Here is a 144,179-nt window from a genome sequence, read left to right on the forward strand (position 1 = left end):
GGTCTCTTATATACGTAGACATAAGCCCCTTATACATATGAGAACTAGTTATATTTTACTTATTCACCTTTAGATACGAAGATAAGTCTACAATTATGTCATACTTTCCCTGGTTGTAAGTTTTTTAAAACTTAACATGGTCTCCAAAATGTGCTTTGTTCACCAACATTTATATAAACATATCACTATAGATTAAATAACAATATATCATGAAAATAATTTTAATGATCAATCTGTAAATATTAATTCTGTGCTATCAATTTACATGTGTTTTTTATAAATTTGATGGTTAAAGTTTTATTTTTTATTTAAATACTAATATAAATTATATGTGGACTCCGAGATGGTAGTAAATTTAGCACAGCTTATTCCAATAAATTTGTAACAGATTATCCAATAAACTTGTCACAAACCATTCAAAGTAGTACAATTAAGGTCAATATGTAGTAATTTTTAAGCATTTTAGAGCTGACAATTCTGAATCCTACTAAATTGTCACTCGGGGTCAGCCCAACACAACCCAACTGTTGTGAGTTTGCCCACCTTATGTTGCGGAACTAGAAAAGGGATGGCAGTCGAACGGGTAATTCTTTGAATTTTAAGATAGCACAAAATGATTTTAAGAGTGGACATAATTTAGGATGGCTGAACTATAAAATGCATAACTAAAACTCGATTTTTGCCTTATCTCGCCAAAAAAGAAAAGAGAAAAAAGAGTGGCGGAAACATCAACCTCTCTTTCACCTGTATACATACTTTTATAATTAAAAATGAGATTGATGTTTTTACTAGAACTATTAGAAACACATAGTAGATAAAGATCTGAACGATGAGATAGACGAAGTCATTACATGTGCTTTATTTTCAATGGGCATGTCACATGTACTTATAATACCCTAGCTCATTAGTGTTCCGATTTCATCCGTCGTGATCCATGTATCCCGTTCCATTGGAATTAGTCCCATCTTTGGAGGCACCTACTGGTATTTTTAATTATAAATAAGGGTGAAAAATGTACAGGTTACAAGGCCTCAGGCCCAAATAAAGATCCTAACTTGCGAGATACATTAAGGGAGATCCTAATTAGTCCCATTACTAAGATCCTAACTTACGAGATACATTAAGGGAGATCCTAATTAGTCCCACCTTAGTAGTCTAAGTAGGTGTGGGCTCGCTTTATAAGCCTTCGTGTTTGAAAGTAGCAGCTTCTGGTTAAACCTTTTACACGGAATAAGGATAAAATTATAAAAGAGGTGCTATGCGTATGCGAGCCCATCCCACGTGAGGAGCTGGTCCGTAAGTAGACTTTAGAATCGGGGTGTTACAGTTTCACCAAAATAATAAAGAACCAAAAATACAAGCACACAAGCTAAGTCAAATTTTAGCTAGCAGTCCAGTAGCTGTTAGCGCGTCGCCCCTCTTGGGCGACACGGGCAGAACCATAGCCGCCGCCGCCGCCACCAAGCCCCTCCACCTTCTCCCAGCCATGCCGCCGCTAGAGCCGATCGTCGGAAGCTCGTGCGGCGGTGAGGACGGCGGCGGCGAGGCAATCCCAGCTGGTTTTCTCCATAACCCGGCTGGATTTGGGAAACGAGGTCCCGTGGAGGCGTGCCATGGCAGCTCCGCCGCCTGAACTCCTTGCAGCATGAGCCATCTACTGTCTGTGGGTTGTGGCCGCGCATGGTGCGGCTGCGCGCGTGAAAGGGTGGTGAGGCGGCTGCATTGGAGGTGGTGGACGGTGTGGGCGTGTCTCAGTCCGGCGTCGCCGGATCAGTCCCCCAACGATGTGAATCTCCGTTCCCTCGATGCGGTGGCCTCCTCCTTGTTCAAGATCGACTGCGCCGGGGTGGCCTTATGGTCGTTGTTGGTGACCTCGTGGCCACCGATTGCGCTCTGGGGCCACTGGCTCTAGGGCCACCTCCCACAGTTGTTGCCTGCGCCGGTTCTGGAGGGAGATTGGTGGTGTGGTTGCTGTCGGTTTGGCCACCGCCGCCGTGCTTCCACCTGAGCCTTGCATCTGCCTCCAATGATTGGTTGGATTTGCTTACCGGGGCAGGATGGCTGGATTTTGGTAATTACATTCATGAGCATCGTGCTTGCAATAAGTACTCAAGACCTAGCCGTGCGGTGGGTGTGGTATGGGACGCATTCTGTCAACGTCATGTTTCAAAAGAAACGTGTGCGACTGCCACCACGCTCAACCCGGTGAGACTCCTTGTCTTGTTGGATTCCGTTGGATTTTCTAAAAATCGTGTAGTGACACTTTGGCGGTGCAGGGATGCAGAGGAAACTATCCCTGTAGACACAGGGGTAGTGCCAGATCCTTTGACTACAACATCTGTTCCTTTTGAGGACGTGATTGTTGAAGAGGTACCCGAGGTTGACCCGGGTCGTCTTGGAGCTACGATGTCGATGCTTCAAGACGTGATTCGCTCGGTAGAGGAGCCTGATGCTGCATCAGGCTCGGGGAGTGCCGGCCTATCCTCGTCCTCTAGCAGAGTGCTGGCTGTAGTTGAGAAATCCAAGCGAGCGACTGCTCCAGGTAAATGCCTGTATTTAGTTATTGTAGTCATAGTTGGTAGCTGATATGGTGAATGTTGTAGGTGCTGCTCTGGGTACAGTTCCTCTTATGGAGAGTACCCAAAGGCCAGTACTTAGCCCGCCTTCTGACTCAGAGCTCTAGAGGGCCATGGATGTGTTTCGGGGCGTCCAGGTAGATATTGCTGATGTTACTGCAGGACCCAAGTGGTCGTGAGGCATGGAACTTACCATAACGTACTCGGACCTTTTCAGGAAAGAAACCACGAACTGGAGCAGGAGTGCGCCCGACTGAGAGAAGCGCTTCGGTTTCATGAAGTCGAGGCAAAATCCTTTGCCGTGGAACGCGCGGATCACGCTGTTCTGCAGGAGAAACTGGAGAGCCGCTATAAATCCTTGAACAAGAAGTATCAAGGTAAGCATTGCGACTACTTTGGGTGTGTCCAACTGTAGTTGGCTGTGGCCTAAGTTCTTTTGCTTTGTAGAGCTCAAGAAACAGGAGGCGTCTGCAAGGAACCAAGTCATTGATTGGAGGAACGCTCACGACTGAGTGGCAAATGAAGCCGAACATCTTCGGGCCGCGCTCGCTGAAGCAGAAGCTGCATGCAAGCACCAGCGGGCCCGAAAGATGCAGAACGGCGTGATGCTTGCCATGACCATGGTGGCGTGCAGAGATCATGCCCAGACCTTGGGACGACTTCATGGCGAACTCCAAGAACTGTCTAGAGCAGCCGAGGATTTGGTGAACGCCATCGCCCCCGTGGAAGGCGCAGGGCCGCAATCGCTAGTAGAACGACTAAGAGCTGCCCCGAGTAAAGTAGCAGGACTTTGCAGGACTGTTTGTAAGCAGGTGCTTGCAGTTGTGAAGTCCTACTACCCAAGGGCAGACTTGGCGGCAGCTAGTGATGGCGTGGCTCGTAACTGCACAGAGGAGGCCTATGCGCAGTACCTTGAGGAGGCGGAGCCCATTGCAGCCAAGATGTCAGAGTTCGTCTCCTTAGAGGAACTTTGAGCTTTTGTGTGTACTCTTGTTCTTGTCCCAAGTATGTCGATACTTTTGAATATCAAGATTTAGGATTTTGGAGTGTGTTGTCTTTCAAAAAATGTTGTTGAATCTTCGAAATGTTGCAACTCTGCTGTGCCCGATCTTTCAAGGGTGGAGCTCCGCCTCGCCCAACCTTGGGTCCTGGGGTTGGAGGTGCCCGACCCCTCGAGGGAGGGACTCCGCCTCGCCCGACCCCGAGTCCTAGGGTCGGAGGCGCCCGACCCTTCGAGAGTGGAACTCCGCCTCGCCAGACCCTAGGTCCCAGGGTTGAAGTAGTCAGAGCCTCCGTCATGTAGGCTAAGCTTCGCGTGTAGTAGTCCCGAGAGTCGAGTAGTCGTAATGCTGTTTGAGTACTCGTCTCCTGAAGGACACGGGTGTACTGTACTGGGCTGTCCTTTGTTGATGTACAGGTGTACCGCGTGCTCTTTTGTCCGTTTGCGGAGGCACGGGTGTACTGTGCTCCTTTATCTGTTGCAGCATGAGTGCGGTCACATGGGTGGAGTCAAGAGTCATCAGACTCATTGATCACGGGTGCACAGTAACTCTTGGACCGGTGGTAGTTGTGGCTTTCGGCTATAAATAGAGCCATCTGTTGGTCGAACCAACTCGAGCTTCTGAGTAGCAATGGATTGTCTGTGTTTGCTTCTGTTTGAGTATAGAGAGCCAGCAAAGAGCGCACCGGTGCTAGAAGATTCCTCGTAGATTAAGGCCACCTTGCCTCCACAGGCTCTTACGCTCGTAGGGATAGCCGCGATGCTAGAAGAATCCTCGTAGGAGGGTTCGTCGCCTGCCTCATCTCGTAGCTACTGATCCAGCGGAGTACGCACTGGAACTCGCAGCGAGTGATGGGTGGTGAGTGCCGCGGCCTTCATCCCATTCTGAAAGATGGTGGAGGTGCGGCCGTAGAGTAGATAGGCTTCGCAAGGCTAGCAAAAGAGCAGCCTTGGGTCCCTCTAGGCGCGTCTTCCCGGTTTTGACATTGCCGCTGTCCTGATGATGGCGGTAATGGAGTACCTGGACGTGCCTTGGGTAGGATGGCTGCGTTTTGCGCAGCTTCCTTGCATGTAGGCCCTTCCTGCGGTCGGCAGACCTGAGTGGCCTTGTGATATAGTAAAAGCCTGAGATTTAAATGCAGCCCGCCAGTAGGCAGTTGCTTGTAGTCTTTGTTGAGCTGAGTCCTTGTACTCGTATGTAACTTGATATATTCTTGTTTCAATAAAGAAGAGTTTCCTTTGTATTGATAGCGCGTTGAAGCGAACACCCTTCGAAGTCAATAACCGAGTAGCCGTCCCGAGTAGTCGCCTGGAAGTGAGTACTCGAGTGCTGCTACGGGTAATAGCAACAAAGGTGTTCTATATTCCAAGAGTTTGGAACCTGTTCACCTGAGAGCTCTTGGAGTTTGTAAGATCCGGGTCCTGTAACCTTTGATATGATGTAAGGGCCTTCCCATGGTGAATTGAGTTTGTGCAATCCTGATGTGTCTTGAATACGCTTAAGGACCATATCGCCCGAGTTAAAAGATCTTTCCCTGATGTTGCGATCGTGATAACGCCTTAAACTATCAAGGTATCTGGTAGATTGCACCAATGCTGCGCATCTTGTTTCTTCCAAACTGTCGATATCCGTTCGCCGTGTTTCTACGGCAAGCTCTTCGTCATATTGTTCGACGGATGGTGATTGCCACATGATATCGACGGGTAGTATAGCTTCTGAGCCATATACCAGGAAGTAAGGTGACAGCCCCGTAGTCTTGCATGGTTGGGTACGTAGGCCCCACAAGGTATTGGGTAACTCTTTGAGCCATCGGCCACCTTTGGTGTTGCCGACGTCATGTAGATGTTTCTTCAGAGCATCGAGTATCATGCCATTGGCACGCTCGACTTGACCATTGGCTCGCGGATGAGCAACCGAGACATAGCGGACGTCGATGCCGTTGTTCTCGCAATATTCCCAGAAGTCATGATTGTTGAAGTTTGACCCGAGATCGATGATAATCCTGTTGGGAAAACCATAACGATGTACGATTTCATCCAAGAAGTTGAGAACTCGGTCTGCCTTTGGGGAAGTGACTGGTTTGACCTCGATCCACTTGGTGAATTTGTCAATTGCCACGAGTACTCTGTTGAATCCTCCTGGCGCAGTTGGTAACAGGCCAATCATGTCAAGCCCCCAGCAGGCAAATGGCCATGTTGGAGGTATTGTGACCAGCTTGTAAGCCGGCACATGTTGCTGTTTGGTGAAGAATTGGCAACCTTTGCACTTCTGGACAAGTTGCTTGGCGTCGGCCAGAGCCATTGGCCAGTAGAACCCTGCTCTGAAGGCCTTGCCGACTAGTGTCCTTGAGGAGGCGTGGTTGCCGCAGATTCCTTTGTGAATTTCTTCTAGGATGTCTTGGCCATCTTCTCTGGTGACGCACTTCATGAGTACTCCAAATGATGCACCTTTCCTGTAGAGCTTGTCTCCAACTAGAACGTAATTCTTTGCACGTCGGGAGATTTGCTCGACTTTATTCTTGTCAGATGGTAGCTGGTGATCTTTGATGTAGTCAATGAAGGGTGTCCTCCAGTCGACTTCTATCATCATGATCTCTCGAGAGGCGTCAGTAGTCGGGACTACTGGCGGTGTAACTTGTTCAGGTATGGACGGCTTGCGTAGCTCGTGTACAAAAATTTCTGCTGGAACTTCTGCACGAGTTGAGCCTAATTTAGATAAGACGTCGGCAGCAACATTGTTGTCGCAGACAATGTGATGGAACTCCAAGCCAGAGAATTTGTTTTCCAATTTACGGACTTCTCTGCAGTAAGCGTCCATATTGTCCCTGTTGCGGTCCCACTCATCGTTGACCTGGTTTATGACAACTAGGGAGTCGCCGTACACCAGTAACCGTTTGATACCGAGGGAGATCGCTAGGCGAAGGCCGTGTAACAGTGCTTCGTACTCGACTTCATTATTGGATGCTTCCCAGAATATCTGCAGCACATACTTGAGTTGGTTCCCTTTGGGGGAGATGAGTAAGACACCTGCGCCGGCCCCTTCAAGTTTGAGGGATCCGTCGAAGTACATTACCCAATGCTCTGGTCGCTCGACTGGAGTTGGAACCTGATTTTTGGTCCACTCGGCTATGAAGTCGACCAAAGCCTGAGACTTGATGGCTGTTCTTGGCTTGAAGCTCAAAGTAAGAGCTCCGAGTTCGACTGCCCATTTGGAGATTCTACCCGTGGCATCTCTGTTATGGAGAATTTCGCCAAGCGGGAAGTTGGAGATGACTGTGATGTTGTGCTCTTGGAAGTAATTGTGCAGTTTCCGCGAGGTGAGCAGGATAGCATATAATAGCTTTTGTATCGGTGAATACCGAGTTTTGGAGTCCGAGAGTACTTCGCTGACGAAGTAGACAGGTCGTTGAACCTTGTGGGCGTGGCCCGGTTCAGATCGTTCGACTACCATTACCGTGCTGACGACATGAGTGGTAGCGGAGATGTATAGGAGCAAGTCCTCGTTCGGCGAGGGAGCGGTGAGTACAGCAGGCTTTGATAGAAAGTCTTTGAGTTGTGTCAATGCCTTATCTGCCTCTTCCGTCCATTTGAACTTGTCCTGGTGTTTGAGAAGCTTGAAGAAGGGTAGACCCCGTTCTCCAAGTCTCGAGATGAACCGGTTGAGAGCGGCCATGCAGCCAGTGAGTTTCTGCACATCCTTAATGCTAGCGGGAGCCTGCATGTTCCCTGCATGTTTGTGATGGCAGATATCTTCTCAGGGTTGGCCTCAATGCCGCGATGGCTAATGATGAACCTGAGTAGTTTGCCGGAAGGTACTCCGAAGACGCACTTAGTAGGATTGAGTTTCCATCGAAAAGCGCGGAGACTGGAGAAAGTTTCCTCCTAGTCGGCAATGAGTTCCTCCCGGTGTATTGTTTTGACGACGACATCGTCAACATAAGCTTCGACATTGCGATGAAGTTGTTTCTCGAAGCACATCTGTATAGCCTGTTGGTAAGTTGCTCCTGCATTCTTGAGTCCGAAGGACATTGTTTTGTAGCAGAAAGCTCCAAAGGGCGTGATGAATACTGTTTTGGCTTGATCTTCCTCTTTGAGGCTTATCTGATGATAGCCGGAGTAGCAATCAAGGAAACATAGCAGGACGCACCCAGCGGTGGAGTCGACCACTTGATCGATCCTGGGTAACCCAAAAGGATCTTTCGGGCAGTGTTTGTTGAGGTCGGTGTAGTCGACACACATTCTCCATTTGTTGTTTTTCTTGCGAACAAGCACAGGATTGGCGAGCCAGTCAGGATGGAAAACTTCCTTGATAAATCCTGCCGCGAGTAGCTTAGCTAACTCCTTTTTGATGGCATCGCGTCTGTCCTGAGCGAACCGGCGTAGTCGTTGCCATTTTGGAGTAGCTTTGGGATCGACGTTGAGGGAATGCTCGATCACTTCCTTGGGCACACCTGGCATGTCGGCTGGCTTCCAAGCGAAGATATCATGGTTAGCCCGAAGGAAACTGACGAGCGCGAATTCCTATTTAGGATCCAGCCCTGTTCCGATCAGGGCGGTCTTGGAAGGATCATCAGTCTGGAGGTCGATCGATTTAAAGTCTTGCTTGCTGGCGGGTTTCACCTTCGTGGAGCTCGACTTGTTTTCCGGGATCTCGAGTTCAGTTGGATGGAGTTTCTTTGAAGCTGTGAAGACTTGTTGCATGGGGCTGGGAGATTGAGTAGTCGCAGCAATTTCCACGGCTTCGGTGTCGCACTCGTAGGATCTCCGGAGATCTCCTCGTAGCGTGAGTTCGCCTTTGGGACCTGGCATCTTGAGTACCAGGTAAACATAATGTGGTATGGCCATAAACATGGCAAGTGCTGGCCGTCCGAGTATAGCGTGATATGAAGTCTCGAAGTTGGCGACCTCGATTCTGATGTACTCGGTGCGGTAATGTTCCTTGGTTTCAAAGGTGACTGGGAGGACAACTTGACCCAATGGTATGGCTGCATTTCCAGGCACAATGCCGTAGAAAGGCGAATCCGTTGGAGTAAGCATGTCCGTGACATCGAGGCACATTTTCCTTAATGTTTTGGCGAAGATAACGTTGAGACCGCTCCCGCCATCGATGAGTACTTTGGTTAACTTTGAACCTGCCACAACTGGATCCAAGACTAGTGGGAAATAGCCGGGTTCTGAAAATTTTGTCCATTGATCCTTTCTGCTGGAAGAAATTGGAACTTCCGACCATTTTAGTAGTGTGGGGTCCGTTGGCTCGATGGCCATGATCTTCCTGTGTACGAGTTTGTTGGCTCGCTTGGATGCTGTGCCAGGGATGTCACCAAAAATGACGTTGACGGTTTTTGAGGCTGGTTGGAAATCGCCATCTTCATCTTCGTCGTTGCGGGCTTTGTTTTTACCCTTGTCTCTGTTTTTGGCGTACTCTTCAGGAGTTGGTGGTGCTGGTAAATCTTGCATGACTCGGCGTATGCTGTAACAGTCCAATGCGGAGTGCTTGCTGGTCGGGTGCCATGGGCACTGCTTTTTGAGTAGCTCCGTGAAGGTTGGTCCGTCGTCGTTTCTGCGCTGTCACTTTTTCCCGGAGCTGGTCAGAGTAGCAACAGTGTTGTCGGGCTTCCTTTTGTGATTAGGATTACCCGGATAGGGATTCCGAGCATCATTATGATGAGTTTTATCTGTGTCATTGTTGTGGGTGTTGTCACGTCCGTGGTTACGGTGGGAACCGAACCGTTCACGTTCTTTGTCTTCTTCATCGGCCCACTGTTGTACCATGAGCTTGAGTTCTTTGACATCGGCTGGCCGTCGGCGACCGAAGTCTTGGTATGTTCGTCGATCGTAGAGTCTGTTTTGGAAACACTCGATGACGTATGCTTCGGAGATGTCTACTATGGTAGCCTTCTTTTCGAAGAACCGTCGTAGATAGTCGCGCAGGGTTTCGCCCTCTCTCTGCTTAATTTGTTGTAAGTCAATCTTGTTGCCTAGTCTAGCCATGGAGCCGGCGAAGTTGTTGGTAAAAGCCTTTGTCAAGTCTGCCCAGGAGTCGATGGACTTGGGTTTGAGTGACTCGAGCCATGTCAGTGGTGCAGGTTCCATGCATATGGGGAAGTGAATGACTTTGGTGTCGTTGTTGCCCCCGGCTGCTTGGACGGCTAGCGAGTAACAGCGAAGCCATTGAACTGGATCTTGCTTGCCATCGTATTTGGTAATACCGGTCGGTTTGAACTTTTCGGGTAATTTTTGTTTTCATTACCCGGTCTGTGAAAGCGGGAAAGTGGTTGTAGCTGTCGACTTCTCGTTCACGCCGACTGTTGAGGATTTCTCGTAGATCGCTGATGTTGGACATCTCGCGGTTCTTCCGAGTAGGGCGGACATTTTTAACCGAGTTGGTGCAGCTGGCTTCACCTACATCCTTCTGTTGAGTAGGAGCTTTATGCTTGCTCGGACCTTGGCTGTGTTGCCAGGGCTGGTTGACTACATCATCATTTTGTGGAGCGATATTTTTATCTGCAGCCCCCCTGCTTCCGTCTGTAATGCGAGGGACGGACGGGATTGGTGATTCTTTGTCAAGCAGCTTGTAAGCTTGCTCCACGAGTTGTGCGATTAGTCCGTTGCCACACTGCACGAGTTGAGCTGTGGCTGCGTTATCCTTGTCTTGAGGCATCAATGTTGTCAAAAGGTTGATTGAAGTGATAGCCGCGAGTGGAGTATTGTGCTCCTGAGCCTGGACTGCGTTGAAAGCCCGTTCCAGATTTGTAATAGGGATATTTGTAGCCATCGATTGTCGACGCTCAGCTCGAGTGGTATTGCACGCCCTTTGTTTGTTGTGTTGTTCGGGAGTTTCATTGTCGGCTGTGGATTCATATTCAGAGATATTGTCGATTTGTGCTAGTCACCTGGGGGTTCTGTTCTGGCTAGTACCCGGATTGTTATTCTGAGTAATAACGAGTATCTCCCTGTTCGGGTAGTAGCTTCCTGAACTTGATGTGGCGATCTCTGTATAGCTTCCTTCGTGGTTGGATGTAAGTGGAACGCCTTCTTGGTATGGCAGGTTGTCTATATGGGCGACAACGCGCGAGTCGCAGTTGCGGTTGAGAAAAGATGGTCGTAATCCCGGCCGATGGACAAATCTGCCTTGTGGTGGCGAAGTTATTACCAACCCTTGGGCTGGACCGGATAATGGTATTTCTGGAGAGTAGGGCGAGTCGGAGTCAACGTCCTCATCATGCCCGAGTTCGACGCGGGTTCGAGCAAGAAAATCTTGATAGATTTTTGTCACGTTGCGAAGTCCGTGCGGGAACCTCTTTAAAGTCGAAACTAATTTGGATGCTGACTGGGGCCGCCAAATCCAAAACGAGTCCGACCCCGAGTCGAAGGGTCGGCTGAGCCTAACCCTGTGAGGGAGCAGCTCCGTCTCGCCCGACCATGAGTAGGACTCCGCCTCGCCCGACCCCGAGTTCTGGGGTCGGGAGAGCCTGACCCCGTGGGAGGGTAGCTCCGCCTCGCCTGACCCCGAGTGAGGCTCCGCTTCGCCCGACCCTGAGTCCTAGGGTCGGCGGAGCCCAACCCTTGAGCGAGATGTTGGAGTAGTCCGAGGCGAAGTCGAGTCCGACGCGTAGTCGAACTTGAGCTTGTTGATTTTGAAACCTTGATTTTTTCTAGTAACTTCTTGTGGTTTCTTCTCCTGGGAGTCGACGATCTGGCGTCGGAACGATCCTGGGCCTTCGGCGATGCAGAGCCAGGATCCGAAAACGAAGGTTGCGCCGGCTTCAATGAAGAAAGCGGGCCTGATGATGATCTTTGCCATTGAGTTCGCGCTGAGAAACTCGACGAGTTCCCCTACCTGGCGTGCCAGCTGTCGGTGTTTTAGACCGGCAACCCGCCTAGGGGGTACCCTAGGTGGTCTTTTATGCGGTAAGGGTCGTCGAGAATCAAGGAATCAATGGTGACGCAAGGAACACGATTTAGACAGGTTCGGGCCGCTAGATCGCGTAATATCCTACATCCTGTGTGTTGGTTTGTATTGATGTATGTTCTGATCCTGAGGGATCTTTTTTGAGGGGGGTCCCTGCCCGGCCTTATATACCCAGGAGGGCAGGGTTACAAGTCTGAGTCCTAGTCGGGTACTATTACAGAGTTCTACTCGGTACCGACCCGAGTAGTTTTCCATAAACATACAAGACTAGTCCGAGTAGGATACGCCCATCCTTGTTCTGATCACGTCCGAGTACGTCCCATAGTAGGCCGTCCAAGGCCTACTCGTGGGTCCGGGGAGTAGTCCTGACAGTAGGTGCGTGCACTGTTACCATAAATTCATACTCTGGTAACAGTAACTGTCACCGAATCAGTCAGTGACCACAGGTAGGGCCAAGGTAGACGTGTGCACTGTTACCACCGATTCATACTCTGGTAACAATAACTATCACCGAATCAGTCGGTGATCGTCGGCTCGGCTCAGCATCGGCTCAAAATTTGGAGTATAATTTGAGCCTCACCGATTCATATGGTGGCTACAGTAACCATGGCAGCAAATGAGTTGGTGATTTCGCAGAACATTACAATGGCTATGTAACGGCTAGTTTCTTGGCTTGAGGATATAAATACCTCTTTGCCTGGCTATTTCATGTGTGTCAGAGCTTGGAGAAGCTATAGGCTTGGTTCTTGGAGCGACAAGTGCTCTATCCACCAAAGTCCTCAAGGGAAGATTAACGCAATTAGCATAAGGCTTAGGTCTTGATTAGTGCTAGTTTAGGCCTATTAGTGCATTACTTTAGGGTTTGGCCTTGAAACGGACCCGAATTCCCATGCCCAAATATCCATTAAGCTCTTTATGCAAACCCTTTTGATTATATTGTATTTCCTGCCAAAATACAATGTGCTCTTAAATACAACACATATGCAATAATGGGATTATTTTAGCTGCTAAGTGGTGGGTTAGTATAAGATTAAGCATGAAAACACTAGTTAAATGACACTAAAAGTATGTTAATAACGAGCGTCAACAATCCCCCCACGCTTAGCTCTTGCTCGTCCTCGTGCAAGTCAAGCGACTAAAAACTTCTCCAACAGGGTTGAACAAAGATCTTAAACCAAATCTGAGCAAGCAAGTCAAGTACCTAGCCTTTAAACAAAAGATCAGAGGAGCAGCAAAGATAATCAAAGTATGGGTATTTAAAGATTTATCTATACAAAAATTCCCCACAGCTCTTATTCAGAACCAAGAACCAAGTAACTTTAAGAATCAACCACACTTACTTTCTACCTTTCTTTGGAGGGTTTTTCTTTCATCATAAAACAATCTCCCTACAACAAAATCGGAACAAGAACTCTTTCCCAGGTGCTTACATGTCACTCAAATGAATGGTAGCTATCCTACTCATTTGCAAGCTCTCATCTCTCAAAAGTCACTCAATTATATGGTGGAGCTTGGGTACAACTGGTAGAAATTAACACTTATGTTATCGAATTAGGAAAACTCTCTAACGGTTGCCTACCTTCCGAGTCAATGATCATAAGAATATCCATATAATTGAGGTTTTTGAAGGATGAGAAGATTTAGATTGGTGGACATGTGTAAAGGCAAACAAAATAGTGACTTTGAGACACAAGTGATGTCCTCGCCGTCGGATTGCACATGGTTGGAATGAAAATCCATTCCATAAACAAGTTCATCTTTTCTTTACACCTTCCTTGATTTTCGTGACAGTACAAACTCCTTTATTTCTTTCTCTCTTTCCCTATTATTTCCTTTTCTTTTCCTCGATACTTTTTCTCCTTCTTTTCTTCTTTCTTTCTTTCTTTCTTTCATTTTTCATCTCTTCTCCGAACCTCCTCTGAACACCACATCATAAAAATTAGTTTTAAATCCTTCTATAGATCTTCCAGGATTTTTCAGCACGAAAACCGAAGCAAAGGATCCCCAAGCCGATCGGCCTAGCCTCTCCTTTCCTCTCCTCTGGCTCTCCTTTCTGGTGAAGCTTCATTATCTCGTATCTTTCCTTATTTTTCATATTCCACACCTAGAAATGGAATAGATCTTCGAATATTGGGTTGTATTTAAGGAATAGGTAATAAAATTGAGAAATATTTGGTTCGGGTTTAGGATTTCATCAGAAAATATGATTTTTCTAGTGAAGAACTCTCATTACTGAATGTTGATGAGGCTAGCAATAAGAGATAGTAAAAGGATATGATTGTTGGAGGTATGCCCTAGAGGCAATCATAGAGATGATGATATTCCATTTGTATCCATGATTTGTATATTGTGTTCATTGAATATTCATTAAAGGCTACTTGAATTGATTTGCAATTATGTGAATTGTATGTGAAACTCTTTACTTGTATGGTTATTCTAAAGTTGTCCCTAGTCGGAGTTCATGTGAGGACACACATGAATATTAGACTAGCACATGTATTAGTTGATGACTATGTTTCACAAGTCATGGACATGGAGATGTTGAACTAATAATGTGGACACATGTGGAGACATGTGTTAGGACTGACCCAACACGAGAAGTAGTTCTCTCTTTAAACAACATATACGCTTTGTCCTTAGACCTGAGATTGTCGCATGTATTCTAGATGTGGATCGACCTACTTAGGGGCTATCAAACACTACGCCGTAACAGGGTAGTTATAAAGGTAGCTTTCGGGTTTGTCAAGAAGCATGCTATGAGACATGGTCAATCAAGATGGGATTTGCCCCTCTCTGATTGAGAGTGATATCTCTGGGCCCCTCGAGTGATCGGATCCGAAAATGCATGGCCATGCTACGTACGGTTAAGAGTTAACCTACAAAGGGATTCCGAATCACAGGATCGAGAAAGAGCGGTCGGCTTGAAGCTAGACCAAATATCGTGAGGCAAAGGGAATAGCATGTATATTATGTTGTGATGGTTCGTCTGATATGATCTTCGTGTGCGTATAGGAGTTGGCACGTCTTGCTAGAGGCCGCTACCGACTATTGGGCCGAGTAGGAGTACTCGGGCCATGTCTATACGTATCCGAACCCATAGGGTCACACACTTAAGGGGCTGGAAGCCCAATTCGGATCTGATCCGAGTTGGATTAGGTTTAGGAGTAATAATGGGCCTCGGATCCAGAGGCCCATCAGGAACCTCTATAAATAGAGGGGTGGGGGCGCCCTAGGGTTTACACCTTTTGGCGAAACACATCTGTCGCGCCTCCCACGCCCTCGCCTGTTGCAACTCGCGGATCTAGCAGTCCGGCTTGTGATGCTTCCTCCCTGCACGTGTGGATACCTTGGAGGTGTTGCGCCTGCAGCACTTGGACGAGCCGCCGACGAGCCGCGACGAGCCGACGACGAGCCGCGGCACCGGAGGCGATCTTGCTGCACGTGGGAGCTGCTGGACGTGACGTGATCGACTACGTACGACTACGTTGATCGACTACGTACGACTACGTAATCGTCTTCACTGCATCAACGTATATCTACATCTTCCGCACCAGTAGTGCGTCGAGTGGTAATCCCGTGATCCTTATACGGCAGTTCTTCCTGGTTATACGCGGTAGAAATTTTGATTTGCGCTAGTGTAGCCTACCTCGTATCCCAACAATGATCAATGCTCAAAATTAAAGCAAACCAAGAGAGAGCGACCCTAATTCAATTCAAAGCGTCAATTCTTGCTTATGGTGGTATGAATAAATATTTTTAGGCATTGGGTAGGATAAATAATAACTCTTAACCTGGTTAAAGATCTTGAACAATCTTATTTTTGCAAAGGTTTTAGATAAGCAATAAAATTTTAAATTAACTCCAATTCAAGCCTTACTCATAAACTGAAGCACTTAATCATCACAAAACATGGGTATTGCATAAACAAATCGATTACTAAAACTCCACAATTAAGATTTGAAATTCAAGACAATGCTCATGATCCAATATTGCAAAGGTAAAGTAAAAGACAAAAAAAGCAAAGTTAGACACTAAAAACACTCGCGCGATCCTCAAATTTTATTCTTGCTTCTTCTCACAAAGACGCTAAAGTAGTGATCTAGGCCTAAGTCTTCCCAGAAGCTTAAGAAGACTACTACTTTATCTACTTTTGATTGAAATAAAACACTAATTTAGACTCTCACATGACTTGACTCGATCGAACTAGATCCAAAAACACACTACAATCGGTGATCTCCCCACCCCATGCTTAAAATCTACGACGTCCTCGTCGTAACCACACATGAAGTAGAAAGGGAAAGACACTCGTAAACGCACTAGTGACGCTGCCCGCATTGTTTGCAAAACAGGGTGGTTCCTACTTCCTTCACCAAGAGCCTTGTTCTTCCTCATGTTGCCTCACATCCCGAAGAGCTTCCTCACGTTTCTTTGCAAGAACTTGAAGTCATCCTCCTAGCGGCGATCGTTCTCCTCCACCTTGTGGTCCAACTCTTGCATGGCTTAGATGATGTCGTCGACAGCGTCAAAAAGGTATTGGATGTTCTTCAAGGTATTGGATGTTCTTCGTGCAATAGGTGGCTCTAGGTGAATGTCGGTGAAAAAATTCTAGACATCATCGTAGACTTTACGCTGAAAAAATGTCCGTAATGGGCCAGGCCAATCGGCCTTGGCCCCTTTCTAGCCCTTCTAGTCCTCTCCTTCCCCCTCGATGATCCATATCCAAATATCCATTAAGCTCTTTATCCAAACCCCCTTGGTTATATCGTATTTCCTACTAAAATACAATATGCTCCAAAATACAACACATATGCAATAATGGGGTTATTTTAGGTGCCGAGTGATGGGTTAGTATAAAATTAAACATGAAAAATACTAGTTAAATGATATAAAATGTATTAATAACGAGCGTCACTTTGAAGCCTCTTAAGGTGTGAGGGTCCCTTCACCATGGAACTTTGAAGCTAAGGCCATCCAGATATAGTAGAGTTATAGTAGAGATGTCCCGAAGTGATATGGATTTTTGCACTTTATTTATTGAAGTCGATGGAACAGCCAGACATGGAAACAATGTAGCTTTCCAGAAAAATTACCGGTGAAGAGATGGGGCCATCAGCCTATGCAGAGATCGAAATAAAAAGTTATTTTCGAATTCTAAAAAGTAGAGACGTGATGATACAACTTCGTCAAACCACTAGAGCCCAAATACTGCGGTGGCTGGTGCCGATGATTCTACACGTGGTTGACTCCTTCAAGCGATTTGTTTTTAACGAGGAAGCGATTTGTTTGTAGGCGTGCAGTGCACTAAGAGGCGCAGTAGCCATTGTGCGTGCGCTTAGCGATGCGTGTGTTTGTACGTGGTTACTAGAAAATGAATGGACAACAATGTTTCCTTCCCTCCGTGCTTAATGAAGATGGGCCTGAGTAGATACTACTAGGTCATGGATGTTTGTAGTTAGCATTTTGGGCCTTACAATGCTCCTCAGCCCATACTCAGTACAACCCAAAGCCCACCTCTACGGGGACCATTGTTACTGCCATTTTTGCCGTCACGTTGCTGAGATAATAGCCAGACACCTCTTCCAATGCAATACAAAAAAAGATTACTCTGGTGGCCATGGGAGGCTACATATGCGTGATTTTGGCAGGACGTGAAGTGCAAACGCACAATTTCGAATATAATTGTATTTTGGCCGTGCCTCACTGAGAAGCCTGAAAAGAGGCCACATTTTTTTTTTGTATCATAGTGATAAGACTAAGAGGACCACATGGTTTATTTACTCTCTTCTCCCGTGCTCATGCTTCTCAATCCTTGCGAAATCTGCACGTGGTGGTTTTGCTGCTGCCGTTAATCTTTCTTCCCATCGACACCTTATATTTTTTTTCTTTTTCACATTTTCATCTATTGACTGAAATTCCCTTTTTGTCCTCCGGCAAAGGGACAGCCGTGGACGAGAAGCAAAGGCACAGTCCCACAGTGATGGAGAACTAAAAGATAAAACATCCATTGACATGTCAGTGAGACAAAAGCAAGAAGGACCACAGTGTCCAGCATTCAAGTTCAGCAAGAACCATTCTGCCAGGCCAGCACACAAGAATATTTACCTCCACTCGACGGCATGTCTGAACCAGATGACAAACAGAGCAAGCACACCCATAATTCCACATCATGCTATGCCAATCCCCTGCCTTATCTGAAGAAGATGGTCCTCGATCTCTTCCATGTTTGTTCAGCAGTGGTTTTCCCTTGGAGAGAATAAGGGTCTTTGGTGCAAGGCACCAACAAGAACCAGGCATGGATTATCGGAGGCAAACCAGATGGAGAGGCTTCTGCTAACCAACCTTGCAGTACACCTCGCCCTCCGGCACATGGCGCGCACGGCCTTGTGCTTTCTGAATGATTTGGCATGGAACCATGCCCATGGATCTTCTGCTGCCAAATGCAAGGTTGCAAGTGATCGCTTTCGCCCTCGGTTGATGGGACGTCGGATCATCTAAGATCAGTGGTGCTATGGACCATGACGATCGATTGATTTGGTGCTATGGATCATGCATGCCCATTCCAGCCTTTGATTTCGCGGATAGGCAAATACAGTCAAGTGCATGGAGATGGCCTCGGCTGATGGTATTTTGCAGGGCTACAAGCATTTTGCTCTTGCTCAACAAATCAAGTTTGGATCGTTGAGTACATTTCTTAGGAGAAATATTATTGTTGGAAAAGCAGGAGCAATGATCTTCTAGAAACTAGTTTGAACCGAGAGGTACAAAAGCAACTGAAGTTTTGTCTGCTTCTGTGTTAAATTCGAACACCTTTCATGGTGCTTTGCAACTTTATGGGCCGAAGATTACTGCCTAATGACTCACCTTTTTGTACCATTGCTAATACTTTATAAGTGATCGATCAGAATCTGAGGTCCAAACCGAGCCAAACCAAGGAAAGGGATGCTGAAAAGGAGCAGAGGGATCAGGGAATAAAGCCAATTATAGGAAGCGCTGGCCTGTGATCACAAAGGCTGGGAGCTTGCCACCAGCAAGGGGTTACACTCCCCTGCTAAAGCTAAACAAAGCGGCATGAGGAATGCATCATGTGCCCTGTTCCTTTTGCTTTCTGCATCCCATTGAGCATGTCCTGGCCTTTTGCAGTCAAAGAGTCTCTGCAGAGTGGAGCTGATCAGCCAGGTTTTGCATCGAAGCTGCACCGTTCTCTGTGTGCTTGTCTGAAAAGGGGTTGCTCAGGAACGCCTCAAAAGAGCAGAGCTGGCTTGCAGTGAAGAATTGGCCTGGACATGGCTGATGAGATGCTCCATGGTTGCCCCCAGCAACTTGGGGTATTCATAGGATCGCATAATCGTTCATGGTAAGAAGACCACTGATCTTTGCGATTGCGTGTATTGGTTAAACAATTCAGCATCGTGAGATTTGTATGATTGAGCTATCCTGGGACTTTGAAGTGGATACTATGAGTGATGGTGCTAACCATAGCTGCTGCACTAAGCACTATGAACAAACAGACAAAGCAGTGGAGATTCGCTCATCTAGCATGACAACAGCATGACCTGTGCTGACTTAGGCTAATGACCACAGTGCCAGATACAAAATTTAGTCCATGATTGTAATCTCAAGAAAGACAGCGTAAACAGGTAGGTAGGGAGTGAATAAACTCCTCTGAGTGTTTTCCTTGCAAGATCATGACGTGGTGAAACCAACTAATCTTGGATCTTGATCACCTTTTGTCGGGAGGTTAACACGAGTGGTTTAGCGATAACCTTCTTAATCTTTATTCTTTGAGAAGTTTGCCTTGTTTGCAAACCAACTGAGGAAACCCCAAAACAAACTTTGTACTATGCACTTTGCAGGGTTTACTGATGAGGCTACTAGTGGCAGACTGGCAAAAAATATATATATACTTCCCTTATAAATTAACATGAGCCTACCATAGTACCATATGACTAGCCCAGTGATAGGCCTCATAATTTAAGGCACACACTTGTATGAGCATGCATTGCTAATTACCAAGATCTGTGGGGGAATTATCTTCCACAAAGTGCACCATTGCAAATCTTCTTCTGTCTTATGTGACTGTCTTCAAATACAATATCTGTATAACAGTCACAGCTTCAGGGAGGCTGTAAAAAAGTAAAATTGTTTTAACTCTAAGGCTGTACAAGTAAAACTCGTTCACTCATCTAATCAATGAGTGTCAGTGAGATATGAAATTACTCAACTCCTGTTTCAGAAACAGATCCAAGGGTACCGACACCGACCTCTGAAGGGAAAAGTCAAAATCCTTCATGGAAGAATGATTTCCAATCTAGGATCCACAACTAGTCTTTTGTTATCAAGCAGAAGGAAATCATTGATGTTTGTCATGCCATGGGTTACTTTTCAGAAGCAGATGAAAGCTGGACAGGGTGTGATGGTGTGCCCACACTGGATCGGAGGTGCATGGTAATATTCAGACATGCAATCATCAGAACCAGGAACTCACAGGGATTTGCTCACAAAGATGACCCCATTTTTTTTCACTGGTAAATCATTCATGGCATCATGGCTAGTCAGCCTAAATTCCTTCACAACTTGCCTGCCACTCATCCTCTTGGCCCATAGTACCCTCCCTAGACAGCCATAGTGTGAGCCAGGGAGCTGCCACCACCACCACACACACACACACACACACACACATACAGAAAGAAAAAGGCAGGGCAAAAAAAAAAACAAGGAAAAAAATGAAATTGGCTGCATGGATAGGATGGAAGGTCAGTAGGACATACCTTTGTGCTGCCCTTGTGAGGGAGGAGACTTTGTATTAATTAGCAAATCACAGGGCTCCAAATTGGAGCCCCCATCTTGAGTTCCTCTTCATGTGATGCACAACACTCTGGGCCATCCATTAACTCCTGCCAGCTCTTTGACCTCCAAGATGCTCACCTCACCCAGCCATGGACATGGAGTCCTCTTCCTCTGACCTCAGAGGCTCAGTGTGGCAGCAGCAGTACTGTTCCCAATGCCAAATGCATTGCCTGCCCCATAACAGATGGCCTTGCCATTGAAGGTCAGCACAGGCCCCTCCCAACTGCTCCAGGCATGCTGGGTGCCCCTGCGGCCCTGCACTCCGGCACAAGGGTTGTGCTCTGAGCCTCTGACTCTCTCATCCACCACCAACCACCTAGAATAGCACTAGATCATCCAAGGTGACATGTGGAACAAGATTTTGTTTTTTTTTTTTGAAAGCAACCAAGATTCTGTTTGAGAGTGCAGCATTGTTCACATTAGCTGCTCCAATCTTGTACTAAACCCAATTTCCATAGAGATTTCACATTTTAGATGGCAATCAACCCACGCCGAATCATCTGCCACAACGTCGCATTTGGACTGCGGATGATCTTGATCAAGAAGCATGGAAGATCAGGATATGAGAGCAAAATTTTCGCTCGAGGTTAAGTCCAGGCGACAGGATACAACTGAACAGTCAGTAGGCATGCTCTTCGGAGCAGAGTGACATGGGGCTGTCAATGCCAATGGGCAGCGACGGCACTGACTCTGGTAGTAATTTACTACAGTAATCTGAATATTATAACACCGTTTAGCCAGCCCTCGTGATTGCAAGGTCACTCACAGAGCGGCATCGGGTTAAGTACCCTCGTAGCCGTCACGGGAGGAGAGGGCCTCTGGACCTCGTGAGCACCCAGCCATCCAACAAGTTGCCGCTTGCAATCTGGAGAGGCAATGCCGGCCAAAGCTTCCCGATTAAACTACCACTGCAGATGCCGCAACGCAACAACGCAAGTCACCTCCAGCCTCTTGTCTTCCACCGCCCCCTTGTTCTCTCGGGCTCCCTCTCGCTCACAGCCGTAAGAACACGCAGGGACATCTTCTGAGAGAGCCCAGAGCACTAGAATGTGTCCATAATCCTCTGTCACCTATCACAGCAAACCAATCGGTTAGAGGTTTATGGAATTATGTTCAGCCATGAGCATTTACCAGTCCAGTTCTCTCGAGATCTGCTGCGAAAATGACATTGCAACAGACTGTGTACTGCATCTGCATGATCATCTACCGGATCATTTGGAGATGCCATTTCCTGAGGCCATGCCAATGGCGGCAAGGATTCAGCATCACTTCCATTGCTGGATTCGACAGGCAATGAGAAAGGAACTCTTGTGTAGTTGTGTTTTTCTCACACCGGTTTTTCGCCATCACTTTCACTTCTTTTTGGACATTGGAGCATGGCCCATGGTTACAAAAGGCTACGCATATCCAAACATGAAGCTTCGGTTACAAGCTCGCACTTTACAGTCACTCTTTTTCAGAGATCAGGAAGTGAACTGCTATGTGCTTCTGAGATCTGCTACATATACACTGAAAATGACAAGACGTACTTAAAGCCCACCACTTTTAGCTGAAATTTGACCAAGCTTTTAGTTTTGAAGAACTATCTTGTTCTGATTTTCACCACCGCGACAAAAGGCAATTCGATCAAGATAATCGAATCACCCACACCTCCCCCTCCCAAAGATTTCCCGGGATTTACAGTTTACATCTGATTACTGACTTACCAACCCTTTTTCGATCTCCTACACAAATCGCACAAATTCTTACCACCTTAAGGCAGGTTGATGAGAAAGCAGTGAAGAAAAAAAAAAATTGCCGATCCTTCTTACTAGTTCTTAGCCCTCAAGAACAAGAAGAGGATTGTTCAGTCTGCAACCGTCCACGTCATGTCGCCCTCGAAGATCCAGTGGCACACCTCGACCTCGCCGGGCTTCCCGCCGAGCGCGACGAACGCGCCGTGCGTCGGGCTCCAGTCCGACGTGTCGAGGTGGCAGATGGCCACGCCGTGGTTGATCTTCTCGCCGGAGCCACCGTCGGCCGCGGCGGACATTATGTCGGCCTCGTACACCCGCACCTTGGGCACCGAGTGGCAGTAGTACACCAGGTACGGGAACAGGCTCTGGTGGCACGACACGGACTGGGTCACCTTGCCGCCGTCCACGCCCGTGACGGCGCCGAGCCGGATGTCCCCGCCGCTGCCGGCCGTGGACGCCGTGCTCCGCACCACGACGTCGTTGCCGAGCATCTCGACAGCGAAGTCCACGATGTCCTCCGCCGAGGTGGCGCACCGCTTCGTTTCGCCCTTGCTGGGCGCGCGCTGGCACTCAGCCACCGTGGACGCCACGGCTTTCCCCATCGCCGTGTCGAGGGGCACCCCGAACACCTCGGACACGGCGTTGGGATCGAATGGTATCTTGGCGGCGATGTCCCGGGGCAGGAACGCCCGGGGCGGCATTTTGTCCCTGATGTCCGGCATTGGCATGCGGTTGCCGGCGACGAGCTCCCGCTCCCTGAAGAACTTGCCGGGCTCCGGCGACCACTTGAGGTGCTGGTGATGCATGGACGCCGCCGCCTCCGCCGACACCGTGAGCGCGGCGGTGGAGCCGGAGGTGTTGTGGTACCCCTTGAAGTCGACGCCGGTCTTGGCGTAGCCCTTGAAGGTGTTGTTCTCGCCGGCGTACTCCTTGAAGCCGATGTGGTGGTTGGGGTTGGTGCCCTCGCCGTAGCCCTTGAATGTGGTGCTCCCCGGGTTGGCCGAGTTGCCGTAGCTCTGGAACTCGGCGCCGCCGCCGTTGGCACCCTTGGCGTAGGAGGAGAACCTGTCGTCGCCGACGTTGGCGTCGTCGCGGTACTTCTTGAAGGTGTCGACGCCGGCGTTCCCGCCGGCGCCGTAGCTCCGGAACGTGTTCTCGGGGACGTTCCCCTCGACCCCGTAGCTGGAGAAGGTGTCGGTGGCGCCGTTGCCGGACTCGCCGTAGTTGGCGAAGGCGGACGCCATGACGTTGGACTCGTTGCCGTAGGAGGTGAAGGTCTCGCGCACGCCGTTGCCGTTCTTGCCGTAGCCGGAGAAGCCGTTCTCCCCGTGGTTGGCCTCCTGGGCGTAGGACGCGAAGCCGCGGCCGCGGCCGTTGGCGGCGGCGTCGTAGTTGGTGAAGGTGGAGTCCGGGACGTTTGTCTCGGCGGCGTAGGAGGCGAAGGTGCCCGACCCACCCGTAGAGCCGCCGGCGTAGGAGGTAAAGTTAGCGGTGACGACGTTGCCGTCGGCCTCGTAGGACTCGAAGCGGTCGGCGCGGTCCGACGAGTCGCGCGCGTAGCGGCGGAAGGAGTCGGCGGCGATGTTGAGGTCCGGGGAGTAGCTCCGGAACGAGTCGGCCCCGCCGTCGCCGCCGCTGCCGTAGTTGGAGAAGTTGGCGTTGCTGTAGCCCTTGAACGGGCCCCCGCCTCGGGTCCCCGCCGCCGCGGCGAGCGACGCCGCGTCGGCGTCGGCGCCGGCGGAGGAGGCCGGCCCGGCGCAGAGGAGCCCGGCTCGGGAGCAGAGCGCGGGGAGGCGGGCGCGGATGTCGGGCAGCGCGGAGGGGAAGGAGGCGGAGTCGGCGGCCGGGAGGGGAGAGAGCTTGGCGACGAAGAAGGCCGGATGCGGGCGGTTGTTGGGCACCTTGCGGTTCCAGTACCGGATGAAGGCCGCCTTCGCCGTGAACGGGTTCACCGCCGTGGACGCGGCGGCGGCGGCGGCATTGTGCGGGAAGAGGAGCAGCAGCAGGAGGAGGAGGACGGTGCGAGGCGGCGGAGGCGGATTGGGAGAAGCCATTGGAGATTTGGGGATGGGGATTAAGAGAAGAGGAGGGATGGATTAATAAGCAAGAGTGGGGAGGGAGGGAAGGAGAGTGAGAGTGAGGATGTGAGTGAGTGAGTTCCAGGATGGCAAAGGGCAGTTTTTGGAAATTGGAAATTCTTTCCCTCCCCCATTCTCTCTCTACACACACACACCACCCCCTCTCTCTCTAACTTTTTGGAAAAAAACTTTTTTGCTTATATTTTCTTGGAGATGCTCAAATGAAACTCTTTTAAAAACAAAAATAGAGATAAGCTACACTCTCTCATTCTGTGATTCTCTTTGAATTTCAATCTGTGCATAAATAAACAGTGAGATTTTGTATTCGGGTTTCCTCGTGCTCATTTGGAGGCCGTTCGTGATTTCTTTTTTCAAAAAGTTACTCGCGTCGCTGCCGTCGAATTTGGTCGTTGAGAGGACGCGTTTTCGGCTGTGGTTATGTCTGTTCTCGGGCCGATCTGTCACGTGCTGGCCTTTTCCAGAGACCACTGTCTTTTCTTCATACTCCAATAAACTAGTAAATAAGTTCATTAATGTTTTTATTCTGGAGTTCGACCACGGATTCCATTCCAACTGGATTTTCAAGAAGGTTTTACCCGTTGACAACTAACCTTAGTTAATATTACGCGTGGTTTCTTTCGTATAATTGGAATGGTGGTGGGGTAATCTGCGCGCATCATCATTACCCCCAGATTTGACACCGCATTTTGCTTGATCAAAGGCTGGTAAAAGTTGTTGTAGTGAAGAGAATGCGCGTGACCATATCAAACGAGGGCAATAGTAAAAGTAGATATTGGCACGAATAATCCTTACGTCAATTTTTTATTAGCTCCTTTTTATTCGCCACCATTTTTCTTTGAAAAAAGAACAGGTTACTCGATCAACAACGGCTCATCATTTACTCCCAATTCAAGCTGCCTATGTAATATTAGTTTTTATGCTGTAGTAATTTATATTTATTACATAATCTTATATTTCACATTACGATTTTAAAAAACGTGTGAAATTGCTCATAGAAGGTTTCTGTTTTTTGGCATTTTATTTACTCTATTTTGCTTTCAGTATGATCAATTATATTTGACGAAATAATTTCATGAAAACTCCATTCTTATCTTGAAAACCCCTAACAAACATGCTTGTAGGTTTTGAAAAAATATGTTACTTATAGTATATATAAAATTCAAGTCAAACTCGACTTCTCGTCCGTGAGTTATGAAATTGACAAATCATGGAGCGAAGGACAAAATACAACTCATTCATTGGTTTTTATTTTCTCCGCGGCTAATTTTGTAACTCGCAAAAAAGTAAAGTTTGATTTCACAAATTTATACACTTATATGTCATCCTCCCCTCCTTGTCATGTTTGGATATTTTGTTCAAAACATTTATGCATGTTTTTATGTTTCATGATTCCATCCAGATCGGTTTTCACCAAATATTTTTTCCGTTATTTTCATTGACCAACAAGATGGAGGGTAGCAAGGTCATTTGTTTTCTTTATAACTCCACATGGAAGCATTTGGAAGAGAGCGGTAAACCTTTTTCATTCATTTTCCCCTCATCTCTCTTCACAATTTCTTCAATTCATCTCCATGCAATTTTCTAATAGTTTTTTTTTATCTTGCCCCTACTTTGAAGTGCAATTGTGTTTCTACCCCTATTTTTTTAACTTTGTGATTTTGCCCTCACCTATTCACAAGTCAATACGATTTTGCTCTTGGTCTTTGCGTGTATTTGCTCCTGTTTTGATCTTTGACTAGGGGCAAAATCGCATTGACTTGTGAATAGTTGAGGGCAAAATTACAAAGTTGAGAAAATGAGGGTAAAATCACAATTACACTTCAAAGTAGGATATGAACACAAATGCTCCTTTCTAATCTGTTCTCCTCTTGCTGGTGCATGACTAAGCTCTAGTCTCAACAGTAGTATAGTCGCACCATGTAAGGAAAGTCCCAAGCCAGTGCACTTGAAACGTTCCAGGTTTAACATAGAAGAAACTATAGTTCATCGAAGTCCTTAGTTGATATTTCCATATCACAGAGTAAAAGTTGTCTTTAAGCAAATATACTTCTAAGGGCATCTACAATAATGAGCTAGCTATTAGAGATCCACGTAAGATTTCTTATTACGTGCCGAATAGAATAAGCTAGTGAACAGAGATAAAAATTTGTTACTAGTTAGTAGCCAATCTACAATACATCCAAAACACATGTAGCATTTAACAATCCTATTACATGTGGACCCATATTAGTTTTGAAGAATGTGCTATAGTTAGACCATTGAAGAGGTTAGGTATTGTGTTATTTGCCAATGATATGGACAACATTATAGCTAGCAAAATAATTTCATTTATTGGAGATGCTCTAACTAGAGCACATTTGTTGTTTGGCTTGGCCTGAACTGGCTTGAGTAGTCAAAGAAGGATGGATGGTGTCATTAAGACATTAACTACTCTACGTACTTTGAGAACAATAAATTGGATAATCCATCATTTTTTAGATCATAGAGCATACTTGCTCTGTTCTTCGTAAGACACACATGCATATTAAGCCCTTGTTTAGTTCACCCCTAACTCCCAACTTTTGCACTATGCAAAAAGAAGATTCCCCGTCACATCAAACTTGCGGTACATGCACGGAGTACTAAATGTAGATGAAATTAAAAACTAATTGCACAGTTTTGTTGTACTTTGCGAGACGAATCTTTTGAGCCTAATTTTTCAATGTTTGGACAATAATTCACAAATACAAACGAAACGCTACAGTGTGCTATAGTGCCAGCACAGTAATTTTGGCACTCCCAATTTTGGCAACTAAACAAGGCCTAAGATTCAAACTTTACAATCTTTGACCAATAATTTAGCCAATTTTTTAAATCTTTATAATATAAACTTGATAACGTTAGATTCGTATTCAAATATACTCTCCAATGATTATAAGTTTATAACTATAAATAATATAATGTAAGATAAATAAACGGTCAAAGAGTAATCTAGGAGACCATGTCAAGTCATATATAAAAATAAATGGAGAGAGTACTGTAATAAGTTGTTTCAAATTTAGTTAAAAAAGTTTTTTTTAACATATTTTGTTGCCATTACGGAACCGAGAGAACCAATAGCACAAAAGGTCGAGGAACCGAGAGACACCAAGAGAACATGTCTCTATTGCGGTTTGCTCACTACGTGGAACCGAGAGGGAACAAAAGGTTACCTTTCCATAATCATCGAAGTTGTGTCTCATTGGGGTCATGTGATGAATTTGGATGGAAATGATAGTCAGACGGTACGTCGTGAACAACCGGTATTTTTGAATGCATAGACAAGCACGCATTTTTTTCACCATTTCTTGGAAAATTGCAGTAAATAATATTACCAGTACTACATGAAATTTTCTCCAAAAAATTTGAACCAAATTAATCCAGTTCTCCAAATTTTTTGAAATGAGTATTATTTACTGGATTGTCCTTGCAGACAGTGCTTCCTGGTTCATGATTGACATGCATGTCCAGCAACGCCCTGCAATGAATGAGATGTTTAGTTTGATGTCTCCAAACCGCCGGCCCCGCCGGTTCCTGCTTGCCGCAGCTGCAGGAAGAGCTGTGGGCACACGGAACTTGGAGCAGTCGGTTCACTGTAGCTTAGTCCTCCTCGTTCTGTCCCCGGCCTCACAAAACTTTTACCCTTCGATCAGTTCTTAATTTTTATTTTTTTGCAAATGGAAATATATCCGGCCTCTACAATAAACAAACACAGCCAAAGTCTTACAAGCAGTTCTCAATTCTCATGACAAGCAGAAAATTGAACATTGCCATGCATCGATTGTTCTCTTTGAGTCTTTGTGGTGACCGGCTACCGGAATTGCAGCTCGACGAGGATCAACAATGATGCAAGACACGCTCTGGAACACACGACGTCACGCTCTCTCTCACGCAAGCAAATTGTGTGGATCTCAACCGAACGTGAGGAAATGGCGCTGCCAATCGTTGCAGCTTTTCTCGTTGTTTTCGTTCCCTTTTATTCTCGGTGTTTACACGGTCCAAGGACCCATGATCGCCCCGCCATGCGCGCTCACGCTGCATCATGACCGCCTAACGCACGGGAACGCTCTTCATGCGCGACATGGCAGTGATCACTACTGGCCACACCGTGAACGCAACACGATTCTGGCTTGTACACCGCTAGGACACATGCAGCTAGCTAAAAAATGGTAAGACAAACATGCACTACAACTAAACTACATGAATGCTAATGCAAGAACGTGCACGGGATTAGCTCAACATTTCACCCCCTTAATCCCGCTGCACATCCACCACTCTCAGCTGCTGCCTCAGCTCGATGAACCTGACCTTCCCAAGTGTCTTTGTCAGGATATCAGTCAACTGATTTTGCGTGCTCACATGATCAATATCAATGCTGCCATTATCAACACAATCTATGCCAAAATGATACCTTGTATCTATGTGCTTGCTTCGTTCATGATGAACTGGATTTTTGCTCAGAGCTATGGCAGATTTGTTATCAACTAGAAGACGTACTTTTGGAGCCTGAACACCAAGTAGTTCACCCAAGAGACGACTAAGCCAAACACCTTGACAGGCAGCACCTGCACTTGCAATATACTCAGCCTCACATGATGAAAGGGCAACCACTCTTTGCTTTTGTGAAACCCAAGTGACCAGATTCATGCCAACAAAGAAAGCCGAGCCACTTGTGCTCTTTCTATCATCAATGTCACCTGCCAAGTCACTATCGCTGAAACCAAGTATTATGGGTTAAGAAACTCCTGACTTTGTATATTTGCAGCCATAATTCAGAGTACCTGCGACATATCGAAGTATCTATTTGACTGCTGCCCAGTGACTTGCTCTTGGCATTTCCATGTACCTGCTCACAATGCCCACTAAATATGCAAGATCTGGCCTTGTATTCACCAAGTATCTTAAGCTCCCAATCACACTCCTGTACTTTGTTGCATCCATAGGTGGGGAAGTATCATTCTTACTCAGCTTCAGTTTGTTCTCCATTGGAACCTGATAGGGATTACACCCCCTCAAACTAGCCTGCTCAAGAATCTTCAATGCATAAACACTCTGACATAAAGTTGTCTCCCTCTCCTTCTGCTCTACCTGAATTCCCAGGTAATAGGTGAGTAAGCCAAGATCACTCATACTGAAGCTCTTCATCATTTGCCTTTTGAATGCATCAATACTCTCCTGACTTGGTCCTGTAATAATCAGGTCATCAACATACACTCCTACTATTAGGAAATTGCCACTGTTATTAGACTTTCTATACACTGCATGCTCATGTGGGTTCTTTACACAACCAAGTTTTAGTAGCTCCTTATCAAGTCGAGCTATTCCATGCCCTGGGTGCCTGACGCAACCCATACAAAGCTTTCTTCAGTTTGAGTACCTTTCCACTCTCCTTTTCAACAACAAAACCAGGAGGCTGCTGAACATAAACCTCCTCTTCCAAGTCTCCATTCAAAAATGTTGATTTGACATCCATCTGATGTACCTTCCAACCACTTCTTGTAGCTAGTGCTATGAGCAACCTCACGGTTTCAATACGAGCTACTGGTGCAAACACTTCATCAAAGTCCACCCCCTCACGCTGAGCATAGCCCTTTGCCACTAATCTGGCCTTGTGCTTGATCACATTGCCCTCCAGATCCTTTTTTACCTTGAACACCCATTTGAGGCCTATAGCACGATGGTCTGTAGGCAACACTGCTAGCTCCCATGTTTGATTAGACTGAATCGACTCCATATCTGATTTTATTACTTCTCTCCAGCATTCTTCCACCAAAGCTTCCTCAACACTACTTGGTTCTTTTGCAGCTACAAAACACACTCCACTGTATTCAAACCCATGGACTTCAGTTGAATCATTAAGATCTTGCAATGTGTGGTATCTCAATTGATATCCATCATAAACCACTGCTTCTCCAGTTGGAGGTGTAGCAAACTGAAAGTGTGGTGCAGATAGGGTCGATGGTGGTGTTGCAGGTTCTGGTGATGCTGCTGGATCTCCATTGAATGGCAAATGACCAGGTGAGTTGTTAATTGGGGAAGAATGCCCTGGGAACAGTGCTGGCTGCCCAACTGAATCAGCTTGCTCATTGTCAGTTACTGTTCCCCGTCCAGCAATAGAATAGAACTCCACTCCTACTCCACTGTCGGTGCCTTTCTTCTGAATGTTCTCTCCCCAGTTCCATCCACAATGCTCTTCAAACACCACATCATGTGAGACTTGTAACTTTTTAGTCACCGGATTGTAGACACGATAGCCTTTCGTGCCTGCTTCATATCCCACAAACACCATTGGTGTTGATCTGTCTGACAACTTCATCATCCCTGGACCATTTCTCTTTACATGAGCCACACACCCAAATGTTCTCAAGTGATTCACCTTGGGTTTCCTGTTGTGCCATGCTTCATAAGGTGTCTTCCCATCAAGGCTTCTGGTGGGAGCCCGATTCAACAAATACACAGCTGTGTGCACAGCTTCACCCCAGAATTCACTCGGCATCTTCTTGCTTTTTAACATACACCTCGCCATCTCCACTATGGTTTGATTGTGGCGTTCCACCACCCCATTCTATTGTGGTGAGCATGGTGTTGTGGTAAAGTGCTTCAAGCCATGCTCATCACAGAATTCACTGAACTGAATGGAGTTGAACTCACCACCTCTGTCAGAGCAAAAAGCTCAAAGTTTTCTCCCACTCTCTATCTCTGTAAGTGCCTTCACACGCTTGGAACACTTGAATGCCTCATCTTTAGTCACCAGGAGTTCTATCCACATATAACGGCTATAGTCATCAACAATCAACAAAAAATAGTTCTTACCACCAGGTGTGCTAGGACGGATCTATCCACATAGATCAGTATGGACCAAATCAAGTGGTTTCTCCCCTCGATAGTTTGCTACCTTGGGGAATGCCCGTCGATGCTGCTTCCCTAGAGCACAACCATCACAGAATTCCTCCACTCGATCAATCAGTGGCATGCCCTCCACCATGTTCTTGGACCTGAGATCACGAAGTGCTCTAAAGTTCAGATGCCCATACCTTCCATGCCACACCCAAGCCTTGTCATCTTTCATTTCTACCAGGCAAACAGGAGTACCTAACTGCATTTTCAACAAATACAGGTGATTTTTGACACGAGGTTCTCTAGCCAAGAGGCACCTCTCAACATCATACACATTGCAAAAACCCTGCTTCTATCACAATCTTGCAGCCTCCCTCCTCTAGCTGACCAAGGCTAACTATGTTGCTCTTTAATTTAGGTATGAAATAAACTTCAGTGAGTACCTTGTGACCTTTGTTCTTCGTTTGGAGCATCACGGAGCCCAGGCCTTCGATCTGCACCAGTGAACCATCACCAAAGCGAACAGTGCCACCCACCAACGTGTCCACCGACGCAAGCACCTCGTGGTGCCCCGTCATATGATTGCTGGCCCTCATGTCGAGGACCCACACATCATCATCTCGATCAGCTGGGTACACCTTCTCCTTGTTGAGATGCATGACCTGCTGTGGCGCGCGCACCCCAACTGCCTTGACATCGTGCCACGCCGTCATGACGTGCATCGCGTTCACCGTGGCCAGCATGAGCGCCGTCTATTCTTGATCGGCCTGCACATGGTGTGCTTCTTCTCGGCGCTCCTTCTTGGGCTGCTTGCAATCCTACTTCCAGTGACCATAGATGCTATAGTTGCAACATCTGCCCTTTCGCCTCGACGTGCCCTCGGAGGTCAGTTTGACAACAGGCTCCTTCTTCTCGCCGTGCCCAGCGTTCTTCGACTTGATCAGGGTGAACCCGCCTTGTCTCTTGCCACCGCCTCCTGAGAATGACTCCGGCATGAGCCGATGGCGGTACTTTGACAGCTACTCATCTTTTGACAACATGAGGTGCTCCGATTTCTTGGTGATGGTGTCGACGTCGATTCGATCTTTAGCTGTCCTCAGGTGTCCTACTAGGTCTTCCAAGGCGAGTGTGTTCACGTCGAGGAGCATCTCGATCGACACTGCGATCTGGGAGTAGCGCTTCGAGAGTACACACAGTATCTTCTTCACGATGCGAGTGTCGCTGATGGTTTCCCCAAGCCCGCGCAAATTCTCAGCCAGCGTGGTGATACGCAGGCTGAAATCGTCCACGAGTTTGCCGTCCTTGAAGTAGATGTTCTCAAACTCCTGCTGCAGGCGCTGTGCATGGGCTTCCTTGATGCGGGTAGCCCCTTCGCGCATGCTTTTCACCACCCCCACGCCTCCTCGACTGTCTTCTTGCTCCCCAGGATTGACCACATCTCCTTTGGCACGGAACGCAGGAGTGCACCTATCGCCTCTCGATCCTGAGCACGCTTCACACCAGCGCCGCCTGGCTCGATCACCTCTCAGATCTCCATGGCTTCGAAGTTGCACTGCATCAGCATGGCCCACTCTGAGTAGTTGGAGCATGTGAGCATTGGCCACATGAGCGAGCTCTCCCGAACTCCTCCCGCCGTGATGCTCGGTGACGCGCCGTCGCCCATCTCCACCTTCAAGCTTTGGTACCAAATGTTGTCGCCGGCTGCCGGAATTGCAGCTCGACGAGGATTGGCAATGACGCAAGACATGCTCTGGAACACACGACATCGCGCTCTCTCTCATGCACGCGAATTGTGTGGATCTCAACCGAACGCGAGGAAATGGCGCTGCCAATCGTTGCAGCTTTTCTGGTTGTTTTCGTTCCCTTTTATTCTCGGTGTTTACACGGTCCAAGGACCCATGATCACCACGCCATGCGCGCTCATGCTGCATCGTGCCCGCCTAACGCGCGGGAACGCTCTTCATGCCCGACATGGCGGTGATCACTACTGGCCACACCGTGAACGCAGCACGGTTCTGGCTTGTACACCGCTAGGACACATGCAGCTAGCTAAAAAATGGTAAGACAAACATGCACTACAACTGAATTACATGAATGCTTATGCAAGAACGTGCACGGGATTAGCTCAACACTCTTCACATGGTGGGAACTTACCAAATATATTAATGTCCTATCGACCTCACCTCCTTAGAACATAATTTGGGCTCTGTCTGCAAGGACAATCCAGGCAGCCCAATTCATTGATGGTGAATGCATGCCATCTGAATCTGATATCCAAACACAGTATGCAATGTTGTATGATTCCACAACAGGTCTAAGGAAGGACACATACATTGATGCCCATTGATGGTTGTCTACTACGAGGCCAGCAACCTCAACAGCTCCTCTTCTGGCACCACAAGAACTTGAGAATTGATGAAGCTCCCACCAAACATTTGCATCCTGGTTCTAATGGCATGATGTCGTGAGGGTCACCAAGTCACCATGTACCTATAAGATTCAAAACGTATTGTACGTGTACGCAAAGATTGCCAAAGTCCTGATTTGGATAGTAGAATCTTACATACTATAATTCTATGAAGCCAAAACGATCGTAATTGATCCTACCATGTATCTTAGGTTCGTAGTATCATGGTCTTGCGTGAGAATTTAAACGATCCCACAAGATAGGTGGGAGAACATAGGATCATGTTCATAATAAAAAGAACTTTTTAGCATATAAAATTTGGTATTTTAAATGAGAAGTTTACCAACTTATTCGGATATGTTTTTACTCTCCATGTTGTGATAAATTAAGTAATGCAATAATTAATTTGTGAGTTCTTTTAAATGATGGAGTTATGATAAAATGTTATTTGAAATCAAGGTACATTGAAAATAGTGTGAGTAAGTTCACTCAACTTTTAAAAAATCAATTAAATTTTTATCAAAATCAATGTTACAGGCTTCAGTTTTTACAAGCATATTATAAATTTCACATACAAATGTACAGTTTTTAAAAGTTTGATGGGAATCATGATCAAATGATTCAATTCTATCTATCCGTTGGGTTGAGAAAAATTACTCTATCCCGGACAACCTTGATTGTACCGGGAAGAATCATGACCATGAGCCTTGGTTGTACATTCGTACCGAGCAAGATGTCGGCTTGAAAAATCGAGGCTGGGCATGAGGAATAGTGTATGATCTATTCACGCTATCCCCGTCTAAAAAATTAATAATATTTTTATTTTTTACAAAGTCATCAAAGACTCGTTGTTGATAGACATATCGTCTATCAAAAGAATAACATTGTTATTTTTAAAATAAATTCAAAAAATACGAGCACCAACCACGTTTAACATTTTTATACGGACATACAGTGCAACAGGTGGACTCGAACCAAGGTGTCATTAGAAGAAAAAAATACATCGCGTCATTATAAGATCCTATTAGAGCTAATGTGACAGGCATTGTTTTCTTCTCAGTTGTCTCTATGTCACGTTATTTTTTTAACATGTCACGTTCACGTGAGGGAAAGGAACGGCCGGGCATGTATATTCTTTGTTTCAATGAACAAATCCATGAGAACTTGAGAGGAAAAAAAATAAAGTTAGATCTAATACAATCATACATGGAAGTTAGATTTAATAGTAAGATATATTTTCTTTTTTAAAATTTATAAATATATATACTAAATATTAAATCTATTACCTTCCCGGAGATAATATATCATTAGATCTACGGTCCATGGTTACTTGGAAGTACCTTAGCAAAACTCATTCAAAATATAAATGTACTCCAAGTTTCTCAGCGAGAGTTGGTATTTTGAGAATTGGTATGTTCGAAAAATTGCGTAAAAAAATACCCTATAAATCACAATGAGTTCAAAAGACAAAAAAATGGATATGTTCTGACGGAATACACGCACATAGTTCACACACACAGTTATACTCAAACATTGCTCATCTTACTGATTGATGGGTTTGTTGTACCAGGGGTACCCTCCGAAAGTGGATTTAAGGTGACCGTATGAGAAAAGGCCGGGGGTCCAACAGCGAGAAGCAACTTGAAGGCTACCCATGCAACATCACGGCCCACCTCTCGACCTCCTTTGATCAGAAGCCGGAGGCCACGAGTTGCCGCATCGGCTGGCTTGCGGATGGGGCCCGCAAGAGGCTCGCAACGCCCTGCCTATCCCTTGACCAAGGGCGACCAATGCGGTACCAGAAGCATTAAATGCGGAACATGGCTTCCCTTAACGCCCCACGGGGTCGTGACCAGGCAAATAGAGCCGACCTTTGGCCGGGAGGTCCAAGGGTGAAGCTACACCCTTCGGACCACCCTTCGGACCACCTAGGACGACCCGTAGGACGAGACCACATGGCCCGTATGTGCCCACATGCCCCGACATTATCATCACCCTTACCGCCATGGTGATTCATCACAATCAAGGCTAGGCCATCACGATGGGCCTTGTGCGGGCCCGCAGGCGAGACAGGACCCAGTGTCAAGCATTACGGCATGGAGTGGCCGTGAGCGCACTAAAGAGGTCGGGGAAAGCCGGGAGAAGCGGCACGCCCCATCCCGGCCGCTGGCCAAGGCTCACCCATTCATCTCCGGTACGGACGTCAGCGGCAGCTTCCGTCCCGTTCACTACCACGGGGTTGGCGAGCAGGATGGGGGCACGCCACAGAGCAGGCCAGGCCATGCGTAAGCGGCCCACACCGTACAGAAGCCACCATACAGGGTGTATGAAGCCCACGACTAACAAAGAGGATAGGACGACAAAGTCCCTTGGCGCAAGGCCACCCCGACCACACCACGACCCCCAACCTCTAAGGTCGTGGGACCCCCTCCTTTCTCCAAAACATTATATCCCCGGTCCATGACCTATATAAAGGGAACCGGGACATCATTTCCTCTCTCTCACATTCGTTCACACACACTCACACTTCGCATGAACGCTTGCTTGCAAGTACCCTGTTGTAAGCTTAGGGCACTCGATTTGAGGAACACAACTCCTACTGAAACTGGACATAGGGATCTTCCTGAATCAGTATAATTTCTTGTCTCTTGTGTGCTAGCCATTGGAAGTGAGGAGAGCATGATGTATAATCACTAGTCGGCGGTACAAGATGCCGATACTGATTAAGCAACAATGATATCCCATCATCAGTTACCTTTTCTTGTCTGCAAGAGAGTAGTTTGAATTGCCTACAGAATCTGGGTTTATCTGTGAGCTCAACTAGAGAGTTGCATGATTATTCGCTTCACATGCTCCCATTAAACTAGCAATTACCAAAAATATCAATGTACCCCCACTACTATAAATATGGCCTCTCGTCCCAAGGCTTTGTACCGGTTAGGTTTGGACCCGGTACTAATGTTAGCATTAGTAGCGGGTGCAACGGATGGTGCTTGGAGGGCATCCCGTGAACCCCTTTAGTACCGGTTGGGAGCAACAACTGGTACTAAAGGGTGCATATTAGTACCGGTTGGTGCCCCCAACCGGTACTAATGCGCCACCGACCTTCTACTACCGGTTCGTGGCCACAACAGGTACTAAAGGAGTAATCTCTAGTATCGGGTGCTGCCCCAACCCGGTACTAGTGTGGCACCCCCCTCTAGTACTGGTTGAGGACAACAACCGATACTAGAGGGCCAACCGGTACTAGAGGGCACCCCTTTAGTATTGGTTTTTGCCCCCAACCGGTACTAATTTCCTTTCTATAAATACCCTCCTTCTTCCTCCAGCCCGAGCCAGATCCTCTAGCTCGAGCTTCACCCTATCCATGGTGAAATAGGGGGAGGTTTTGCCGAATTTGTGACTATTTCTTGGTGATTTCACTTATTCAAGTGTTCTAAAGGTTAGAAACTTCATCCTCCCTTGATACATAGTTAGTATACTAAGTTTTATGCTTTAGAGCTAGAGTAATTTGTGATTTTTAGACTAAGGTACAATGGGGAAAATTTTCATTTATATGAATGTGTTATTTAGAGATCATATTTGTGATTTGTAGAATAAGCTATAAATTTTTGGATACTATGATCCGTACTAGTCAAAGAAATTGATATGAGGTTAGAGGAATAATTTCATAGTTTAGTACTTTTTAAATATGAGGAAAATAAATTATGACAAATGTGAACGAGATAAATTGTGGTACATAGAGATAATTTGTGTATTTTTATCTAAACTTTCAGCAATATTTAAATTTAATGGTACTTGTATTGGTTATTTCAGCAATTACGTTATCAAATTGTAGGAAAATGTTCAATTCTTGCTAATTCAAAGTTTTTTCTATATTCTGTAGCTAATTCAACATTTTACTACAATTTCCAACTAATTCATATACTTTAGAAATAGAAAATAATTAACCACAGCTCAAGCTTCACCCTATCCATGGCGCCATAGGGGAGGTGCTGCCGGATTTGTGACCATTTCTTGGGGATTTCACTCATTCAAGTGTTATAAAGGTTAGAAACTTCATCCATGTGTATATACTTAGAAAAATTAGATTAAGTATTTCAATTCATATGCTTATACTTCAAAAACCAATCCATGTGTATATACTTAGAAAAATTAGATTAAGTTTTTCAATTCATTTGCTTATACTTAAAAAACCAATCCATGTGTATATACTTAGAAAAATTAGATTAAGTATTTCAATTCATATGCTATACTTAAAAAACCAATCCATGTGTATATACTTAGAAAAATTAGATTAAGTATTTCAATTCATTTGCTTATACTTCAAAAACCAATCCATGTGTAATATTTTATAGATGGATCGACAATGGATGTACAACACAGACAAACGTTCCATGGAGTACATTAATAGCTTGCCATATGTGTTGTCACTTTATTGTATTTAATGGTCTGCGTACCAATCTGTGATGATCCAAGCAACTATGTAATCTTCATTACTAGATTCTTTACTAGCTATTAGGCGTAATAGCATGTTCTAGTTCTTGGAGGACTCATCACCAGGAGGATGGCGCACATGGAACATGGAGATGGAGATCACCATGGTAAACAGGTTCTATGGAGATGGAGATCACCATATGAAAACGGGCCATACTGTGTCACAACTGTGTGAATGCTATTCTGTTTATGTTTTACTTTCTGCATGCTGTGATGTTAGAAGTAGAACGATCCCTCACAAAGTTTAAGTTAGTATGCCCTCCCAACTAAAACTTGCACCGTCCCATGTCTTGTACAATTAGTGGTGGGTCTATGAAATTAGGGTGCCACTAGTTTTCCTTGACTGGACGGGTTTGTGTTGAACACTTACACGCATAAGGGTTGGTTTGCTTAATAAGGTTATCTTAACGGTTAAGGACCTTGGGGCATAAAGGTTGGGCGCCGAGACATAGAGATGTCACCCAACAACAGGAGTCATCTGTGATATGATTAGCAAAAGTTGCTTACCGATCTACCTTGTTTGCTAGCGGTGATGCTAAAGCTCACTAGTGGACTTGTTAGTTGTGGATCCTGAATCACTAAGTTTCAATAGAGGGATATTGATTTTAGTGGGAGTAGATTCTGTTAAAATAGTTTAATGTGATTTGCTCTATCATGGATACGTTTGTCTTAGTGTATTTTGCATTACTTTGTTGTAGATTAAATGGCACCTAGTAGCACTACACCGTTTGCTTTGCGTTCGGTCCTTGAGAAGGACAAGTTGAATGGAACAAATTGCTCGGATTGGATCCGTAACCTGAGAATTGTTCTCAGGGCTGAGAAAAAGGAAGATGTTCTAGACAACCCACTACCAGAAGAACCTGCTGATGATGCACCCGCTGCTGCTAAGAATGCTTACAAGAAAGCATGTGATGCTAACCTCGAAGTAAGCTGCCTTATGCTTGCTTGCATGGAACCCGAGCTGCAGATGCAGTTCGAAACAAACCATGAGGCGCACGATATGATCGTGGCGCTTAGAGACATGTTCCAAACACAGGCCAGGACTGAAAGGTTCAATGTGTCTAAGGCCTTTGTTGAGAGCAAGCTAGCAGAAGGCGCAGCAGTAGGACCACACGTAATCAAGATGGTTGGTTACACTCAACGGTTGGAGAAGCTAGGCTTCCCACTGGGCCAAGAGTTGGCCACTGATTTCATTCTTTTGTCTCTTCCGCCTAGCTATGAGAACTTCATCTCGAACTACCATATGCATGGGACGGAGAAGGGTCTGAATGAGCTGTGTGGCATGCTTAAAACAGCAGAGGCTGACATCAAGAAAAGCGCTAGTACCAGCCATGTGATGGCTATACAGAACAAGCCTAGCTTTAAGAAGAAGGGCAATTCTTGGAAGAAGAAGGGCAAGGCTGGAACGTCCAAGCCAAACCCAGCGCCCAAGGTTAAAGCTGGACCTGGACCTGCTCCAGACAAAGAGTGCTTTTACTGTCATGAACTTGGTTACTGGAAGAGAAACTGCAAACAGTACCTAGCTTCCTTGAAGAATGGCGGAAGTAAGAGTACTTCTACCTCAGGTACGCTTGTTGTTAATGTTATAGACAACATATTTCTCGCTGATACAATTATTAATTCTTGGGTATTTGATACCGGATCGGTTGCTCATATTTGCAATTCGATGCAGGGAATGATAAGAAGTAGAAGCGTGGAAAGAGAAGAAGTTGATTTCCGCGTGGGCAATACTGCAAGAGTTGCTGCGTTGACCGTCGGGACGATGCAACTCCACCTCCCGTCAGGATTTATTATGGAGTTGAATAATTGTTATTTCGTTCCTAATTTAAGTCGAAACATTTTGTCTCCTTCATGCTTGATGAAGGATGGTTATTCATTTGCGAGTGAAAACAATGGTTGTGTGATCTCTAAGAATAATATGTTTATGGCTTTTGCACCCATTGTGAATGAATTATTTGTTTTAAATCTTGATGGTTCACCTGTCTGTAATGTAAGTGCTAAAAGGCCTCGGCCTAATGATTTGAGTCCTACCTACTTGTGGCATTGTCGTTTGGGTCATATAAGTGAAAAGCGCATGAAGAAGCTCCATTCTGATGGACTTCTAACTTCGTTTGATTTTGAATCATACGAGACATGTGAGGCTTGCTTTCTAGGCAAGATGACCAAGACGCCTTTCACAGGATTTCCTGAGAGAGCAGTAGACTTGTTGGAACTCGTACATAGTGATGTATGCGGACCAATGAGCACGACGGCTAGAGGAGGATTCCAATACTTCATAACTTTCATTGATGATTTTAGTAGATATGGCTATGTCTACTTGATGAGGCACAAGTCTGAAACCTTTGAAAAGTTCAAGGAATTTCAGAATGAAGTTGAAAATCAACGTGGCAAGAAAATTAAGGCCTTGTGGTCTGATCGTGGAGGCGGGTATTTGAGTCACGAATTTAGCAATCATCTGAACAGTTGCGAAATTGTTCCACAACTTACGCCGCCTGGAACACCTCAGAGAAACGGTGTATCCGAGCGACGTAATTGAGCTTTGTTAGCCATGGTTCGATCAATGATGAGCCAGTCGGACCTACCGTTATCATTTTGGGAATACGCTCTAGAAATAGCAGCTTTTGCACTTAATAGGGTACCGTCTAAATCCGTAGTTAAGACACCATATGAGATGTGGACTCGAAAGACTCCCAGTTTGTCTTTTCTAAAGATCTGGGGATGTGAAGTGTTTTTCAAGCGACTTCAGTCGGACAAGATCACACCCAAGTCGGATAAGTGCATTTTCGTGGGATATCCAAAGGAAACTTTAGGATATTATTTCTACAACCGGTCAAAGGGCAAAGTGTTTGTCGCTCGGAACGGGGTTTTCCAAGAGAAAGAGTTTCTCAAAGGAGAAAAGAGTGGAAAGACAGTGCATCTTGAAGAAGTTCAAGATGAGCCGATCGGGCAAGAATCAATGAGTGATGCTAACGTAGCAGAACAAGTTGAGATACCCATGACAAGAGAAGCACCGCCACAACCACGAAGGTCGGCAAGGCTCCGCGAAATGCGGGAAATATTATTGTTGGACAATGATGAGCCTGCGACATATGTAGAAGCAATGATGGACCCAGACTCCAAAAAATGACAGAGTGCCATGCAATCCGAAATAGAGTCCATGGGAGACAATCAAGTTTGGAACTTGGTTGACCCGCCTGATGGTGTTAAAGCCATAGAAAGCAAGTGGATCTATAAGAAGAAAAAGGACATGGATAGAAATGTTCACATCTATAAAGCATGACTTGTCCCAAAAGGTTTTCGACAAGTTCAAGGAGTTGACTACGACGAGACTTTCTCGCCCGTAGTGATGCTTAAGTCCATTCGGATTATTCTAGCTATAGCTGCATATTTTGATTATAAGATATGGCAGATGGATGTCAAGACAACTTTCCTGAATGGAAACGTAGCTGAGGAGGTGTATATGATACAGCCTGAGGGTTTTGTTGATCCGAAAAATACTGGAAACGTATGCAAGCTTCAAAGATCCATTTATGGATTGAAGCAAGCATCTAGGAGTTGGAACATTCGTTTTGATGAAGTGGTCAAAGGGTTTGACTTCACCAAGAACGAAGAAGAGTCTTGTGTTTACAAGAAGGTTAGTGGGAGCTCTGTAGTATTTCTAATCTTATATGTGGATGACATATTGCTGATTGGAAATAACATTCCTATGCTTGAGTCCGTAAAGACTTTACTGAAAAATAGTTTTTCGATGAAGAACTTAGGGGAAGCGGCATATATTCTGGGCATTAAGATCTATAGAGATAGATCGAGAAGGCTTATAGGATTAAGCCAAGATACTTACATTGATAAAGTGTTGAAACGGTTCAGCATGGAAGAGGCAAAGAAATGGTTCTTGCCTATGTCACATGGCATACATCTCAGCAAGACTCAGTGTCCTTCGACTGCTGATGAGCGGGATCGCATGAGTAGAGTGCCATATGCCTCGGCCATTGGATCTATCATGTATGCAATGATAAGTACTTGCCCAGATGTTTCATATGCGCTAAGTATGACAAGCAGACACCAGTCTGATCCAGGTGAGAGTCACTGGACAGCGGTGAAAAAACATTCTTAAGTACTTGAGAAGGACTAAAGATATATTCGTCGTCTATGGAGGTGAGGAGGAGCTCGTTGTAACAGGTTACACCGATGGTAGTTTCCAAACCGACAGAGATGATTCAAAGTCACAATCAGGATTTGTGTTCACGCTAAATGGTGGTGCTGTTAGTTGAAAGAGTTCCAAGCAGGAGACGGTGGCCGATTCTACGATAGAAGCCCAGTACATCATGGCTTCGGAAGCCGCGAAGGAGGGTGTTTGGATAAGGAATTTCCTCATTGAGCTTGGTGTGTTCCTGAATGCGTCCAGCCCATTGAATCTCTACTGTGATAACAATGGGGCAATTGCGCAGGCAAAGGAGCCAAGGAACCACCAGAAGAACAAACACGTAATGCGGCGATTTCATCTCATTCGAGACTTCGTTAACCGGGGTGAGATCAAGATATGCAAAATACACACGGATATGAACATTTCTGATCCATTGACAAAATCACTCCCGCAGGCTAAGCATGATGCGCATGTAAGAGCTATGGGTATTAGGTACCTTCTAGATTGACTCTAGTGCAAGTGGGAGACTGTTGGAGGTATGCCCTAGAGGCAATCATAGAGATGATGATATTCCATTTGTATCCATGATTTATATTGTGTTCCTTGCATATCCATTAAAGGCAACTTGAATTGATTTGCAATTATGTGAATTGTGTGTGAAACTCTTTACTTGTATGGTTATTCTAAAGTTGTCCCTAGTCGGAGTTCATGTGAGGACACACATGAATATTAGACTAGCACATGTATTAGTTGATGACTATGTTTCACAAGTCATGGACATGGAGATGTTGAACTAATAATGTGGGCACATGTGGAGACATGTGCTAGGACTGACCCAACACGAGAAGTAGTTCTGTCTTTAAACAACATATACGCTTTGTCTTTAGACCTGAGATTGTCGCATGTATTCAAGATGTGGATCGACCTACTTAGGGGCTATCAAATGCTACGCCGTAACAGGGTAGTTATAAAGGTAGCTTTCGGGTTTGTCAAGAAGCATGCTATGAGACATGGTCAATCAAGATGGGATTTGCCCCTCTCTGATTGAGAGTGATATCTCTAGGCCCCTCGAGTGATCGAATCCGAAAATGCATGGCCATGCTACGTACGGTTAAGAGTTAACCTATAAAGGGATTTCGAATCACAGGATCGAAAAAGAGCGGTTGGCTTGAAGCTAGACCAAATATCGTGAGGCAAAGGGAATAGCATGTAGTCAAAGGGTTGGAACATTCGTTTTGATGAAGTGGTCAAAGTGTTTGACTTCACCAAGAACGAAGAAGAGTCTTGTGTTTATAAGAAGGAAAGTGGGAGCTCTGTAGTATTTCTAATCTTATATGTGGATGACATATTGCTGATTGGAAATAACATTCCTATGCTTGAGTCCGTAAAGACTTCACTGAAAAATAGTTTTTGATGAAGGACTTAGGGGAAGCGGCATATATTCTGGACATTAAGATCTATAAAGATAGATCGAGAAGGCTTATAGGATTAAGCCAAAACACTTACATTAACAAAGTGTTGAAGCGGTTCAGCATGAAAGAGGTGAAGAAAGGGTTCTTGCCTATGTCACATGGCATACATCTCAGCAAGACTCAGTGTCCTTCGATTGCTTATGAGCAGTATCCCATGAGTAAAGTGCCACTAACACCGCCTCAGTCGCCTCCTGCTTCTGCGCGCGCTCGTCAGAGTCGGCACTGCCGGAGCCCGACAGGCTGCCGACGCCGCCATCGACGTTCCCGGCGTCCGCACCACCAGCCGTCCCGAGCTTCGTCACCACCGTTCCCACTCCCACCGCGTCGAGTTCCACAGCCTCCACCGAGCACCGAGCATGCTGCCGAATCTGCCGTCACCTTCTAGGCTCCCTGCGCATCGCATCGGGGCAAACCGAGCCGAAGGCTCCATGCCCGTTGTCCCGCCGCGACGGTGCCTGCTGCCGCCCACCTGAACTACCATGGTGAGCACTCCCCTGCACTGCTCCTCCACCCCAACCGAGCCCACAGTTGTGCTTCCAACGTCTCACCGTCGGCCCTGCGCGCCTCTGCGGGCTAGGCCGCCACCGCCTTCTCCCATGGACCGCCTTCTGCGAAGCCCTCCGACCAGACCGACGCGACCAACAGAACCCCGGTGAGCCACTGGTGCTCGTCGACACTTGCCTTGATCCAATCGAAACCCCCCCCACCTCTCACCGGAATCGATCGCCGCCGCCGTCGCGCTCGGCACGCACAGGCCGCCCGCACGGCCACGCCCTACGCGCCGTGCCACGACCTGACCTGGAGCCGCGAGTGGGCCCCGAGAACCCTGCCGGCCAGCCGTCGCTGCCGTCGTGGCTCCCCACCAGCCGGAAGCGGCCATCGGCCGGGCACCCCGGGGGAGGAGCGCCAGCAAAGATGGCGGCCATCTACGTGGGCATCGGGGTCTTGCTCGGCTTCACCCTGAAAAACTAGAGAATGAAAAAGAAGAGAAGGGTGAAGGCAACGCGGGCGTGGCGGCGCTGAGCACCGGCAACTGGGGTCAAACGGGTCATGACCCTGCTGATCCTCTTTCGGCCCACATGCTAAATTAAGGAACGGATCGACTTCGGAAGTGGCCGAAGCCGAACCGAACCCTTGCAGGCCCAGCCCGACGCTGCTTCTAAAAAAAACAAAAAAGAAACCAGAGCAGTAGACTGTGTTTTACCCCCTCGTTCTCCCAATGGGTGTGCTCGGTCAGTCAAAATCCCTAACTTTTACTGAGCGGACACCGAGCCCGGCCGCCGCCGCCGCCGTACCCTGTTGCCACCATCACTGCACTGGTTTTTGCCGTCCAATCGGCGGGCGGGCGTCACCAGGAGCTATTCTCGACGCTGGAGACCTCTTCCGTCGCCGGCATTCCTCCTCCCAGGCTCGCGCAAGCTTGCTGCGTTGGGGTTTCGATCTGGCAACTGCCTTCTTCCAAAACTTGTCTTCGCGAGACGCGAGGTGCTTTGTAGGAGGTACTCAGGACTACTACATCTGTTTTCTTGCTCGATTACCCGGATCTCCGTTTCTTACCTGGCCATCTTCCTTCTCCAGTGCCCGCTGACGGTTTTTCCTCGTATCTGGCGAGCTTGTGAGTTGTTCTCTCCGGCGACGTTCTGCTAAAAAAGAGGTATTTAGATGGGTTTCCATCTCTCATATTTTAAGTCTTCCTACTGGATTTATTTATTATGACAACAGTTTTCTTTGCCCTGCGTGGCAGTTTGCTTCTTCTGGCAGTGATTGCCTTTGTTGGAAGTTGGCTGTTGGGCTTCTTGTGTGGTTGTTTGACACGATGGCAGGAGAACGTAAGAAACCAACAGCGGCGGAGAAAGGAAAAGCAATAATGGTAGAAGAAAAGAAAAGAGATAAGGCCTTTGAAGCTGCAGTAAATGCTGCCCATGCGGCAGAACGTCGTCGCCCAAGAGAACTTGTCATTCATGAACCGCCAGCCACTGCTGCAGAGTCACCTGCAGGGCTTCGTCGATCTGAACGCAACCGCACTGCCTCCACTGGGATGGACGCTAGAGGTACCCCAGGGTCTCGGAAGAGGGCACGGGATGATGTTGTAGTGCCTCCAACTGCTCCTCCCCCACCTCCTGTAAGTTCTTTTTATCCCACTTGAATCACTTTATTTAGTGTTTATGTTGTGTATAAAATCCGTCTCTATTTTTTGGAATTTGCATATCAAGTTGTTTGTGTTTGCGTTGCCCAATCTGAGCAGCCATAGGATCACAGTATAATAGTTACACAATGTAATAGTTTTTTTAACGAACCCCTCGAAATGATTGAGGGGGTGTTTGGATACTAGTTTGGATCCTAATTAGTTCGGATCCTAATTAGGAGGACTAAACATGAGCTAATTAGAAAACTAATTTTAGGAGGACTAAACATGAGCTAATTAGAAAACTAATTGCAGAACTCCTGTGCTAACTCGCGAGACGAATCTATTAAGCCTAATTAGTCCATCTTAGCAAATGGTTACTGTAGCACCACATTGTCAAATTATGGACTAATTAGGCTTAATAGATTCGTCTCGCGGATTAGATTCCATCTGTGCAATTAGTTTTGTAATTAACTTATGTTTAATACTCCTAATTAGCATCTAAATATCCGATGTGACAGGTGCTAAACTTTAGCGGGGTTTATCCAAACACTCCCTGAACAAAATAGTCTTTAGAGCTCAGGTCACATCTGCCTGCCTGCTTTCTTGACTCTCCGACTGAGCATTGCACTGTTTCTGTTACTCTGCTAGAAACAGGAAACCGTGAGTTTTCGCAATGCTGCTTCCAAAAGATAATAACACTCATATAGTCATATGACCTTGTATTTTCAATGGATTATATTTTGCGAGCTTTTAAATTTTGTATGACTGAGCACTTTTTAATTGGACAGTGTAACTTGTAACGTTAGTTATTACTTCTTAATATTGTTGCATTTTACTATTTTATGTATCTATATCTTAATCTGTTTTGTCATTTGTTTGTTTACATATATTTAGATTGTGGATGGAGACGATTATCGTGGATTGCTTTCAAAAGCATTAAGCTCTGTTGTGACGGTTGCATCTGACATGTCTGTCGGTTCGTCAACGGCAACAGCATACCGTACTGGTTTGATTCTTGTAGATGAGGAAAACTACACTTTGGTACTTACTATTGATAAACATCATGCGCATGGGTTAGATGATAAAATTATTGTCTACTTTGGAGGAGAAAAGTATCAAACTGAAGCCTATGTGCTTTCAAGGATTGTTGAAAATGACCTTGCAATATTGATTGTTCAAACTGATAAAAGGCATGAGGTTGTCAAACTTAGTTGTGATCCTTTAAGCTATGAAGTTATTTTCACGGTTTGTGCAACGAGTGGTACCAAATTGAATGATAAAGCCAATGCACCACTGGTTAAGGAATTGAATGGTAGTCTTGGTATATATAAAGGGACAGTGGGAACTCCATGTTGTGATGCATTGGATGCTTGTTATGAACATATAGTTGGATCTGAAAAATATTTCCAATTTGGTTTATCACTTCATGATGACATTATTACTTTGAAGAATATCGATGCTGAGAGACATACAGCAGAAAAAGCAGTGTCAGCACCTGTATTTCGTTTGAATGGTGAAGCAGCTGGTCTGTTATTTTCGGAGGGTGGCTGGACCGATTCGAAAATTGGGCTGCTTGCAAAAAGTATTATCTTGTGCATGAAAAAATTTTTTGGATCAGAGTGGGAGGTAAATAACCACACATATGTTTTTATATATGATTGTTGTACTTGTGTATAAAAATGACTAACATGTTTCAGGAGAATCTGAAGGATGAGGCAGAAGATTGGTTGATTCGAAGACAAAAAAAGCTTCAGGTGCATGTTTCTATTTTTTAATCTTGTGCAATATACATATTCATGCTACATAACTTGTACTGATGATATCTTATCTTCTGTAGGAGCTTACCGTTTGAAGCAATATCACATAGTTTGCTGTTTGACCTTTTGTTGGGGCTTGCCCTTTGATGATTTAATGCAACTGATGGTAACTTGTTGGCGCTGTGCTATCCCAAGTTCAAGCTTTATCAAACTGCAGCAACTCCATGTCAACAATGCAAGCTTAATTATCTATTTATGTATCTCCTTTTGGTTGTAATACTTAAATTGCTACTCACTAGTATTACAACTATCGCTATGGTTGAGTAGTCACGAACATGTAATATGTGATGAACTCACTAATTTAGTAGTATGTATGGGTGTAGCCGTGTGGCTGTCATGTGGTGGAGACTCGGTAATTCCTAGCTGGTATGCTGTACTGTATGTGAACTCGTGAAATTGGCACTTGGTATTTTGTAATGATGGATTTACCTATTAGACTTTGATCAGGTGTTCATGTAGCATGTTTGTTTGATGAATTTATTATTGATTTGTGATGCTTTGGCTGAAATTGAGAGCCTGGTATATTGATACATGTAATTTTGCTTTGCAAACATTCTTGGAATCATGGGTAAGGATAACCCATGGGTGGGTAAGGGAACGTTTGGTTTCAAGGATGGGACAGGACGGAGCGGGACGGTCCTAATTTTAGGAGTATTTGGATGGGAGTCAAGTGGGATAGGGTCATCCCCTTAGAGGAATATTCCTCTAATATGTGGGACAACCCCATCCCTCCAAATCGAGCGCCGTGCCTTTCCGTTGCGCGCTAGCGAGCAGGTGCTAGAGAAAGGCTTGAGCGGAATAGCACCAGCAGGGACGAGCGGCGGGTGACGAGCTCAGGCGGCCGCTACGCCGCCGGTCGGGAGAGCGGGAGCTCCGCCGCCGGTCGCGCGACGACGAGCTCCATCACGGCCGGGGCACGAGGCGGGCGGGGGCGGGACCCTAGGCAGCACGGCCGGGGCACAAGGCCGACGAAGGCGGGTCCTCAGGCGGCGCGACAAGGGGCCGGAGCTCCACAAGCGGCGTGCTCCCCAGGCGGCGCGGCTGGTGCCAAGGGCTGGCGTGGTGACCTCCCCACGCGGCGCGGCGGCCTCCCCTGGCTGGCCGTTGTCACACGGAGGAAGATGTACTCGTGACAATGATAGGTGGGGCCCGCTGACGGTAGCTAACAGAAGCTGAAAACGGTGGTCGTCCCATCTACTTTAGTACCTCCAACCAAACAAAAAAATGGGGACAAACCCATCCTTCTCAACCAAACACGAGTCGGGACGATCCTATCAAAAAACTGGGATAGGACCAACCCATCCCATCTCGTCTCCAAACCAAACACACCCTAAGGGTACCGTGCGTGGGTATGTGTAAATTAGGGGGTAAAATATTTTCTTTTGGGTAAGTGTATGGGCAGCACATACCCAGCGGGTAATTACCCATTGCCATCTTTAAACAGCACTTTCTTGTGGAGGCATATTCCTGTTGCTACCCCCATAAAAGGGAACTGCTACGATACAGTATGCAAATCTTTGGTTCTGGGATCAGAAGGGGAATCTTTGGTTCAGGGATCAGAAGGGGTGGGTTGGACCTAACCCTGTTTTTAGGAATGGATTGGACCTATTTCTGTTTTTAGGAATGGATGGGATCTATTTCTTATTTTGGTTAGAGGGTTATGTTTATTCCACATTTTTTGTTTGGTTGAAGGGCTGATGGGATGGGACACAAACACGGGGCCCGCACGTCATCCTCTGACCCTCTCTTCTTCGTTGGGCTCTTCTCTCTCCCCTCCGATGCGCATGCCGCCACCGCTCCTCCTCCGCACCCGTGGCCGCACGGACGCCGCTCCCCGTGCCCTCGCTCTGCCCTCGCGCAGATGCGGACGCCGGCGCTGCTCTCTATTCCCTCGCTCCCCCTCTGTTCGCACCCCCCAGGCCACCGGCGCCCCTCCGTCTGCGCCATGATGCCATCGACGCACCTCCCTCCGCACCCACGAGGTCGCCGGCACACCTCCCTCCGCGGCCGCGAGGCGTGCCAGCGTCGCTCCCTCCACGCCCGTGAAGCCGCCGGCACTGCTCCCCGTGCCGGCGCAAACGCCGGCGCCGCTCCGCGTTCCCGCGCTGCTCCCCGTTCCCTCGCTCCGCCCTCGCACTCCCCGTGACTTCGCGCAGCCACCAGAAGTGGGTCGCCATGGTTTCTCCGATTTGGAAGGGCAGGCTGAACCCGCCTCTGGTCAGAATATTTCCTCTATGGGACAACCACAACCCAGTACCATTTGAACCAAACACTCGAAAAAACGGGTTCAACCCGATCCAACCTTCCAACTAAACACATGCTAAACCTTTCATCCTCGTATGGACCAGAATCATGCAAGAGTAACACTTCAACGACATGTCTAACCTGATATTTAAAAAGAAAGAAAGCTACTTTCTCTAATCACAAATATAAGTTCATCTATCGCCCTAGTCAAATTCTTCAAACTTTGATTAGCAGTATCTAAAAAAACATAATTTTAAATAAATTAATTATATATTATCAAAATATTTTTCAAACGAGTCTAGTATTGTCAATTTTTAAATATAAAAAAATATAAATTGATGATAAAGTTGAAAAAAAATCCAAATTAGACAACCCTAGAAAAATGTTACTCCTGGATTAATCCAGAATATTAAGAATCTCCTGCTATAGCCAACACATATTTACTATTTTAATAACAGAATGAGTATTTTGTATGTGGATCGGCAAGCATTGAGTAGCATTAGAGCATCTCTAGTAGCTCACCAATAATTTATCCTCAATAAGGTGGTATTGGTGATTACTAATATTGCTTTTTTGGATTATTGAAGAGTTGTCTCAGCAGATCACCAATACACCAATCCCAATATACACTTTGGCATATAGGTCCCACATGTCAGTAGCTTCTCTTCACATTTATCTCTCTATGCCGCCACTCGTCCCTTTCTCTCCCACCATGACCTCCTCCCTCTCCAACGCTACCTCTGCGGTGCCGATCTGCGCATAGCCACCGCAACCTGGAAGCTCATGCATGGCTCCACATCTGCCCGCTGCTCTGCTCCACCATGCTTAGAGGTGGATCCAATGTCCGAGTTGACATCCTCCTATGGCGAACCTCCACCACCTCATGTGGCCTGTGGTGGATGGTGACGCCAACCAGTTAACCACCATGGGCACGAAGGCGGTGGTTGGCCGTGGACATCGACCACGGATCTGCGGCCCCTGCTCGTCGGATGAGATTTGCAGCATGGGCTCGCCGTGGACGTCGAGGCGTGGCACGGTGTGGAAGAGGCCGGCGAAGGCACACCGTGGAAGAAGCTGTTCGGTGAGTGACAGTTGGTGTGGGCTCTCCTATTGGGAAGATGCAACTCCTCCTTTATTTGAGGCGAGATGAGGGAGATATTGGTGACCATCTAAAAAGGGAGAGCAAGCTCATAGCTCTGAAAAGTAAGACCGATGAAAGGCAACAACAAATCCTCTGTCCACGCGATTTCGTGGTCATAGTGTTGTACACAAGGGGTCCCTTTGGTTAGATGGCTAACTCTCAACCATGGTCCAGGAAGCCACCTTGAGATTGTTTGGTTTCCTGTTTTGGGCCTTTAGCCAGTCCTCGCCAGACCACTGACCAGCCCGCAGCCTGGCTTGCTGGAAACGCTGTGGGCGTCCGTTTCCAGCGAGCCTGGCTTGGCTAGCACCCGATTGCCATTCCCGTCACCTCCCAGTGCTTGGGGTGTGATGACGTGAGACCGCTGGGCTCGGTGCGTGACGACTGAGGAGGACGACGGCAGCAAGCAGGGCACGGCGAGTGTGGCAAAGGCGCAAGCCGGCCATGGAGTGAAGGTGGCGCGGTCAAGTAGGAGGCGGATTTGCCCGAGCTCGACGGAGACCTCCATGCGAATTTCGCCGAAGCTCCCGCCGGCCACCACTCCGCCCGTAGCCTCCGGGAGCTCTGCATGCGCCATCCCGCAGCCATGATGCCTGCTTTCTTCGGCGTCCCTGCCGCACGCGCGCGCCACCACCAGACCGAACTCCATGCACCACACGTGTTCGATGAAATGTTTCAAAGGGGGGGGGGCGGCGGGGGTGGTAAACTTTCCGGTTGAAAGATGAGGTGATTCTGTTGCAGCAAAACCAGATGACCAAATACACCATTTCTTATTCAGGCTTGGGCAATCACTCCAACCAAACAATGGCCTATTGGCTTGGGCTAAGCAGGCTAGACATGCCCAAGCTTAAAAAGCTAGCCAGGCTAGAAATCAAAGGCGAACCAAACACACACAAGAGCACCCCGTGATTCCTCGAGCTAAAGTTCAGTCTGTGTCACATCGAATATTCGGAAATTAATTAGGAGGATTAAATATGTTTTAATTATAAAACTAATTGCATAGATGGAGGCTAAACGGCGAGATGAATCTATTGAGCCTAATTAATTCATCATAGATTCGTCTCGCCATTTAGCCTCCATCTGTGTAATGGATTTTTGTAAATAGTCTATGTTTAATACTCCTAATTAGTATCTAAACATTCGATGTGACATGTGCTAAAAATAAGCAGCGGGAACCAAACGGGGTCTCAATCTGCACAGCATAGACGCAATAGCCATCATAGAGCACTCAATCTGCACAGCAGAGACGCATTAGCCAATCATAACGTGAAGTACTATCAGAACAAGATTCACATTGGGCGCCCTTTCACATTTAACGATGCCAGATGTAGCGTTACTTCACCCGGCAATGATTTCTGAACTGATATAGCGCATTATTTTACGCCTGCTGGTTCAAACATTTCTAATAGTTTATCCTAGTTTTGTGGCTTCGGTTTTTTAATGTACTATAGCAATTTTAAAAGACTTTTAAACATTTATTTCTTTTTAATATGCTGAGCCTACTAGCGTGGTACTATGAAATTTAGGATACTAACGTATCATGATTAAATGACAGTTGTAGATATTTATGTATTTTTCTATGAATTTAATCAAAGTCAGAGAAGTTTTGACAAAACAAAATGACTTCCATTTAATAACTTAGTATTATAAAGTAAGTGCGTTATATCTGACGTCCTTTTGGGCTTGGATCTTGTCTGATATGCTGATGCGACGTTGAACCTTTCTTTCCTGCATATCCTCTTGGATGATGCGAACTGCTCACCTATTTCCTACTAATAGTTCAGATGATCCTCCTGATGGGGAAGATCCCATTAGAAAGAGCGCAATATACACGAAGCATCAGATCCTAATGTTGGGAAAAGTAGAAACAAGTATAGCTATAGCTCCCAACTCAACGGGTAGGTTCCTGTAAGGCTGATGTAATAGCGCCCAGAAAGCATTTCTGACGCAGAGATGCACAATATCGCAGAATGTTTGGGTCTAGATGTTGACCTTTCGTGCCTTTTGGATTTACATGTTAAATACTTACATTCCTAGCAGTGTACAAATGTGGGATTCATAATTTGGTATACTTAATGGGATTACACGTATTCCTGTTGCTACATAAAAGATGCTAATTCTATAAAACAGTATGCAAAGAGTAAGCCCCTTCTGTGTTCTACAGGTCGTTGTCTTGTTGAGCAGCACTCTTTCAGTGTGTCTTCCTTGTATGGACCGGAATCATGAAGGATCTTAATAACATGCTTAACCTGGTATTATTAACACCAAGAATATTAGTTGGGAGTTTCAGGAAAAGGCAGAAAGGTATGCAAACTGTCCATCATAATAAACTGCATTTCCTTAAGTATTTTAAGAAAAGGAGAGTCTGATATAAAATAAACACCACACTGGTAATGTCAGCAATTACTCACCACTGGGGGGAAAAATAGAACTTATCAACAGTAAGCTAGAAAAAGGTAAAATAAGATATCATGCCTTATGCATTAATATATGGTAATAACAAACTACTGCTAAAGTCAATGCGTGTTTACTAAGATGTCCTAATCTTAGTCACACTCAGCACCGGCTAACATAAAGTAGCATTAGCTCCAAAAAGTGGTACTGCTGAGGTAATAATTTCTTTTTTTGTGTGTGTATATCAACAATTGGGGATGATGATGTACACTAGAGCACCCGATCGGCCCATAAGAATGTGAGGCCAATGTAGCGGAAAATATTGAAACTAAAGCAGGACAAGTTTCAGATTTAAGGGTGCCAGATGTGGTACTCAATCTAGGGTGAGTTTGGCATTGGATGTGGATGGCAAAACTACACTGATTAACTACATATACTATGCACTCAGATGAAAGAGTTGTATATGCGTCCACAAAAGATTATTTTCAGCACACATAGAAGTGAGTACAACAAAGACAGCAAGGTTGATATCACATAGTTTTGGCGAGAAAATGGTTCAAAATATCGACATGAAAATACCTGAGCGGTCTCATGTGTAAGAAAATTTCCAATAGCTGCCGCAAAACCAGGATCTGAAAAGTAGTGGCAGCTGTAAGTTGTCATTCGGAGGTAACCACGCTGGATCTTGTGCTCTCCCTGAGCACCTACCTCTGCCTTACTCAGGTTTAACTCTATGGCTGCTTCAATCGCCTGGACAATATCACTATTCTATAAGCAAACCATATAATGACATTGTTCCAAACATATGGTTCTAAAACATGGGCAAATTACCTGATAATAGCAAGCATCAAAATGCAAATTGGGAAAGTAAGCATCTGGCAGGCATCCCCATAACCGGTCAAACAGTGTATCACCTCCAATAAGGTTAAGAGCTCCAACAATTAGTTTATCATCTTTTCAGCAACAATAAGCATCACATTCCCCCCCCATCTTTTCTCCCAAGAGGTGAAGAAATCCCTTGTCAAGTATGGTCTGCCCCAACTGCAGTGAAAAGTAAGCTATGAGTAGGGATGCGATTTTTGCTTTCTCTGATTCTCTGGATCATTGGGTCGCCACAAAACTCGGGGCGTTTGGATACCAAGGGCTAAACTTTAGTCCTGTCACATCGGATGTTCGGATACTAATTAGAAGGACTAAACATAAGCTAATTATAAAACTAATTGCAGAACCCCTAGGCTAAATCGCGAGACGAATCTATTAAGCCTAATTAATCCATCACTAGAGAATGGTTACTGTAGCACCACATTGTCAAATCATGGACTAATTAGGCTTAATAGATTCGTCTCGCGATTTAGCCTAGAGGTTGTGTAATTAGTTTTGTAATTAGTCTAGGTTTAATACTCCTAATTAGTGTCCAAACATTCGATGTGACGGGGGCTAAAATTTAGCCCCCTCCTCCCAAACACCCCTTAATTGAACAGATTCAGATTTCAAAACAGAGGACATAGGATGGGACAGAAAAGACCTACGGAAGCATCCCAACTTCCCTAGCTACAAGTGAAAAATACAGAAAACTACATTACTGCACAAGCGAATTCTATACAATCCTAATTCATACCTACATATATGTCCCACGTCTTAATGAAAAACATGCCTGGGCGTGGTCGCCACAAATACCTACAGATATTTTTTTTCTAGAATACGCAGGAGAGCTGCATATCATTCCATCAAGAAGAGAATGAAAACTTTTTTTACAACGTGGGCCAACCGGGCGCACGCACACGATACAAAATTCGAGCACCCTAGGAAAGAAAATCCTGGAGAATAGTCTCCTAACTAGTAGCAGCAACATGCCACCCAAGAGCTGCGAGGCAACGCGCCCCTGCTGCACACCAGAGAAGGGCTTTTTCAGTTATCGCCTCGATTAGCTGCGCTGGGGTTTTTTCCGTCACCCTTGCGAAGACTCGATCGTTCCTTTCCTTCCAAATCTTCCAAGAGACCAACATGAACGTTGAATCGAGGCCTCTTGTCTTGATGGCATTGAGTCTGTTTCGCTTCTGTATCCACCATTCCATCAGAGAATCATTCAGAGCTGGTGGGACATTCTGAATGCCGATTATTTGGCTGACGGCCAACCACACCTGCTGAGTGTAGGTACATCGTGCAAGGAGGTGTTCTGCCGTTTCAGGCTCCTAGCTACAAAGTGCACAATCGTCGCTATTCTAGATCCTGTGACGCTTGCGACGTGCAGCCATCCACAGGCGTTCTCACAGTGCTAACCAAGCAAAGAACTTGACTTTCAGGGGAGCCCATGCGCGCCACAGAGCTTTAGTTGCTGGGAATGTCGTCGAGCTGAGGAACAAGGCTCTATATGCCAAGCGTGCTGAGTAAATCCCAGAACTTTCCCACCTCCAGGAGACCTTGTCTTCAACTCCGACGCGTAGCTCGACATCAGAAACTACATGCCAAAGCTGAACATATTGGGACAACTCTTGTACTGTAGCATGTCCGACAATGTCCCTTATCCATCTCTTGCCATTCAGGTCGGCCGCTATCCATGTACGTTTGATCTTAGACTTGATCATGTGGCAAAGTTCAGGAGCTAGTATAAAGGGGATCATTGCCCGAGCCAATTATCAGTCCAGAACAAGGCCAGATTTCCATCGCCTAATTGAACCTGAATCGATGCCTGGAAGATAATTAGGAGGTTGCTGTCCCTCTCAAAGTCGTTTGACAAATGTTTCCAGGGTCTCTGTCCATCTGTTCTCTTCAGCCACATCCACCTCAATCTGAGAGCAAAAGATGCAGTGCGAAGGTCTGAAATTCCTAAACCGCCAAACTCAAATGGCCTGCAAGCAACTGACCAGGCAACCAAGCATTGTCCCCCCTGAGCTTTCGCCTTTTCTGCCAATAGAAAGCCTTTCCTTCGCTTGTCTATTTCTTGCAAAACCCAATCAGGCACCTTCAGGGAGATCAGGCTGTGAGTGCATATGGAGCTCATCACTGATTTAACGACTATCAACCTCCCCGCCTTTTTCATGAGCTGTGCTTTCCATGTTGGGATAGTGTTGGATATCTTGTCGATAAGTGGTTGGAAATGCACCTTCCTCAACCTGCCCACTGCTAGCGGCAGTCCCAGATATTGGATTGGGAACTCAGTTAGCTCTGCAGGGAAAAAATTTCTGATCCTGTCGATCTGTTCTTGTGAGCAGGAGATCGGTGCAATTAAGCTTTTTTGTAGGTTCGTTTTCAGACCTGAGGCATTTCCAAAGAAGTCAAGCACCTGCTTTATTGTGATGACGTCCTGTACGTTTGGTGTTGAGAAGATGACCACGTCGTAGGCGTACAGAGAGCACTGATGGTGGATGCCCTGATCAGCCGGGGAGCCAAAACCCCCTGTTGTGCAGCCTTCTTAAGTAAGCGATGCAGCACCTCCATCAGCAAAATGAATAGCATGGGGGATAAGGGGTCCCCTTGCCTTAAACCCTGTGCATTGTGTATGATGTTGCCTGGTATGCCGTTCAGAATAACTCGAGTGGTGGCAGTGGAGATGAGTACCGACACCCAGTCACGCCATTTATCCCCGAAACCCTGTGCTTGGAGCACTTGCAACAGGAATGGCCAGCACACCGTATCAAATGCCTTGGAGATGTCTAGCTTGAGTAGCAAGTTGGCCTTTCTCTTTCGATGTAAAGCTTTCACTGCCTATTCGACAAACTTAAAGTTGTCATGGATCGAGCGTTTTTAACGAAGGCACTCTGATTGACATCAACCAGCTTATGTAGCTTAGGTGCTAGCTGATTAGACAGTAGCTTTGCCACCAATTTGGCGAAGCTATGTATGAGGCTTATCGGCCTGTAATCTCTCGGTGAGGCAGCATCTTGTTTCTTGGGCACAAGTGTTATCAGGGCGCTGTTGAGCCGGCTGAACTGAGCACACGTATTTATATAGAAAGCGTTGAATGTTGCCACCACATCCCCTTTAATCACTTGCCATGATGCTTTGTAAAATTCTGCAGTGAAGCCGTCTGGTCCGAGAGCTCGTTCATTTGGCATACTTCTGATCGTGTTCCAGATTTCTTGCTCGGAGAAAGGCGCATCCAGGTGACCAAGCTCGAAGGCCTGAAAGTCCAGCGCCAGGAGATCAATGTGTTCTGTTCTAGCTGAGGGCGTCCCCATGATCGCCTTGAAGTGATTGAACAGGCGCTGCTCTTTGTCTTCCTGGGTGAGCGCGACAGCACCATCGTGCTCTAGTTTGGCAATGTGCTTCTTTTTTATGCGGTAGCTCGAGTGCATATGAAAAAGCTTCGTATTTGCATCCCCCTCCCGTAGGAACAGCAATCGTGAATGCTGCCTCGCCATAGTTCGCTCAAGGGACGCCAGGCCAAGTGATTTGCACTTTTGCTGTTTCCTGAGGTCCCTTTCATCAGCAGTAAGGATTCTTTGCTCTTGTGCTTTATCCAGCCAGAGAATGAGAGTCTTCGCTACGAGGAGCTGTGTTCTGATTTGGCCAATACTTCGACTGCTCCATTTTTTAAGCTCTTTCGCCGTATTCTTGAGCTTGTGGTCCAGGCAGACAAACAGATCCGAGGAGGCGCAGCGAGAAGACCAAGCTCGGGTGACCATGTCCTGGTAGCCAGGCAGTTTCGGCCACCAAGGCTCAAAATGGAAATGGTGTTTCACTGTAAACGTAGCATTAGTGGCGAGATGCTGGGGGCAGTGGTCGGAGGCATAAGAGGAGAGGGCCTGAAGGAAGGCAAACGGAAAACGTGCATCCCAGTCCATCGAGACCAGCACCCTGTCCAGTTGCGCCATTGTTGGATCCTCTCGTTCGTTACTCCAAGTATAGCGGCGGCCATGCAAATAAACATCTTTGAGTTGCAGTTCATCGACGAACCGCCGAAACCTCCCTAGATTGCACCGGTTTATGTTGTTTCTGTTCTTGTCAGACGCACGCAGGAGGAGGTTGAAGTCGCCGGCGATAACCCACAAGGCCGTGGCGAGTTGCTGAACAGAACGTAATTCGTCCAAGAACTCCACCTTATCCGCTTCTGGCTGAGGACCATAAACCGCTGTTAGACTCCAAGGCGCGTCCTGCCCGTTTACCGTCACTGTGGTAGTGATGGAGTAACGTCCCGCGTGCAACAAGGTGCACACGGCGTCCGGGTTTTTGCAGGCGATCAGAATGCCCCCTCTGGTGCCCGAGGCCGGCAGAGAGACGAAAGTGGAGAAGCCGCTTCCTAGCATCTCAGCAACAAGAAAAGAGCTTTCATTTGATCGATCTCGTACTGGTTCCTGGGACATTGAAAATTTCCAAAACTGTCGCCCTTGACTATAGGAGCAGGTGTGGCCTTACTCGCATGCATATTATACTTCTTTAGAACCTTTTCTAAATATACCTTTTGTGATAATCCAAGGACCCCATTCAATCTATCTCGGTGAATTTCTATGCCCAAAACATATGATGCTTCACCAAGATCCTTCATATCGAAGTTTGAGGACAAGAACTTCTTTGTCTCTTGCAGTAGACTGATATCACTGCTTGCAAGTAAGATATCATCCACATACAGGATTAGGAAAATGTATTTCCCATTTTTGAACTTTGCATAGACACAATTGTCCTCTATATTCTCTTGAAACCCAAATTTCTTTATTATATCATTAAACTTTAGATACCACTGTCTAGAGGCTTGCTTTAATCCATAAATGGATTTTTTTAGACGACATCCCATATTCTCTTTGTCTTCCATGATAAAACCCTTTGGTTGTTTCATGTAGATATTTTCTTCTAAATCCCCATTTAGAAATGCCGTCTTTACATCCATCTGATGTAACTCTAAGTCAAAATGTGCAACCAGTGTCATTATGATTCTTAAGGAGTCTTTACATGAGACAGGAGAAAAAGTCTCATTGTAATCTATTCCTTCTCTTTGTGTAAAGCCTTTTGCCACAAGTCTCGCCTTATACCTTTCTATATTCCCTTTGGAGTCACGTTTAGTCTTGTAGACCCATTTACAGCCTACTGTTTTGGCTCCTTTAGGAATCTCCTCAAGTTCCCAAACATTGTTGGAACTCATCGATTTCATCTCATCTTCCATGGCCTCTAGCCACTTCGATGAGTGAACACTTTTCATGGCTTCCTCATATGAAGTGGGATCACCTTCTATATGAACTTCTTCTGTATTATAAACTTTATAGCAATCAGGGATAGCTGATTTTGTGACCCTTTGAGACCTTCTAGGCCCCTCACTTTCGAGCACATTTTGTGCCTCTGTTTGTGGCACACTATTCAGAGGTGGCTGCTGCAACTCTTCCTCGTGTGTAATGGTGGGTTCAGTTGGCTCCTGAAGGACAGGTTCCAAAACTTCACTCATCGTTTCCACGGGTGGAATCACAGCAGGTGCCTGCACCACAATGTCAGGGACTGTAGCGGGTGCTTGCACCACGACCTCAGGAACTATCGGTGCGGGAATAATAGGTAGTGAGAAGTATGGTTCCTGAATTATCGGATTAGGTGCACACACCCGCTTCTCCTCAAGATCAATCTCTCGAGCTACCATGCTCCCCCTCACTATTTCATCCTCTAAGAAAATCGCTTGTCTTGTTTCTACAAACTTTGTATATCTGTCTGGACAGTAGAAATGAAAACCTTTTGATTTTTCCGGATAGCCAATGAAGTGGCAACTTACTGTTTTGGGATCTAGCTTCCCGATGTTTGGGTTAAATACTTTGGCCTCAGCTGGGCTCCCCCACACACGCAGGTGGTTTAGTAAGGGTACTCTTCCTGTCCATAGTTCGTACGGTGTTTTGGGCACCGACTTACTTGGCACTCTATTTAGAATGTGAATGGCGGTCTTCAACGCCTCCATCCACAGTCCCAATGGTAAGGTGGAATAACTCATCATGCTGCGCACCATATCCATCAGTGTACGGTTACGCCTTTCAGCTACTCCATTTTGCTGAGGCTCGCCCGGCATCGAATACTGGGCTACTATGCCATTTTCCTGCAAAAACCTTGCAAAAGGTCCAGGAACTTGGCCAAATGGGGTATGTCGACCATAGTACTCTCCCCCACGGTCGGATCTTACTATTTTGATTCTTTTGTTATGCTGATTTTCAACTTCAGCTTTAAATATCTTAAATTTATCCAGCGCTTCTGATCTTTCTTTAATTGGATAAATGTAACCATAACGGGAGTAATCATCTGTGAATGTTATGAACAAGTCATAGCCATCCACGCTTTTCACAGGAAATGGTCCACAAATATCAGTGTGGATTATCTCTAAAACTCCTGTGCTACGTTTAGCGCCTTTTTTAATTTGGTTTACAAATTTTCCTTTAATGCAATCAACACATTGTTCTAAGTCTGAGAACTCTAATTGAGGAAGAATTTCATTCTTGACTAGTCTTTCTATTCTCCCCCTCGAAATATGGCCTAAACGACAGTGCCATAATTTCGATGATATTTCATGAGTTCTCTTTCTTTTCTTTGTTTCTTTCTCTGACGAGGATACATTCATATTCACATCACACACAGAATTTACTTTTTCACGTAGTGATAATAAATACAACTCATTGTGAAGGATGGCAACACCAACACATGCATTATCGAACCAAATGGCACACTTTCCATTTCCAAAATGACATTCATAACCATCATGGTCCATACGGGAAATACTAATCAAGTTTCTGTGTAACGAAGGAACATAAAGCACATCTCTAAGTACAAGCATGAAACCATCAACTAGCTCTAGAGAGACATCGCCAACAGCTTCAACTTCTGCTTGGACTCCATTTGCGACTTCAACGCATCTTTCGCTTCTTTGCGTAGTCCTCGTCGAACGGAATCCCTGTAAAGAATTTGCAACATGAACAGTTGCACCTGAGTCAATCCACCAAGTAGATTTCGAATACTGTGTATACAAGGATTCATTTACAAAAGAAATAGTATTCTCACCTCTTTTTGCCATTATTGACTTTAACCAGTCGGGACAGTCTTTCTTGAAGTGCCCCTTTTCTTGCAGTGTAGACATTGATCTTTGTCTACTGTGAGAGGCTTTTGGTGATTCTGCTGCATAGGAGCTTTTCCTCGTGCCTTGAAAGAGGAGTTAGCAATCTTTTTTTTGTTATCCTTCACATAGTGCAATGAACCACCATATGAGGATCTAAGTCTGTCCTCTTCCTGCACGCACATGGCTATCATTTTTTTCAAGGGTGTATGCCAACTCCAGTGGAGCATAGTCCCTTTCCTTTTGCTGCCATGCAGCATCATCATCACCTTCAGCCCTTACTGGCTTCTGTGGAGCTTGTGGCCGCGGTGTGGTCAGCACCCAGTCAACTTCTCCACAAACGAAGGAGAACTCAATCTTCTTCCTCCATTCTGTATAGTTGTTGTCTTTCAGAATGGGTATCTCTTTGAGACAAGCCATTAAGTTGAATGATCCTGAAATTTACAATCCATAAGTGAGATCATAACAACAATTGCATGATTTATTTCCAACGTTGGTCAAAAAAAAACATACAACTGTTGATGCAATTTAAAACTATATCACCGTTGGGCAGAAATAGAAATAAAAGCATCAAAAGAACTTTTTAAATCATGATATAGTTATTAACAACGTTGGTTAGAAAATAACAGCACCATGATCTAATTAACTTTATCATGCTCTCACAAAATTTAATTGTCTCGTTGGTTCAAATTTAAATTTAAATGGAGCAATAAATATGACTTTTGCAGCGGAAACTGTGAAATAAATCTATTTTCAGAAGCAAAAACACTGTACAAACTTTATTAATCTCTAATACAAATTATCCCATTGGTTCAAATTAGATTAGAGACTAAAACTATGCAAAAAAACATCAAGTAAATGCTTCTGGAAATAGAAAAAACTAATTATCAGACGTTACTGTGCAAAACACGTATTTCGGCCCAGCCGCGAAAACGGCCAACAGTCCGTTCCCACGCTCGGCCCGTATCCGCGACGCCGTCGGCCTGCTAATGCGGCCCACGAAAAACGGCCCGCCAAAATGGCTCGGCGCTGGCCTCCCGCGCGGCTGCGGTTAGCAGGCCGCAACCTGGGCCTGGGCCGCCGAAGCGGCCTGCTGCCGCGTCCCGCCTAGGCCGAATCTGGCCCGGACGATCTCGACCGCCCGTCCAAATCCAACGGTCGGGCGTCAATCGCGGCGGATCAAAACCGGCCGACGGCCAGCTCCCTGGAAAACCCTAGCTCATTCGGTTCTTTCCCCCGCGAGCGCCCGCCGTGTCGGCGGCGGCAGGGCCGTCTCTCCCGCGCCCGGCGATGGCCGGCGGCGGCAGTGGAGGGATGGCCCCGCCGGCGCACGGCCGCGGCAGCCCCCTCCCCTTTCTTTTCTAGCCTCCCCCCATTCTCCCTCCGAGCCTCCCGAGAAATCGAGATCCAGAGGGCCATGGTGACCACGGAGGAGGGCCGGCGCCACCGCGGGTCCCCTTGCTGGCGCGCGCGTCCAGCACGAGGTTGGGCGCGCCGCCGTCGAGCGGTCCTTTGGTGGTGTTATTGTGCCCCCCCGAGCCCCGAGCGGATGCGCCGGCGGTTCGGGTGGACCTTTTCCCCGGCGAGCCCGAGGCTCGGCCGGCCTTTGCCGCTCGCCGTCGGTGGACGTGCGACGGTGAGGACGGCAGCAGGTAAGTCTCCCCGCGTCCCTCCTTTCTTTAGATCTAGGGTTAGGGTTAGGGTTTCATTTTTCTGTTTCTTTCTGATCTTTTCTTTTTCCTTATCTACTTCTTTTTCCCGATTTAGAAGAGCTTCTAGTGAGGTGTCTGATACCATTGTTAGGGCCTTGCCTAGGATCTCTAGATGCACATCTAGTCGGGATCGTGACTAACATGAGGGTCATAGGGTTCCTGGTGTGTGTGCCGAGAGTGAGAGAGAGAGATAGGGGTACCTTCACCCCTAGAGGTGGGAGCAGCAGAGCTGCTGGCCATCGCGGGTTCGGTTGGTGGAGTCTGCGCAAGGCAGCGACGCGCAGTGCCGAGTCCGGTCGCCGGTGAGGTGGCGGTGGTGCTTCCCGCCGCTACTGCGCAAACCTAGATCGGTAGGTGTGTCGGTGGGGCGGCTGGCAGCGGCGAACCTCGTGAGCCGAGCCGGGTCCCCCACCCTGTTTATATAGCGCAGCGCGACAGGGGCCCACCACCCATTGCTAGGGTGAGCGCCCCCGATCAGGGCGCTGATCAAGGTCCCTATGGGCCTTTGGGCCCATTGGGAAGGAGATCAATCTAACAGATTACATTTAACTTCGTCTCTTGGACGCACACAATGGAGGCGCCAGCTTCGGCAACCACATCTCGTAGGACGTCGCGTCGACAACGGGCGTTCAAGCCACGATCGTTCCACACCAGCACGTTGACATTTGCAGCTTCCATAGCGTGTGGAGACGACCGGCAGTGGAGCACCCATCGTTCAGGCGCTCACCCATCCTGCCTGGGCCGCAATCTGCAATAGTTGGGCGTCAGACAGCTCGTTAGCCATGGGGAAGATATCCCTGACAGCAGCAAAATGCTGTGGCTGCATTGCGGTGGACAGAAATTTGTCAAATTGTTGCGAGGAGATGCAGTCAGCATCAGCATCTTGGCTGATGACGCCGAGATTCTTCATGGTGAGAAGCTCACCCTTCTTCGATGGCCGGATTGTGAGGTTCAGAGGTTTGCTTGCGAGACGATCGCTTCGTCTTGGCGTCGTCGGCGGCATCGTGGGTATGGGCGCAGCTGGGGCCAACGGCCTGTCCGCCAATGGCGTTTGAATGGCGGTGTGACGCGCCTTTCGTCGATGAGAACAAGGGGAAGGGGAAAGTGACTTGGCCGGACTGCGGAGTCCGAGGAAGCGGAGAGGCAAAGAGGAGAGTGTCCGGCCGCACCTAGCGCTCGGCCGCCGGCCGCCGCCACCACCCGGACGCCCTCACCCAGAGTGTGCCCGCCGGCCGCCGGCACCGTCCGAACGTCGCGGCCGGAACGTGGATCATCAGAGTGAAGAGGGGTGCAGCGGGCCTCCATTCCTCCATGGAGAGCTGAGAGAGGGCGCTCTTCCCGCCGGTGACCACCCCGGTCCCAGCGTCCACAGCACCCGACGAAGGTCACTCCAGCCCTGTCGGCTACCACAAGCTCTTCGCCACATCACCGTCATCACCAGAACCAGCTGTGCTTGAACTCTGGTTACACTCTTGAGCACGGGATCCTTCCAATGGGGATCCTTTGGTGTTTTTAACCTTTATGGCCTCATCACGTTGGTTGGAAGCTTCAGCATCCTGAGATGTTCGACTCTTCAATGCTTGTTTCTTTGGCGTTATTCATCCTCATGGCCTCATCTCGTCGGTTGGAAGCTCCATCGTTCTGAGCATTCAGTCAATCAGTTCTTAGCATTTTGGGCTCTCAAGTGAACTTTGATGGGAAACCAGCAGGGCAGGGTTTTCACCTGTTTGTATCTTTTAGCGGAAATAGATTCAGGCTCTCGGAGGAATTGGTTAACACTTGTTTGCTTTTTGTCCGGGGGGCAAAGCTCACCTTTTCTTAGTAGAGCAGCTTGATGATCAAATTTTTAAATTTTCTGTAAGCTCTAGAAATGTGGGTTTCATGGTTATCAATCAAAGTTCAGTAATCTGTGAGCTTTTTGGTCTTTCCTTCTTTCTGCTCAATGATATTGTCTTTTCTAAAGCTCTAAAACTTGCCAAGAAGGTTCAGGGCCCTCATTCACTTGGAAAAAGGTTAATTTCAAAATAACAAGAACCTCTTCAATGTCTCTGTGAGGTCTTCTTTTGCACATCTTTCTGGGGTTAATAACATAACCGTGAGACCAGAATACCATTAGGGCTTGAAGGAAATCTGATTATTCAAAAATTAACGGCTCATTCGCTGATGTGGTGAAAAGGCAATCAGTGCCTCTTTCCGGTGCTAATTCCATTCCTTTGGGTTCCCGGTCTTTTGATGCTACACGGAAGCAGCATCTGCGTCATCAGAATAATGAAGCCCAACCCTTAGACTTCAATAGATTTTCCACCTCGAGAATTTTGGTCTTCAGCAGACTGCCCCCTCAAACCCGGCATACGATTTCAAATTTGACCAACGGGCTACTTCTGGCCTCCTGAGAAATCCTGCACCAAGATCTTCTGGGCGGTCTTTCACCAAGCACGGTACTGTTGCTACAGGCCGCCAAGTCAACCACAGGAAACCCCCAACTGCAAACTACCCCAAGCATGCAGGCGTATGGATGCTAGTTTGCCGGCACTGTAATCAAAAGGGTCATCAGCTTTACACATGCCCTTTGTGTCAAAATCTAAAACGGTTTGCAGACGCATTTACTACGCCGCCGAGCAATAATTTCTCCTCAAAAATTTCAACCACTTTATGGCCAGACGGTGCTGGGCTAAACTGGTTCAGGAACCCCTCACAAAAGGCAAATGGGCTGACTCAAAGCCTACCAGTGTTCCCTTCTCTCCAAGCGTTGGGACTAGAACTACTTAGTACACAAAAGGGCACTACCCCTTCGTCTTCCTTCCTCTCCCCACTGCCACTGTTCCACTCGCAAGAAATCCCAAGTCACTCCATTGACGAGCGCGGAGAGCGAGAGAATCCGGAAAAGGACATGGCTTTTTTGAATGTTGACCCAACGCCATTGATGTTCCTTGGGTTCGCAAGAGTCATTGTCTAGGGGAGACCCAAATTTGCAAGGGTGGTGGTTCCAAGGGCGGCGCCAGCAAATGAGGATTTGGCGATCGTCACTGTCTCCGGTTTTCCTCCTGGTGAGATTCCATCCGCTGAGGTTCAAGCCACTATTGTGGGGTTAGTAGAAGATGAATATGAACTTAGGATACAAGAAATCCAAAAATGTCCTTTCCATCGGGCGCAAGCATTCGTAAGACTCAATAGAGCCACAGATAGAGATGCCTTGGTTCAACATAGTCCTCATCAGAGAGGTGGTCTCAGTTTCACTTTTGTCAATCACAATAGGGGACCAAATACTAAGAGAGTGATGTTCAATAGGGAGTGTGTGGCGGAACCGCCCAAATTAACCTGACTAAAATGCATTGAAGTCGCCTGACATGCGATTATGCACTTTAAGCAAGTCAACTTGGTCGACCGTCGGATTTCCTCCGAGAAACCACGTAAACAGGATCGAGAAGCATCGCTCACGCGAGGGTGAGTAGCACAGAGATTACAACATTCCATCATGACAACATAGTTCAACAATTTATTACATCAGAGTTTTTGGAAATTCAAACCGAAATTTTGCATGGTTCGAGGTCAAATTAAAACTAGCGGAAGCTAAACGTCGATACAAGATATCATGAAGGAGCCGATCATGACATCAAAAACTCCTTCCTTCGCCATCCGAGGAAGGATCCCACTCGACGGTCCAGCCTGGAGGAAGCTGGGTCGGCCAAGTGGTACCAACACCCAAGCTACTGACATTACCTGAAAAAGATTAGCCACAACAAGGCTGAGCAACTAGTACTCAGCAAGACTGACCCATCGGAAAGACACGACCGAGACTTAGACATGCAAGGCTTTCTAGCTCTGGGGTTTTCTTGCCAAAAGCGTCTAAAGTCAGTCCTTACTTTCAACCTTTTAGCTCATGTTCTATGTTCTTTATCCATTCTAAATTAGCAACTTATACTAAACAAACATGGTTTCCAGGCAATTACTTAACAAACATCAAGATTAAAATCATCATCATGTTCCATCTTTACTCAGTGCAGAATAGCGATCAAGTAGTCCCAATCTATGAGAGGCAGACGAATCGATTCGAATTTATTAACCATGCATGGCAAACCCAATCTCACGACATCCACGCACCACGAAGGGTCGCTTCACTTGTCAGCCGTCCCCATCGATCCCTTAGGCACGTGCCAGGGCCAACTTCCTTTGGCATGCAATGCTCCACAGTCCCGGCCTATTGCTGCACTGTGACCGCACTTGCACCCACATGATGCACCATGGGAACGACGTTCCAAGGACAGCCGGAAGGTATGCCACGCCCCAGTTCAATCAGGTACTAGGCTTCCCCATCCCATACTAGGTATGAGATTATTACTTTCAAACACTTGATCACAAACGCTGACATGTTTCGACCTTAGTTCATTTTCATTTAGACAGACGGGGCAATCCACCAAGCATCGAACACTAGCCTGACCCCGTCCATCGTCCTTATAGTTGCGACAAATCTGAAACATTCAACTCCTATAACTCGCGAGTGACAGGAGATCACTCGACTTTTACCGAAACCTATTAAGCAATGCAACTACTCGGCCTTAGAAACTAGTATTCAAAAACAAGGTACTAAGTTATGCATCTAAGGTTCCATTACAACTCCTCGAAACGTAAATAAGCAATCAAGTAATCAATAAGTGGCATGAAAGCAAAATAGGGAGTTCATGCACCGGGGCTTGCCTTCAGAAAAAGCTTGCAGCTCCTCGGGGTCTTGCGCTGGGTCGGGCTCTCCTTCGCAGGGATGCAGCTGTTCCTCGGCGGGGTCTTCTTCTGGTGCTGGATGAAGCTCGTACGTCCCGTCGGCGAGATTCAACTCTACACGGAAATGCAATGCAGGGGTTAAACATTTTAGATGGTTATTTCAACACTCTCATGTTTTAACACGGACACTGGTAGCAAAGCTACAGAAAAAAAGTGGGGGAGTTCAACTTCTGTTGGTGGAGAGCAAGATGAGAGGGTCGGATTGGGGAAAACTTAGGGTCTGACCCTCAGGTTTAAGGAAAACTGTACCGAGGTCCTCAGACTCAACACAGAGGAATCCCCGAAAACATTTCACCGATACCCTCGGGTCAAAGAAAAAGAATTACAACCGAGCCCTCGGGCGAGGCGGAGAAAGGGTCGGCGAACTTGGCAGGGTCGGGCGAGACGAACGGGAAAAGGTCGGGCGAACCGAAACAAGGGTCGGGCGAACCGAAAAAAAGACAGGGGTCGGGCGAGATGGAAAGACAGGGGTCGGGCGAAACGAAAAGGACAAGGGTCGGGCGAAACGAAAAGGACAGGGGTTGGGCGAACCGAACGGAGAGGGGTCGGACGAACCGAACGAAGAGGGGTCGGACGAACCGAAAAGGACAGGGGTTGGGCGAGACGGAAAGACAGGGAGGTTAAGTAGCTTACCTCCAGGTCTACCGGCGAAGCCTTGGGGCCGAGCAGGAGCAGGCTGGGGCGGGAAGGTTGTACGCACGAAGGCTTGGGCGGCGGCGAGACTTCGACGGTGGTCCGGCGGCGGTGGTGCTTCTAGTGGACACCAGCAAGCTCTAGCACCGCGCGGAGGAGCGAGCGGCTGGTGTGTTGGAAGAAGCGGCTTGCGGGTGGCGGCGAAGTCGCCGGAGTGTGGGGGTGATGCAAGGGGGTGAGCTCCACGGAAGCTCAGCGGCGGCGCGGGAAGAAAGCGGTGGCTCAGAGGAGAAAGCAGGGCGCAGAGGAGAAAGCGGCGGCGCAGGTGCGGGCGGTGGCAAGGGGTGGCATTGCCGGTGAGGGGGTTCCCTTTTATAGGACCAGGGTGGCGCGGAGGGTCGAGGCGGGGCTCCGGTGGGGAAAGGATAAGGCCGGGAGCGGCGAGTGCTTGAGCGAGGCGGCCATTGGCCGACGACGCCATTGGGCAGAGGAGGCGGAGCTCCGAGTGGTCTTCGGCGGCGATTGGCCTTGGGCGGCGCGCGTCTGGGGCTTCCGGTCTGTCGGGCGGGCAAGGCAGAAAGGCTACCGTGGGGGTTGGGCGAGCGGGCGGAGGCGCGGGACGTCGGGGGCATCTCAGCTCTCTCGGCGAACGGGCGGAACCGGGTTGGCGGAGCAGAGCCGTGGCAGGCGGAAGGCGACTTGCGCTCGGCCGGCGATTGGCTAGCCCTGCGCTCGCTCCATCCTGTCGCGGGCGCGGGTTGGGTGCCGTGGCTCTCGTCCTGTCGCTGTCGCGCTGGGGATAGGGCACCGGCGAGCTGCTGGTGTCCGGCGGCCACGCGGCGCGCGGCGCGCGAGCGAACATGCTCGGGCGCGCGGGCGTCGAGGCTCCCTTCGGGCAGCAAGCCCAACCAGCTTTGGAGCGATCCTTCTCCGAATCTTTCAACACAACTCCCGAAACTCCCTTAAACAAACTTGTTCAACTCTGATCTTTCTTCAAACTTTGTTTAAGGTGTCGGTTTAGATTGTGAAAGGATGCAAAGATATTTCTGGCCAAAGTTAGCCAAAAATCTGGGATTCCAGACTTAGGATTTTTAGCATCCGGGGTGAGTTGACTGGTTTACCTCACTTTGACTGGGATTTTGAACAAGTTCGGGCCCGATTTGGATCTGGGTCAGTGTAACAAAGTTGGAACACTCTTGAGGTATTACAACTTCTATTAAGGCTCTGACTCGAGTTTAGATAGGAAAACGGGAGATGAAAGCTTGCAAAGATGGAGGAAAACTCGAATTCCAGGACTTAAGAGATTTTTAGGGTCCTGTAGGGAAGCCGGCTTGGGTTGCTGTTTTTGACTCCTTTCCACTCCGAATTAGACAAGGTGCCTTTAACAAAAGTTGTTGGAATTTAAAAGTTTTACAACTCTTATTTGGGCAGAAACTTAAGTTTGTATATAGAATTTCAAGCTTTAAAACAAACTCCAAAAGAGAGCTTCTTAGGTTTATAAAGATCATTTCACTTCTTAACTTAGGGATTTAATTTGACACTGGTTTAGAATTAAAGCACTTAATTTAGGTAGAGTTGTTACAGAGTGTTGGCTCCTGCTGATAGGCTTCCTAGTTGATTCTCGCAACATAGAGGACATTAAATCTTTTGGAAGATTAATCTATTGGCAAAAAGATAGTGTTATGGCAAGGGTAGTAGTAAAAGCAAGAGTCACTAATTTGGAGGATGTGCCTCACTATCTAATTTTGTTGGAGGGAGATGATTTTGAGGGGGTTTCTATCACGGTCCAATGTGAAATTATTCAGCAAACACTTCTGGGAGGGCAATTACAGGATGAAGGCATACCCCCTCCTGGATTCCAGGACAATTTCATATTTCCCGGCATCCCTTTGAACCAAAATGAGAATGTTGGGCAACAGCAAGATGAACACAAACAGCAGAATAACCAAATTGAGCCAAACCACTAGCATCAACACCAGCACATGGTGCCTGATCTTAATGATGAACCTATGGAAGAAGACCAGATGTTCGATCTTCAACAAGACCAAGACCTAAATCAAGAGGAGCCTCAGCAAGAAGAACAACAGGAGGAATTGGACTTACAATTGAGTCTTTCTGTGCCATTACCATCAGTCTCAAGCCCGGAGTATGAATCCTATAACCAAGACAAGGGGTCAGAGAAGAGTGTTGAACAACCAGAGCAAGACCAACACTTGGCCCCTGCAACACTGGAACATGATCAACAAGATAATCAACAGGATCATCAAATTGTGTTGGCTCTTGCCGCCATCCCACAACAACCTTCCTTTCTAGATTTGAATGAGATTGGGCCTTTCCACCAGGATGGAGACCCTGTGGAAGAGCAGGAGGGCCTGATCTACCAACAACCCCAGCAGCAAGAGATGCCTAGCCCAGAAGGGAATCTTGAACCTGCACATATGGAGATTGACAACTACCACCTACCTGAACTCCTCTTGCCCATTCAGCAACACCCCGACAATGAACAAGGATCAACTTACAACCTGCAACACCAAGTCAACATGGTTTTGACTGATATTGGTTCCAGCATAGATGCAGATCCTGGATGGGCCAACTGAACCCATAACTACCAAGAAGAGCTCCCTGATCTACACCAATTATGAGCTAGGTTCTTCTCTCCATTGGGCTCCTCACAACAGAAAAAAAAAACTAGGATTCTACCCCTGCAGGTGGAGACTGAAGCCAGGAGGAGCCCAAGAATCAGAACTCGCAACAATGGCTTCAAGCACAAGGGTTGTCCCAGTAGAAATTGTTTGGCATGCGCAGCCATGCCACCAACTCTCTCCAACAAAGTCATGGTCAAGGTGGGAACGAACTTTTGCAAGATGAATGTAGATAATGTCTCTGAAGATAGCCTGAAAGGAAGATCCCAGGAGCAGCAGCCAATAGGACCAAGGAGAAGCTCCAGGAAGGTCATATCCTCAAATAGTCAGAAAGGAAAAGAGAAGATATTTGACAGTGGTGTCTCTGGGAAGGTAGTAATGTTAACAATTGATGAGTTGTTTGTTTAGGTGCTCTATTTACCAATCTCTGGATAATGGGAATAATATTTTATCTACTGTATTGTAATGGGAGAAGTTGCCTCCTCTATCTTTTGTGGACCTATGATATGTTGGGATGGTTATCTATGGTGAACTTGGGGGCTTCTTGTGGATTTATCCTATTGCCCAAAGGTTTTTTCATGTCCTTTGTTTATCATGAATTCAGATCAATGTAATTGGAAATGGGTTATCTTATCTTGGAACATTAGGGGAATAAATCATGCAGACAAATGGGATGGTGTCAGAAGCAAAATTCTTGAAGCAAAATGTGACATTCTGTGTCTTCAAGAGACTAAAAGGGAATATTTTGACAATGCATATATCAAAAAAATTTGCCCACCTTCCTTCCCTGGGTTGGAAGCTCTGGGGGCTCTTTAATTGCCTGGAACAGTTCGAAGTTCATGGGTAGTCTGGAATTTCAAAATAATTTTGCTCAATTTGTCCATCTAACCTGCAACTTAACTCGAGAATCTTGGTTCCTAACTAATGTCTATGCTCCCTGCACGCCTGAAGGAAAAATAGCATTTCTAGATTGGTTCAAAGCGATCGATATGCCACAAGATTAAAAATGGCTGGTAGTGGGGGACTTTAATCTAATAAGGAAACCTCAAGATAGAAACAAACCAGGAGGAAATTTTCAAGACATGTTGGCCTTCAACAGTGCTATTAGCAGTCTAAGGTTAGTGGAACTTCCTTTAAGAGGTGCCAATTTCACCTGGACAAATAAACAATGTAACCCTCTTTTGGAAAGATTTGACTGGTTTTTCACATCAAATGCTTGGACTTTAACATTCCCAAACTCTTTTGCATCAACATTGTCAAGGGATTCCTCGAACCACTCATCGTGCATCATCTCTGTCTCAACTAATGTACCGAAACCAGCAATCTTCAGATTTGAGAATTTCTGGCTACAACATGGTAACTTCATTCTAGTCTTATCCCATGGGTGGAGTCTCCCTATTTCTCATACTGATCAAGTGAAAGTACTAACTGCCAAATTTAAGAACATCAGGAGAGTCCTCAAAGCTTGGAAAACTACTCTACCAAACTTAGCAAGCATGATACAGAACACGAAAGACCTTCTGCTTTTTCTGGACTTAATTGAGGAAACAAGGGATCTTACTCTTGAAGAATGGAATTTCAGAATGATCATCTACAACCATTTGCAGAACTTACTCAATCAACAAAGGACATATTGGAGACAAAGAGGGAAGGTAAACTAGATTAAAATGGGGGATGAATGTACAAAGTTTTTCCATGCCAATGCCACAATATGGAATAGGATCAACACCATCGGTTACCTTTCAGACACAAATGGGAATCAATTAAGTGACCATGAAGCCAAAGCTGCTCTACTTTGGAATTCCTTCAAAGATAGAATGGGCAGGTCAGATTATACTCATATGTACTTTCAACTACAAGACCTTCTAAGTCAGGATGACAATCTCGGATGGCTTGAGGAACCATTCACCAAGGAAGAAATTGATAAAGTAATCTCTAAACTACCCAATGATAAATCACCAGCACCTGATGGCTTCAATGAAGAGTTTCTTAAAAAATGTTGGCATCTAATAGCGCCAGACTTTTACAAATTGGTTGATGAATTCTATCGAGGGGATCTATGCCTTAAGAGCATCAATTCATCTTACATTGCTTTGCTAGCAAAGACAGAACATCCAATTATGGCTGGGGACTTTAGGCCAATCTCTTTGCTCAATTCAGCATTAAAACTCCTCACGAAACTCCTTGTAGAGAGACTGCAAAAGGTAATAAAGAGATTAATTCACAAAAAACCAATATGGTTTCATCAAGACGAGAACCATACAAGACTGCTTGGCATGGGCTTATGAATACATTCATATCTGCAAATCATCGAAGAGAGAACTGATAATCCTCAAATTAGATTTTGAGAAAGCTTTTGATAAGATAGAACACAAGGCAATTCTTGAGATCATGAAACACAAAGGTTTTGGACAAAGATGGCTGAAATGGATAGAAAGCATTTTAAACACAGGAACCTCATCAGTTTTGCTAAATGGTGTCCCTGGGAAAACTTTTCACTGCAAAAGAGGGGTTAGGCAAGGTGATCTATTATCACCCCTCTTCTTTGTGTTAGCAGCAGACCTACTGCAAACCATCCTAAACAAAGGAAAAGACCTATCTCATTTAAATTTGCCAATCCCTGAAAGAGCAGGATCGGATTTTTCGATTGTACAGTATGCTGATGATACCTTGCTCATCATGGAAGCATGCCCAAGACAGATGAGACACCTTAAAACAAGTGTTAGACACCTTTGCTATGTCAACTGGTTTGAAAGTAAACTACACCAAATCGGTGATGGTACCACTTAACATCAGTGACCAAACCTTGCAGTAGTTAGCATCAATCCTAGACTGCCAACAAGGGTCGTTACCCTTCACTTATTTAGGCCTGCCTCTGGGGACAACAAAGCCAAAGATAGAAAACTTCTTACCTCTAATTCAAAGAGTTGAGAAAAGGCTTAATTCCACGTCTGTCTATTTGAGCCAAGGTGGTAAATTGGAAATGGTTAACTCAGTGTTATCCTCCTCGACAGTTTTTGCACATCAACTATCAAGTTACCCAAAGGTGTCATCAATCAACTTGATAAATACAGGAAACATTGTCTATGAAGAGGGTTGGATCTTAACTCAAAAAAAACCATCGAAAGCAGCTTGGACGATGGTATGTGTACCCCAAAAATAAGGAGGTCTAGGAGTGGTGAATACACAGGCTCATAATGATGCTCTACTTCTTAAATTTTTACACAAGTTCTATTCCAGAGCAGATATCCCATGGGTCAACCTAGTCTGGGACAATTACTACCAACAAGGAAAGCTTCCAGGGCAACAGCGTAAAGGATCATTCTGGTGGAGAGATGTGGTTAAATTATTGGACAAATACAAAGGAATTGCATTTGCATCTTTGGCAGACGGTTCAACTATCTTGTTTTGGCAGGATTTATGGAATGGTCTAATACCATGTCAATGCTATCCCGAATTATTTTCCTTTGCCACCAACCAGAACGCCATGCCACATGCCGAGCTGTGTTCAACCACTCAGAATTGATCAACAACTTCAACTTACAATTATCAACACAAGCATATGAGCAGCTAAGTAACTTACAACAACACATTTCTAGCATCGTCATGGAAAGGGAACAAGATCAATAGTCATACATTTGGGGAACAACACAATTTTCAACAAGTAAAGCTTATAAAGCAACCATTGGTCAGAGAAGGGTGCATCCATCTTTCAAATGGGTTTGGAGATCCAGATGCCAAATGAAACATAAAGTTTTCTTCTGGCTGCTGTTAGTAGATCGTTTGCCAACAAGGGATATTCTAGGAAGAAAACTGTAACGACCTAGATTAATTAAGCCGAGTTTAATCTTGAGACAAGTTCCCTAATCTAGTTGACTCAGCTTTTCTTGAGCTATACTGGCTAAGTCTGGTTTTCAGGAGGACTTATCTTTGGAAAGTTGAGCAGGACGCCAAGAAAACTCTTTATAGAAGTTGGAGAACGAAGTCCCTGTCTTAACTTTGTTAATTGGACCTTGATCCAATTCACCTCTGAAGATCCCCAAATCTGCAGTTCAAATCGGCCCCGACCCCTGAAACTCAGCAAACCGCCGTTTTTCTCTAAGTCCCGAAACCAGTGTTCCTCCAAACTTTGGGGCCTTGGATCTCCGAATCCACTGCATCTTTGAACTCGACCCAATTACGAAAGTTGGACCTTAGATGGTGTTCTACAACTCTTGTTAAGGGAGTCCAAGTGGTGTAGTATGGAAATCGGGAGGTCATGAGGCTGAAAGATGGACCCAAAATAGGATTCCGCGGATCATCAGGCAAAGAGCGCCAGAGCGCGCACGCGCCCTGTTTCAGAGCACCGCCGCCGCGTGGCACGACCGTACCAGCAAGCGCCGCCTCACCCAATCGCCAGCTGTGACATGATGGATCAGCGTGCCTTCTTCCCAATCGCGCGCAGAAGTGCCCTGCAGACTCTCCGTCCTGTCTCGTCTCGCCCGAGACCTTGCCAGCCGCGTAGGGCGCCCTGCCACCGCTGCGACCGAAGATTGGCCGCTACCGCGCCAGTGCTGCCTCACCTCCCGCGCGCATCTCCTCACCAGGATCCCTGGCCGTGCCCCAACGCCTTCCGGCTTTTCCGTCGTACCTCAGTCGCGCTGCCCGCGTGCGCGCCCCGCGACGATACCGCCTTCGCCAACCACTGCACATGCAGTGACAACTCCTTTTCCCCTGCCTCGCCAGTAGCATGCCACGGCCAAGCCGCTAATCTACGCATGCTTGCGTTGCATCGCTCGCCCTGTCACCTCGCCTGCAGCGCCCTCGCCTGTAGTGCCCCCTTCCCTCCCTCCTGTCCACCGATATTGAGTCGCCGCGCCCAATCCCGTGCTTGACGCGACCAGGCACGCGCTCGACCTCGCCAGTCCTTCTGCCCGGCAAAACCGCACTTGCCTAGCGCTGTCTTCCTTGCCCAATGCCATAAGAGCCTGTCCCCGGAGCTCCGCTTCGCCGGCCAATGGAGCCGCCCACCAATCGTCGCTGAGGCAGAGCACTCCTTCTCCCTCGATCTTATCTTCGCACCGCTTGAGCTCGTACACTTCCACACAGCTATAAAAAGGGTACCGAAGCCTCTTACCGGAGTTCCCTCCGCCATCCTTGCCCTTCCCACACCCTCCTCTGTTTCGTGCTCAAGTGCTGCCGCCTAAGCTCTTTGTGGGATTCCCTCTCTCCACTCAACACCCGCCTTTCCAACCCCACTAGCCGCTTGCTTCCTTCACGCTGTGCTAGAGCTTGCTTGTTGTCCACAAGAAGCACCACCGCCGTTGAAGCACCGCCGGACCCCGCTGCCGCCCGAGCCTTAATGCCTTTCGACATTCCGCCTGAGCTTGTTTCTTCCCGACCCCAAGACTTCATCAGTAGGCCCAAAGGTAAGCTGCCGACCCTTTTCCAGCTCGCCCAACCCTTGTCCGTCTCGCCCGACCCTATCTGTTCTGCCCAACCCCTGTCCGCCTCGCCCGAGGGCTTAGCTGTATCTTTTTCTTGTGACCGAGGGTATCTGTGTAAATTTTTGGGGACTTCTCTGTGTTAAGTCTGAGGATCCCGGTACAGTTATTCCTTAGGTTTAAGGGTCAGATCGTAAGTTTTTCCCAATCTGACTCTTTTATCGTGTTCTAAATCAACAGAAGCTTGGGAAATCCATCTTAACTCGAGGAAAAATCAGAGAAATGTGAAATCACTTGGGTTGGAATTCTCTTTCTGAGTAGAATCCAATAAAATGGGTTTCACACCTTTCCTGTAGTTTTGCTACAGTTTCTGGGCTAAATCCTTGCAAAGTGTTGTTGAAATAACCGTCTAAGTGTTTGACCCTTGCATTTGCATTCCGTGTAGAGCTAAACCTCGCTGACGGCACGTACAAGCTGCACCCGGTGCCAGAAGACAGAGTTGTAGCCGAGCTGCCGCCTGCAGGAGCTGAACCTAAGAGCGCATGAGACTAGTTCACCTCCACCCCGCTTGAAGGCAAGCCCCGGAGTATCACCCAATCTTTCTAAACTTGCGCATGCCTTCTGTTGTATGTATGTGCATTTATGTTCAGGAGTTGTTTGGAACCGTAGATGCATGACTTAGTTTCCTTGATCTGAACACTAGTATGATAGGCTGAGTAGTTGCAGTGCTTAACAGGACTCGGTAAAAGTTGAGTGATTCCCTGTCACTCGCGAGTTATAGGAGTTGTCTGTTCTCCTTTTGTTACAACTATAAGGACGATGGACAGGGTAGGGTTTTGTGAACTATTTTGGTGGTTGGTGGATGGCCCTGTCTGTCTACATGAAATTGGTTAAGGTCGGAAAGTGTTGGTGTTCGTGATCAAGTGTTTGAAAATACTAATCTCATACCTAGTATGGGATGGGGAAACCTAGTACCTGATTGAACTAGGGCGTGGCTTATACCCCTGCTGTCCCTGGAACGAGGTTCCCATGGTGCATCATGTGGGTGCAAGTGCGGTCACAGTACGGCAAGAGGTCTGGACTGTGAAGCATTGCATGCCAAGGGAAGTTTGGACCTGACGCGCGCCTGGGAATTGATGGGGACGGCTGACAAATGAAGCGACCTTCGTGGTGCGCGGATATCGTGAGATTAGGTTCACCATGCATGGTTAAGAAATTCGAATCGATTCGTCTGCCTCTCACAGTTTGGGACTACTTGATCGCTATGCTACACTGAGTAAGAACGGAACTGGATGATGATGAATTGTGTCTCTTGTCATAAATTGCTTGGGAACTTTTGCTTGTTTAGCATAGCCGCTAACTTAGTCTGGTAAAACAAACTTAGAACTGGGAGCTAAAATCTTGAAAGTAAGGACATACTGTAGTTGCTTTTGGCAAAAACAAACCCCTCAGCCAAAAAGCCTTGCATGTCTAGAGGTTGGTGGAGTAGTATCCACCGGTCGATTAAGTCTTGTTGAGCATAGTTGCTCAGCCTTGCTTGTGGCACATCTTTCAGGTGAAGGTGAAGCCCCTGAGTTTGTTGTTGGTACTTGGCCTCCCCAGCTCCCGCCTGGGTAGACGGTCGAGTGGGATCCCTCCTCGGTCGACGAGGATAGGGAGCAGTGATGTCAGGATCGGCCTCATCCATGACATCCGACCCGGCGCTAGCTTCCGACTGGTTTATCTTTTCTGCTGCTTATGAACTCTGTAAAACTTTGTGAAATTCGAACCCGAGTTGAAAAATTTAATGTATTTGTTTAAGTGGGATGATCTGTTGTATTCTCTGGAACCACTCACCTTCGTGTGAGCTCTACTAATCCGGTCCTGTATAGTGGTCCTATCGGATGAAGTCCAACGGACTGCCGAGTTAACTTGGTTAAAGCATAAGACTGCGTGTCAGGTGACTTATTTGTGCTTTAGCTAAGCTAATCCAAGCGGTTCCGCCACAAAAACGAATGAATCTAGACTCATTTGTTTGCGAACTGTGTATCCTGCAGAAAAGAGAAACAGTTAACCATCTCTTCTTCAGATGCAATTTTGCTAAAGCGTGTTGGCAACAGATCGGTGTCACGTACGTATCCACAAGATCCTACTGGAATATTATTGAACAAATCAAGCATAAACTGGAAGTTCCTTTTTACATGGAGATTATCATTCTAATAATATGGAGCATCTGGACTACAAGGAATAACTGGTTGTTTAACGACTTGGACCCCTTCACCATGAACTGCAAACAGAAGTTTCTTGATGAATTTAGTGCCCTGCTACTAAGGGCACGACCAAGTTTGGTTCAGCAAATGGAAGTCTGGATGCACTCTTTTTAAGTTTGAAACGATCCAGAGATCTGTGTATTAGTCTTTCTTTTCCTTTCTGCTTTGTTTTGTTTGCTTTCTTTGTGAGACCTTAATTCCGCTTTGTTTTATAGGGTTCAACACCGCTCCTGTTTTCTAAAAAAATGGCGTTTGAATGGCGAGTCGCAGGCTGTTTATGAAAGCCGCTTCTTCTGTCTTGCCACCGTCGAGGAGCCTGGCGCAGCAGGCGAGTCCAGAGGCGCAGTTCGTGGGGCCGGCGTGGCCGGGGACGTCAGACTGCCTCGCTGGCCGTTGGAAGGCTGCCGGTGGTGTAGTGCCGCGCGGTGGCGTGGGTGTGGCCGCAACAGTTGGGGCGGTGCACTCATTTAGGCCTTGTTTAGTTGCCCTGAATTTGGATGTCCAAAATTATTGTTGTGGCACAATAGCACACTGTAGCGTTTCGTTTGTATTTGTAAATTATTTTTCAAATATTGACTAATTAGGCTCAAAAGATTCGTCTCGCAAAGTACAACAAAACTGTGCAATTAGTTTTTGATTTCATCTACATTTAATACTCCATGCATGTACCGCAAATTTGATGTGACGGGGAATCTTCTTTTTGCATAGTGTCAAAATTGGGAGTTTGGGTGGAACTAAACAAGGCCTTAGGTGGTCGGCCACTGCATCTTGCGGGGGAATGTTTCTCGTGCGCGCATGCCAGGAGTAAAGTTCGAATCGGTGAGGTGTGTTGCGCAGGTCGTGGCACTAGGCTGCACGAGCCGTTGTCGTAGGGGCTGGCCGTGCTTGGCGCTGGGGTCTTGCACCGGCAGGCAACAACTTCGATCAGCATAGGGTCTTCATGGCGCCTAGTTGGGCTGGGCTGCCGTGGCAGCAGCTCAACAGGGAGTAGCTCGGCCCTAGCAGGCGCAGGGGGCTCAGATGTGTGTGGGTCACGAGCCTGCGATCCCGCGCTTGGAAGGATGCGCTGTAGCGTCGTCATCTTGCCAGGGCATGGGCGCACCGCTTGCTGGTCAGCAACAGTGGCACCTGTCGCTGTCGCCTCACGTGTAACAAAAACAAAGTGCAAAAAGGTGAAGGGGTCACTTTGTTGCCTCTTCCAATTCAACCCCAACTTCCAACTTTAGCACTATGTAAAAAGAAGATTCCCCATCACATCAAACTTGCAGTACATGCATGGAGTACTAAATGTAGATGAAATTAAAAACTAATTGCACAGTTTTGTTGTACTTTGCGAGACGAATCTTTTAAGCCTAATTAATCAATGTTTGGATAATAATTCACAAATACAAACGAAATGCTACAGTGTTGCTACAGGAATTTGGGTTGTCCAAAGTTGGGCAACTAAACAAGACCCAAGTAAAAAGCCATGTGCTAGCAGTCACATGCATTTATCAGTTATTACTTCAAAGTTCAAACTCCAATCCTTATTTCCTAAATGACCATTTAGCCCGTTTAAACACTACACAATGGCCAACTGTATCTGTTTAAGTGGCCATTTAGCTGGATTAAATTACCTTTTTGCCTGATAATTTGCTAAACTTATATTCCTTGCTTGCTTTGATTAATTTTAGTTCTTATACACAGTAGCACACTTAAATATTAATCCTTTAAAAAAATCATACATGTTTAACAGAGGGCGCAGATAAAACAAACTAGACAAACCTAGGGAAAACTATGTGACATTGTAAATAAGAAGAAATGGAAACCGGAATTCAAGTCGAAGCATGAGTCAACAAGAATGGTGCTGCATCATGATATGTATGAATGCCAACAGAAGATGAACAACCATTTCAAGAACAACATGGGATAATGTTAGGTATAGAATAAAAAAATATACAAAGGTAAGAAGAATGCGAAACCAAACTGATTATCAGTTGTTTTACGGTAGAATTTATAGAACGAAGGTGTCCCAGTGGCTGCTCTGCAATGTGAATGCAAATAATTATAAGTAAGCTGTCCAGAAAGCAACAAAGCTACTGAGATATTGGTGAAGAATATGATAATGTAAAAGAAGTGACTGAAGAGTACGATTAAAGAACTATCTCTCCCTTATAATTACCTTTATTTTGTCTCCACGAACTAGCTTCATTTGCAAATTTTGAGCAGGAATCTGGGAAGTTTCCACAAAAGATTATCCTCAATTGACAAGCACATTTGAATCAATTAAGCCAAAAGAAGGTAAACCTTTTTACATTCTTGTCTGGTATTCTTCCGTTTAGGCTGCTTCAAATCCATCAGAAACTCATCAAACTGAAAAAACATGGTGAACAAAGAATATCAGCAAACATTGAGACATCACAATAAACTAGCCAACTAACATGTAATCTCACAAAGTTTAGCATAGAATCAACAAGGCAGTGATTCCATAAAAAATCCACTGTTTTAAAAGGATGGTCCACATGCTATGCTTTATCTGAAATGTGTCCTCTTAGCTACAATTATCTGGTAAAGATAACTACTTTTTCTGGCACTAATAAAGGAAGAAGTGAGCCAAAACAGGTATAAGACCTCATGGCCCACAGAGGAAGTCTAACCAGAATGCTAAAACAAGCTGATTCACCACTATTTACAGATAAATTACAACAGAAAATGATAGAGAGTATATCAACAACCAAGTGTCATATTTTTTAACAAACATGAGAGGTTGTGGGAAAAGAACAGAAAAATGCCTTGACTTAACAGTATATGAGGGAAATAGTAGCTGCACCCAAACTGTGAGCTTGTTTGCACTTCTAGTCCACCAAGATTTTCTTAAAACTAGATGTCCCACCCAAGTACTGAAACCCCCAAGTTGCAGTGTAATATGGTTAGAACTTTAAGTCCCAACTTCAAGCATTGAACCATCCAGAAGGAAATGCTATTAATATCGTAATTCGTAATGTGTTAGCACCTCTTGTAATTCCTTCAATTTGCTGAATTCACCTTCAGACGGAAAAGTAATATGTAATGATGACACGTTCATCTGAATGCAGCAGAAACAAACAGATATTAACTTGGTTCGATACATCTGAAGGTAGTCTTGTAAGAGCTATACAGAGATAGTTGCCAAATAAACAAAGCAACCCAAAAAGGTCACCACTTCACATATACATGAGGCTACATCAATAATTAGTAATGTGACATTCAGCCCAGTTTCAATTAGGCCCACGGTGGCCCATGTGTGTGTTGATGCAAGTTTGTAGGGGGTTTAGTCCCACCTTACTTGTTGAGGGTGGGTTACACTAACATATAAGGTTTCTAGAGTCAATGCCATCAACCCGGTTAACCCTTTTATATGAAGCGTAGAAAGCTTAAGTGGGTTAGTGGGAGTGTGGCGCTCAGAGTGAATTTGAGCCTCTAAAGATAGGGATAGGATTTCAAACTTTTATTATTATTACTAGTATTTAAACTTTTATTATTATTACTAGTAGAAATGCTAGGAGTGTGGCGCTCAGAGTGAATTTGGGCCTCTAAAGATAGAGATAGGATTTTAAAATTTTATTATTATTACTAGTATTTAAAATTTTATTATTATTACTAGTAGAAATGTCCGTGCGTTGCTACGGGTCCTTACTTGCTCTCACGTTATTATTGGTTTATTCTTAATACGTTGGCTTCTTTTCACAATTTGTTGGTGCATTGTCCTAGCAGTCCTCTCTTTGCAAGTATAGTAGTAGAAAATATTTATGGGTGGTTTGATACCATCTGTTTATTACGTGGGATCCACACATGGAAATAAAAAAAATCACCACTTAACCTCTGCTCTAGCCATATTCGTTCTCGCCGTCGCCCAGGCAAGCGCTCGTCCTTCCCGTGCCTAGCCTCATTCCCGCTTCGAGCGCTAGGCCACAGCGCCTCTAGTCGCCATGAGCAGGAGTGTGTTCTCCTTTTCTTCTCATTTCTATCCACCTCCCTTCTATAATGCACGCCAAATCGTTCCAACCAAGTGCAAAATCGGGCCCCCAATTGCTAGATGTGGAGGCCTTAGTTCCGAATCTGGAGGGGATCAACGTCATTGAGGTGGGTGTTCCCAACCAGATGGTGGCCAAGGTGCTGGGGTTATCGACAAAAACGATGATGCAGGAGGAAGTGGTGCTTCCCATCGGCAGTGAAGTGGCCCCCTCATGCTAGGGCAGCTCCGGAGGGTTAACGACGGCGGATCCGTTGGGCAATGGTGCACGAAAATGGGAGATTTTCTCTTCACCATGCGGTCACCCCAACCGTGGCGACACCGGCCATGCTGCTCGGTGGCCGGCGCCCAGGGCCCATGATCGGCATGGCTAGACGTAGCGCACGGGCCCCGTGATGGCCGGTGTGGCCGGCGCAGCGTACGGGAGCGCAAGAGTTGGTGCGGGTAGGCACAACCTCTTTTCTCGATGGCCGAGCCTAAAATAATTAACTCCCATGACTGCGGGTTGATGACGAAAAAGTTGAGATTTTTTTTCAAAAAATCATGACGGTTGGAAGAAAAAACCACATTTTAATATTAAAAAAAATAGTCTGATAGTTTAGTTTTTAGACCTAACGTGACGTAAGTGTATTTAACTGCGCACCCAGAGAATCAGACATTCAGAGTGCACCAACAACAGCCGCAACCATGGAGCAATCCATCCCTGATCCACCTAGCCTCTGCACCCTGCTCTCACTTATTGACTCGCTCCTCTTCTTGCTTCACCACGCCCATGGCCGCAAGAACCCAACGTGAGCATGCAAGGGGAAGCTCCCTCCTGGGCCACCGGCGCTAGTCTTTGTCACCAAGTTCTTGGTGCTCCGGCGATCGATCTTTGACCATGGCCTGCTCCTCCGGGAGCTGCACGCGCACCACAGCCCCGTCATCTCCATCCGCCTCTTCCGCACCACACGTTGGTCTTCGTCGCCGACCGCCGGCTAGCTCGTAATCCTATAACTTCCTTGGACGGATTTCTCCTTTTGCTCCTCAGCCTACAACTTCCTATCAACATAGCTTAGAACATTCCTGTGACTTAACACAAATCTACTGCCTTATAACTTTGCTTCCTTTCCTTCTCTTCAGCATAAGCAATAATAATATAACCTACAAGACCTCCTGTGCAAAATGTGACTGCTGCATAATATTAACACGGATGTGGGCACTGCAAGAACCTCCGCAGCGAAACTGTTCGCAACATTGCAGCACCAGTTCACATCTTCACTCCCCTGGAGATCAAGATGTCCCCGTACGGTTCCAGCTGAGTAACCTTGATGTAGCGCTTCTCATATGGGGTTTGAGTCGGTTCGGTTTCTTCCAGAAGGTCTAAAACGAATGTTAACTGTTTAATTCTATGTTGGTTCAAACAGTTTCACGTGCTTGAGAAAACAGTTTCACATGTTTATATATAACAGAGCGAATAAAGGAAAGAGACACAACCAACCAGGAGTTGGCCCAAAATCTGAAAGCCTTCTCATCTTGAAGTCCCTCACTTCTTGCTCCAATGGAAAGTCTTCATCAACTGGATCAAGATTCCCCAAGCTTCTTCCAGAGGAATGTTGCCTCCTCTTGGACCTGCTCAAGAACCATGGCATGGCCACTATAAGAACCTAACCAATACAACGAAGGACCTAAGGGAGCTAGATATTTTCTATTTGCCTGACACTTCATCAAGAAGATTCTACACTTCAATTTCTACACTTACAAGCATATACAAAAGGAGCATCTGTTGAGATCATGAAAGCATTCTTTAAATAGCAAGTTCTTTCGGTACCAAAAGATCACATAACCATAGTTCAGAGTACTAACATAGGTGACATGCTATTACTATTAGTCAACAGTCACCTTCCACTTCCTGATGATGGCAATTGCACTTCTAGATCCAATGGTATAAACCCCTGTCCAGAGCCACCAGCACTCGAACCAGACCTCCGACTTTGTAGGGATACGAGGTAGGCTACATGTGGCGGAACCACCTCGGATTAGCTTGATTAAGCAGAGTTTAGCCGCCTAACATGCGACACTCCTGCCTAACTCGAGCTAACATGAAGCGCCGTCGGATTTCCTCCGATTTAACCACTTAAACAGGATCGAGTTCAGCAAACCCACACGAGGTGAGTGGTTACAGAGAATACAACAAGTCCACTGAGTTAAACAAGTTTTACTCAATTAGTTCGGCCATAAAATCCAACATCAGAGTTTTACAAAGTTCAAAAGAACGACAAAGAAAACACTAGCAGAAGACTTCGTCGGGGTCGGATGTCCGGGCGAGGCCAGCCAGAACATCATTGAGTCCTCTCCTCGCCGTCCGAGGAGGGGTCCCACTCGACCGTCCAGCCTGGCGGGAGCTGGGGCGGCCAAGCACCAACCAGAGAGGGGTCGGACGCAGCAACTTCACCTGAAAACAGAAGCCACAACAAGGCTGAGCTACTAAGCTCAACAAGACTTAACCGATAGGAGTAAGGACTACTCCTCCTACTAGACATGCAAGGCTTCTTGGCCAAGGGGTTTGTTTGCCAAAAGCACTAAGTACAACCTATTTTCAAGTTTTAGCTCCGGTTCTAAGTTGATTAACCGGTCTAGGTTTTGCAAACTGTTCTAAGCAATCATGGAGCCAAACAAGAGGGGTAGATATAACAAACAACATTGCCATCATCAGATTCCTCATTTACTCAGGGTGACATAGCGATCAAGCAATCTCAAACTGTGAGAGGCAGATGAATCGATTTGAGTTCTTTAACCATGCATGGTGAACCTAGCCTCACGACATCCGCGCACCCGGAGGTCGCTTCCTGTGTCGGCCTTCCCCATCAATCCCCTAACTCGTGTCGGGCCCATTTCCTTTGGTGCAAGGTTCCACAGACTCGGCCTCTGCCGTCCTGTGACCACACATTGCCACCACGTGCGACAACCAGCAGGGGAAACTCCGTTCCAAGAACAATGGGGCGACCGCTCACGTCTAGGTTCAATCCGGTACTAGGCTTCCTCATCCCATACTAAGTATGAGGCTAGTACTTTCAAACACTTGATCACGAACACCACCGCTGTCGGGCCTTAGCAGATTTCATAGACAGACGGGGCTAACATCCATCCACCAAAGAGTTACCCAAAATCCTGCCCCATCCATCGTCCTTATAGTTATAACAGGAGAGTAAACATGCAACTCCTATAACTCGCGAGTGACAGGAAATCACTCGGCTTTTACCGTTTTCCTAGTTAAGCAATGCAGCTACTCGGTCCAACAGCTAGTGCTCAGATCACTGGGATAACTATGTTATGCATCTAGGGTTTCACCCAACTCCTATATGTAAATGCACAAGCATGTTACCGAAGGCATGCGCAAGTCCGGTAAAACACATAGGATTTTCATGCAACCGGGGCTTGCCTTCAAGCAAGGAGGACGGAAACTGCTCGGCTCCGGGAGCGACTTCGACTTCGGAGGGCAGGAGCTCGGCTACAGCTTCTTCTTCGGGCGCCGGGTGAAGCTCGTAGAAACCATCGGCGAGGTGTAGCTCTACACGAATGCAATGCAAGGGTTAGCTTAGATAGTTAGTTCAACAGCAACACTGGCTCGCCTGAGCCTAGAAACTCGCGACAAGGAGCAGGGGGCGATGGTGGTTCAAGAGCTGATGTTAACCAAAAGGTAAGGGTGGAAAAGAACTAGTGGTCTGATCCTTGAACTAGAGGACGTGAGAAACCCGGGGTCCTTAGACGCAAGCGCTGAAGGTTTCCCAAGTTTTACACATACACCCTCGAGTTGAAGAAAAAGATCACAGCCAAGCCCTCGGGCAAGGCGGATAAGGGTCGGCAGAACAGACGGGGTCGGACGAGACGGAACTGGGGTCGGGCAGATAGGAGGGGTCGGGCGAGGCGAACTGGGGGTCGGCAACTCACCTTCTTCCTGAAAGGAAAGCTTGGGGTCGGGAAGGAGCAGACTTGGGCGGAGGGACTAAAGCTTCGAGCAAGGGCTAAGACTGGAAATGCTCCGGCGGCGGCGCTGCTTTTTGCGGAACACAAGAGAGCTCTTACGCAGCACGGGGAGCAATCTGCTGGATGACTTGGAGAAAACTGAGATAATTTGAGAGCAGGGCTCCTCAGGACTTGGTGTGTGGCGCTAGGAGCTTGAGCAGGTAGCGAGAGAAAGCTAAGGGCAACAAGAGCAGAGGGAACTCCAGCGACGGGGGCATTCCTTTTATAGCTGCTGGGGTAGAGGAACGGAAACGGCGCGGGGAGAGAGAAGGGGAGCGGCGCGAAGGCCGCGGAGAAGCAATGGAGTGCTCCGCCGTGGCGGCGATTGAGCAAAGAGGGCGGTGCTGCAGAACTCCGGGGGTGACGCCAGCGATCATTGCGTTCTGCTGTCAGGGCGGCGTAGGGGCGGGTAGACTGGTGGTTGGGATTTGGCGGAGAGCGGGCGTCGTCGTGCGGAAGAGGTGATAGAAGCAACCGGTTAAACGGCGCTAGAATCGAGAGCGCACAGAGGAGAAGACAGGCGGAGGCGGGCGCGGGGGAGAGCGCGGAACAACAGATTGTCGGGCGGCTTCTGACAGAGCGGGGAAAGGAACTGTCGCGGCCGCGGTCGGGGTTTGCGGTGGAGGAATCGTCGTGTAGCGATGACCGGGCGGCGCAACTGTGGCTCAAGGGACGGAAAAGACGGGCGACATCGGTCTTCGGGGCCGGGATCTGGTAGCGTGATGATGGGCGCGGGAGGCGAGGCTCTGCAGAAAGGGGTGCAGAGGGCTTCCGCTGCCATTGGGGGAAAAGGGGCGCGGGAACCCACTCTGCTGCTTGCCTGAGACAAAACTGAGCGGTGGCGTCGGAGAAAACGAGCCACGCAGCAAGGAAACTCTGGGGGCGGCCATGCAACTCGAGTGCGGCTGTCGTGTTGGATCTGGAAAAGATCTCGCGGGTCCACCTGTGGATAGATCTGATGGGGGAGGGAGATCAGCAGGATTCGACGGGGGCTGAGCTCGCCGGGGTCGGAAGAGGGGCGAAGCAGGAAGGGGTCGGATCTCAGGGGTCGGGACCGATGGAAAACTGGGCACTTAGGCGCGGTCAAGCCAAACAGCTGACTAAGGTTAAGGGCTGGGATTAAGCCTAACTGGGAAGGCTTAGGGTCGGTCGTTACAGCCTACCCCCCTTAAAAGAATCTCGTCCCGAGATTCAGAGATCAAAAGGGTGTGCTGTTCTTACCTCCTTGATGGGATAGAAAACCTGGAAAACGCTTGTTCAGATATTCGTCCGTTTCCCATGTTGCTTCGTCTTCGGTGTGGTTTCTCCAAAGGATCTTGTACATCCTTACCACTTGGTGTCGGGTGTGCCTTTCCTTTTGGTCAAGAACTCGATCTGGGTACTCGGCGTAGGTCAGGTCGGGCTCTACTTGGAGTTGTGCTTGCTCTAAGATCTCTGTTGGAACTCGGACACATTTCTTCAGTTGAGACACATGAAAAACATCATGTATTGCCAACAGCTGCTCTGGGAGTTGGATCCGGTAAGCAACGGGTCCACATATCTCCACAACCTCATAAGGGCCAACATAGCGGGGCGCTAACTTGCCTTTTATTCCAAACCGTTGCACTCCTTTGGTCGGGGAGACTCAAAGATACACATGATCACCAAGGTCGAACTGCAGGGGTCTTCTCCGCTGGTCGGAGTAACTCTTTTGTCGAGATTGGGCAGCCTTGAGATTCGCTTGAATTACCTTCACTTGCTCTTCGGCTTCTGCCACTAAGTCAGGGCCATAGACCTGTCTTTCTCCTGGTTGGGACCAGTTCAAGGGTGTCCTGCATCTCCTGCCATACAGGGCCTCAAATGGTGCCATCTTCAAACTGGCCTGATAGTTGTTATTGTAGGAGAATTCTGCTAAGGGCAGACACTTGTCCCAGTTCTTGTCATAGTGGATAACACAGGCTCTTAACATATCTTCAAGAATCTGGTTGACTCTCTCGGTTTGGCCATCGGTCTGAGGATGATATGTCGAGCTTCAGATGAGCTTGGTGCCCATAGATGCTTGTAGTTGTTCCCAAAAACGTGGCACAAACTGAACTCCTCTATCTGAGACGATAGTCTTGGGTACACCATGTAAGGAAACGATACGGTCGAGGTACAACTCTGCATATTGCTTGACTGTGTAGGTGGTACGAACAGGTAGGAAGTGTGCCGTCTTGGTCAGACGATCCACGATAACCCAGATGGAATCATACCGTTGAGTTGTAAGGGGGTAATCCAACTATGAAGTCCATGCTGATGTCTTCCCATTTCCAAGAGGGAATAGGTAGCGGCTGCAAGGTTCCTGCTACCTTCAAATGACTGGCCTTGACACGTTGACAGGTGTCACATTCTGAAATATAACGAGCTATCTCTGGTTTCATTCCACTCCACCAAAAGGTTTGACGAAGATCATGGTACATCTTATTGCTGCCAGGATGGATCGAGAACTTGGAGAGATGAGCTTCATCCAGGATTTGCCTTCTTAACTCGGGGTCGGCGGGCACTACTAGTCGGTTTTCATAATACACACCTCCTGTTTCGTCCTGACGGAATTGCTTATATCCTTCCTCCTTTGCTGAGATCTTGCTGATGATCCGTTTTACATCCTTATCCTCCACTTGTGCTGACCGAATTTGGTCCTCCAAAACTGAGTTAAGGATGATGTGACCAAGGGTTCCACGAGGAATAATCTCCAAACTTAGTTTTCCCATTTCGTGACACAGGGTTTTGGTGAAGGCTGCTGACAGCAAGCAGTTGCAATGGGGTTTGCGACTGAGGGCATCGGCTACCACATTGGCCTTGTCAGGATGATAGTGCACTTCCAACTCATAATCCTTTAGCAACTCTAGCCATCTTCTCTGACGCATGTTGAGGTCGGCTTGAGTGAAGATGTACTTGAGGCTCTTGTGGTCTGTGTAGATGTTGCAGTGAGCTCCCATTAGGTAGTGCCTCCATATCTTTAAGGCATGTATCACTGCTGCCAACTCAAGGTCATGTGTCGGGTAGTTTAGCTCATGAGGTCGTAACACTCGTGAGGCATAGGCAATGACTCGGCTGTCTTGCATAAGAACACATCCGAGTCCAGTGCCAGAGGCGTCACAGTATACGTCATATGGCCTAGAGGGGTCGGGTTGAGCCAAAACTGGGGCAGTGGTTAGCAAGTGCTTCAGGGTCTTGAAGGCTTCTTCACACTTGACGTTCCACACAAACTTGGCCTCTTTCTTTAGCAACTCGGTCATCGGCTTAGCTATCTTGGAGAAATCCGGTATAAAACGCCGATAGTAACCTGCAAGTCCAAGGAAACTCCTGATCTGGTGTACGGAGGTAGGAGACTTCCATTCCACGACTTCTTGTACCTTGCTGGGATCCACGGCGATACCGTTCTTAGAGATAGTGTGTCCCAAAAACTTGACACTATCTAACCAAAACTCACACTTGGAGAACTTGGCATAAAGCTGGTGATCTCTCAGACGTTGGAGAACTATATGAAGATGGTTGGCATGCTCTTTCTCGTCCTTCGAGTACACTAGGATATCATCAATGAACACCACTACAAACTTATCCAGTTCGGGCATAAACACCGAGTTCATAAGATACATGAAATAGGCGGGTGCATTGGTGAGTCCAAAGGACGTGACTAGGTATTCGTACAGTCCATATCTGGTAGAGAAGGCTGTCTTGGGTATGTCACAAGGTCGAATCTTGATTTGGTGATAACCGGAACGAAGATCGATCTTGGAGAACACTTTGGCTCCGGCTAACTGATCGAACAAGACATCAATGCGTGGCAGCGGGTACTTATTCTTGACTGTTACCGCATTGAGGGGTCGGTAATCCACACACATCCGTAAACTGCCGTCTTTCTTCTTCACAAACAGGGCGGGGCAACCCCAAGATGATGTACTGGGTCGAATGAAACCTTTTTCCAACAGATCATGCAACTGGGCCTTCAACACGGCTAACTCAGCGGGTGGCATCCGATAGGGTCTCTTAGATATCGGGGCTGTGCTAGGAATCAACTCTATGGAAAACTCCACTTCTCTATCAGGTGGCATACCCGGTAAATCTTCTGGAAACACATCAGGGTACTCACAGATAACAGGGAGGTCTTCTAGACGGGCTCCCAAGAGATGGTAAGCACAAGGAGTCGAAGACTCAGGATGGGTTAAAGATAGGGTAGAACTGCCATGAGAGGGCGAGCTGATGTAAAGAGATCGGGCTGAGGTATCTAGAACAACATGATGTCGGGCCATCCAGTCCATACCAAGGATGACATCTATGCCTTTCAGGTCAAGGATGACAAGGTTTTCCTTGAAGAGGGTGGGGCCTAGCTGGAGAGGTACAAGAATAACGACCTGATCCGACGTTATCCTTCCTCCAGGAGTGGCGATCACATAGGGTTCCTTAGTGTGACCGACACCTAACCCACATCTCTCCCTTGCCTTATTCCCGATAAAGCTATGAGAGGCTCCCGAATCAAACAACACAACAACAGTTTGATTTAAAACCAGGAAAGTACTCGTCATTACTGACGCACCTTCGGGAAGTTCGGTCAAGCTGGTGTAGTTGAGTCGGCCTTGTCGGACTTGCACCTTGGGCCTTCTTCCTCTAGCTGCCATGGGGTTCTGGCCTTGCTGCTGATTCTTGTTCCTGGGGCAGTCCTTTGTAAAATGTCCTTCATTGCCGTAGGTAAAACACCGATTTCTGGCTGTCGGGCGAAGTGGCGTTGGCAGGGTCGGCCGGGGTACTTGCGGTTGGAAGCCTGGAAAACGAGGCGTTGTCGCCGGCGGGGGTTGGGCGATCCATCTCCCTGACTGCTGGGGTCGGCCAGGGGCTTGTGGAGGAACCATCCGGAATCTCCGAGTCGGTGGACTCGGAAATGCCACAGAGGCCTTCCGCTTCTGGTTGGCCTTGAGGGCTTGCATGCAGTCCTCCTGAGAGATGGCCAGGTTGACCAACTCATTGTAGGTGTCCACCCTGATGGGGTTCAACCTTTCCCTGAGCTCCAAGCTTAGTCCTCAGCGGAATCTGTCCCGCTTCTTCTCGTCTATGTCCGCATGATAACCGGCATAACGGCATAGGTCATTGAAAGCTTGGGCGTAATGCAGCACATCCCGAGTTCCTTGAGTGAGGGCAAGAAACTCGTTGAGCTTACGCTCCAGGAGACCTTCGGGAATGTGATGCGCTCTGAACGCCGTCTTGAACTCGTTCCAGCTGACCACGTGGCCAGCAGGCAGCATGGCATGGTAGTGGTCCCACCAAAGCCGTGCGGACCCACGCAGCTGCTGAGCTGCAAACCGCGCCTTGTTGTTGTCGGGGCATGGAGCGGTAAGGAGCTCGAACTTGGATTCGATCGTACGAACCCATGCATCAGCGTCGAGCGGCTCTTGTGTCTTTTCGAACAGCGGGGGCTGCGTCCCCAGAAAATCCTCATACCGCGCGATATGCGGCTGCTGCTGTGCTCTTCCACCATGTGGCTGCTGGTGTTTTCCTTGCACCAGATGCCTTAGCAGCTCGGTTTGAGTTGCTAGGATTGCCTCCAATGGCGACAGGGGCGGGGGCGGGGGAAGATCCTGTCGCTGATCACTACCACTGGGCATAGATCCGGACCTCGTGCGGTGCGCCATCTGCAAGAGTTAACGCCCCATTAATTCTCATAACCTTAGGTGCACTCCAACAAATGGGACGTATGAATTAAATTCCTTAATGCGACTCTTGCCAATGGTGCATCACACGTCCTCCTAGAGAAAGCACATTCCTCCCGTTCTCGGCATAGGTAACCTCTATTGGACTTGGTACTCCATTTCAAGCACACATGCCACACACAGACTCCTAGGATCTGGTCCACGCAAACCAAAGGGTCGGACACAGTCCATACTTGAAAGGGTCGGACGAGGCGGAGACTGCCTCAAGGGTCGGCGCACTCTGGCTCGCAAACTAGGGTCGGCCAACTGAACAGGCTCCCCGAAAACATAGGGTTACGGCACAACTTACTCGACCCAGCATCCACACCATACGAAAAGGAGAAAACTATGCACCGGGGTTAACTTTATACACTCGATGTTTCAACACAGGAAGTACTCAACTCAAGGCTAACCTGTTACAGCTTTTCCAAAAACTAGGCTGCCGAGGAGTACAACAAAAGAAAGAAGGTTCCCTGAGAACCCTTAAGCTACCACTGGACACTATGAGTCGGAGAAGGGGCGCCATCTTCTTCTATGTCCATGCTGGACGCTCCCTCATCTTCCTCAGGGTCCTCCTGAGCTTCGAGCTGCATGTTAAGAGCATGCATATCCTCGAGCTCGGCTTGGTGCTCCTCCAGGTGGGCATTGGCGACTGCTAGCTCCATTTCTACCTCCATCTTTTCCTCCGAGAGTTCTATCATGCCGTCCACGAGGTCGGCGACTTCTCCTTCTAACTCGGAGATCCTATCTTGCATATCGTGGATCTGGATACCACGTTGGATCAGCTTGTAGGTTTGGCCTACCAGGTCTCTTCTTGCTGCCTGGAGGTAACCGTAGGTATCGGCAGCCGTACAGGCGAAGAGAGTCATAGCTCTTCCCTGGAGCTCTATCAACCTGTAGAGGGCAGCCATGCAACGGACGTTGGTGGAGATGGTGACCATAGCACAGGTGGTGGCCAACACCTCGAGGTTTCCGACGCGGTCAAGCCAGGCCGGGTCCAGCTGACTCCTGACGGGGAAAAGACCGATCGGGTCCAGCGTGATCTCCACAGGGTGCAACTGACAGAACTGGGTGAGCAACTGAAGGGCAGCAGACTCCCATGTATCTTCCGGAGAAAGACCATAGGCTATTATGCCTAGGGAGGGCCAGTCGGGCCGCACAAGGGGAGGTGGTACCAACGCTTGCACCTGGCACGTCTGAATGCCCTGTTCCATATACAACCGCCCGACATACAATGGCGGGGACTGATACCCAAACCATTTTAGCGTATCCCACAATATCGCGGGAAACCCCTCGAAATGCAGGCACGTTGACTGGAAGGTACCGTCCGCTCCAAAAACAACATGTCCGGGAACAGCCATCTGGAACCAAGAAAACCGAAACACGTGAGATGGATCCAAGGATCAGGGGTCGGATAGAAAAGCAGACGGGTTTCACCAAGAGCAACTAAGAGAAACTAGAAATCCTTAAATCAAAAGAACTCCTTCGGATAGGGTTGCTGCTGAGAAAAGGGACCGTATGACGCATGCACGGCCTACCGTACTCTTAACCAAAACAACTGCCCAAACTTTGGGTCTTACGCGGTCAGCGCCGGTGACAAGGCAACCATACGTCTCTCCCTATAATAACTAGCCGGTTCTAGCAACGTCTTAACGAGCGCGGTTAGCAACCTGCAGAAGAACACCACACACGAACCTTTCGTGCCAGCACCCACGAAAGCGTTCCCAAACATTACCGCTCACTATAGGAACGGCACCCATGCGTTTAAGGCTGCATGGACAGCACTCAACCGTGGAAATAGGTTCCTTCCGAATAGAACCGTATAACCCTTCGCATACTCGTGATGCGGGATCGGCACACGTATGATAGACGTGGCGAAACAACCGTGCCGATAGGCTCGTTGGAATCGAGCCGTACCAACCTTCGTATGGAACACATACGGAACCTGCGCACGTGTAATAGACGTGGGTGAAAACAACCGCGAAGATAGGGTCCTTTGAATGGAGCTCCCTATCAACCCTCGCATACTCGCGATGCGGAACTCGGCACACGTATGATAGACGTGGCGAAGTGCTGGAGGGGTTAGCAACATAACCAGATACTTATTAGTCACCTAAAACAACCCCAAAATCCCCTAGGGCCTCTCGCACTAAGTCATCCTTAACGACCGTACGAGATTTTCAAAAGGTTCTTGCAACTTTTATCCTTTTCAAAGAAGTGTTTAGGGCTTATTGTGTTCTCCGAATGCTAAACACGAGCTCTGATACCAGCTGTGGCGGAACCACCTCGGATTAGCTTGATTAAGCAGAGTTTAGCCGCCTAACATGCGACACTCCTGCCTAACTCGAGCTAACACGAAGCGCCGTCGGATTTCCTCCGATTTAACCACTTAAACAGGATCGAGTTCAGCAAACCCACACGAGGTGAGTGGTTACAGAGAATACAACAAGTCCACTGAGTTAAACAAGTTTTACTCAATTAGTTCGGCCATAAAATCCAACATCAGAGTTTTACAAAGTTCAAATGAACGATAGAGAAAACACTAGCAGAAGACTTCATCGGGGTCGGATGTCCGGGCGAGGCCAGCCAGAACATCATTGAGTCCTCTCCTCGCCGTCCGAGGAGGGGTCCCACTCGACCGTCCAGCCTGGCGGGAGCTGGGGCGGCCAAGCACCAACCAGAGAGGGGTCGGACGCAGCAACTTCACCTGAAAACAGAAGCCACAACAAGGCTGAGCTACTAAGCTCAACAAGACTTAACCGATAGGAGTAAGGACTACTCCTCCTACTAGACATGCAAGGCTTCTTGGCCAAGGGGTTTGTTTGCCAAAAGCACTAAGTACAACCTATTTTCAAGTTTTAGCTCCGGTTCTAAGTTGATTAACCGGTCTAGGTTTTGCAAACTGTTCTAAGCAATCATGGAGCCAAACAAGAGGGGTAGATATAACAAACAACATTGCCATCATCAGATTCCTCATTTACTCAGGGTGACATAGCGATCAAGCAATCTCAAACTGTGAGAGGCAGACGAATCGATTCGAGTTCTTTAACCATGCATGGTGAACCTAGCCTCACGACATCCGCGCACCCGGAGGTCGCTTCCTGTGTCGGCCTTCCCCATCAATCCCCTAACCCGTGTCGGGCCCATTTCCTTTGGTGCAAGGTTCCACAGACTCGGCCTCTGCCGTCCTGTGACCACACATTGCCACCACGTGCGACAACCAGCAGGGGAAACTCCGTTCCAAGAACAATGGGGCGACCGCTCACGTCTAGGTTCAATCCGGTACTAGGCTTCCTCATCCCATACTAAGTATGAGGCTAGTACTTTCAAACACTTGATCACGAACACCACCGCTGTCGGGCCTTAGCAGATTTCATAGACAGACGGGGCTAACATCCATCCACCAAAGAGTTACCCAAAATCCTGCCCCGTCCATCGTCCTTATAGTTATAACAGGAGAGTAAACATGCAACTCCTATAACTCGCGAGTGATAGGAAATCACTCGGATTTTACCGTTTTCCTAGTTAAGCAATGCAGCTACTCGGTCCAACAGCTAATGCTCAGATCACTGGGATAACTATGTTATGCATTTAGGGTTTCACCCAACTCCTATATGTAAATGCACAAGCATGTTACCGAAGGCATGCGCAAGTCTGGTAAAACACATAGGATTTTCATGCAACCGGGGCTTGCCTTCAAGCAAGGAGGACGGAAACTGCTCGGCTCCGGGAGCGACTTCGACTTCGGAGGGCAGGAGCTCGGCTACAGCTTCTTCTTCGGGCGCCGGGTGAAGCTCGTAGAAACCATCGGCGAGGTGTAGCTCTACACGAATGCAATGCAAGGGTTAGCTTAGATAGTTAGTTCAACAGCAACACTGGCTCGCCTGAGCCCAGAAACTCGCGACAAGGAGCAGGGGGCGATGGTGGTTCGAGAGCTGATGTTAACCAAAAGGTAAGGGTGGGAAAAGAACTAGTGGTCTGATCCTTGAACTAGAGGACGTGAGAAACCCGGGGTCCTTAGACGCAAGCGCTGAAGGTTTCCCAAGTTTTAAACATACACCCTTGAGTTGAAGAAAAAGATCACAGCCAAGCCCTCGGGCGAGGCGGATAAGGGTCGGCAGAACAGACGGGGTCGGACGAGACGGAACTGGGGTCGGGCGGATAGGTGGGGTCGGGCGAGGCGGACTGGGGGTCGGCAACTCACCTTCTTCCTGAAAGGAAAGCTTGGGGTCGGGAAGGAGCAGACTTGGGCGGAGGGACTAAATCTTCGAGCAAGGGCTAAGACTGGAAATGCTCCAGCGGCAGCGCTGCTTTTTGCGGAACACAAGAGAGCTCTTACGCAGCACGGGGAGCAATCTGCTGGGTGACTTGGAGAAAACTGAGAGAATCTGAGAGCAGGGCTCCTCAGGACTTGGTGTGTGGCGCTAGGAGCTTGAGCAGGTAGCGAGAGAAAGCTAAGGGCAACAAGAGCGGAGGGAACTCCGGCGACGGGGGCATTCCTTTTATAGCTGCTGGGGTAGAGGAACGGAAACGGCGCGGGGAGAGAGAAGGGGAGCGGCGCGAAGGCCGGGGAGAAGCAATGGAGTGCTCTGCCGTGGCGGCGATTGAGCAAAGAGGGTAGTGCTGCAGAACTCCGGGGGTGACGCCAGCGATCATTGCGTTCTGCCGTCAGGGCGGCGTAGGGGCGGGTAGACTGGTGGTTGGGATTTGGCGGAGAGTGGGCGTCGTCGTGCGGAAGAGGTGATAGAAGCGACCGGTTAAACGGCGCTAGAATCGAGGGCGCACAGAGGAGAAGACAGGCGGACGCGGGCGCGGGGGAGAGCGCGGAACAACAGATTGTCGGGCGGCTTCTGACAGAGCGGGGAAAGGAACTGTCGCGGCCGCGGTCGGGGTTGGCGGTGGAGGAATCGTCGTGTAGCGACGACCGGGCGGCGCAACTGTGGCTGAAGGGACGGGAAAGACGGGCGACATCGGTCTCCGGGGCCGGGATCTGGTAGCGTGATGATGGGCGCGGGAGGCGAGGCTCTGCAGAAAGGGGTGCAGAGGGCTTCCGCTGCCATTGGGGGAAAAGGGGCGCGGGAACCCACTCTGCTGCTTGCCTGAGACAAAACTGAGCGGTGGCGTCGGAGAAAACGAGCCACGCGGCAAGGAAACTCTGGGGGCGGCCATGCAACTCGAGTGCGGCTGTCGCGGGGGATCTGGAAAAGATCTCGCGGGTCCACCTGTGGATAGATCTGATGGGGGAGGGAGATCAGCAGGATCCGACGGGGGCTGAGCTCGCCGGGGTCGGAAGAGGGGCGAAGCAGGAAGGGGTCGGATCTCAGGGGTCGAGACCGACGGAAAACTGGGCACTTAGGCGCGGTCAAGCCAAACAGCTGACTAAGGTTAAGGGCTGGGATTAAGCCTAACTGGGAAGGCTTAGGGTCGGTCGTTACACTACACTAGCGCAATTCAAAAAAATTCTACCGCGTATAACCAGGAAGAACTGCCGTATAAGGATCACGGGATTACCACTCGACGCACTACTGGTGCGGAAGATGTAGATATGCGTCGATGCAGTGAAGACGATCACGTAGTCGTACGTAGTCGATCAACATAGTCGTACGTAGTCGATCACGTCCAGCAGCTCCTTAGCAGCTCGTCCACGTGCAGCAAGTTCGCCTCCGGTACCGCGGCTCGTCGTCGGCTCGTCGTGGCTCGTCGGCGGCTCGTCGTCGGCTCGTCCAAGTGCTGCAGGCGCAACACCTCCAAGGTATCCACACGTGCAGGGAGGAAGCGTCGCAAGCCGGAGTACTAGATCCGCGAGTTGCAACAGGCGAGGGCGTGGGAGGCGCGGCAGGTGTGTTTCGCCAAAAAGGTGTGTACCCTAGGGCGCCCCCACCCCTCTATTTATAGAGGTTCCTGACGGGCCTCTGGATCCGAGGCCAATTAGTACTTCTAAACCTAATCCAACTCGGATCAGATCCGAATTGGGCTTCCAGCCCCTTAAGTGTGTGACCCTATGGGTTCGGATACGCATAGACATGGCCCGAGTACTCCTACTTGGCCCAATAGTCGGTAGCGGCCTCTAGCAAGACGTGCCAACTCCTATACGCACACGAAGATCATATCAGACGAACCATCACAACATAATATACATGCTATTCCCTTTGCCTCACGATATTTGGTCTAGCTTCAAGCCGACCGCTCTTTCTCGATCCTGTGATTCGGAATCCCTTTGTAGGTTAACTCTTAACCGTACGTAGCATGGCCATGCATTTTCGGATCCGATCACTCGAGGGGCCCAGAGATATCACTCTCAATCAGAGAGGGGCAAATCCCATCTTGATTGACCATGTCTCCTAGCATGCTTCTTGACAAACCCGAAAACTACCTTTATAACTACCCTGTTACGGCGTAGCGTTTGATAGCCCCTAAGTAGGTCGATCCACATCTAGAATACATGCGACAATCTCAGGTCTAAGGACAAAGCGTATATGTTGTTTTAAAGAGAGAACTACTTCTCGTGTTGGGTCAGTCCTAGCACATGTCTCCACATGTGTCCACATTATTAGTTCAACATCTCCATGTCCATGACTTGTGAAACATAGTCATCAACTAATACATGTGCTAGTCTAATATTCATGTGTGTCCTCACATGAACTCCGACTAGGGACAACTTTAGAATAACCATACAAGTAAAGAGTTTCACATACAATTCACATAATTGCAAATCAATTCAAGTAGCCTTCAATGGATATTCAATGAACACAACATACAAATCATGGATACAAATGGAATATCATCATCTCTATGATTGCCTCTAGGGCATACCTCCAACAGACTTAACCCTGGTAAAGGATTTATGTCATCAACTGTCTATAAGCACGCACAACTTAAACTTATTCATTTCTCAACTCACCAGGAGTTCCCTGAGTAACACTATGGTCACTATGCAGGGTATTGTAAGCTCTGTCATACTCCGCACTCACGTTTCCTCTGAGTTTTTCAATGCCATCTGTGAAGTCCATTGGGTGAGGTCCTGTTTCCATCTCATATTCTCCTTCAGTCTGCAAATTCAATCACTCATCAGGAAAAAAGCTAATAATAGTAATGACGATTGGCTCATAGGGAAAGGGTGTTATTTTTTGAGAAAATAAAGAGTCTAGAATAACCTGAGGTGGAAATTCATGAGGTGTCGAGTTTCTAGGCTGTTTTTCTTGTGATGATGATGGCTGCCCTGCTTTAAGAAAGTAATAAACAGTAAAGGTTTTAAATAAGCATTTAGCATGTTAATAGTACAATTTCTTCAAGTGAGACAATTATAAATTATGAAGTGAGCACAGACCTGAAGATGAAGCTTTTGCATAGTTGACTGCACTGCATTCCTTCCAGAGCTGCACAAGTGGCTTAGGATAATATAATTCTGAGGATGACTTGTCCAAGTAAGACATTAGAGCAACCAGGGGCATGTCCATGAGATCGCTTATCTTGGTTGATCGAAAAAAATCAAAATTCTGCAAGTATGATAAACATCATTTTTCTTAATTAGAATGCACGGCATAGAAATTTCCAGGAAAACAGGTTAATCAAACCAAACTTATGCTGTTAACTTTACGCCTTTTTGAGACAAGGCTAGATGCGTCCTTGAGCCATGTCTGATATATGTTTCCTAGAATCATAATCTGGTTATTGTCCATAATCACTTGGTCGAGTTTCCTACGTGCTTTCTGCTGCGATGCTTTAGGTGGTTGCTGTTGCTGTGCCAGAAAAAGTGCTAGCTCAGGTAAAAAAGAACAAACTAAACAATCAAACCCTTTTGCATCTATATATTATACCCTAGATGTAATCAGGCTTCATGGATCATATTTTCCTTCATCTTTTGTTCCTCTTGCTCCTCTAACTTATAGGATTTGTGTTTCCCCTCCTTCACTCCTTTGCGGTCTTGTTGATGAGGGACTTGTGGATGTGGGGGATGACGCCACCGCCAGCAATGGTCCCCTTGATGAGCATATTCAGCTCCTCGTCCCCGCGGATGGCGAGCTGGAATGGAGATTTAGTTATCGTACTCAAAATTTGAAGAGTCAAACTTGGCCCAAAATAACACATGTAACTTATTAAAGAACAAAATGCTTCTAAGGAGAGCACCACAAAATACTGCAGAAAGGGGATCAGGATCATGAATCCTGACTGCATTAACATTATATCATGAGATAAATAGAAATCCTTCCGGTCTACAAGCTCACGCCAATGCCACTCTTGGCTGTCCCATAGGCTCCACGCCCCCATCCACCGCATGCTCCACACCCAGCCTCAACCCCGCGCGCCGCCGCGGCAACTCCACGCCGAGGCCGAGGCTGTCGCCGCCGCCGTCCCTTCCGCGCCTCCGTCATCCACCTCCGCCTTGAGCACATCTCCACAACCTTCTGTGCTGCGACAACGGCTTCCCCCGAAGATTTTGCCGAATCCATCACTTAGTCCAATCCCTCACTCTGTCGTTCCTCGGGTGACATTACCCATATCTGCATCCCAGGTTTTAAGCCTGCAATTTCGGTTGTAAATTGGTGAGGTGGGATTATACCTGGGTGGGTCGTCGTTCTCCTCCGTTCTACTCACTGGACTGCGGCGGAGCGGAGATTTCTCATCTGGACTTGGACTGCTTCTATGTAAGCGACCCTACCTCGGCTTGGGCCTCGGCATGGGTGCCCCATGTCGCCCGTCCAGTCCGCCGCCACCGGCGCAGACCAGGTCGGCGAGGGGGCGGTCGTGCCGCACGAGGACCAGGTCGGCGAGGGGGCGGTTGTGCCGCACGAGGATGGTGTTGAAGGCGGGAGGAGGGCGGCGGAGGTGGGAGGAGGGCGGCGAAGGGAGGGCGGGGGATGACGAACCAAGGCCCTGACGGTGGTGACCGTCCCCATCTGAAAGGAGAGGCTTTTTCTCATTTAACCCCTCTCTTCCCTTCTTTTTCCACCCGAGTTCCCCTCTCTTCAAAATTGGACTGCAGGTTGATTACTGGAAACTTGAGGGGTTTTTTCAAAAAATGACCATGATGGTTGAAGGATTGAAAGAAACATCCTCTGTTTAATATTAGGTATAGATTACTTCAGCATTGACTCATCACCGGCACACATTAAGGCCTGGTTTGGTTCCTCTGACTTATTTTTAGCATCCGTCACATCGAATGTTTAGATACTAATTAGGAGTATTAAACGTAGACTATTTACAAAACCCATTACATAAGTGGAGGCTAAACAGCGAGACGAATCTATTAAGCCTAATTAGTCTATGATTTGACAATGTGTTGCTACAGTAAACATTTGCTAATGATGGATTAATTAGGCTTAATAGATTCGTCTCGCCATTTAGCCTCCACTTATGTAATGGGTTTTGTAAATAGTCTACGTTTAATACTCCTAATTAGTATCTAAACATTTGATGTGACACATGCTAAAAATAAGCAAAGGGAACCAAACGTCCCCTAAGTAACGATCAAACCCAAGAGACAGGATTTTAAACTTTTATTATTATTATTACTTCAGCATTGACTCATCACTGGCACACATTAAGTAACTTTTATTATTATTATTATTACTTCATCGTTGACTCATCACCGGCCCACATTAAGTAACGAGATCAAACCCTTACTTCAGCATTGACTCATCACCGGCACGCATTAAGTAACGATCAAACCCGACTCATCACCGGCGCACATTAAGGCCTGGTTTGGTTCCCTGACTTATTTTTAAGCACCCGTCACATCGAATGTTTAGATACTAATTAGGAGTATTAAACGTAGACTATTTACAAAACCGATTACAAAAGTGGAGGCTAAACGGCGAGACGAATCTATTAAGTCTAATTAGTCCATGATTTGACAATGTGTTGCTACAGTAAACATTTGCTAATGATGGATTAATTAGGCTTAATAGATTCGTCTCGCCGTTTAGCCTCCACTTATGTAATGGGTTTTGTAAATAGTCTACGTTTAATACCCCGAATTAGTGTCTAAACATTCGATGTGACACGTGCTTAAAAATAAGCAAAGGAACCAAACAGGCCCTAAGTAACGATCAAACCCTGATTTAGCAACTTTGTAGTTGCAAGCAGACAACCAAATTCTTTTATTTAAATGAAACAGACTTGGTGCCCATTGGTATACACTGTAGATGTCAAGAAAACGAGAATGAAAGAAGACAGATGACTCATTAAATGAAACAGACTTGGTGCCCTTTGGTATACACTGTAGATGTCAAGAAAACGAGAATGAAAGAAGATAGAATTAAGAAATGGTGAGTCCTAGAGGATATCACAATGCCATATGAAGAGCTGATAAAAGGTGGAAACAATGAACAGTAGCACTCAAGAATTAAGAAATGGTGAGTCCTAGAGGATATCACAATGCCATATGAAGTAGAGCTGATAAAAGGTGGAAAACACATAGATGCTATAACTATAGGATGTTTGCTATAATTCTTAGGCATTCTTATTAGTAGACACTACTTTAAACAAATATTTGCAAGAATGCTAACCCAGATACCTTGGTAGTCGGGCTCATCAAAACCTTTGACTAGTGCATCAAAAACTTGATCATGGTATGAATTATGATGTATTTCGAAGTAATAAGCCCTTGTTTACTTGGTGAATTTGGGAGGTGCCAAATTACTGTAGCAACACTGTAGCGTTTCGTTTGTATTTGTGAATTATTGTCCAAACATTGACTAATTAGGCTCAAAAGATTCGTCTCGCAAAGTACAACAAAACTGTACAATTAGTTTTTAATTTCATCTACATTTAGTACTCCATACATGTACCGCAAGTTTGATGTGATGGGGAATCTTCTTTTTGCATAGTGCCAAAGTTGGGAGTTGGGAGTGAAGTAAACAAGGGGTAATATTCTTTGACCAGTTACTGGAGTAAAAGACACGCAAGACTGGAGCTTTGGATAGTATTCAAGGCCACAGCTGTAGTAAGCTTCTGCCCATGATTGATCAAACACAAACTCTCCCCTAGAATGGCTGCAAGTTCACAATGTTGTCGCTCAACCAATGAACAAGATGAAAGGAGCACATATTACATGGCTAAGTAGGAAAACAGGAGATGATATTCTGTTAATGATGTCAAACCTTTTAAGGTAAAGCGGAACAACACCTAGAATATGTCCATTCTCGTCCCGTGCAATGCAACAACATGGAAAGGTAACCAGCCAGTTTCCTGAAATCAGTAGAGGAGACCAAGGACCCAAGGAAGACAATAAGATAACAGTGTGTACATCCATGCATATTGGTACTGAATAAAAGTTAGAGCTAATGTTTGTTCAATCTACGGGAGTAATTTTCACAAAGAAAGCAACTGTGCAATTAAGAATCACACACAAAGAAAGAAACACAATCATGATGGGTCAGGCTAAGCACATAGAAAAAGGAACTCCCTGGTCATCGGTAATTCATAACTGGTGATGTTTCAATATGCCTGGTGATGTTGCAGACAAATCTTGTTTGTAGTTCTGTTATCAATTAAACACAGCAAATTTATCGTCAAAACCATGTGTTCAACATTACACATGCTTATAATGGAGCTTGAGCACTTAACAGTTAAAACTAGTGTTCACCTAAACACTAAAGTCGGTCACCTATCATTTAGTTATTATTCGGGCTAAACGACCAATTAAACGGTTAAACGGCCGGGCTAAGCGGCTGTGGAGGCAGTAGGTGAACAGTGATTAAAACTGAAATGTCTTTGTATGATCCGACAAGAATACATGGTGATTTATGTGCTTACCTTTACTGCAGAACCTGATTCTTCTAAGCTTGAGAGGAATGCATAAGTAAGGAAAGAGTTAAAGTTTTCAGGATCATCTGGATCACACGCACAGGCATCCCCAATCCGAAGCAGGAATGTCCATGATAGAAGCAGCAGAAATAGACACCTCGCGTGGTTTTATGCACCTACCTGAAACGAACGAGTGATTAAGGAAATCACGAATTAGGTGCATAGGTCCTGGAAAAGGAGTTCACTCAAGAAACACAATACACCTCTGAGGCTGACCCTGAGAGCGTATATGATTCAGCAGGAGGAATCAGTTCACGTGTTGTCGTGTCTCCCCTAAGCCACCCAAAAAGTGCATTGACCTTTAAACGTGGCGCCAAGTTTCGGAAGCCAACTTTTGAAGGTGGATGTCATGTCCCTGCAAATGATCGTCGCCAGAGTGAACAAACTTAGTTTTGAGAACAAAATTCTGTAGCAGGATGAACAAACATTATACAGAACAGAATTATAGGTAAACAAAGGAAACTAAACAGATGCCCGAATGGGCGTAAACCACATGGCCACTTTAGACCAAACTTATTCCAGAACAGCCCAGGCAGTTTGCAGCGTTGAATTAATTAATGTTACATGTGCAAAAGACTCAGACAAGCAACTTGTAGTGTTTGTGCGATATATCCATTTCTCTCTTGCTTAATGAAGCACCCAAACAAAGTACCATTATTATCTAACAGGATCAGTATATGCTATACGTGGAAATCATGATTTCTGCGTATAGCATATACTGACAATCCAAACCATCAATCTGCTCCTTGTGTACAAATCGATCATCCAAACGATTGTGTCCACGTCGGCCTCCAAATCTAACACCCACTCAACACTCCACCGTAATGTTTCGTGTCAATCAGAACCAGATAAGATAATCCATGGTTAAACGGGTTCCCCGAAAAACTCCCAGCGCTCTCAGAAGAATATGGCAGCTTCGGAACGAGGTACGGCGTTGAAACCCTACTAACCGCATCGCTGCGCGTGGATTCAATGGAGTTTCCACCAGCGGAATTACATCGCTAAATTACACCCGGGGAGGAGAGGGGAGGAGCACAGAGCACTCACGCGGCGGCGGTAGCGAGGGCCGGAGGCAAGGACGGTGGCGGAAGGGTGCCGCGTCGCCGCCGGCGGCGGCCATCGTTTCGCTCCGGGCGCCGAGGGGCGAGGAGACACGCGGGCTTAGGGAAAGAGCGGCGCGATGCTGATGCCTGGGTCCCGCGAGCCAACTACGCGATGCGTTCCACGTCAAGTACGTACCTTGCAAGAAAAATTCTCGCGCTTCGCAGTCTTGGGACATTGCAGCATGTTATTACAAGGCCATTTTTACAACTGAATCATGTATCACAAGTCGTCGGTGTCCGGTGAGCCAGTTTTATGTTTTTCTTAGCTTTTGCGTTGACCGAGTTTCTGCTTCTTTCTTTTTTGCCTTGACCGAGAAAAGGAGAAACAACTGATTTTATTTTATTTTATTTTTTGCATGTGGAATGAATGCGGGAGTGGGCTGTGCCCGTTTTTCATTAAGCAGGAAGCAAACAGAGTTTACAAAGCAGTGACACTTCGTGCTTGACAAAAACGATTACAAGGCGCAAGCGCATTTGTCAAACCGAGGAAGCACACGAAACAGATCGAATACAAAAAATGTACTATATATACGGCCAACAGCTTGTGCGACTAGAACGCTGTGTTGGAGGCTGGCTGGTTAAGCTTCTGAAGCCTGCATCCATCCACTCCTCGCCACTCCTGAGTATCCATCCCCCTGGCGACAGCAACCGGCTGACTTGCCGTTGCTCTGAAAATCCGGCCGTTCCTCTCTTTCCGACGGACCACGCGACTAAAGCCCAGTTTCCGCTTATAAGCGGCTTATCGGTGGAAATAAGCCGCTTATAAGCCTAGTTTCCAGCGGGATTCTCACTTATTTCCACCGATTCTCGTTTATGTGGTAAGCCGCTTCAGAAATTTGAACTACGAGAAGCGAAAAGTGAGAAGCGAGAAAATCTTCGCTTAGATTATAATCCAAGCGTGGCTAGGAGAAGCGTATACAAACAGGGCCGGGTGTTTGATACTAGCAGCCTGTTCGCTTCAACTTATTAGCCGGCTTATCAGCCACCGAACAATGTTTTTCTCTCACAACAAATCAGCCGTTTTAACTTTTCAGCCAGCTTATAAGTCCAGCCGAATAGGCCCTAGGTGCTAAACTTTAGCATAGTCACATCGGATGTTCAGATGCTAATTAGGAGGACTAAACATGAGCCGCCGCTCTGCCGTCCAGATACGGTTGTGTAACGCAATCCAGGAAAAAAAAATACTTGACCCGCGGCGGAGCTTTGGTTTTCCACAGCTCTTTGGCGGCTCTCAAATCAGTGGCGTCATGGAACACTAGTAGAGAACTGACTTTCGATCCACCCCCTTTTATCCCGGTTTAAAAGTGGCCCGGGACAAAAGGGGGTGCGCCGGGGTGCGGGAATTTGGAGGGGAGCATTAGTCCCGGTTGGTAATTGCAACCGGGACTAAAGGCCCCCCTTTAGTCCCGGTTGCAACGGCTAGCGGGGGGGCATCGGTGGTGGGACCCTTTTATCCCGGTTGGAGGATCCAACCGGGATAAAAGGGACACCCTTTTATCCCGGTTGGAGGCACCAACCGGGATAAAAGGGTTAGTCCCGGTTGGTGCTTCCAACCGGGATAAAAGGGTGTCCCTTTTATCCCGGTTGGTTCTTCCAACCGGGACTACCTTTCCAACCGGGACAAAAGGTGTTTCCTTTTGTCTCGGTTGGAGTTTTTAACCGGGATTAAAACTCATCCCCCACTATACCCCGAGACAGAGACTTTCTTCTTCCTCCAGCCCGAGCAGTCCAGCACATTGATAGAGAGCTGAGCTTCACCTACTCTCCGGTGGTGCCCAAGCAAGGGAGGTGCTGCCCGAAGTTTTTTCCCTCATTTTCGTGGGAATTTGACTCAGCCAACAAGTGCTGCGAAGGTTTGTTACTTCATCCTCGTGTTATGCTTTGATTTATGCTTTGGAGATGGAAAGATTATTTGCTACAATGTGATGATGAAGTAGAAAAATGGAGAGGTATTTTGAGCTAGAATGTGAGGGAGATTGATGTGTCATATATAGTATGCATTATTGCAGTGGTTTAAATCCATATGCTACCTTGTCTAGACGGTTTATCTTATCAAATTCAATATGGTTTTTTAAATCCATATACTTGTTGAACTTGCATACCGTGTTCATTTCGGCGAGAATGTTCTCCGCCGAGCAGCAACGTATGTCAAGAAGGAGGTTCGATTCTACGAGAAAGAGTGGATACGGACATCGTGACCGTGTCCCCTTTTCCGTAGCATCTAACCTCTTTCATGACGAAGTGCGGTGCCGCCTAGCTGAGGACATCCTCGCGAAATGAACACGGTCTTCAAGTTCAACAACTTCTGTAGTGGTAAGGAAAGAATTTTTGTACATAGATGACTTCTGCTACTTGTTGAACTTGCATACCGTGTTCATCTCGCCGAGGATGTTCTCCGCCGAGCAGCAACGTATGTCAAGAAGGAGGTTCGATTCTACGAGAAAGAGTGGATACGGACATCGTGACCGTGTCCCCTTTTCCGTAGCATCTAACCTCTTTAATGACGAAGTGCGGTGCCGCCCAGTTGAGGACATCCTCGCGAGATGATCACGGTCTTCAAGTTGAACAACTTATGCAGTGTTTGGGACTTTAATTTAAATATGTGTATTTGGATCTTCATGTTGTTGTATTGTACCATGTTGTTTGGATCTTTAATCGATTTTCACGCGTAATCCATTGTCAAGTGTAATCCATTTTCGTGCGTAATACGATGCAGATGGACCGGCATTGGATGTATAATGCAGACAGGCGGAGCAAGGTGTTTATTGATGGCTTGCATTATTTTCTCGAAGTGGCAAAAGCGAACAAGCCAGAGAATGGGTTCGTATGTTGTCCATGCTTCCAATGCAATAACAGGAAGGAGTATTCAAAGGATTCCTGGGGGACTATTCACAGCCACTTGTTTAAATACGGTTTCATGCCTAACTATTTGGTTTGGACCAAGCACGGTGAACTAGGGGTTGTAATGGAAGATGGCGAGGAGGAGGAGGAAGATGACACCATTCCGGATTGGGTTGCAGGCCAAGCTTTTGCAGGTACTACAATGGGCGAGGCTGATGAAGATGAGTTTGCAGAAAATGACCCTACTGATGACCTTGGTCAGGTGATACGAGATGCATACAGAGATTGCGAAATTGAGAAGGAAGCAGCAAAGTTGCAGCGCATGATAGATGATCACCAAAAATTGTTGTACCCAGGTTGCCAGCAGGGCCATAAAAAACTAGGTACCACACTAGAATTTGTGCAATGGAAGGCAAAAAATGGTGTGTCCGATAAGGCATTTCAGGGGATGTTGAGAATTGTCAAGAAGATTCTCCCCGAGAATAATGAATTACCGTCCACAACATATGAAGCTAAACAGATTATTTGCCCTCTCGGATTGGATGTTCAGAAGATACACGCATGCCCTAATGACTGTATCCTCTATCGTGGTGATGAATACGAGGAATTGGATGCTTGTCCCGTCTGCGAAGCCCTGCGGTATAAGATCAGGCGAGATGATCCTGGTGATGTCGAGGGGCAGTCTCCCAAGAAGAGAGTTCCCACGAAGGTGATGTGGTATTTCCCTATAATACCACGCTTGAAGCGCTTGTTCAGGAACAAGGCGAATGCTAAGTTGATGTGATGGCACAAAGAAGACCGTAAGGAAGATGAGATGCTGAGACACCCCGCAGATGGGGCACAGTGGAGATCAATTGATAGAACATTCCCAGACTTTGAAAGTGAAGCAAGGAACATAAGGTTTGGTTTAAGCACTGATGGATTCAATCCATTCGGTGAGTTGAGTAGTGGTCATAGTACTTGGCCTGTGACCCTTTGTATGTTCAACCTTCCTCCTTGGCTGTGCATGAAGCGGAAGTTCATTATGATGCCGGCGCTTATCCAAGGCCCAAAACAACCCGGCAACGACATTGACGTGTACCTAAGGCCGTTGGTTGATGACCTTTTACAGCTCTGGAAGGAAGAAGGTGTACGTGTGTGGGATGAGGATAGACAAGAGATCTTTAATCTACGAGCACTGTTGTTCGTAACCATCAACGATTGGCCTGCATTGAGTAACCTTTCAGGACAGACAAATAAGGGATATCGGGCATGCACCCACTGTTTAGAAGACACAGATAGCATGTACTTGAAGCACTGTAAGAAGGTCGTCTATATGGGTCATCGTCGATTTCTCCCTGCTCACCACCAGCTGAGAAAGAGCGGGATGCATTTCAAAGGGACGCCAGACCATCGTAAAAAACCTGCACACCGTAATGGAAAGCGTGTGTTCGAGATGATGAAGGATGTACATGTAGTATTTGGAAAGGGACTTGGTAGCCAACCTGTTCCGAACGATGATAACGGACATGCACCCATGTGGAAGAAAAAGTCAATATTTTGGGAGCTACCTTATTGGGAAATCCTAGAGGTTCGCAACGCAATAGACGTGATGCACCTGACGAAGAATCTTTGCGTGAACGTGCTAGGCTTCATGGGTGTTTATGGAACCTCAAAAGATACATTGGAAGCACGACAGGACCTGAAAGCCATGGGGCAACGAGATGACCTACATCCGGAAAAGAGAGATAATGGACAGCACTACTTACGTCCTGCCAGTTACACTCTCAGCAAGGAGGAGAAGGATAGCATGTTTGAATGCTTGAATAGTATGAAGGTCCCATCTGGGTACTCCTCGAATATAAAGGGAATAATAAATATGAAACAAAAGAAGTTTACAAATCTCAAGGCTCATGACTGCCACATGTTGATGACCCAGTTGCTTCCGGTTGCACTGAGGGGTGTTCTACCAGAAAATGTCCGGTTGCCGCTCGTAAAGCTATGCGCGTTTCTCAATGCGATTTCGCAGAAGGCAATCGATCCATCCAAGCTATCAAAGCTACAGAACGATGTGGTGCAATGTCTTGTCAGTTTTGAGTTGTTATTTCCACCATCCTTCTTCAATATTATGACGCACTTACTGGTTCACCTAGTAAAAGAGATTGGTATTCTCGGACCTGTATACCTGCACAATATGTGGCCTTTCGAGAGGTTCATGGCAGTCCTAAAAAACTATGTTCGTAATCGTGCTCGTCCAGAAGGAAGCATCGCCAGGGGATATGGAACAGAGGAGGTGATCGAGTTTTGTGTTGATTTTATTGATTCAATTGACTCGATTGGGGTTCCAACTTCACGCCACGAGGGGAGGCTCCGAGGAATGGGCACCCTTGGAAGGAAATCAAGTTTGAGCAATGATACTAATTTGTTCGACAAGGCACACTACACTGTTCTACAACAGTCATCCTTTGTGTCTCCGTATATCGAGCAGCACAGGCAGATGGTAGCTTCCAAAAACCCGACCAAATCCGATGCTTGGCTTACCCGTCATCACATGGAAACTTTTCCCTCCTGGTTGCGCCAACAACTTATGGGTAACTCTGAGATTCACCCACAGCTTGCCTGGTTAGCCAGGGGACCTGCTACCACAATCGTCCAATTCCAAGGCTATGAGATAAATGGTTACACATTTTACACGAGAGCCCAGGACCAGAAAAGCACGAACCAGAATAGTGGTGTCCGCATGGACAGAAATAATAGCAAGGAGTCGTATTATGGTTTCATACAGGAGATATGGGAACTCGAATACGGACCGCTGTACATCCCTCTATTTCTTTGCAATTGGGTGAAGCTAACTGCCGTCACCAAAGATCAGTACGGAATGACAATAGTAGATCTGAGCAAGACTGGATACAGTGATGACCCATTCGTACTTGCCAATGATGTGCATCAGGTGTTCTATGTGAAGGACATGTGCAGCAAACCCAAGAGGAATCCAGAAGAGACATGGGAGCCAAAGTGCCACATAGTTCTTCCAGGTAAAAGAAAAATCGTGGGAGTCGAGGATAAAACAGACCAATCAGATGATTATGATCAGTTTGATGGCATGCCTCCATTCGACGTTGAAGTTGATCCAAGCATCCTGCTGTCCAAAGAAGAGGCTCCGTACTTACGCCGCGATCATGATCAAGGAACTTTCGTGAAGAAGAAATTTTACAACGTTGTATTGTAATGCGTTAAATGTGCATGACCTTTGTGTATTAATTGATACAATTTGTAATTTACCCTATGTATGATTTCATGTGTTATTAAATTTGTTAGGTGAAGATTTTTTAGATATACATGAACATTGTTAACCACATACTAACATGGATTTTTCTGCGCATTCAAATAATTTAATTGAATAATTTATTGATCACAGCAATGCAGTAAAATAAATATTTTACAGGCTACATGAGTTGGTATAGAAATAATGATTACTTCATACTTATTGTCAATTTACTCGTTAATTAAATATATTTTTGCATGTACAAAATCTGAGAAGGTTTTGTTTTTCATCCTGGAATGCAGTGAAAACGTTAAATAAAATCCATTTCCAAAAAACAGGCGGGAGAAGAAAAATAGGAAAAAAGACCTTTTGTCCCGGGTGCTAACAGCAACCGGGACAAAAGGCCCCCCTTTTATCCCGGTTGCAAACGGCAACCGGGATAAAAGGGTACGTTTCGTCTCCCGCCCGAACGTACCCTTTTATCCCGGTTGCCATTTGCAACCGGGATAAAAGGCTCCCCCCTTTTATCCCGGTTGGTGACGGGACCCGGGATAAAAGGGTGCGCTCCCAGCCCCACCTGGCGGGGGCACCCTTTTGTCCCGGGTCCCGTTACCAACCGGGATAAAAGGGGGGGACCTTTTATCCCGGTTGGTAACGGGACCCGAGATAAAAGGGTGCCCCCGCCAGGTGGGTCTGGGAGCGCACCCTTTTATCCCGGGTCCCGTCACCAACCGGGATAAAAGGGGGGGGGCCTTTTATCCCGGTTGGTAACGGGACCCGGGACAAAAGGCTCTTTTGTCCCGGGTCCCATTACGAACCGGGATAAAAGGGGGGGGGGGGGTTAAAAGCACTGTACTCCCTTCTACCCCCCGCCAGTTCCACACTTAGCGAAATTTTCGCAAGTCCCGCGCTCTCCGCCCGTCGCCGCCCGTCCGCCTCCCTCGCCGGCCGCCGCCGCCGTCGTCCCCCATTGCGCCGTCGAAGTCCCGCATTGCGCCGTCGTCGTCCCCCGGCCGGCCCTCCTCGATCCCCTCCTCGTCCGTCGACGGGCCCAGCCCCCGGCCCGGCCACCTCGTCGCCGGCGCCCCTCGTCGCCGGCTCCATCCTCGTCGCCCCTCGTCGCCCCTCGTCGCCCCTCGCCGGCCGCCGTCGTCGTCTTCGCCTCGGCCGCCGTCGTCCCGCCGTCGTCGTCTTCGTCCTCGTCGCCGCCCCGGCCGCCGCTGTCCCGCACGCCGCCCGGCCGCCGCCGTCCCGCCGTCACGCCGCCCCAGCCGCCGCCGTCAGGCCGCCCCGGCCGCCGCCGTCCCGCCGCCCCGGCCGCCGCCCCGCGCGCGAGAGGTCTGCCGCGCCGGCCGGTGCGCCGGGAGAGCTGGGTTTTCTTTTAATTTTTAATTTTGTTTTTTTTAGATGGAATTGTAATTTTGTTAAGTTAGATTTTTAGATTTCTAATTTTGTTAAGTTAGATTTTTAGATTTCTAGTTAGTTTGTTAAGTTAGATTTGTAGTTAGGTTGTTAACTACCGTCCCGCCGTCGTGATCGCCGCCGTCCCGCCGTCGTGATCGCCGCCGTCCCGCCGAGTAGCTACCGTGAGAGTCGCCTTGTAGCCGTCGTGATCGCCGCCGAGTAGCCGCCGTGATCGCCGCCGTCCTGCCGCCCATCACAACGTAGTAGCTTAGGCACCGCCCGTGGTTCCGGTGAACCGCCTCCGCCGCCCTGACCGCCGCCGTCCCGCCTCCGCCGCCCTTATCGCCGCCGTAGAAATTCGTAGAAATTCGTCAAAATTCGTAGAAATTCGTCAAAATTCGTAGAAAATCGTAGAAATTTGTAGAAATTCATAGAAAATCGTAGAAATTCGTAGAAATTTGTATAAATTCATAGAAATTCATAGAAATTCGTAGAAATTCATAGAAATTCGTAGAAATTTGTATAAATTCATAGAAATTCATAGAAATTCATAGAAATTTGTATAAATTCATAGAAATTTGTATAAATTCATACAAATTTGTATAAAGATTCCGGACTTTGTACGATTCATGTTATTTTATGATTTCATTATATACATGTATGATTCCGAACTGTGATTATATACAAATTTGTATTAAGACGATTTCTATGACTGTCATGTATGATTCCATGTATGTTTGCAGCAATAGTTGAAATGGCAGACGATGAGACCGCAAGGTATATCATGGAGCAGATAATCGCTGGTGATGGTAGTGGCGACAACGTTCCACTATCATACACGGATGAAGAGGGCACCCAGGCGGACATGTTCCTCAACATGTCTGCCGATGTGAATGAAGAGCAACAGCCGCAGCAACAACTTGCCGTGGCGGAAGGTTCCGGCGAGGTATATACAACCATTCTTGTATTGTTTCACGCCACCGCTACTAGTACGTACTAATTAACGAATCTTAAACTGTTAGCCCTCCGGATCGACACAAGGGCAGAAGACCCGAGGTCGTACAAAGGTGATGGAAGGGAGGCTTGTCATCACCGAAGTTACAGATGAGGGCAGGCCGGTTGCTCCCGAGAAAGTCGCAAAGAAGTACGTTAGTCAAATCGGGGCAATCGTCCGGGACAACGTGCCTATCAGCATCAGAGAATGGAAGGGCAGAAGCGATAATCCGTACGCCCTTCCAGAGACAGAAAAGAATATGCTGTGGGAAGACGTGAAGAGGCATTTCACATTCCCCGAAGATTATAGCGAGAAGGATGTCAAAGCGTGGACACTTAAGAAGATGGCTACTCAATTCCAGACATTCAAGAAGATGCTGGACACCCACTACATCAAGAAGGGCAAAACTCCAGACTTCAACGCGTGGCCCAAGTTGAGGGACCACTGGGATGCATTTGTTGAATACAAGAGGAGTGAAGAAGGTCTGAAAAAGATCACGACCAACGTTGCAAATGCTAGTCAGAAGGGCTACCACCATCATTTGAGGCGAGGTGGGTATGGCTCAGCAATTCCCAAGTGGAGAAAGATGGAACAAGATCTGATCGAACGGGGAATCATACCTGCAACTATTGAATGGCCCGAACGATCAAAGAACTGGTACTACGCTCATGGAGGCTCCCTAAGCCAAGAGGATGGGACGCTGATTTTCAATGACAGAATACGTGAGAAGGCCGAACATCTCATGAAGAACATTGAAGATTCCAAGGCTGGGAGGTTGAGGGTGGACCGAGAAAATGATGAGCTCACATTGGCCCTCGGTAATCCAGAGCACCCAGGACGTTGCCGGGGGTTCGGGGTGGTTCCGTGGAAGTTCGCTTTCCGAGGCGACAGTGCCTCTTACAGAAGCCGGAAGAGAAGAAAGGAACAGATGGAGGAGAGCTGGCGGCAGATGCTAGAACAACGAATGATGGATGAAATCAATCGGCGGGTGGCCGACGCAGTTGCGGAGTTGGCGCAATCTGGAGCACTGCCGAATCCTCACACCGCCAGCCCTTCTCAACGCCTCGGGAGCAGTTGTGCTTCTACAGGGGTCCCCGATGCGCAGACGCCCAGGTTACCCGTGGAGGAGCAACGGTTCCCCGTGGATGCCATCACGCAACGGACCTCATGTGAGCTGCACGCACCGGTCGGCAACCTCACTATTAAGGTATACTTATACATAATATTTATGCAATCTTGTCAATTGATCCAGGCCTCGAGATCGGAGTTCAACTTGTTTACTTTTGCTATATGTACAGGTAGCGTACGGGAGTGCGTTACCAACGCTGGCAGGGCAGAGCAGTCATGGCATGGACATTCCAACAGGCTACGCCAGCGTCTGCGTCGAGCAAATAGTAGATGCCCAGTATGAAGGTCTAGAGCTCGACTTCCCGGGAGGCGACGGGGAAAAGACATTGGCAGATGCGCTTCATGGGATCATTCTATGGAAGAAACGCTACATCATTATTTCCCGCACGGAGCCATCTCCTCAGACCTCAAGACCGCTCCCCGTAGATCCCGAGCAGCGACCTTCTCCTCATACCTCGAGACCGGCATCTCCTGCTCCAGGACCGTCGCTTCCATCTATATCAAGGTCTCCATCTCCACCACATCCTGGTGCTGGGAGCGACGACGACAATAACAACACCCCTCCCCGATCACCGTCGCCGGCACCAAGAGCGGCCCCCTCGAAGGAACCTGCAGCACCACTCAAGAAGTCACGAGCACCGCCTCCCAAGCAAAGACAGCCTCGAAAGAAGAAAACAAAGGTCGACCCTGAAGTGGCTCGCAAGGAACGCTTTGAGGCAATGTCTCATGCGGAACAGTGGGCAGAAATCCAACGAGAGGCCAGTGAGTGGTTCAAGAAACAAGCCGAATTAAAAAAGGCAAGGGAGATGGAGCCACCGCCAGTAAGTCGGCGGGATTTAAACTTTTTTATCAGGATGGAGGAAGGAGCCAAGAAAAGGATACCACTCTTGTCAAACTATGAACGGGCTCTAGTAAAGGCTGATGAAAAGGATAAAAGAAAAGGAAAATCATCCTCCAGCGGTTCAGTCCCCGACCTCAGCCATTTATCAAAGAAAGATGCTCAACGGGTAAAAGCAATGCCCTTGGATCAACAAGAAAATATATTGAAGTTCATGGAAGAAACAGGTCTGGGACTTGATGAATGCATAGGGCAAGTCGAGACGCCAACTGCACCGCCCCCTGAGCCGAGATGGCCTTATGAGCTAGGCAAGCCTCTAGTGAAGCCGGCAATGGTACGGAAGCTGTCAACAAAGATGTACGAATTCCATCAATGGTACATGACGGCATCCGCCAAATCGAGGGAGATGATCGGCATGAAGGTAAAACCGATAGATTTTCACGGTGAAGGGGAGAAAGTGCTGTGGCTAGACTTCAAGGATATATACGAAGTGTACCATCATGATGCCCTGGACGTCTCTCTGATCAGCGCTTGGATTCTGTAAGTGTCCGTTTATTATCTCTACATGTAAATTTTGGCGTGCGTCACCGTACTAACTTCATCTTCCATTTCATGTAGGATGCTAATTCAGACATGCCGCCGAGAGGCGTACCTACATGTAGGCTTCATGGATCCATCTGTAGTTAACCAACAACAGATACAATTAGCGCCGGAAAAAACCTTTGCCGAAATATACAATTTCCTACACAAACAAACATTCAAGGATTTCATACTACTTCCATACAACTTTAAGTAAGTGTGTGTATACCGTCTACTTTCGATGTCTTTTTCCTTATCTCTACATGTTAGTTAGCTCTAATATGCATGAACATTTTACGCACGCAGCTTCCACTGGATCCTTATTATAATTGAGCCTGAAAGAAGCCACGTCACTGTCTTTGATTCGTTACGGAAAGATCCGGTGGACTACCAAGAATTGCAAGACATGCTAGGCTTGTAATAATTCTGGACCTTGATCTCTATGCAAAAATTTATTTCCTAAATTTTATCCCTGTTACACTATGTCATTCATTATTCTAATCCGCAGCGCATGGAAACAATTCATAAAGACACACAAAGGTCCATTCAAAGAAAATCTTACATGGAACACAGACTTCCCGGTACGTATGAAGTCTGCAAATTTATTACATTGTATAACACGAATATTTCATAACTTATTTTTTTCCGCATTGAAGTGCTTAAGACAGGAACCCGGGAATAACCTATGTGGCTACTACATCTGTGAGCACATGCACAGTTTTTTGGGACCCAAGGGACCGAAGATGACGCCGCACAACTTTAAAGTACGTAAAATAAATATATTACTAGTTAATTATTTTCTAGCTCCTTATATGTATTTGTTCATGTAACATTCACAAATTTCCAAATTATAGATGTTAAATATTCAACAAGGACTCTTGAAGGAAGAAAGAGTAGCGGCAATATGTGAAGGTCTCATTGGATTCATAATGGACGAGGTGGTAAATCCAAGAGGAGAATTTTATTACGATGGACGACAATTAGACACTCCTCTCAGCAACACCACGACGGGAAGATCGTAGGAAGATACTTTGATTTATTTGTATATATGATCGATTTGTACTAATTAAGCTAGTTGAATTGTGTATATGAATTGTGTATAAGGATTGTGTATATATATAGTAGTTGTATAATTACAAATCCCATTCGTTTAAATACTAGTTGATTTAATTCATTCTAAAAAAATCTCAACTACAAGGTTAACAAATTAAAAGGGCCGCGGTACTACTATACGTATACGTGATGCATGCATGAAAAATTCAGGCGTCACCAGTGCCATGCAAGCGCAATTTAGTCCCGGTTGGAATTGAGCCGGGACTAAAGGGGACCCCTTTAGTCCCGGTTGGGAAATCCAACCGGGACTAAAGGGGTACCCTTTAGTCCCGGTTGGTGACACCAACTGGGACTAAAGGGGGTCCTTTACTCCCGGTTAAAATACCCGGGACTAAAGACCCCCCCCCCCTTTTGTCCCGGTTGGTTTATCCCGGATGGATATCCGAGAGATATGACCCTTACCAACCGGGACTAATGCTCAGTTTTCTACCAGTGGAAGAAAGCTCAGTAAGTGGAGGATGCCGAGTAGTTGCCATCGTTGGACCAGTTCCAAATAAATCTGTCCGGTTGCAGCTGCACGGTCTCGATCAAGTCCCAGACTCGAATGTAATCGACGATGACCTGCGTAGCAAGGGCGCCGGCAATGTCCCTGATCCAGCGGCGGTTGAGGATCGCCTCCCTGACGACGCGACGACGTCTGCCAGCCCTGGAGATGACGGTGAACAACGTTGGCGCGAAACGGGAGAGAGGACCTACATCCGCCCAAGAATTGGTCCAGAAGAGTGCTGATGAGCCGTCCCCCAAAGCGACCGACAACGAAGAATGCAGCATGGCCGGCCGCGACCTTGGACGGCAATGCAGCCCATGCGCGCTCGATCCGGTTGTCACCTTTTGGCTTTTAAGCCATCCCACCGAAGCCGCAATGCATATCCAAAGAAGTAAAGGGCTATGATCCCGAGACCACCATGGGCCGTCGGGCTGCATACAGCTGTCCACGCAATCTTGCAACCCCCAACTGACTCCATACGTTCATGCCTATTGGAAAATTAGACAAATGCACGATTAATTTCTGAACTAGATTTATCATGATAAGAATAAAATCTAGCATGCAATTCTCTAACTCTCTCAGAAAATATGCTGAAATAACAGATCGGATCACGACGTACGTACTTTGCGGATGCAGCCGTGATAGCAAACGGTGCTGACAGAATGACGACGGTGTTACGGACGGAGCACAGCAGATGACGCCGAAGACGATGGGCCGCCACAACACCGGACTGGGATGGAAGACGAGCCGTGGTGAAGACCTTGAGCAGTTGCACGGAGCGCTTACCAAAATCCTTATTCGCCCTCTCCCGGTGCAGGATCACAAGAGCGAGAGGTTCCGGAGCTCACGATCTCACGTCGCGATCGTGATCTAAACTGATTAGGCTTCCATATATCTCGCTGACTTAAAGGCCAAGTAACCAAAAAATAGAACGGTAAAAGGAAACCGCGCCCCCGCAAGGCGAGGGGCCGGATTTCAGCGAACCATTCACGCAGGTGCCGCACGGCCGCACCCTTTGCCCGACCCGGCCCGACGAGGCGTGGCATGGCGAGCGAGCACGTGCGTGTGGAGCTTTCCTTCTCTCCCCACACACATAGCTTGGAGGAGGGGAGACAACTTCAATATTTAAGTTGGCCATCCTCCACCTCCACTAGCAATGTGGGACTGAAAGTTTGCACCACTCCACCACTTGCTCATGCCCACATGGGCTTTTGAAATTTATTTGAAATTTTTGAAATTGGAATGGGCCAAGCCCATTATTTCATCAATCCCCCACCAGATCTCAAATGTCTATTAGAGATTTTGCCTGTTTCACACTGCTATTTATATACTAGTGTTTCAGCAAGGAATGTTAAGTTGAACTCTCGCCTAGAGCTTCATGCTACATTCATCCACAACTTGAACAATGGACTAAGCCTTGAATTGCAAGTTTTGTGCGGACACGTTTCACTCAAAATCGGAACTAGTACCTGGCTGCCAGTAGCCTACCCCGTGGGTGGAGCAGATTTGTCATACTCCTTGGTCTCTTCATGAGTTTACTAGAGATCACCCAAGTCTCATAGACTGCGACGTTTTACAGTCAAGCTCATATAGGTGTGTGTTCGAGGTATGCCCTAGAGGCAATCATAGCGATGATGATATTCCATTGTATCCATATTTTATATTGTGTTCCTTGAATATCCATTAAAGGCTACTTGAATTGATTTGCAATTATGTGAATTGTGTGTGAAACTTTTTACTTCTATGGTTATTTTAAAAGTTATCCCTAGTTGGAGTTCATGTGAGGACACACATGAATCTTAGACTAGCACATGTATTAGTTGATAACTATGTTTTACAAGTCATGGACATGGAGATGTCAAACTAATAATGTGAGCATGTGTAGAGACATGTGCTAGGACTGACCCAACACGAGTTACATAGTTCTCTCTTTACACAACGTGTACGCGTTGTCCTTAGACCTGAGACTGTTGCATGTACTCAAGATGTGGATTGACTTACTTAGGGGCTATCAAACGCTACACCATAACGGGGTAGTTATAAAGGTAGCTTTCGGGTTTGTCAAGAAGCATGCTGTGAGGCATGGTCAGTCAAGATGGAATTTGCCCCTCTCTATTTGAGAGAGATATCTCTGGGCCCCTCGAGTGATTGGGTCTGGAAATGCATGGCCATGCTATGTGAGGTTAAGAGTTAACCTAGAAAGGGATTCCAAATCACAGCATCGAGAAAGAGTGGTCGGCTTGGAGCTAGACTGAATATCGTGAGGCAAAGCGAATAGCATATACGTGATGTTGTGATGGTTCGTCTGATATGATCTTCATGTGCGTATAGGAGTTAGTATGTCTTGCTAGAGGCCGCTACTAACTATTGGTCGAGTAGGAGTACTCGGACCATGTCTATACGTATATGAACCTATAGGGTCACACACTTAAAGGGCTGGAAGCCCAATTCGGATGTGATCTGAATTGGACCAGGTTTAGGAGTACTAATAGGCCTCGGACCCAGAGGCCCATTAGGAACCCCTGTATATTGAGGGGTGGGGGCGCCCTAGGGTTTAACCCCTTTTTACACCAGTAGCAGCCGCGCCTCCCACGCCCTCACCTTGTTGCAACTTGCGGACCTAGTAGTCCGGCTTGCGACGCTTCCTCTGTTGGGATACGAGGTAGGCAACACTAGCGCAAATCAAAATTTCTACCGCGTAAAACCAGGAATAACTGCCGTATAAGGATCACGGGATTACCACTCGACGCACTACTGGTGCGGAAGATGTAGATATGCGTCGATGCAGTGAAGACGATCACGTAGTCGTACGTAGTCGATCAACATGGTCGTACGTAGTCGATCACGTCATGTCCAGCAGCTCCTCAGCAGCTCGTCCACGTGCAGCAAGATCGCCTCCGGTGCCGCGGCTCGTCGTCAGCTCGTCATGGCTCGTCGGAGGCTCGTCGACGGCTCGTCCAAGTGCTGCAGGCGCAACACCTCCAAGGTATCCACACGTGCAGGGAGGAAGTGTCGCAAGCCGGACTGCTAGATCCGCGAGTTGCAACAGGCGAGGGCGTGGGAGGCGCGGCAGGTGTGCTTTGCCAAAAAGGTGTGAACCCTAGGGTGCCCCCACCCCTCTATTTATAGAGGTTCCTAACGGGCCTCTGGGTCCGAGGCCCATTAGTACTTCTAAACCTAATTCAACTCGGATCAGATCCGAATTGGGCTTTCAGCCCCTTAAGTGTGTGACCCTATGGGTTCGGATACGTATAGACATGGCCCGAGTACTCCTACTCGGCCCAATAGTCGGTAGCGGCCTCTAGCAAGACGTGCCAACTCCTATACACACACGAAGATCATATCAGACGAACCATCACAACATAATATACATGCTATTCCCTTTGCCTCACGATATTTGGTCTAGCTTCAAGCCGACCGCTCTTTCTCGATCCTGTGATTCGGAATCCCTTTGTAGGTTAACTCTTAACCGTACGTAGCATGGCCATGCATTTTGGATCCGATCACTCGAGGGGCCCAGATATATCACTCTCAATCAGAGAGGGGCAAATCCCATCTTGATTGACCATGTCTCATAGAATGCTTGTTGACAAACCCAAAAGCTACCTTTATAACTACCCTGTTACGGCGTAGCGTTTGATAGCCCCTAAGTAGGTCGATCCACATCTAGAATACATGCGACAATCTCAGGTCTAAGGACAAAGCGTATATGTTGTTTAAAGAGAGAACTACTTCTCGTGTTGGGTCAGTCCTAGCACATGTCTCCACATGTGTCCACATTATTAGTTCAACATCTCCATGTCCATGACTTGTGAAACATAGTCATCAACTAATACATCTGCTAGTCTAATATTCATGTGTGTCCTCACATGAACTCCGACTAGGGACAACTTTAGAATAACCATACAAGTAAAGAGTTTCACATACAATTCACATAATTGCAAATCAATTCAAGTAGCCTTTAATGGATATTCAATGAACACAATATACAAATCATGGATACAAATGGAATATCATCATCTCTATGATTGCCTCTAGGGCATACCTCCAACATCCTCCCCGTATGTGTGGATATGTTGGAAGTGTTGCATCTGCAGCACTTGGACGAGCTACCACACGAGAGCTCCAACGAGGAACCTAATGAGCCGACGATGAGCTTGACGAGCCGCGACACGAGGAGGGAGTCGCTGCACGTGGATGAGCTGCTGAGCCACTGCTCAACGTCAACGTGTTCGACTACACTGCATCAACGCGTGATCGACTTCGCTGCCCTGACGCGTTTCTACATCTTCCGCACCTGTGCATCGAGTGGTAATCCTGTGATCCATATACGACAGTTTTCCTAGTTTACACGGTAGAAAGTTTTTGTTTTGCGCTAACGTAGCCTACCTCATATCCTAACAGTGTGTTCTTTCAAGAATGCTATGTAGGACAGCATCTTCGCTTAACCAAGCCAACAAATACACATTAAAGCATATTGCTAACCTCCCTTACAACATTTGAGAGTATTGCATCTTCACATAGAGAGGGTTTCATAATTACTTTAATAATTACTCTCCTCATTCAACCGATAGCTTGTTTTTCCCAGATCCTAATTCATGGTATCTCCGATCACATAGGTTGGGTTACCACTATGGCAACTCAAACGGGTCTCATACCCATCTCCCTCGATGCACATTCTATCACATTCCGTGATAGCCCTTTTGTAAAGGGATCTGCTAGGTTTTTGTCTGTTTGAATATAAGTTGCACTTACTACTCTGGAGTTTCTCAACTTCCTGACAGACTTCAGTCATCTATTGACATGTCTCGATGACTTTGTGTTATCCTTAGCACTGCTCACCTTGACTATCACCGTTTGATTTTTACAGTTCATAAGGATTGTCGGAAACTAGTTTATCAACCACAGGCAAGTCCATCAAGAGATTACGCGGCCACTCTGCCTCAACAGTGGCTGTTTGTAAAGCAATAAGTTCTGCTTCCATGGTTGACCTCGTCAAAATGGTCTGTTTGCAAGACCTCCATGATATTGCACAACCTCCAAGGGTAAACACATGCCCACTCGTGGCATATAGGTCATCAGCGTCCGAGATCTAGTTCGAATCACTATATCCCTCAAGCACCGCAGGATGCCCAGAATAGTGAATCCTATAACTCATAGTACCCACCAAGTAGCGCATAACCCTTTCAAGTACATGTCAATGATCAGAATCCGAGTTTGACATGAACCTACTCAATTTGTTCATAACAAAAGCTATGTCAGGTCTCGTTGCACTAGCTAAGTACATGAGTGAACCGATAATCTGAGAGTATCTCAGTTGATCTTTACCAGTTTTCTTGTTCTTTCTGAGTATCATGCTGGGATCATAAAGTGTTGGAGAAGGCTTGCTGTCCATGTAACCAAAATGGTTCAAGACCTTCTCCACATAATGGGATTGCGAAAGAGTAATCCCATTCTCATGCTTAATTAGCTTGATGTTCAGAATAACATCAGCTTCTCCCAGATATTTCATATCAAAGTTCTATGATAGAAAAGACTTGACCTCATTGATCACATCAATGTTTGTGCCAAAGATCAGTATGTCATCCACATATAGGCACAATATAACTCCTTCACCCCCACCATGGCGATGGTACACACATCTATCAGCCTCGTTAATGACAAAGCCCGCATAAGTTAAAGTTCTATCAAACTTATCATGCCATTGCTTAGGTGCTTGTTTCAGGCCATACAACAACTTCAACAACTTACACACCTTACCTTCTTGACCCTTCACCACAAACCTGTCAGGATAATCCATATAGATCTCCTCGTCCAACTCTCTATTTAGGAAAGCTGTCTTTACATCCTAGTGGATGATAAGACTATACGAGGCAGCCAGAGAAAGTAGTGCTCGAATAGAGGTCAGTCGAGCGACAGGTGAATAGGTATCTTAGAAGTCTTCACCCTCCTTTTGTGTGTAACCTTTGGCCACAAGCCTAGCCTTGTACTTGTCAATAGTCCATCAGGCCTAAGCTTCTTCTCGAACAGTCATTTACTACCCACTGGTTTGCAACCATAGGGTCGTTCAGTGAGCTTCCATGTCCCATTAGAAAGAATCGAATCCATCTCACTTTGGACAGCTTCTTTTCCAATCGTCTGCATCTAGAGATGCATACGCCTCGGTGATGGATGTGGGAGTATTGTCCACAAGGTACACAGTGAAATCATCATCAAAGGATTTTGCAACCCTCTGTCTCTTGCTCCTTCTAGGAGCTTCACTGTCATCCTTGTCTAGGTCGTCCTCATACTCATGCTCATCGGGTTGTTCAGAAAACTCAACAGGTGCAGTAGGTTCAGGAGTTATTTTAGCAGAAAATTTAGAGTTGCTATGCATATCTTTAAGAGGAAATATATTCTCAAAAAATGTTGCAACACGAGATTCCATAATAGTTCAACATGCATATCAGGGACCTCCGATTTAACCACTAAAAATCTATAAGCAATGCTTCTCTGAGCATATCCTAGTAAGACACAATCCACTATCTTAGGTCTCAACTTGCGCTTCTTCGGAATGGGTACATTGACTTTCGCCAAACACCCCCAAGTGCGCAAATAAGAAAGTGATGGTTTTCTCCCGATCCACATCTCATATGGAGTTTCATCTTTATTCTTGTTTGGAACTCTATTTAGGACATAACATGAAGTCAATAGAGCCTCCCCCACCATGCCTTAGATAAACCAGTAGTATCTAACATGGAATTAACCAAGTCAGTCAGTGTGCGGTTTTTCCTCTTAGCAACCCTGTTGGACTCGGGCGAATAGGGAGGTGTCCTCTCATGAATAATACCATGTTCCTCACAGAATTCATCAAAGATTTTTGGAAAATACTCGCCACCACGATCAGACCTTAGACTCTTAATCTTTCTTTCAAGTTGATTCTCAACCTCAGCCTTATAAATTTTAAAGTAGTCTAATACTTCATCCTTAGTTTGCAACAAGTAAACATAGCAAAATCTAGTTGCATCATCAATCAAAGTCATGAAGTATCTCTTTCCACCTTTTGTCAACACACCATTCATCTTGCACAGATCAGAATGTATGAGTTCTAGAGGTGCCAAGTGTCTCTCCTCAGCCGCCTTGTGAGGCTTCTGAGGTTGCTTCGATTGCATGCAACTATGGCACTTAGAACCTTTGGCAATGGTGATGTTCAGAATTAAACACATGCTGGAAAGCCGAGACATTAAACCAAAATTTATATGACACAAACGTGAATGCCAAGTCCTCGCATCATCACTAACATTGCCACAAATATGGTTCACTGATTTATTACAAAAATATGCAAGGAAAAAGTGGAACAAGCCTCCGCACTCATAGCCTTTGCCAATGAATTGTCCATGTTTTGACACGACTAATTTATTGGACTCTAATATTACCATAAACCCATCCTTGCACAGGACCGAGCCGCTCACAAGATTCTTGTTGATAGTAGGGACATGCTGCACGTTCCTCAACTGCACCCATATCAAGCCATCAGCTAGTGGAATGAAAAACTGAAAGAACAGTAGGTAAATTACCGTACCCTTCTCCAGTGTTGCCTTGGTCACCATGTTGACATCCTTGGACCCATTGGCCCTTCTTCCCTTGCGGTCTGCACTCCCTTGCGGTCTGCACGCTCTGGACAATCCTTAGAGAAGTGTCCAAGCTCACCACAAGTGAAGCAGTTCATCTCAGCCTTATTCTTCTTCTTCTTGAAGGTAGTAGTCTTGACGACTTTGTTCTTCCCTTTGTTCTTTCCACGTGGAAATTTCTGGACCATGTTGGTGCTAGACTGACCTTGGTCTCCTTTCTCAGCAATGTCCTTCTTCTGAGCTTTCTCCTCAACATCAAGAGACGCTACTAGATTTTCAACTGATATTTCCTGTCTCCTATGTTTCAGAGTAGTGGCAAAGCTCCTCCATGAAGAAGGCAACTGTTGACACCAAAACTTCTACTTGATCTTTTGTTTCCATTGCCGGCGGATTCATCAACTCAGAGTGGGATCAAGACATCAAGCTGATGGAGTTCTTTATATTTCAAGAGGAGTTGATGGTGCTTTGAATATTGCAACTAGACGTCATTGGCTCTAAAGATACTGAATCATCGGACTTCTATGATCAGTTTCGAAACATGAAGCCTTCATACTCCAAAACTGGGGGGCCTGTGTTGACACCGAATCATCGGACTTCTATAATTAGTTTTGGAATATGAAGCCTTCATACTCCGAAACTGGGGGGCCTATGTTAACACCAAAATTTAGAAATGTGCTCTGAAAGGAAGGTATCGGCCGATGATGCAAAAAAAAATGAAATCTCCTAAATAAGGCTGAAGAAAGAAAAAGCAAGAAAAGGAAATCAATGCACGCGGCAAGAATTGAATAAAATATTATGGAGATAGAGTTGGATTAGTTAGAGATAGAGTTTTGATTAGAAAAGATTGTGTACATGACTTGCCTTGTACGTGGTGCGTCAGAGGCCATCTGCCCTATAAATATAAGGGGTCGTGGCCATTGTAATTTTCATCACACGATCAATAATACAACATATTTACCTTTACCTTTCGGCTTCACGTCATTGCCCTAGGAGTAGGAGTAATGTGGCTTCTCGACGAGTTCCTTCTAGCAAGCTGGGCTGCATCGACCTCGATCTCCGGCGAGCTGCAAGTTCCGTCACTAGGTGTTCTAGGCTTTAACCACCGGGCGTATCGCTGTGGTTTTGTCTAGTTTAATCTACCAGTTATCACAGTTATCGAGTATCTTGGATCTTCGACTTACGGTGCATCACTTCTGTCTCGATCTACGGTATTCACCAGTTATCCCACCTTGATTAAGATTGCATCGGCTGATATTTATCTGTTCTATCATCTTACCGTTACGACATATTAATTGTTATTAATTCTGTCGGAATAGACGATAGATCTATTTTTAATAGCCTGTTGCATCTTAATCTTGGTTACCCCTCGAATGCCGTCGGAATTGAGTTTCATTGTGATTAGATTCATCGGCTAGCGGGGTTTAGACTGACGTCCTGCTGAGTGTTTCTAGGTTGCAACTACCGGGTGCATCACTGTGGTTTCGCCTAGAAATATTGGTGGTGAAGTTAGTTTAGATCTCATGGGCTTGTGGCTCTAGATATGGTGGAGTAATAACTCGACGGCGCTCTGTCTCCTATCGGCTCTCTAGCCGATGGTTATCACATCAAGGATCATATCGGCCCGATCGGCCAACTCCATCAAACTTCAAGAGAATTATCTCCACCTTGTAAGTTGAATGGTCAAACTGACTAGCACGCCTGCCTGGCCGATGGTTATCGCAAAATATATTAAATCGGCTGGATGGCCGATGGATTACTCCGCTCACCACGAAGGATTATCTCCACCTTGTCAGTTTAATGGTTAAACTGATTGGCACGCTCGCGCACACCACGCGCGCCGATTTGGATTCTGCACTGGAGTTAAGCAGATCTCCCATGTCCTCATGTGCTGATGCAGGGTCCACCATCATCAGGATTTTGCATCAACAGCAACTTTGCAATTATGCAGCCAGCCACAAACTTGTCGGGTAATTGACACTTAAGGAGCACTGTACCTCATGAGCCTGCTCTACCACAGAAAGGTTATTTACCATCCTGTAGTCATGGAAACTCTCCATGAGGTATAGTTCATTGCTTGCATCTGCTGCATCATACCTTGCAACTAGAGCATCCCACAACACCTTCGCATCTGTCATGTCTATGTAGACATCGACCAGACGGTCACATATATTACTAATGATACATCCCACGAAAAGGTTATTGCCATCATCTAGCTTTTTCTGCGCTTCAACAGTAAGTTCGGCTTCAGGTTTGCCAAGCCTTGTGTCCCAGATGTTCATAGCATTAAACCAGAGACAAACCTTTGATTTCCACCTCTTAAAGTTCACACCGGTAAATTTTTTCAGCCTCAGTGACTCAGCAAAACCAGCCATACCAAAATCAACAGATTGCCTATAATAAGGTTTTTGGATTGTTGGAAAATTAGACAACTACGTGATTAATTTCTGAACTAGATTTATCATGACAAGAATAAAACCTAGCATGTAATTTTATAACATACTAGGTAATAGCAAGCACAACTTCATTATCTTAGAAAACATGCTGAAATAACAGATCGTATCATGGCGTACATACTTTGCGGATGCAGTCGTGATAGCAAGCGGTGCTGACGGAACGACGGTGTTGCGGACGGAGCGCAGCAGACGACGCCGAAGACGATGGGCTGCCGCAACGCTGGACTAGGATGGAAGACGAGCCGTGGTGAAGACCTTGAGCATTCGCGTGTAGCACTTCCCAAAAACCTTATTCGCTCTCTCCTGGTGCAGGATCACAAGAGCGAGAGGTTCCGAAGACCTGCTCTCCCGTTCGCCGGTGCCGGTGGCGGCGCAGTAGCGAGAAGAGGCAAAAACCCTAACTCAATTAGATGTAATTTCGGTAGAGTCAGATAGGTTGTGTATATATATAGGAGAGCCCACGATCTCACGTCACGATCATGATCTAAACCGATTAGACTTCCATATATCTCGCTGATTTAAAGGCCAAGTAACAAAAAATAAAACGGCGATCTCACGTCGCGATCGTGATCTAAACCGATTAGACTTCCATATATATCGCAATCGTGATCTAAACCGATTAGACTTCCATATATCTCACTAACTTAAGAGCCAAGTAACAAAAAAAAATGGTAAAAGGAAACCGTGCCCCCCGCAAGGCGAAGGGCTGGATTTCAGCGGACCATTCACACAGCTGCCGCGCGCCCGCGCCCCCCTGGCGAGGCGGGGCGGGTGAGTACGCGCACATGGAGATTTCTTTCTCTCCCCACACACATAGCTTGGAGGAGTGGAGACAACTTCCATATTTAAGTTGGCCATCCTCCTCCTCCACTAGCAGTGTGGGATTAAAAATTTGCACCACTCCACCACTTGCTCATGCCCACATGGAATTTTAAGATTTATTTAGAATTTCTAAAATTGTAATGGGCCAAGCCTATTATTTCATCAATGCCCAAAGGAAGGCACGACGTCGTCGATCGTATCTGCTGAACTGCCCACTCCAAGAGGCCAATTGCAATGGAGACATGAATAGGAATTGTAGGTAGCGTGACCTTGGTGAGTAGAGTTCAACCAGCAACTGTGAGTAGACCCGGCTGACTTCCAAGTAGGAATTCTAGCGTCGATCAGCGGCTGCTCCTCACTGCGCTTGAGCCTGAAGATGGACAATGGAACCCCCCAGTACTTGCATGGGAACTTGGGCCATGAAAAGTTGTAGACGAACGCTGCCGACATAGCGCATGATGCTCCAGCTACGTAGGGCCTTCGCTGTACTTCTGAGTTTGTAGTCAACTCAAGCGTCCTACTATGGTGGAACTGCCTAAATTAACTTAGCTAAAGCACACTTAAGTTGCCTAACACGCGGCCATGTACTTTAATCAAGTTAACTCGGTAGTCCGGCGGATTTCATCCGATAAACCACTTAACACAGGATCGAGAAAGCATAGCTCACACAAAGGTGAGTGGTTCCAGAGATTACAACAGTCCATCCAGATTAAACATGTGCATCAAATTATTACAACATCAAGTTTGAAATTCAAGCAAAGTTTGCAGAGTTCTCAAATAACCGAAATAACTAAGAGGAAGCTAACCGTCATTGCAGGATATCATGATGAAGCCGATCATGACATCAATGATCCCGATCCTCACCATCCGAGGAGGGATCCCACTCAACCGTCCAACTAGGAGGAAGTTGGGGAGGCCAAGTGCCACTTGCAGCGGGCTCAGAGGCATCAACATCACCTGAAAAGATGTGCCACAACAAGGCTGAGCGACTACGCTCAACAAGACTTAACCGACCGGTGGTACTATTTCACCAACACCTAGACATGCAAGCTTTTTGGCTAGAGGGGTTTGTTTTTGCCAAAAGCAACTAGTGTAGGTCCTTACTTTCAATATTTTAGCCACAAGTTCTACGTTCAATTAACAATCTAAGTTAGCCACTATACTAAACAAGCATAGTTTTCCAAGCAATTAGTACAGGTAACCATATTAAATCATCATCATCTTTCATTCTTACTTAGTGTAGCATAGCGATCAAGTAGTCCCAAACTGTGAGAGGCAGACGAATCGATTCGAATTTCTTAACCATGCATGGCGAACCTAATCCCACGACATCCACGCACCGCGAAGGGTCGCTTCATTTATCATCCGTCCCCATTAATTCCCAGACCCATGTCGGGCCCACTTCCCTTGGTACAAGGCTCCATAGACCCAGCCTCTGCCGTTCTATGACCGCACTTGTCACCACCTGATGCACCAGGGGAAAACTCAGTTTCCAGAGATAGTGGAACGATCCGCTCACGTCCCGGTTCAATTAGGTACTAGGCTTCCCCATCCCATACTAGGTATGAGATTAGTACTTTCAAACACTTGATCACGAACGCTATCACATCTCGATCTTAGTCCAATTTCATGTAGATAGATGGGGCAAACCACCGAGTACCGAACATAAGCCCGGCCCCGTCCATCGTCCTTATAGTTGTAACAAAAAGAAGAGCAAACAACTCCTATAACTCACGAGTGACAGTCAATCACTCAACTTTTACCGAGTCCTATTAAGCATTGCAACTACTCAGCCTATCATACTAGTGTTCAGATCAAAGGGCACTAATTCATGCATCTGCGGTTTCAATCAATTCCTAAAAACGTAAATGCACAATCAGGCAACCAAATATATTGCAAGTAGTTAAAGATAGGAATTTATGCTCCGGGGCTTGCCTTCACATGGGGAGTTAGCGAACTGGTCCTCGACTTGCTCCGGTACGGGATCAGCTCTGGCTGGCTGCAGATCAGCTACGGCTCCTTCTTCTGGCGCTGGGTGAAGCTTGTATGTCCCGTCAGCGAGGTTCAGCTCTACACGAAATGCAAATGCATCAAGTTTAATTTCTAAGCTTTCTCATAGGATGTAAAACACGAATTAGCACTGAAGTATAAATTACATCATGACCACATTCACCTAAACAAGGTTCTACACCTTCTTTATCTGCACAAGGTAAGGTGTGTTGTGGTGTAAACCCGGAGTTGACTTGATGGTGATTGTGTACATATATAAGGTTTTACAACTTAGACTTCATGAAGAAGGGTGGGGTCGTTCTAGGGTTGCTCAAGGTTCACCAGGAAAGTCATCCTATTTCTGAGTGTTTCTATGTGCTTCTTCCAAAATACCCTCTTTATCCTTTTTATTATTCAATGTTTTCTCTATCGATTATAAACCGGTTCATCTTCCAAATTTAGTTTGGCTAACCAACAGCAACAAAAGAAGGTGAAACTTTACCAGCAACCTATCCTGATTACTACTAAGCTACTGTAAAAAGTTGGGGTCCATAGAGGTGCACAAAATAATTAAAATTACTTTATTACCCTAAGGTAGCATACACTTAAACATTTTTAAAATAGAAACCATAATGAAACTGGTCATGAAATTTTAACAGTGAGTTATAGGGGTGATACATAGGCTTTGGTGAATTTTTCATGATTTTTAAAGGACATCTATTTTATATATATTACTCCTATTTATCTTTCTCTAAACAGGAGAGTAGGTTTTATTTACTTTCAGATAAGGTTTCATACTTTCCTTGTGAACTATACTTCATCACTGATCCACTCCATGTGGTTTCACATTTTTCTCCTCTCTGGATTAAATATTGTGCAAAAAATAATTTAAACTTTAGATTGTAGTTATAAAACTAAAACAGAGACTTAAGCATCTGAGCTAGGCTCCAAATCATTTTTACAAGCTTCTATTCTCTGAGACAAGCACTTGAGAGTTGGATTTACCTTTTTAGCATTTTTCTATGATTTTCTATGATTTAAATAGCTTAAACAAGGATTAAATCATATAACATTAATTCTAACAGAGACATGTGCAAACTTATTTTTATGTGAAACTACACAACTCAAGGATGCCAAAACATCTTCATTTTCTATTTTAGGATTTTTCTGAAATTTACTACGAATTTCCAAAGTTTCAGCCTTTTTAGATCTAGGGAAAAAAAAAGAAAATCGAGGCAATCTTCCTATCTAGCCCCCAGGTCTATGGTTTAAATGCGCAGAGGCCCCTCGATCTTGCGCCTACACCCCTGGACAGATTCGACCTTCAAACATAAATCCATAACTTTATGGATAACCCCCTAGGCTTTCTTCTCCTCTCGCGAACAAGTCCCTGATCTGTGATCTCCTTCAACCTCAGGCTCAGAACACGGGAACGCCCAAAACATGGCAGGACCGGCAGCAGCGCACCCACGCCGGCGCGGCTATGCCCTTCCCCTCGTCGGTGACTGCCCCAAAACAATCCCCAAGGTCTAGCGCACCTCCTCCTGCCCTCATCTCCCCGAGGCATCAACCCTAACCTACCCGTTGATGAGAGACCGCGCCCGGCCGACGACATGACCAAAATCGACCGTGAAAACTCGGCCAACAAGAAGAACAAGCATGCGCATGATCACCAGGGCCTCACCTAGGTTCGAGTTGAGCACTTGGTTGGGGATGATGATGGCCGGAGCATGGGTGCCACGGTGAGGCAAGGGGCGGTGGGTGGAGTTCCTGGAGTTGGGGAAGACTCCGATTTTCGGTGGCTCCGTGGACGGTGGACGACGGGGAGTAGCCGAGGGCGTGGCTGAGGAAGTGGAGGAGCTTCAGGCGCGGGCTATTGAAGGGAGATGGACGAGCGTGGAGGATTTTGCCGGCGAACACAGGGAACTGCTGGAGCTCGGTTGTTTGCAAATGGCACTGGGAGTTTTCGTTCGGAGACAGGAGGCCTGTGAGGGGGAGTGAGTGCGAGGAGAGGCTACCGGGCGAGGTGATAAGGCTGGGCAGTGCGTGGGGAAGCCGCTGCATAGGCCTGGGCTCCGTTGCGTCGCTGTCCAGGGCGCCGGTTGGGCGAAGGCGGCGGTGGCCAGTGCTGGGCGCATGCAGCAGGGCACGCGCGCTGCAGCACCGGGATAGGGCACAATGGGGCTCGGGCAAGGATGGGGCGGGCAAGCGACGCTATAGGGTGAGGCGGCACTCGTCAAGTTAGCTCGCGGGCATGGGTTGTGCGACGGTGCGGTGCCGATGAGCGGGAGCCACGCGGCGGGTGGTGAGCAGAGCATGCGACGCACGCGCTCTGGCGCGAGTAGGGGCACGAGGGATTTGCGGGTCAAAGTGAAGGGCCGGTCTTTGGAACCGTTTTACTTCGGATTTTTGAACGGCACTTGAAAAGTTACCTTTCTATGACTTGTAGAGCTAACATCCAGGTTCAAAAGTTACAAAGGGTGTTTGGTCAAAAAACAGTTTGGTTTTGAACTTAGAAAGCTCCAAACTTTACTAGAACGGGCAAAAAAATTCAGAATTGCGCCGGGTTGACCAAACTGGCTGTGTTTGACCTCAATTTTGAAAACCTTTTGTGCAGATTTTGACCTAGCTCCAAAAATCAAAGTTGTTAAGGGCTCGTAGCACTAAAACTTTCTTATAAGGTTTGACTTGAGATTATATTAGAAATTTTTAGAAAAAGAACTGCAAATTTGGGGTTTTTCATGTTTTTCTTAAATTGCCACTGATTTGAATTCTGAGTTTTTTAAAGCTTTTTGCTCAGATTCAAACAATACGCCTAAAACAAAAGTTGTTAGAGAGGATGTGTTCTACAACTCTTATTTGGATAAAATTTCAGATTCTTATATATAATTTTAAATTATGGACTAATCACCTTTTAAGCTCTTAGGGGCAAAAGTTGACGCTTGACTTGTTTAATTAGCTGTTAATTGCTTCATTTAGCCTTAAACAAGGTTTAGCTAACCTAGGGTTGTTACACCTACAGGCGTCGGCACCCACGAGTGGGCAGGACATCAATGATCCCGTCGAAGCAGATCCAAATTGTTGTTCGGCTGTTCGTTTCGTTGATTTCGGCTGATTCGATCAATACCGTTCTGTGAGAGAGAATAAGCTGAAGCATGGCTGATAAGTTGAAGCGAACAGGACGGTGCGCGCATTCCCCAAACTGATCTCCCAATTAAAATTCTCCAAACAACCTCGCGTATCTTCCTTACTGCTTATCGTACCCGACCCTGAACGCTACGTCGCCACCCATCAGAGTACAACTTTGTCCCCGTCGGCGAGGGCATGCCATCACCCTACCTCGTCCCATATAGCAGCGATATGGATTTCCTTGGTCTGCTGCTGTGTATGAACGACTGTCTGCAAGAGCCGTTCCAAGGCATCAGGCTCAGCGGCGCCGAGGAGGCCAAGTACACGCACGGCCATGGACAACGAGAGGCGCAGCCACGCGGGGAGGCAAGACACAACCAAGGTGAAGCGCGGCGAGGCAGGACACGGCCGGGGTGAAGCACGCCGATGCCACGGCGGCGAGGATGCGGAGGGAGAGCCAAACATCATCGTGGAGTAGGCACGAGTGGATGGCGGTGTAGTCCATACGGTGACAGCCTGATGGGTGCTAGCGGATGCTTGCAGGCCATTGCAGGGGCTAGTGGCGGATGCAGGTGGCCTGCTTAAGGGGTATTTGGATACAAGATGCTAAACTTTAGCAGGGTCACATTGGATGTTCGGATGCTAATTAGGAGACTAAACATGAGCTAATTACAAAACTAATTGCACATATGGAGTCTAATTCGCGAGACGAATCTATTAAGTCTAATTAATCCATCATTAGCAAATGGTTACTGTAGCACCATATTGTCAAATCATGAACTAATTAGGCTTAATAGATTCATCTTGCGAATTAGACTCCATCTGTGCAATTAGTTTTGTAATTAAATTATATTTAATACTCCTAATTAGTATCCAAACATCCAATGTGACAGGTGCTAAAGTTTAGCATGGGGTATCCAAACACCCCTGAGACTACCAGTTGTAGCAGACTTGCCGCACAAGCCCACGTCATAGAAAGCAGGAACCCGCAGGAGCCGCTAAGCCTATTTTTGCAGGCGGGCCTCGTAGTCTTGCACGTTAGCCCGCATCTGCTTGCAATCCCTATATATAAACGCGATTTGGCCCAGGGTTCGGTGGTGAGCTCAAGCTAGAGAGGCACATGGTTCGAGCAATCCGTCGATATATAGGCCCTCTTTCGTTCCGCTTACCTGGATCTCACGTATAAGCTGAGCGCGATTATGAAAGAAGCCAAGATATGTATAATCTGAGCTGAGCGTTTGGCTGGGGTGGCTGCGGAGGGAGCCGGCGGTGGGGAGGGGATCCGGCGTCAGCAGCTTGGTGGAGCTAGAGATCCGGCGGAAGGGAGGGGAGCGGCGTCGAGCCTGAAGCAGATCCAGCATCAGGGAGGGGAGCCGGCAGCAGGGACGGAGCGCATGGGAGGGAGGAAGGGGCTGAGCATACGGGAGCGAGGTGACGGGGATGGAGAGTACGGCAGGGAAGCGGGTGCGTGATTTCCAAATCACCATTGCGGGGGTGGGAATCAAACGCGAACACCGCGTCTGCGATAGAAGCCGTCGCAAGCTTATTCCGCTTAGAATCGAAGCAAACCTTGAACCAAACAGGGCCATAGACAGGCTAGCCTGTGAAGGGGGTAAGCTTCCAGCTATATTGGACCGAGGCAAAAGCTCGATCGATTTCTCTCAAACGTACGTTGGGTTGCGACGTTCATTCGACCATGCAATGTATAGAGCCTACCAATTTCTTAAGAAATGCTATACATCACCGTGTTTTTTTAGACAATAGCACTTTTGCTCTCGATTATCTTGTCTCTGATAGGGTTTTACTTTTTATTAGAGTTGATGCCCCTTTACATTTCAGGACATGATATTCCAAGACCTGTTGTTCCTCATTAGGAAACAGTATTAAATTCAAAGCAAGCTGGGCCAAGGCTAGCAAGGCACCCCAAAGGTGAAAGCAACATAGTAGAAAACAAACACAGAAATAAAGAAGACAGGTAACATTAAGACAAGTTGAAGTCTCCACGGAGCAGCGACGGGGCAGGCTGTTCGGCTGATGGTTTCTGCAGCTAATAAGCCAGCTGATGCTATTTTGTTATGAGAGAAAAACATTGTACCATGATAAGCCGCGCCGATAAGATGAAGCCAACAGGACGGCTATAGCCGGAGAAATATTACATCGACTTTAGTTTCCAACACACTAAGTACGCACACACATGTTCCTTCCTGCGCTATGAACTCGCGAACGACACTGCGTCGCGCGCAACTTAATGAGAGGTTGCTCCAGCGGTAAACACGCACCGTGTCGACAAAAAGCTGGATGAACGCAGCGACAGTGGAGTCCTCAGGTTGGAGAGTCGGGGGGAGGTCACGATGCGGCCCCGTTTGAAGATAGGGATTAAAGTTTAGTTGCTGTCACATCGAATGTTCAGATACTAATTAGAAGTATTAAATATATGTTAATTATAAAACCAATTGCATAAATAAAGGTTAATTCGTGAGATAAATTTATTAAGCCTAATTAGTCCATAATTTGACCATGTGATGCTACAGTAAATATATGCTAATTATGGATTAATTAGGTTTAATAGATTCGTCTCGCAAATTAGCCACAACTTATGCAATTAGTTTTAAATTATTTTATATTTAATCCTTCTAATTGGTATCAAACATCCAATATGACCCGAACTAAAAATTAGTATATGGATTCAAACACCCTCCTAATATCATCTCTGAAACCCGTTGGTACGGTATGGCAGGCTCCCCTAAAGCCGGCACGCACCCTGGCAGGTCGGCCTCGGCATGATGCATCGGGTCGTGCAGGCATAGGGCGAGTGGTCACGTCGAGTCACCAGGTCGACGTCGCTGACCTCGCACGCCTGAATCTTTTGGCCCGCTGGAAATCTGGAGGCAGACCTGAGCGGCGCCACGCACGTCAGGGCACGCGGCGGTACCAGTACCAGACCCTGCGCGGGCCGGGGCGGACGACGAACGACCGCCTTCATGGAAACCTGGATGGTAACCGTTGTAGTAGTTACTATCGCCACTGTCATCATCGTTATCGTCCGGACCGCCGTCATCCATGCCGTCGTCCGACGAAAGCCTCGCAGGGTGCACAACGATCGAGCAAACTTGTGAAGTGGAGGTTCAGTTCAGTTCAGGACTCCCACCCAACCCGCCACCGCCAGATTGAGATGGCCCAGTCCTACGTTTCCAATTAACCTTGCATTTGCCTCCCGTCAAGGCTGCTGAGCTGAGCCAGCCCATAGAAACTGCTTCCTTTTCATGTCAATGCTATCCAGCACCTCTTTTGGGGGCATTTCGCTAGGGCAGTGAGCAGGTACATCGGCTGGGACGTTAGGAAGGACGACCGCACAAGGGTGAGTCGTCCGGCAGCAGCCGTTGCCAGTAGCTTTGTCCACAAGAGGCTGCAAGGTAGTGAACACTACACTGCGAAGCCAAAACCGAGTTGTGGAGAGAAGCAGAACTACTAAGGTACACTGCGTCCGGATCTGGTGGCGGGCATATGCAGATCTATCTACTATGCTAGGACGTGGTCGGAGGTCGATGCCTTCACAGTAGATTCGAATTATTTATTACTATCCCACTTCTAATAATCCACACATAATAAATATCTCTATAATCATGCCCGTAGGAAAAGTTGGGCGCTCACTTTTTTAATGGATATCTAAAAAACTTTAAAAACACCCTTAAGAGAGAAAGATGCATGCCAGTATCATGGAAAATCCAAACTCGAAAAGGAGGTCTGCAGCTCAAATTGGTTATTCAATTTTCTCAAATTGTTGAGCTCACATGTGCCATGATTAAAAGCTTGGGTTTTAGTTTGTTATCATGCCAATCAAGAGTCAGCATTTTAATCCACACAAATACTACCCATAGCCCAATGTAATAATCCACACAAAAAAATACAAACAAACAGTTCTACAAGTCTTAATCATCTTCTGGCTACCTCGATCATTCATCCCTATGACGACGGAACGAGGACTGAACATTCTTTAGTTAGCCAAGTTCTTCATTAGCCTCTTCTTGCCTTCCCTTTACTCTTCTTCTTCTTGACAGGTTTGAAGCTCAGCTGTGGAAATATTGCATTGGATAATAATGAGAGATAGATGATGGATGTGTTATTAATCAATAAAGATTGAAGGACCAGCGTTTACACGACAATTCAACATACCATAAGGCACATGGCCACTTTTATTATAGAGCCTTTCAAGCAACTTATCAATTGTATCCTCGTTATCCTAAAAAGTTGGAACATAGAAAGGTTAACCTTGCATACGATATATTTGAAAAAAATAAAACTGTAAACCTATAAACATCTTAAAGATAACACTTTTGATATATACTAAGAAATTGTAACAGAAGGCAAATAGATGTATATGGCATTGTATCTATAATATGTGCAAATGACAAAAAAACTCATCATTTAAGAATATAACTATTTGCAATCAAAGATAGAATATACTAATAAGCAGCACTACTCTTACGATGCACATATTTGCTTACAACTCACAAGGGGATCACACATATTTATGTAATGCCAAAAATTTGGAATAAAGCACGATAGAAATTAGTTGCATAAGATTCACATTCACAATCACGAAAGTTGAAATGTCAACTTACAGTTCCCAGTTCAAGGTGTTCTCTTAGAGAATGCAAGACTGTGTTGGTTGATACACCATCTCTCCAATTTTTATCAGCGGCTATATGAACTGCAACAAGTTTACCATTTTTAAAGAGGGGAGATCCTGAATGACCTTGTATGGCCTGACAACTATAGATGATCTTCTCATGATGCTGATCGCCTTCAGTTTTATATGGATCAGTACTGTGTATGAGAAAGAAACAATGGTGATTTTCATTAAAAAGAACACATGTGACAAAACTAGAAAAAGACACCTAAATGATCCTTTGATATGCATGTATACTTACCAAACTACACCAGTAAGAATTGAAAGTGCCACGACCGGTGCTGGCACAAGCTCTTTATTGTTGACCCATAGAGGTGGACCGGAAAACCCAAGTAGTACAACCTTGTCGTTTTCCTTTACTTCATCAGTAGAGAACTCCAAACATTGGCATTGAGGCAGGTCTTTAACCGAAAACAGTAAAAGATCACGACCCTTATGTCGGTAAACGATATGCTCAATTGGGTAATCTTCAACTGTATCTCCATTAGGTAGCCTAATCACCTCTCCACGTAGTTTTTCTCCAAAATTATGGGCACAGGTGAGAAACAAACTCCGCTCATCACCCCTGTACACAAGAGAAGCAGTGCCGGTTTGAACAACTACATTTTTCTTATTGGCTAAAATGATCCTCACCACACTTCCACGAAGCGGTTCTACTGATTTCACCAGTTCATTGTGTTCCTCTACTGATATGCCATTACTGAGGAAGAAATGACCTACATATGAGCGAACAAAATATCACGTCAATGTTTTCTTTTAGGAAATGTGGCATCAGTGTTAATAAGCTACCCAGCGTCTAGGAGAATAATTGCTCAGTTGGGCTGGGTATTTGAACAGGACATACCAAGATCACCACTGGCGGCAGCTGTTGCTGCCATGGAAGCAGCTTCCGCGTGGCCACTTTCCAAGTTTCAGCGCCTCCCTTCTCTTCTTGATGCAATTGGCATGAGATTTGTTTTTGGTTATTCGCCAAGCAAATTCCTATGATTGCCAATAAAAATCCAATAAACATTTCTGTACTATTTGACTGACTATTAGACATTGATTAAGCTAACTTCTTTTAACTTTGTTGCGACTCAATTATGAGTTCTGGATTTCATAATTTAGCATTCATAAATTGATGTCTATATACATTCTAAAAGTCTTTTCAGATAATAATACTGGTATGGATGTATGCTTCAAACCTACTGCGTTAGCTATATATGAAATTAACATGTTTTTCTTTCGTACTAGTTAACTGCCAAATTAGTGCAAAAAAATATGCATGCATAACTATTTATACAGGAAAAAAAACTAAATGACACCCTATATATAGAATGCGAAAATGGATGCACAATCATGCTAATTATAGAACTTGCAAAAAAAAATGTCCAAGGCTCAAGTGTATATATACAGCAGTTAGATAACTCCCTTCTAGCCCTGTTCGTTTGAATTTATCAGCCCGACTTATTAGCTATGGTACAATATTTTTCTCTTACAACAAAACAGTATAAACCCGCTTATCAGCCGTAGAAACCATCAGCCGAACAGAAACAATTGCTTACAAGTAGGCAGGAGCAGGACACCTACAGTTGTTCTATGTCCTGCACAGGTTGCCGAACCAAGGTACCTTGCCACTCAATACTAATAATATATATAACATTTGATATGACATGGCTGATTTAATTTACAATGCCGCCTAATGTATTCAGCGTTCATTCGGTTTCCCTTTTACCTATATTCAGTGCCTCGGGTTTATAGAAAAACAAGTGCGCGCTACTTGTATATATACTACTCCCTCCATTCCAAATTATAAATCATTCCATGAATCTTGGAGAGTCAAAACATCTAAAGTTTGACCAAAATTATATAGAGAATTATGAAGATTTATGACATCAAATAGGTATATTATGAAAATAGAATTGATGAGGAATCTAATGATACTTAGTTAACATAATAGATGTTATTATCTTATTATATAAATTTGGTCAAACTTGAGATGTTTTGACTCTCCAAGATTTTTAGAATAACTTATAATTTGGGATAATTGGGATAGCTAATAGCTAAGAAGCTGGTTTAGCTCCCTCGTTAGTTTTCTTGCCTACTACTTTCCATGTTTAGGAGATAGCAGTCGGAACGTGAAAAGCTCTCTTTGCTTGGCAGGTTAAATAAAGGTATAAATCTGACGTTGAATAAGTTAGAATAAAGCATAAGTCTATGCTACTCTTTACTTAATTTACTGTGATGACTTGAAGTGATGTTTGCCAGTTTGCCTTGAAAAGTAAAATATAATTCTAATCACTATTTTACTTACCATTACATGTTTGATCAATACCTATCCTTGATCATTATCTTTGATGCCTACTCTTAACAGACTAATGTTAGAATACCCATTCACTCTATTTTTTTTCTTCTATGTTAAAGGACTTTCGCAACAGATACCTTTTTGCCTATCAAGTTTCTCTTGGTCAAACATGTCAGATTATTTTGTGATAATGTAAAACTTGGCGTGACTTGGAACTCCAGCAGATGTATCATATGTTCCTCCTGACCCTTGTACTCCATTTTTGATGACTGACTAGAAGTGATATATTTGCATGCAGGTGGTGGCTCTGAATGAATGCATGCATGTCTGGGACTTCAAGTCATGGGCGACCATGACTCCTGGAGTGAGTCCTCTAGGATTCGAACTCTGACGACCCCGAGAGGGAGGTACTGAGCCTGCGCAGCTAACTATCATCAAATCATCTAGATTTTCTGAAGTGCTTTTATATTATATTCCTCGATCTAAGAAAAGCTATCAACGGATTCTCTAGTCATTTACATACTATAAGAAAAGAGCTATTAATTGATTCTCTACTCATTTTTTTTATTCCTCAGCATGCATGACAGCGCGTGGCGTCGTGCGTCGTGGCTCTTCCTTCTCGCGCTATTTGCTACTCCTGTCTGTGTATACGTACATAATACGTACCTGGGGGCCTTTGCTTTCCGGGGGCCTGGCCGGCCGCCGCCCCGCTCGCCCGCCCTCAGGGCCGGGCCGCGCAGATGGTCGGGGAGCTTGCAGAAGATGAAGAGGGCGACCACGGCGTTAGAGAAGACAGACAACAGATGGAGCTGATAGAAGGTAGAGAAGTTGAGACGAGAAGGAAGAAGGAGCGCGGGATGCTGGGTTAAAAAGTTTGAGCAGCCGCGAGAGAGGAGTGGTAGGCTTCAATCCACTCCTGTGCTCCTTGCCGAAACGGGTAAGGTGGTAGGCGAAGCCCGCCAAGCCAGCGGCCGGGTCAGGGCAAGAACGTAATGGCGCCTTTTTACTCCAGCCTGACGAGACGTGTATGCGTGGTGCAGCAGGGCGGGCGTGCTTGCTTGCTTGCTGCTGCTGCTGCTCTCTCTCTCACACATCCCGGCTACTCCGCCTGGTGCAGCAGGGCGTGCGCCACCAAGGCACTGATGTCCATGCTATGGATCGGAGTGGGCGAGCCCGCCGCGGGGAGCAGAACAGGACTGAGCAGGGCGTCACATAGCTCGTGGTGACGACGCGACGAATGGCGTTGGATATCGCGGTGAAGCTCGGCGGCGGCTCGGCCGGCGAGGTGCAGTGCAGGGGCGGACGAGAGCGATTGAGGAAAATGCCGGTGAAATCAATGGCAGTCCAGCATGGGCATGGGTGGGTGGGGAGTGAGAAGAGACCAGAAGAAAAGTTTTTCAAATAAAAGAAGACCAGAAAGGAGAGAATCACGAGCAAGTAGCAGCAGCGCGTTGAAGCAAGTAGGAGTAGCGGAACCCCACCAGCCACCATGTGCACCGCCTTGACCCCTGCCCACGACTCGCCCAAGTCACGAGCGCACACCCCACACCTTCATCAGGTGTGGAAATTTATTTTATATGAAGAACGAAAAAAATGTTTAGAAATAAATAGTTCTAGATTTTGCGAGAACATTGTTCCATCCATCTTCAGGAGAAAAATGTTCCAAGTTTGGAAAACAAATGCGTTTGGTATAAAAATGTTCTAGGTCGAGAAGGACATCGAACAAACTCAATGCTTATAGTAGGGAGAATTATGTTCCATGTTATTAAAAAAATCTAGGACAAAAGAGAAATGTTCAGCTTCACCACAAAATTGTTTGTTTAGGAAACAAACTATATTCAAGCATCATAGGGAAGATGGCCCATGTCCATATGTAAAATGTTCCTAGTTTATGAAAAAAAAAGCATCACGAAAACAAATATTTCGAGAAAAAACAAAAAAAGAAGTAAAAAATAAAATAGAGCAAAGTGAAATATTTCAAAACATGAAGAAAGTAATGAAAATATAAAACAAAGAAATTTAAGAAAAAAATATTTTTTTTGAGAAATGGTATAGCACAACCAAGTGTTTTGGAGCAATCCAGCACTTGATTTCTTGCGCCCTGTGATTAGCTTGGTTAGGGTTTGGGGTTGAGTGCCCTTTCTGCTCCAACTCTAGCGGGTTTAGAAGGGGCTCGAGGGAAGTAGGCCGGTCAGGCGATGGGGACAGCCGGAGGGTGGCTTTAGGGTTCTGGCGGCGGTGGAGGCAACCAGGCTGGGGCGGGGCGCCCATGGTCATGGTGGCAGCGGGAGGGGGAGGGGGGGAGGAGGTCTCCACGGGCGCGGTAGGGTCTCACCGGAGCTCCACGTCCGCGGAACTCTAGCGAGACCCTGCCACGCCGCAGCGGGGCGGTGGGCGCTAGGCGGCGGCGGCGCGTTTGTTGGGGGGGAAATATTAACGGCCTCCTAATGATGCTTAAAGCAACGGTCATGAAGGCCCAGGCCCATCTAAGGTAGCGAAATTGCCGTCGCCCCGACATGGCAGGGAGAGGCCACGCTCCGCCTCACCCGACCAGGAGACCCGGGGTCGGACGCTCCCGACCCCTTGAAGGCCACGCTCCACCTCGCCCGACCGAAGACCCGGGGTCAGACGCTCCCGACCCCTTGTGGACTGCAGTCCGCCTCGCCCGACCCCGAGTTCCGGGGTCGGGCATCCCCGACCCCCGGAAGATCGAGCTCCGCCTCACCCGACCGCAGATTTGGGGTCGGGCTGACCCAAGCCCACCCGACAAGTATCCGCCTCGGGCGCCGATCTCGTGGGCCCTCCTATCAACCTCGCCATAAATGCGCCGCAGGCATGTCAGAGAGAAGGATGATCGTGCTCTTCACGCAACCTACTGCAAGTACCCATGCACGGCCGCACTGTACAGAGCTACAGTACCTGCAGCCTCCTTCCATTCGCCGCAAGGCACTCATGGCCTGCGCCGCCGGAGCAGAGGGAAGACCCGCCCGTTCTCGGGTCCCGCGCGCCCGGCAGCAGGGATGTGATGCCCGCCCTCCGCGAGGCATCAGCAGGACGGCGGCATCCGCCGTCCCTCCTAACGGACACCGGAGTCACGACGAAACTCCCTCATCATGACCCAGCGGCTACAGCCACCGAGGAGGCGATCTGCGGAGCGCGACGACAGTTGGCACGCGGCCACCCTCCTCCTCCAGCATACGCGCCGGCAGACGCCGAAGGCCGGCGAGGACGCCGGGAACCTAGGAACTTGGTT

General features: G+C 46.9%; 4 protein-coding genes and 1 pseudogene across 6 annotated transcripts; 1 reads left to right on the forward strand and 4 right to left on the reverse strand.

Annotated features, from left to right (window-relative positions):
- Window positions 1–21,719: 21,719 nt before the first annotated feature.
- On the reverse strand, window positions 21,720–24,246 carry LOC117859499 (BURP domain-containing protein 12). Its single transcript, XM_034742619.2, has one exon. The coding sequence runs from the start codon at window positions 24,123–24,125 to the stop codon at window positions 22,182–22,184; it is 1,944 nt and encodes a 647-aa protein (XP_034598510.1). The 5' UTR covers window positions 24,126–24,246; the 3' UTR covers window positions 21,720–22,181.
- Window positions 24,247–32,044: 7,798 nt separating this feature from the next.
- Window positions 32,045–32,404, reverse strand: LOC140223215 (uncharacterized). The gene has a single exon (XM_072294754.1). It carries the CDS (start codon window positions 32,402–32,404, stop codon window positions 32,045–32,047), a length of 360 nt encoding a protein of 119 aa, XP_072150855.1.
- A 12,351-nt stretch (window positions 32,405–44,755) lies between these two features.
- LOC117862228 (uncharacterized) lies at window positions 44,756–47,931 on the forward strand. 3 transcript variants are annotated; one of them, XM_034745762.2, is made up of 6 exons: window positions 44,756–45,044; window positions 45,124–45,199; window positions 45,268–45,667; window positions 46,568–47,299; window positions 47,371–47,427; window positions 47,511–47,931. In XM_034745762.2, exons 3-6 carry the CDS (start codon window positions 45,362–45,364, stop codon window positions 47,523–47,525), a joined length of 1,110 nt encoding a protein of 369 aa, XP_034601653.1. In that variant the 5' UTR covers window positions 44,756–45,044; window positions 45,124–45,199; window positions 45,268–45,361; the 3' UTR covers window positions 47,526–47,931. The 3 variants fall into 3 exon arrangements, with proteins under 3 accessions (XP_034601653.1, XP_034601652.1, XP_034601654.1); XM_034745761.2 differs by having other exon boundaries at window positions 45,290–45,667; XM_034745763.2 differs by having other exon boundaries at window positions 45,290–45,667; window positions 47,383–47,427.
- A 5,102-nt stretch (window positions 47,932–53,033) lies between these two features.
- LOC117860361 (uncharacterized) lies at window positions 53,034–104,616 on the reverse strand (annotated as a pseudogene).
- Window positions 104,617–137,693: 33,077 nt separating this feature from the next.
- LOC117861599 (uncharacterized) lies at window positions 137,694–142,132 on the reverse strand. The gene is made up of 6 exons (XM_034745174.2): window positions 141,593–142,132; window positions 139,487–139,623; window positions 138,884–139,358; window positions 138,575–138,779; window positions 138,126–138,192; window positions 137,694–138,023 (listed from the first exon to the last, which is right to left on the reverse strand). The coding sequence occupies exons 2-6, from the start codon at window positions 139,518–139,520 to the stop codon at window positions 137,989–137,991; spliced, it is 816 nt and encodes a 271-aa protein (XP_034601065.1). The 5' UTR covers window positions 139,521–139,623; window positions 141,593–142,132; the 3' UTR covers window positions 137,694–137,988.
- Window positions 142,133–144,179: the final 2,047 nt, after the last annotated feature.

The sequence above is a fragment of the Setaria viridis genome, chromosome 6 (genome assembly GCF_005286985.2).
Source record: "Setaria viridis chromosome 6, Setaria_viridis_v4.0, whole genome shotgun sequence".
In the NCBI taxonomy this organism is placed as follows: Eukaryota; Viridiplantae; Streptophyta; class Magnoliopsida; order Poales; family Poaceae; genus Setaria; species Setaria viridis.

What these genes read in the sequence shown, in the direction of transcription:
- LOC117861599 (XM_034745174.2), bottom strand. Translation starts at nt 139,520, where the DNA reads ATGGCAGCAACAGCTGCCGCCAGTGGTGATCTTG. An exon ending in TGCCGCCAGTGGTGATCTTG is followed by an intron (nt 139,359 to 139,486) that starts GTATGTCCTGTT and finishes GCTCATATGTAG; the next exon opens with GTCATTTCTTCCTCAGTAAT. An exon ending in AAGTGGCCATGTGCCTTATG is followed by an intron (nt 138,024 to 138,125) that starts GTATGTTGAATT and finishes ATATTTCCACAG; the next exon opens with CTGAGCTTCAAACCTGTCAA.
- LOC117859499 (XM_034742619.2), bottom strand. Translation starts at nt 24,125, where the DNA reads ATGGCTTCTCCCAATCCGCCTCCGCCGCCTCGCACCGTCCTCCTCCTC.
- LOC140223215 (XM_072294754.1), bottom strand. Translation starts at nt 32,404, where the DNA reads ATGCGCGAAGGGGCTACCCGCATCAAGGAAGCCCATGCACAGCGCCTG.
- LOC117862228 (XM_034745762.2), top strand. Translation starts at nt 45,362, where the DNA reads ATGGCAGGAGAACGTAAGAAACCAACAGCGGCGGAGAAAGGAAAAGCA. An exon ending in CTGCTCCTCCCCCACCTCCT is followed by an intron (nt 45,668 to 46,567) that starts GTAAGTTCTTTT and finishes ACATATATTTAG; the next exon opens with ATTGTGGATGGAGACGATTA. An exon ending in TTTTTGGATCAGAGTGGGAG is followed by an intron (nt 47,300 to 47,370) that starts GTAAATAACCAC and finishes AACATGTTTCAG; the next exon opens with GAGAATCTGAAGGATGAGGC.